This window comes from Echeneis naucrates, chromosome 2 (genome assembly GCF_900963305.1).
Source record: "Echeneis naucrates chromosome 2, fEcheNa1.1, whole genome shotgun sequence".
NCBI classification, from domain to species: domain Eukaryota; kingdom Metazoa; phylum Chordata; class Actinopteri; order Carangiformes; family Echeneidae; genus Echeneis; species Echeneis naucrates.
In genome coordinates this window covers 10,451,187-10,556,490 of record NC_042512.1, presented here as the reverse complement: position 1 = coordinate 10,556,490, position 105,304 = coordinate 10,451,187, and the positions used below count along the sequence as shown (strand labels likewise).

Sequence of the window (105,304 nt, the reverse complement as noted above, 5' to 3'; positions counted from 1 at the left end):
CAGCATTAAATAAATCAACACAGAAATGGATGATGACAGCCGCGGAATGAATCCTGACATAAATGAATTAGCTCGGCTGATGAACGGAGGAATCCATCAATAATGGACTAAAGAAATAATATATGAATGGATCTCTTTATTTAAAAATTATTATTTTTTTTTTTTTTTGGGGGGGGGGGGTTATTTGCTAAGGTCACACTTTTTCTTCCCCGCTTCCATCTATATTTAAATGAGGAGGGTGTAGTTATGTCAAAGTTTCAGACCAGCTGCGGCCTGTGCGATGTGACGCTAACTCTGGATAGCTGGCTAACGGCAAGGGGGGTGGGGGGGGGGGGGGGGGGCAGCGATTGGAGAGACTCCGACCTGCATATCAGATGCAGGGGAGGGGAGATTGCTGCCACGTTGAACCAGACAGGGATAAGCTTGTTCACTCCTTTTTTAATTACACGACGAGAAGTGTGAATTAATCTTCGGCACTTTGCGGAGACGCCGTATCTCGCGGAGGAAGGCTCCAAATTGGAACGAGCTATCTTCCCCATTTTCACCTGACAAAAGCGAAACATGTCCACCTCAGTAGCAGAGTGGAGTTGTTTGGCACGAAGAACGCTTAAAATTGCGACTCACGAGGGCCAGATTTTGTCTTCCTCCTCAAGTGCACAAACAATGAGCATGACCTCACCTAATTACAACATTGACACACCCATGGTTGGCGCTTCACTTTACAGAACTAGACTATTTCCACTTATTTTTTTTTTTTTTTTTTGTCTAAGACTGAGATGTAACCAGAGGGTGCCCAAAAGCTGTTTCAAGATTTTCAAATGGAAGGAAAGAAATCTAAATTAAAAAATATAAATAAATAAATAAATTCTAAGAAGGGAAAAACGTATGTCAAATGCTGCCGGTGGATATGATCTTAGGATGAGTGGAAGGTTTAGATACCGTGAGTTTCTGTTGAACAGGTGAGTTCAGGTGAGTTGGGTCGGGGGGCGGGGGTGAGACAAGGAAGTCTAGATCCAGGGATTAGACCGTGACATTGCAGCAGATAGAGCCCAGCATCTTTGATCGGTGCTTGATGTGGCGAAAAAAAAAAAAAAGGAATAAATGTAAATTGTTCTTCCTCTTCTTCTCCATCCCCTCTTTCACAGTTGGTTATTTATAGTTCATCTTTCTCACGCCAAGCCCCCCCACCTTGTGTTCCTTGGCAGCTTTCGAAAATGAAAGCTTGCTCCTGCCCCCCCCCCCCCCCCCCACCTCACATCGCCACATCAGTGTCTTGGCATCCACGTGAAACCATTTTACCAAAGGAAATCAGAAATGGCTCGCCTCGCAACGTGTGTTTCACCTTTTCTGAAAAGCATTAAAAAAAAAAAAAAAACCCAACACAAAACAAAAAAAAAAAAAACAAACAAACCCCAAACACTTCCTGCTGACTTCTCAGACAGCCGGCCTATACGTTGTTTGTCTCTATAGTTGATATCCCGGCCCAGAACTCAGCTTTTTTCTTTTTTTTTTTTACATCCCAACTTTGATCCCAAGTTGGTATATTTGAAAAATTTCAAAAGTTCAACTTCCTGACGTGCTTTTAATGCGGCCCGGATGCTCAGCTCTGCTGCGGTCCGACGCGTTCCCATCTGTTTTTTTGGAAATCCTGAGAGGATTTGAAAGTGCGTACTGTCTGCAACGTCGACGCCTTTCCGCGTGTAGATTTCCTTTGAAAGTGAAATCTAGTTCTCGCTCTCATTTCGTTTTAATGATTTCCAGCTGAGGGCAAGGATTATTCTTTTCCCTGGACTGGATTTTTTGATTTTATTTTTTTTTTTGGTACCTTTAGGCTTTTTTTTTTTTTTTTGGCTTGCTGACACTGGGCCATCCGTCCAAATGTCCCCTAAAGCTCAGCATGTCTCCTAACATACCTGTTATGCAATCTATAGGAGGCACTTACGGCGATGCCCTATATTCTGGGGTTTGTCGTTTCTTTTTGTTTTTTGGACCAAAATAAATTTGCATTCTTTCTCATCTCTGCCACTCACCCTTCTCTTTTATCCTCGCCCGCGAACCTTTTCAACTTTAATTCTGCCTGCGAGTGAAGAGGGCAAGAGAGAGAGAGAGACAGGGGGGAGGTGTGGTGGGGGGGGGGGGTGGCGGCAGAGATAGCTCCCTGACACGTTTCCCAGGCCCCGGCACTCGTGTGTGTGTGTGTGTGTCAGCGACTGATAGGCGAGAGTGACTGTGGGACACATTCATCTTCAATGTCAGATTTTATACCCGGATTTTTATCAGCGCTCAGCCAAGCAGCTCCTCTGAAGGAAGATGCAAAGTGTTCACCTCACTGAAGGAAATGAGGGATTAAACAAACGAGGCCTTCTTGTATATTAGTCCGGAAATCCCCCTGAAGCTACAGCGATTCCTGTTTATTAACGATTCCGCTTATAATCCAAAAGTTTGGATCTGAATACTCGACAGGAGTTCCACTTCTTTGTTGTTAATAGTCTTAACAAAAGCTTCCTTCTTTTTCTTTTTCTTTTTTTTTTTTTAAAGAGTCTCGGCCGAAACAAATAACTGCTCCACGTACAAGGTTGAGGGGAGAAGCTTTAGATAGATTTCTCAATTCCACGATGCTAAGCAGAGGCATATCTCCGCCGTGCAGCCGAGGCTGAATTGCCAAGAAGGGTTAAGAAGCAGCCGAAAGAAAGCCAAGACCCGATGAAAGTAGTTTTCTGCCGGGTGCCATTTTGCATTCCGCTGCCAAAGTGTGCAAACCTCGAATTGAACCCGGGAAAAAAAAAAAAAAAAAAAAAAAATTAAAAATAAGAAAAAAAAAAGATGAAACCAAAGGGCCTCTAACCACGAGGACCACTTTGTCTGTTACAAGATAGGATGCAGACTGAGCTGAGCTTTGCTTGTGAATTTTTTTATTTTTTTTTTTTCCCCGCACTTCCTCAGTGAAGCGAACAGAGCTCATGTTTTATTCAGCTTTCGAGCGATGAGAGAATAAATTTGATTACTGTGGCAGGTGATGGCGATTCCGGCCAGACAGGATCAGAGGAACAAGCTTTTGCGGCGGGGCTTGGTGCAATTAAACAGTAATGCCTTTATTTGTGGTTTTATATAATAGAATAATGAGGGGTTGCTTTTTTTTTTTTGTTTGTTTGTTTTATATGACCCTGCAGAAAACCAGTTACCAGGGGAGGAAAGTTGTAGGACTACAAAAAAAAAAAAAAACCAAGCCAGTCGGCGGCGGCACATTTGCACAACTGCAATTTTAATTACGGGTAACGTCGCAAAGGTTTGCGCCGCTCCATCCAAGAAATGCCAAACGGTTTCTGAATGCTGAGAAGTCGCCAATACCGGGGGCCATTACGGCAATTTGAACCACGCTGTTGCCAGAAGCCCACGAATCAGCATTAACACGCACTTTTAATATTCTGAAAACAGAAAACGGCTGCGGGATATCGAAGGTTCTAAGCGTTGGGCAAAAAAACGCTTACTGGCAGGACACTTTCTGGCGCCTTTTCTGAGAGGCTTAGGTGTTATAGGGTTAAGAAAAACCCTTTAAACCACTGCATTAAATGTCTCACTTCCTTAGTTTAGGTCCAAATTATATTCGTTTTAATCAATTAGGGAGGCTGAAGTGCTTTTGTTGTCGGTTTGGCAGTCTTTCTCAGGCTCCCACAATCCCCCTGCTTGGTGTTCAGCCACACGGCTGGGGCTGCCGTCTCTCAGATTGATCCACAAGGAAAGCCCAGACCTGGAATACACCCACTCCCCCCCCCCGAGCCCTGGACTGAACCCTGGATGTGGAAGCCAGTAGGAATTCCTCCTGCGCTCCACTGGGGCCTATTCATGAACCCACCTATATTGTGCAACACCTCGGCAACACAAACACTTTATTTTTATAAACACTGACGCAGCTGATACTCATTTGCGCAGATTGGAGCCCCCCCACCCCCCCTGACTGTAAACTGGGCTGGCTCCTGCCAGAAAAAAAGCCAGAGACTGTAAAGGAGTGCTGAGCATAAACTCAAGACTTGTCGTTTTACAGCCGCATTTAACATAATAAAAAACCAAAACAAAAAAAAAAAAAAGTTTGTTTTTCCGGCTTTTATTTGTTCCTCATTGATCATTTTAATTCTGCGTGCTTTTGCTTGTGCTCTATAAAGCACTTTCATTGGTAGGCGCTGTGTTATACAAATAAATTCACCTTGCTTTGCATCAGAACAGAATCCAGCAAGTTTGCCTCGTGTTTTCTGTTAGGCCTTAATTCCATTGAATTGTAGAAGACATGTGTCCCCCCCCCCCCCCGAGCTAAGCTTTACTTATGTCTTCTACTCAAATGGCCCCATCAAACATTGATAATATTGTATGCTTTTAATTTGAGCATGCACCGATCTGTTGAATTATTTATTGGCAAGAATTGATTCCTGACTTAATTTTTAATCACATCTATATCACATCTCTCTCTGTTCCACCTCGTCTTCCACTTGTTTCACACGGTTGGCGGTAATCCGACGGGGGGGGTTGGGGGAGTCGTTTCGGCACAACTTGGCACATCATCGCCGTCGCTCTGTCTCTCTCAAAGATTTTCTCGCAGCAGAGGGAGCCCCCACAGGCGAGAGTCAATAGTGATCTAACGCTGAAAGGAAAACTGTGAAGTTAAAGGCGGCCCATGAATACTTCACGCGGCAAAGGAGAACAGTGACAAACGAGCTAACAGAGCATCAGCATCTCATTTCCACGCTCCTGGAACTCCCTTCAGTCTTCCCTTCTCTCGCTGTTAATCTTTCCCTCTTTTGAGGCATACACTGCGCGTTAAAGCCTCTGTGAGGATGTCAGTCGTTGGTTACAGCCGCCATAAAAAGGAAATAAAACAAACGCGGTTTAGAGAAAGGCGAATGACGCAGCAATAGGCCGTTTGGGTTCACCAGAGAAGTCCCTTGAGGGGGCTGGTCACCCTCGAGTTCTGGAATTATTCATGTGGGCGTCAGTGCGAGCTGACACGGCGGAGCATATCAATCTTACAGTAGAATCCACAAGATGCTAAAATAACGCCGAACGTCTTCAGCCCACCTCAGGGCCGCTCACATCACGTTCATGGCTGCCGGCTGCATTTTGAATTCGGTCTCCTCAGATGTTGTTGGAAATGATCTAAATGGATACCAGTTTTTGGATCTATTATGTATAGCTGCTGAAAGTTTCACAAGGTTACTTAAATCTGGATGCATAAGGACCATTTGCAAAGCAACACCGCTTCCATGCATGCGGCAAAATAAAAGCAATGTTTAATGGCTTCTAATGGATGTCAGCACTTCAACAGGGCAGAGTGTAAAATATGAGGCGTTTAATTTGGGGTGGGGGGGTGAAAATAAATAAATATAAAATATAAAAAATATATATATATATATATATATATATATAGAGCAAAGCTACAAAACTCTTAAGAAGCTCAACTACTCATTTTGCATGCACTTTGAGAATAATCCCTGAGATATTCAATATCACATCATAGAAAAAAAAACATCAGTCAAACGTCATGCTGCACGGCGCTAATAGAAGCTGATGATATTGTTCAAACGTTGTCAGATTTCATTTGAAATGGAATATTCCTCGACTCTGTTTGCTGGTGAAACCCAGCCGATCTGTTCACGTTAAATTTAATTGGTATGTTCTCACACCCCGCGCCTCCCAAAACCATGAACCGCTCAGCAAAAAGGTCCAAAATGAGTCGACAGCGAGGCAAGTTGGGTTCGACTCAAAACTGTTGACACCGGCTATTTGGCAGTGGAAACCGAAAGCAGTTTTTTATGTTGGAGGTGATCTGCCTCTCAGCTGAGGCTCCGCGCTGAGTCCACAGGGGAAAAACGTGTCTTTCTGCCTCCACGCTATCGGCAGGATTAACACCAAAGGAATTCACGCATGACCGATCCCCCTACCTAATTAGCAGAAGACCCGCCGTTTACAAAGCCTTGTTGAAGAGCAGCCTGTATTGACCCATGCTCTGCCCCCCCCCCCACACCCCCAACCAGCGTTTAAATGCTTATATCAGCAAGTCGATGGAAGGGCTTCTCTTCCGGGCCATGGCCAAGACATATGCAGCGCCCAAACAACAGCAATATGTCTATGCAGTCCAGTTATCCTCCGATTTCTTAAGAACTGAAGTCGGCTTTTGAATTCCTCCAGCTGTCCATATTTCAGTTTAATTCAATATATCTGCATCTAAAGAGCTTCCCATAAAGTTAAATCCATCATTTTGCTGCTCAATATGCGACAGAGAAGCGTTTTCCAATTCCAAATATATTCCTTCCTGCTGAAAAACCATTGAGGCGACGAGGATGATGCTCTGCATCCTGAATGGAAGGGTGGAGTCTAAATAAGCGTTTTTTTTTTCATTGCAGCCTGAATTTTCCACGCTGCGTTAAAAGTCAAATCACAACGTCGAAAATAAGCCAAGTGCGTGCGTGCACGTCATCAATCCACATCAATGCCCAGCTGGGAAATGAATTCTTCGAGTAATGCCCACTCTTTGGGGTCCAGATTGACCCAAGCTGTTGGCAACCACGGCACACCACAGTCGACGGCTGACTAATCACCGCTGGGACTCGTTTTTGGCCAACTGGTGGAGCTCTGCAGGATCAAATCAAACCGCTCTCCCAGTCCTTTTCTATAAATAAACCCTAACTCGTTTTCTCCAAATTAGAGTTGGTGGAGAATTTATGCTCGAGCGTTCATGTCCGGAGGATGTACATTAATTTTTTGAGACACTCCAACCAATATTGATACAATGGATCAAGGAGCATAGATTATTTATGGTGCGCTTAAAGGGAGAGATGATGGGATTCGTGAAAAGGAGGAAGCGCGAGAGCTCTGTCGCGGCCGTAGTGGTTTCGGTTCAGATTTATTTAGGACAGCAGGGTCAGATGCAAGTGGGTTGCTGGAGAGGCAGAAAACCCTTAAAAAGACTTTGGAGGCAATTGAATGACCCCCCCCCCCCCCGCCCAGAGGAGGAGGACAGAGCTTCAGCGTTGACGGCTTGGCACAGTAAATTATACTAAGTATTTGCTTTGCTTTGTGACAAATTAAACAAACAAAAAAAAAAGGCAGAAATGGAAGCCGATCTCCAGGGTCCCCGCCTACAGCAAATGTGTTTAAGACAGAGAAAAAAAAAAAGGGAGTTGAAAACACTCGCTGCTATCTTGAAGAAATTCAAGATAGCAGAGGAAACGTGTGCATCCGCCATATTCGCTCTCGTGGTTGGAAGTATGAGGAGGGGAGTTGCCATTCCCACACGGCGACACGCTGCTGGAAATTTCAATGCGATCGGAAAGGTCAAAGGTCACAATTCGTGCCCAGGTGCATGAAACAGGGTGGAGGGAGAAAAGAGGGAAAAAAAAAAAAAAAAAAAGGTGATGGTGGTGGGGAGGGGGGGTGCTCGGTCAATACCAGTCCAGAGTGGTGTGTGTGTGTGTGTGTGTGTGAAAAGCGCACAATGCTTGTAACAAGTTCACTGAGGACAGAGGAAGCAGTGCGTCAGGTGTGTGTGTGTGTGTGCGCTTGCATCAGTGCTGCAGCGCCACTTTAATTATGAATTACTGAAATGATGAATTACTCATGTCTCCGGCTGCTTCGGAGATAATGCATTGATTATGGGCTTGAGAACGGAGGAGGAGGAAACTGAGACCGGGGGGGGGGGGTGGGGGTGTCACGTTAAAAGCGCTCACTTATAGATTCACCCACGGTGGCTACCCGTCGCCATGACGACAAAGGAGCAGCGCGCATCGTGGGCCAAACCACCTGACCTGCTCAAAATCCGCAAAGTCGCAGCACCTCAAAAAGGAAGTGGGGGGGAACTCTAAAGGTTGGGGAACTTGAATTTGCCCAAATTATCAACCCACCCCCCCCCCCCCCCCCCCCAGCATCAAGGATCCAGATTTTCACTTTATGGCGTTTCTTACGGAACTAATTTGCCATGCATCCTGCTTTCTGCTTCTTTCCGCGATTACGGTGGAAAACAAGAGTTATGACTGATGCTTTAGTTTTAGCACATTTAAACCCTTAAACCCTTAAAAATAAAAACAAATCCCTCAACGGCTTCAGGTAATCCACACACAGCCATTAATGTTTTACAGACCATGAAGGTGTTCATCACCCCCCCCCCCCAAGATTAAATATTAAGGTACAAACTACAGGTACCTCTGAACACATCTGATCATAGACTAGTTAAAAAAAAAAAGAAGAAGTGAGCACTTTGCACATCCATCTGTGTGTACGCAACTACAACAGTTAAATCCCCTCGGAACTGGTGAGCATTTGCATAATCTGTTCTAAAAACGTCTCATAATAATTACAACGTAATGAGCCTAGAATCCGCACGGCCTGGAATAAGTCAGCTTTTTTTTTTTTTTTTTTTGAGGGGGGGGGGGGGCACGACACCACAGTCACGAGACAGAAAACCATTACGTGTACAGCTGCACATCGATCTCCTTCTTGTGTTGATTAAATGAAATCAACATTTATTACTTTAATTTGACTGCAGTAATTCCCCCGCCTAAAAGTATAGCATAGAAAATTGAATTATTTTGAGATCACATTCAAGTGAGGGCCCCCGGTGGGCTGACCTTTCTCCGGGCTTCTTTCAGCGTTTGGTGGTTTAGTGTCCGGCCTGATGACCCCCCCCCCCCCCTCCCCGACGATCCTTTGGAGGCAGGAACAGAAAACTTTGGGATCCCCCTTGGACCAGGGCGGGGCCGCTTCTAGACTGGATTTTAACGAGACAGAAAAATGAGGGCTAGTTTAAAAGTTAAATCCTGTATCCTCTCATTAATTAGATAAGATCTGTGCTCATCAAAGGGGACCCTGACTCTTGCTGGGGGAGTGTGAGGGGGGGGGGTTGGGCAGAGAAAAGAGCAGCTGCTTTTAGCCTCTGGATATTATTGACCTATGAGAGAAATGGCTTCGACCTCCCAGTTCTTATTCTGACCAGATAAAAAAAAAAAAATCATGTTTAATCACAAGGAATATCCAGAATGTTAGAAGATAAGAGCAAGCAGTGTTAAATTCTCCTTACCATCTTTTACGGCTGTGAGACAGGTAGTTTTTTTTTTTTTTGGGGGGGGGGTCATTAGGAATGAAAGCAGCTCTTGCGGTTACATTTTTTTTCTTTGTCTAAACTGCGATAGTTTATCCCCGTTTGCTATGTTCGGCGGCAGTCAGATAGGGAATTTGAAGGCTCTCTCAGCGGAAGTCCGCGATTACTTCATGCGATAATTTGTGCAATCCAAATATCTGGAGTGGTTCACAGGAGAACGCCGACCTGGATCATCATGAGTCTGGCGCTGGAGAACCCAGCCCCCCCCCCTCCCAATAAACAGAGATCTCCATCAATCCATCAGCCCGGTCTTTAGAGCAGACCGTGAGTAAAATACACGGGACTGACAGTTCACAGTTGAAGAGACGAGGACTTGTACAGAGTGAAGGGCAGAAAAGTACTTTCCAACAGGCATAACATTATGACCACGTCCCACAGATGTTCGACTGGATTGAGATGTGGGCAGTTTGAGTTTGGGAGCTGGGTCAACGGCTCAAACTCGTGTTTGTGCTCCTCCGGCCGTTCCTGAACCATCTTTTTTTTTGCGATGGGTTTAAAATGAACAACCGCCACCCGCCAGTTGCGGGTAAAAACTCGCTTCGCTGCGTTTCCTTCACTGGATAAATGAGTACCGTCACGCGCAGGAAAGCACACAGCTGCCGTGATCGCGTTTTAAACGTTCTAATTTGTCCCTGGCTGCCCGCCGTCACTCGACATTCGAAAATGTAACGCGCAGTCAGAGATCGAGCGGCGGAATGAAAGCGATTAGCATCACGTGAGCTCATTTCACATTTAAACTGTCTGACAGCTGACGGTCATGACATTTAAGCCATCGGATTTTTGCAGGCGTTTGAACAGAACGGCCGTCCATTGGAAAGCTGCTCGGACTCCGACAGCTCAGTAGCAGCAGACAGCACGGCGCCCTGCGGCAGCAGAAATGTGTTCACTGTGGTGAATTTTATTTTTTATTTTTTTTTCTTTTGCGTCCACTGCTCGTGGATAGCAGGCTCATTTCCAGCTGCATAGTTGCGGTCAGAGGGGGGAAAGAAAAACCAAAAAAAAAAAAAACAAAAACAAAAAACATGTATTTGCTGAGGCAGCTGATGTGATAATTGGCCTTTTAGAATCAGCTGGCCCTCCAGTGGAGAGCTATCGATTTCATAATCACCGCCCGTACTTCTGTCTCTGACCTCTACTGTACTCGGGGAAGGCCGAGTCACCCTGGATCCAAAAGCATAATTAGAATGGTTCTAATATCTTTTTTATATGCGCTCACGGCTCAGCTGTTGCAAGCTGCAGGCCCCCCCCCCCCAACACCCCCACCTCACCTCATATCCCTCCCTGCCAGATCTTTGTTTACCCGAGTAGGCCTGCTGCATTTTGATAAGAACCTCTGTCTGGAAGAATTAATGTAATGCCTACCGAAGGAGGACGAGGAGGAGTTGGGGGGGGTTCCCAATTAGGCAGCAAGACAAAATGGGAGAAACCCATTTAAAGTTGCGACGCCGAGCTCAGACGTTCAGGAAATTTAGATGAACGAAAGCGCAAGTGCTGCGTGTCCTTTTCCAACAATAAACGCTCGCAAGCGCGTCTCAAAGTTCAATCGTGGAGAGAATCAACGAGTAAATTGAGATTTTCGTTCATTTTGACTTCTACCGTATTGAGCTTCTCTAAAACAAGGGATTCAATACATGATCAAATGTTTGAATATTTATTTAATCTATTCGAAAAATCATTATCATAGAAGAAGAAGAAGAAGAAGAAGAGGCTGGTGTTGATGTGTGCGCGCTTGTAGCTTAGCATGTTAGCTTATCTTAACCTTTACGGACTTCTGTAGAGGTATTTCAGAGGTATTTTTCCATGCTAGGCGAACGGGAAAGGCAACGCAGAGCAGTTTTTCCTCCTCATCCACAGCGAGTGTTCAAAATCGCCCCCCCACACACACACATCTGGATATTTGAACGTGCGGGAAACGAGCGGGAGGCTTCTGCTCCCGTTGACTTCAGAAATTGTTATTGACCTGTAATATTGATCGAGACGCTTATCAGCCGGCTGCAGATACGTTACCGCCTCTTTGTGCTTACGGACGTGCCCCATCCTCCTTCCAAACCCCCCCCCCGTTTCACTGTTTTCACTTTTTCAATACGTTCTTGTAAACTAGGTAGCTGGCAGTTTGTTGGGTTGAATAAAAAAGTTGGGGATAAAGACCAGACCTGTCTTCTCCTGTAAAACGAAGAGTTGCAACCTGCTCGGCATCAGGCGGTTGTTTGTGTCCGGAAACTTCCTGCTACGGACTCTCGCTGATTTTAAGCTTGTGGCAGCATCTGCCTGTCGCCTGTATGTTGAATATTCGACAGAATGTATTGCAAACCGAGTTTTTTGTTGTGATCGTTTCCTCATGCTTCCTGTTTTATTTTGCCCTGGGAGAGCTTAAAGCGTTTGTGCACCAACCCATAGTTTTTGATTTTATGTATATTTTATTTTTTCCAATCACTTTGTTTGTCAGTGATTTGATTTTTTTTTTCTTTAATTATTTCAATTAGCAAAAACGGAATGACCAAAGGACGCGCGGATCCTCACCAATCGGGCCTCAATGTTCTGTTTTTGGACGAGCGGTGCGACGTGCCTTAAAGCTGGAGCATCACCAGAGAGGAGTTCTGGACACACGAGTGAACAGAGTGCAGCGAGGAAGCGGGGTTTTTAAATACTGCATGAGCTCGCTGAGTAGATCAGATCCAAAGGAGGTGTGTTGCAGGGGACGGGGGGGGGGGGGGGAGCCAGAGTCTCATCTCATCTCTACCACTTTATTATTTTCGTAGTGAGCCGATTAAAGTGCCGTCATATTCTACAAAAAAGAAAAAAAAGAAAAAAAAAAAAGGCCATTGAGCAAATTAGGAAATAACCTCATTAATAATCTGTTTCCAAAACATTATGGAATTAATTCTACATTTTGGCTTTATCCGGTATGTCATCTGAAACGTTTTTTTTGTGGTTTAAAGAGCCTCTCTTCTGATTTTAGGTTTCCGATAAAACCAAATCCTGCGAGGTTGGACTCCAAGAAGACACGGAGGTCTTAAGTTTTAGAAGAAATTGGACCATTCCATAGGTAAAACCTATAAGCCGACTTCTTTGGACTGCCATTAGATTTATTATGAGAAAAGAAAAGGAAGTCGGCCCTCAATTTATAGAGGCGCTTCAACATTGAAGCGACCTCTTTAGTTGCAGTCCCGATCTGCCTCCGATTCCATGAAGCGGGGCGCTAATCGCTCCAATTAAGCAGATCGCCGTGCAAATACCGATTAAGATAATTCCTAAATTATTGATTAAGGCTCTCTCGGCCCGACGTGACGGAGCCATTAGAGAGGGTTCCTCGTACTGCACCAATTAACCCCAACACGGTTTCAGCATTAGCTCGCGCCTTCGTCATAAAACATAGAAGCTGGCAGCTGATTGCTTCGGTGAACAAATGAAAAGGTTGAGGCTTTTTTTTTTTTGGCACGGATCTCTCACACTATTTACGGCAGGATGGTTTCCTCTCTAGCAGCCTTTTTTTTTTTTTTTTTTGAAACAGCCCACTATTCTTCTTCCCCATAAAAATATGAAAAAAATAATTCTTCACATGAATGAAATACCAACTTGATACAGTGGAAGATATTTCCAAAAAAAGAAAAGAAAATGGAGAAGTTCTCTGCAATAATCACGAAACGTAACTGGTCGGAAATTATCAAAGGGGTATAAAAATAGACATTGCAATATTGAGCACTCGAGAGCATTGATGGATGAATGATTGGACCTGTTAAACATTGACCTAACCCCCCCACCCCCACCGTTTCGTCGAGCTGGTAACTCTGTAACTCTTCCAAGTACAAATTATCACAAGATGATGCAGGAATAAATAAAAGGTGGGAGGAAATGTCAGTATTTTGCGACCCCGATTGGTTTATTCTGACTGTCTCGCACCTTATTATCATTTTCAATCAGTCATTGCCTTTATAGATCAGATTAGTGAAGCATTACATTTATTTTGAATATAGCAGCTTGTATTTTTTTGATGAACGCCATAATTGAGCAAGAAAACTGATACTGTTATGTTCAAATTTTATGCCACATTATCATAAAAAAGCAAGTAATCGGGTAGATGAGTTATAAATAAGAACGTCGGCCGCCGTATGTCGTGCCGCAAAAACAACACTGTTAATGGTGACATGTCCACCCATCATTGCTTGAGATTGATGCGTTTGTTCACCGAGCCTGAAAAACAGGTGATCTTCGAAAACGTTCTGCATGCACTACCTTAGTCTCTCCCCACCCCCCCCCACACACACATTCGGGCGCCATTCCTTTTCCCGGACTATGTTTAATGACTCCCATCATTTGTATCCGCGCCGCAAATCCCTCACCGGCCTGTCACTCAGACGCTTCTCTTAACCTCACCGAGCGTCACGGCGAGCCCTCGGCCCATCCGTGATAAAAGAGGATGAAGTTGTCTGCTGTTGCTAAAAAAAAAAAAAAAAGAGAGAAGAATGCAATGTGGAGGGGTATGAGGCGGGATTGAACGAAGTTCGCGAACGTCTGCTATGCTGGAGAAATCCCAGCCGTTTCTAAAAGCCGAGAAGGTGCGCTTTGGCAACCATTACAAAAAGGTCATCGCGGTGAGTCCCGCCCCCGTGCTGTTTGCCGGAGGTCGGCGAATAAGCTCCGTCGTCGTCAACCGTAAATACATTCTTTCGACGGTCTGTAAGCTGCCAGATGCCGAAAGTTCGACGGAAAAAAAAAATGCCTCAGTTGATCGAGAGCAATTCCTTTTCTAATGTGCTTCACTTTATGCAAGTGTGTTCACATGGCGGAAGTAAAGTGAGCCTGAAGGTGGAGATTGTGGTCTGTTGAAGTCGTGTCACGTCTGTCAGGATCTCTTCAGAGGCGGTGACTGCGCTTCGTTTCCATTTCCCCGTTCGTCCGCTGCAGTCGTTTTTGACTGATCCTCTCATTTGTTTTTCTCTTTCCCCCTTTTTCCGGTTGCACGTCGCCGGGCTAATGGAAGATGATTCGCAAATGCGCCGTGACGCGCCCACGATTTACCGCCCATGCTGAAGTGGTTGCTCGACAAGCGGGCCCCGGGCCCTCTCTCACCTCTGCGTGCCGCGCCGCCGGATAAGTGAAATGTGAGCTTTAACTTAAAATAAAAAAAAAAAAAAAAAAAGGGCGTGCAGATTCAGCCGGTTCCACGTAAAACGGTCTTTTCACTGAGATCAGCTGAAAAAAAAAAACAACAAAAAAAACAAACCAGGAGCATATAGTCACATTTTACAGTCTGTTTCCACGATTCGCTCTGTTCTGGGCGTTAAAGCGTTCTTTTCTTGATGCGCCATAGGTGGTCTGCTCCATTGCTAAGTGACACTTAGCGGATGGAGCAATGACAAAAGGGGGGAAACTGCATTTTACCGGGCGACCAGTTCGAGTTTGCGTTGGATGAACGGGTCGACTGAACACAAAAACAGCACAAGAGGTGTTCCGATACTGACATTTCCCTTCCTGATCCTGCAACGTCACCCACCGAAGCCTCCAGTTTGCAACTTGGGCCCCCACCATCGCGACGTTCAGGCCTCTTTGGCTTTTGGATTTATTTATTTTTTTTTTTTTTTTAAACATAGCGCCAAATCATCAAGTTACTTCGAGGCGTTTAACATTTGGAGCACGTCGAGAGCAAACTTCATAGAATTCTTTAAAGAGACCCAACAAATCCCTCCACTTGGCAACGGTGACAAGGAAGCTTTGGCTTCACTGGTGCAATTGGATTAAATCCTTTCCCAAAGAAAAAAAAAAAAAAAAAAATGAAGCCGTGGAATCTCTTATTATCTAATCTGGCTGTCAGCCATTGATAAAAAAACAAAACACGGGAATAAATAACAATTCCCTTAGAAAAAAAAACAACACAAAACGTCGACTCCAGCCATATCTTAATAAAACCAAACACTTAAATGTTTAATTAGTACAATGACAGAAAAACAAAAACAACCAAACAAAAAAAAACAAACAAAAAAAAACAAACGCGCTGAATCTTGATAAAAAAGATACTTGGCGTCTGTGTAGTTTCCAGCTGTTGCGGGTTCATGCTTCGGCGTAGCTGTTTGACGCAAAAGGCCAAATTTGTCGGCCGATCCTTCAAATAATGAAGGATGCAGCCTCTGAAGCTTATTTGCCAGAGATCCATTCGTCTTCGCTGACCTAAAAAAGGGAGTTGCCAGCGGCTGAAAAGCACAACTTCCTGTGCAGGCAACAGTTTTAGGGGCCGCAAAAAAAAAAAAAGTCACGCATACTAATAATGTAAACTAGCTGGAGATGGCAATGGTTGAAGAAAATGTGCAAAATATCCCCAACAATTAGCAAATATTCTCACCATCTATAAGTGCTTGCATGTCTCTGTGTGTTGGCCCTGTCCAGGGTGTATCCCAGTTTCCAGCGCCCTCCCCAGCCACCCACCGCAACCCCGAAACAGATAAACACTAAAAGATTAATGAATGATGGCAGACAGGAAACAGAGAGAATTAGAGTCCAAAATGGCCGTGTCATCATAGCCAGGTTTGAATTAGCAGGGCTCAGTTCTCAAAGGGATCTCAGGGCTAAGAAGATTACAAACCCCCCCCCCGCCCGCCTCCTTATAAAGAGACCTGCTTTGCCAAATGAGGATCAAAACGCAATCAGCTGCCATCAGTTGCAAAAATATTGATGCGCCGCCTTTCCCCGGCGGCACAGATTTCTGTCACGCCGGTGAAACTGGCGGGAGCAAAGTGTGAGGACGAGCCGCAGCATTGTGATATTAATGTGGGCCACAATCCCCAGCACCGTCTTGCATTTCCAATCAACTTCATCTCCATTGCAAAAGGTGTGGAATCGCTCTTGTGGCAAAATCTGAAAAATCCAGGTTGATTGCGACCCCCCCGCCCCCAGCAGGGAAGCTGTGGTTGCTGATGAACTCGCAGCGGGTGGGTGGGTGGGGGGAGGGGCACATGTGTGCCTGTTGGACTGAATGGACTTGGACTACTGGCCTCACATTAAACCAAAACACACACACACACGCACACACTACCCAGAATCCCCTCTGACAGCATCATATATGGCACCTACAGCAAATGAACTCACTTCAAAGGATCATCTGTTTTTCTGATCAAAAAAAAAAAAAAAAAAAAAATAAGCAGACCATCTGCTGCGGGACGCTTCGTTCCTCTGCTCTCCGAAACTTGTTCTGCGTTTGGATTAACTGTCCGGCCTTTTCAAAAGAAAAATCGTTCGCCGGGTGACCGACGCAAGGCGTCTCACGGCTCGACCCCGCTTCACAGTTGAACCAGTCCTCTGGTGCCACTGTAGAGAGCGATGACAATATCGTCCCTGGCAGTCATTTACAGCCTAGCTAACGAGAAGTCTGACTTGTGAGCAGCTCTTAACGATGATCTGCCCCCCTCCCCCCCCACACACCCCTCACTACCCCCTCCTCATGCCTTTAACTCCTGTTGGCGCTGCCGTTGGCCTCAGAACCCCCTCCTCCGCGTCGATTTTGAGAGAGTGACAGATTGGTTTTCCAGCTTTGTTTTGTTTTTTGTTTCTCTTTTCTGTCTGAGGACTTCCTCAGCGACGGCTCCATAACAATTGCCAATTGCTCATTATTATTTTTCTTGTTTTTGTGCTCCTTTGCGTTCCCAGGGGGACAGAGATGTGTTATCGTTTACATACGGTTGCGAGGGAAGCAGCGGCCATTTCTCGGTACAACCTCTGACCTCGCGCAGTCGCGTGGCTGCGCAAAAAGCAATTTCTCGTTCTGTATTCTGTTTTCTCTTATTTACACTGAGGCCCAAATGCTAGAATGTCAGATCAGCGTCACTTGCTTTGACAGCCGTTGGCGTACATCGCCATGGCAACGGAGTGTGGTACGGACCACTGAGCGGCATATTGATCTGGAGGCGGAGTGGAGTCACCGTGGGGCGAGTTTGAGCCAGAGTTGAATGGACAAGCGCACCCGCGTCGTCATCAGGCAGCCGCCAGCTGATGAAGACTCCGGGGCGAAAGGGGCGGTTCAAATAAACGAGCGCAGCCGCGACGATCACGCACAGAGCTAAACAAACAAACCGTCGCTTCTCCATGCAAGAAAAAAAAAAAAATCCTCCTAAATATCTTTAATATTGTCGTTAATCAGATTGAGAATCAAACGGATTAAAAAAGTAAACATGGCACGGTGACTCCACTGGCAAAAAGAAGTATTGAAATCTATGTGAAAATGGCGCCATTTGTCACCTGCTTCATTACATTAATGGGTTTATGGTCGCAGTCTGTGCTTCGCCAATACAACTCAGTGTTTGACAGAATCGGAGCTGGTTTGTTAGCAATCTAAAAGAAATAAAGGTGAGGAAAAATAAAGCCAAAAGAAGTATGGCAGGTGAATTAATTCGATTTACTGTTTTACCTTGTTTTGTTACTTTCTCAGCTGAAATATTTTAGTGCAATATAGAAGGGGCATATTTTATCTTGAGCTATTCTCTATTGCCGTACAAACCGACTGCCGGTTTACACAAAAAGAATAACGAGATGAATTAAAAAAAAAATTAAAAAAAAAAATATGTATTTATTAAGGGCCTTTCGGAAGAGGAAGAAGTGTCTCAGTGTAACGGTGGGAAGTGCTCCTGGGGTTCTGTGTTCAATTGCCAGTGATATGCACATTTAAAAAGGAAAAAAAGGAGTGAGTGAGGAAAGTCGGGCCAGATATGAACCTGGTGGACGGACTCAATGCTGAAAGCCTGCGAAATGACAACACGTCCGAGACTCGTTTCACGTTTGATAGAATGGGAAACAATATGGAGGAGGTTTATTTCGCAGTATTGGTGATTTATGGATGCTTTCGGGGGGGGTTTCTTTCCCTCCCCGTGTAGTTGGTGCGACTTCTCTCTGAGACTTTATGGGTTCTCTGTTGACGGCCTCTCCATTTTCATTCTCATCACCTGTAATGCAACGAAGGGCACCCCATATCATGGGGGAATTTTCTCACTAATATCTGGACGCTAAGACATAAATCAATTGCTGGGTGGTGTGGGGGTGGGGGCAAATTGCTTTTTGATTAAGATTATCAGGCCGCCTAATGAAGAAGGCTCTCTGTATATCCCTCTTCCTCCATAGCATTATCGGCAGGGGAAGTTCAAATCTATTAGAACGGAGAGCTCTCGTTCCGAGGATGCGGCACGATTAGTGGGTAACACGTGAAACTCCGGACGTGAGGGATGAGACAAGAGAGGCATTACAGACGGATGGGAGGCGGAGGGGGCGTATTGATCGCGCCCCCAAAACTCATCAGGCCCTTCCAAGAAAACGTCCGATGGATCTGACAGCCGGTCCACTCAGCCCTCATGGGTGTCTAATGACAAATCTACCGCTATATGTCATATAACCGTGGGGCGGGCTGTGGCATTTGTCAGGAACCTCCCCTTCCCTCCGCTACACTCGTAGAATTCAAATATAGTCCTGGTGAGGCTTGGGATCCAACAGCAAAAGAGAGAAAAGAAAAAAAAATAAGGTCAAGAGAGTCGCCAACAAATAGGAAAACCTTTAAATTCTCGGTTCTACACAAATCCTTCAAGTGTCAAGAAATAAATGCAAAAGGTTTATGAAACAAATTTTCACATTATGATATCAATGTAAATTGGCGGTAGCCATTTTGAATTCCAAAACTGACTGGATGTTGAGCATATTTCATGATTTTGTCGTTGGTTATTGGGACGATTATGAAATCTGTTCCTACTTTCCCAAATTCACATGTATTAAGCCGCACTGTGTGCTTCGTGGACGCCTTAAAACCAGCCGTGGGGGGGGACTTGTGGAACTTTGCGATGTCGCAGCTAACAAGTGAGTTGCTAAATCTGCTTCCCAGCTGCGGTCAGCCAATGAGAAGAGGGGCTGTAGTCGAAAACAAAAATCTGCCATAAACTGCTTAAACGGCTGCATTTTTTTCTCCAGCAGCAACATATATATATATATATATATATATATATATATATATATATATATATATGTATATATATATTAAAAAAAATAAATAAATCCTGTGGCACTTTGAAACGCTCCAGTCAAATGTTTTTTTAAGTGAAGTCGCAACTACTCTTTTCTTTCTTTTGTCCGTCCCACATAAAAGGAAGTCCAAGCCTGAAATGTTAATATTATTTGTTAACTAGATGAACAAAGTTTAAAACAGCTAACTGTAATGCACTGCTAAGACCGGTCAGTACGACAAACCGGCCTACTGGACTCGTCACAGCCCTCAATCCAACACAAACAAAGCCAAAGCTTGACTGGCAATGTCGGTAAAATGATCCAAGGGACTTGGATCCCATATATTTATTTTATGTGCCCCCTCAATTTTCACTGGGCCAAATATATTCATTCCCTTTATGCACAAAAAATACTCTTGAGAGGGATATAGCTGTGTGGAAAAAGTACCCACAAGCCCCTTGGACAGCCACGAACGGAGGACTGTGTGTGCCATGTTCCCTGATGAGCAACTAAGAAGACTAACAAAGTTTCCCCAGGATGAAAGGCAGAGCGGATGAAAACAAAAACCAACAGCAGCAGCAACAACAAAAGAAAGTCCAAAATAAATAAACAAACAAATAAAATCCATCTGCCCAACAAATATTGCTGACTGATCTCCCTCTTCCTGTACTTCCTGTAATCCGTGTCCGGTTAACGTGCGACAACCTGACGGCGCCTAAGCGGCTGGGGAAGTGACGACGGCGGTCTGAAAGTAATTTAATCCGAAACAGGACATCATGTCCCCATCCTCTGTCCGATTTAGTCCTGACATAGCTAAACTGCGTCGGCGTGGAAACGTGCTAGCTAAAGATGCAATCACAAATTTCAGCTGTGGCGAGATTAAATCAACAGACGTGAAGATTTCAAGTTTTTTTGAAAGAAAGAATAACAAGGCAGCCAGACGCTAGTTGTTAGAGAGATGTAAGAATATTATTTCCTCCAACATAAAACGCATTTGCAGACATTGACTGAAATATCCAAAAGCTTTTAAAGCCACAGACTCTCTCTCTCTCTCTCTCTCTCTATGACCTTGTTTGTTGATGATAAATGAGAAATCCAAATGATGGCACTTTTGAAAACTCTGAACTTTACATCCAAAAAAACAAAAAAACAAAACCTCAACCTCAGGTTTTCTCCCAGAACTGAATTCGCTGCAACAAGACTAATCCACTTATCAAAAATTGCAAGGTATTCATAATTTGCCCCTCGGACTATTTCGTTTGTGATGACACAGAAACCTCTCCATGTGTCCAGCAGTGCTTTTGCTCTCTGTTTGCCCTCTCCGGTTTCATAAGAGGCTTTCCATGTCAGTGGATGTTCTGCACCCATGCCTCTCCCGTCCCCACGCAGCAACCCCAGGGGCGCAGCCTTGTTTTATGCATGTCCTCTTGTCCGTCGCCAGGCCCATAACTGGTCGCTCGGGAAGTGGGTCACTTCGGCTTCCGTGACGCCGTGTCCGATTAACCCCATCCCAACAATCCCCCCCGCTCCTTTTCCTTAAAAAAGGAGCGGGGCTGCTTTTTTAAGGCTGTAAAACATTGATTGCTGTGCAGGTCGTGCACTCAGAAGCTGCTTCTTCTTTTGGAAACACACAAGGGGGGGGTGAGATAAAAACGGGGGCAAAACAGGTTTGATGGGAAGTCCGGTTTTGCTCGACATCCAGATGGATGATGGCGGCGTGGAGGAGGTCAAATCATAACTGTTGGATCCTTTTACAGAATATATCCATTATAGGTCGGAGGCGACCTGAGGTTGGAGTTTGAATCTCTCACCTGTCAATCAAACCCGACTGCACCCAAAAGGTGCAGAGAAAATGCACATTTTGAAGGAGGATACAATCAAAAGCGAAAACCTAAAATCAGCTTCGAAAATGGAACTAACGTTGCACAAAGGCAGGCGGCGAGAACTCGCAAATCCAGTCTGCTTCACTTGCGGGCCGCCAAATCACGACGGAAGCCACTTCGAGGTACGTTACGTTTACAGCGAACTCTCGCACGTGCTGCGCATCATCAGCGCAAATTGTTTTTGCCCAACCCGAAACCTCGCTGCTGCACACGGACATGTATGTGACGTCGGTTGGTTGCTTTGCTTCCTTTGCTTCGACAGAGAGCAGCGTCTCTTCTGTGCCATTGCCTCTCTCTCTCTCTCTCTCTCTCTCTCTCTCTCTCTCACTCGGTGATAAATGTAGAAGTGAGTGAATATTTAATGAATGAATGTGTCAGTGCTCACCAGAATAATGACAACTGACTGTTAATATAGCTCACTCTCCTCTCTCTTTCTCTCTCTAACAGCAGCTTTCAAAATAAAAGGCCAAACACCAGGTCTAGAATATGAAGGTGCCGTCTTGAAGGACAGCATCCATCATGGTGGACATTAAACATTACTTCTCACTGTCATTAACCTGGAGCGTGTGCTAATTAAAAAAAAAAAAAAAAAATAAAATCACAATAACGTTTTCACAATGATCATCACAAATGAAATGGAACGGGAAGCGATGACTGTTTCATCCGTAATGTAATGCTTCCATCGTTTGGAGTCTTGCAAATGTTCGCGGCCGCCGTAAATCACCTGCCGACGGGCAAAAGGAGCGCGTTTTCTGCTCATTTGTTGACAAAGGGTTGATGGAGATGAAATGGAAATAAATGGCTCGCCGTCTTCAACCTCTGCCCCGCGAGGGCCGTGAATCAAAGTCGGGCTCAATCCGGCTGCTATGACGGGGAGAATATTTACGTGCGCGGAAAAAAAAACAAACAAAAAAAACAAAGACAAGCCGATGTTTATTTACGATCTACCTGTGTGGCCCTAATTAAAATTTCTAAACCCCTCTTCGATCTTGTCAGTTGAAAAAAAAAAAAAAAAGGGAAAAGAGAAAAAAAAAAAAAAAATCTGCCGCAGATGGAAGTCTTCATTTGAAATCTAACGAACCGTGGTGGTTACACAAGCATGAGCTCTTCCCACACAATGCGCTGACACTGATTGGCAGGCCGGGTGGTGGCGGCGGGGGGGCGTTTTGTTTTTAATCAGGAGCTAATCAAAACTCTTGCAGAGCTGATCACACAGCAGCGGTGTAAACTCCGCATTCCACCAATTGCAAGCTTTAAAATCCTTATAAGCTATTTTTGTGCAGAGCAAGTAACCAGACAAAACACACACACAGAAAATGGTCTGATTGTTCTCAATCATATGGAGGGCTGAATTTTTGTATGACCCACCTGGTTACATCTCATCAAGAATTAAAGTCATGTCGAAGTGGGGCGTGGCCTCTTCCAGTGACCGGTGGGTGTGGCTACAGTCCACTGGCTGGTTAGTGTCACCACAACAGCCATTCAGAGATACGATACGAGCAAACCGGGCCGCGAGTTAGGAATCGTGCTTAGGTCGCCCGGTCGGTGCCACGACCCGCGCTGCAGGGCAACCGGAGCCCACCACATTCTTCGGACTTGTGTGGAGCGCGAACAAATCTGCTGCTCTCGTTATTGCGCAAAAATAGACGTATAGAGATCGATACGTAAGTATATAATTTTTTTTTTTCTTTTTAAATTGTACAACAATTATTAGTACAGCAAGAACATAATTTCTTATTGAGTTCATAATAAGTTTCGCTATACTGTTGAAATACACACACGCATACACACAGACTTTTCTACTTTAGAAGAACTGACAATAAAGGAAGAACGACTGCCCATATTGGTGAATGTGAGATAAAGGCATTGACGTTGGCGGCTGCTGATTGATTGCTCTGCAGTGTCCGGGATAATGAAACAATTGAATGGTTGGCGGGTTAATGCGGGCGGTTCCCGGACGCCGCCCCCCCCCCCTCCCCTCCGCTCTGAAATAGTCTTCGACAGACAAATTAGCTGCAGATTGCTCTGTGCAAACGGAGAGGGGAAAGGATCGGGAACAACAGCAGAAATTCCACACCGGCTGTAATGTACCTTCATTTGAATGCACGAACCGAACTGCGCTATGAATGTGCTTGGCATCACAACGAAGACACCCACTCCCGCGCACACACACACGCGTCCTGTTGTCCTGTATGTCTCTAGAATTTCAGTGGGAAAGTTGGGGCTCTGATGCCGATTCGACATACGCCTGGCGAACTGAGCCGTTAGCGCATTAAAATGTGTCAAACAGAGCCGAATGCATCGCTCTGACATCGAGTCGAAGAAATCGTGGTCGGGAGAAGGCAACCGGGGGCCCCTGTTGGTCCCCTCAATGCCACATTAGCACAATTTACACCTGAGGCGTCACTGAATAGAGCCTCTGATTGCGTGTGCTGTAAGCTAGCATCGAATAATAGCCTGCGTGCGTGGTGTTTGCGGACATCTGGAAATTGTCGCATTTGGCAGTGACCCGCGTGTGTGTCGCTACAGTGGCCATCTTTCATTTTGTTTTAGTTGATTATCAGCAATTTTTTAGGGATGTCTGAATGAACAATAGCTCTTTGTGTGTCTGTGAGTCTCTCCTGTGGGGAGACGCAAGAGAGTCCGTGACCGTGCGCCGCCATCCAGTGATGGTCCGGGTCACCACCACAGCCTTGTGTCTCCAGACGCAGCGACCGAATCTCGTCCACGCTCAGAACGGACTTTCATATTCAGACAATTGCAAAGTTTCAAGGCAACAGAGGCCACGAATTCGATCGCTGTTCTATATTTCAGCCGCGAGAGTGCCCGAAGGAAGAAGCGGCACAGCACCCCTCGCAGGGAACCCCTTTTAAGTTATGCCTTTTTATTCCTTCTGCTCATACATTCTCAGCAGGTTTGCGAGCACTGGCGGACCTGCCTGCTAAACTTAAGTGCACTAATAACCCTCCGAGCAGCAGAGGAGGCGGCAGCGACTTGCTGTGGGAGTTTAGAGTCCTTCGGTTAAAATTAATTTATGAAAAAACTAAATATATATAAAAAAAGAAATCAATAAAGCATCTCTGTGGGCGAATGCCAGTCTGTTTCCAGTCTACAGAAAAGTGATTGGGAGAGGGAGACTGGCTTCGACAGACAGGTAAATCTCACCGGGGCTCGGATCAAAGAGTCAGCAGCACAAATGTTCTGCTCCTTCCCGAGCGCACGTTTCCGGATCTTATTGGCTATCAAGCGCCTAAATTCCACTCGGCTCCGTTATCTGGCGATGACAGCTTTGAATAATTACCCCATTATTCAAACATAATGTAGTCGGGGTTTATTTATTTATTTATTTATTTATTTTTACTCCCCCTGGATTTCATTGCATTTGCGGATAATGCAATTAACACGTGCTCTTCCTTGTCAGACTCAGGAGAGGTTGACGCAAAGGTAAGAGCAGGAAGAGACACACTCAGCATCATAAGATAACGAGTTGCATGTTTGATGACAGGATTATATACACACACACACACACACACCAATCTTGACCTTTCACCTTTGACGTCATGGCAACGCTGACCCGATCGCCGCCTGCGAGACTCTAATCAGCCTGATTTTGTTGATTTAACAGTGATAATTTAGCTCAAAACGCATTTATTTTTATTATTATTATTATTATTATTATTATTATAACTACTTCACATGAACCCAGCGATGTCTAAATAAAGAACTAATGGAGACAGCGGGGTGTGCCTTGATACAAACAACCCCCAGTCCAAACAGTGCGTTGTGGAATGTTTTTTTTTGTTTGTTTGTTTGTTTTTTTTTAAATGGCACAAGTCGATTTAATCTGCCAGAAGACGTTGATAATCGGGGCACTCTAAACAATTACAGCAATTGTGAAATTGATCAAAAACCCCAGGAAATAATCAGCTTCCTGATTAATTCAAAAGCAGTTTTGTTTTGATTTTTGTTAATGCCCGAGCGTATTTGCGTATCTCTGGCATGTTCTCGCTGCTGACACGCCGCTGATTCCAAACAAACTGCCGCACGTCGAAAGTGGGACACTTCGAGACGCACTTTGACGACCTGAATGACGTCTCGCTCCACACGCCGTTGGCAGGAAAGAGAGCAACTCAACCGGCTGAGAGGCGGAGAGACAGAGGTGGTGTCAACGTGCTGGGCTTGTGTCCGAGAGTTTTCACTTTCCTCAGAAGGGAAGGGAGTGAACACTGCTTATTTATAAAAAAAAAAAAGAAGAAAAAAAAATCATGAATAATATGGACTGCACCATCCTGGGCATCAACAATCAAACAGCCTCTGATGATAAAAAGGAGCTTCAATCATTTCTATAAAAAAAAAAAAAAAAAAAAAAAATCCAGAGACCAGAAAAGAAAAAAGAAACTCCTTAAAAAGAATAAAACTGAAATCACGAGGAGCTTCTTCGCCCCGCCTGCATCAGCCAGGCTTTAAAATGGGGGAGAAAAAAAAAAAAAAAAAAAAAAAAAAAAAAATATATATATATATATATATAAAAAATTGCATGCCACTTACGATTTCAGGCAGACAAGGTTAAAACCGAGAATGAGAGAATGTTTTCTTTTACTCGGCGCGAAAGGACATTGGGGGCACATTCACATTCTTGCGCACGCTGCTGAAAACAAAAACCTGCACCATTACCCCTCTTACATAAGGTGACGTTCTCCTTCTGGTTCAGCGCAGCGTGGAGACCTCGAGGCCTGCGGTGGCCCTCCAGGGTCGGCCGGCGGGCAGGCCATTATTACGAGCCGCTGTGGGCATCGCGCCCTACCAGACGAAAAGTTCACGTTAAAATGACTAGAAAAAATCATTAATAAATAAAAAGAGCCACTGCGGCCTTTTAGGATCTAAACGGATTAATGTTCACATTAACAAAAACACCTGGCCAGATGTGGTCACATTCGGCTGAGAGAGAGAGAGAGAGAGAGAGAGAACGCTGCATTATGCGTGCTCACAGGCCGGGCCTGACTCCCCTGCCTGCATCTCTGTACATCTTTCTTTAATATATAAATCAATCGCCCTTCCCCTCCGCTCACTGCCGAACTCCAACTGATCGCCAACTATCCCCCGGCCTGTCCGCATGATCTCTGAGCCTTCGGCACGTCTGTAGCGGCCTGGGTTTTTTTTTAACGCTATCCAACGGAACGGAATAATTGGAGCAGATGCTGAAGCAAGACGACAACCGTCGGGATACTGTCGAGACGTTAACAGAGCCGTGCAGTGAAACAGTCGTGCAGCAGAAAGGGGAGTACTGAGCGTCTGCCCAGCGGGTAAACCGTTGTTTGTCGCGTGCATGCTTCGTTCGTTTGCGCTGCGGGGGCCAGCGGGGCAGGCGCTTCTCTCGGGACTAGACTAAAATGAGATGCTTTTGGTTTTTCACGTCACTAAAAATCAGGTGCAAAAAAAAAAAAAAAAAAGTGTTTAAAAGTTCATACGACAGCGCAGATGGGTGCAACTCCAAACAGACCCCTCCTTCTTCCCACCATTTTTGGTTGAGATGGCAACGCTGGAGCCGGTCTCACAGAAGAGTATTACTTCATAAAACGATAGATTTCAAGTCGATCAACCTAAAGGGTCTTGGGTTTTGTTTTTTGTATTTTGTTTGAATCAGAATTGAGGATGGCGAGAAGAAACGGAGGCTACAGAGGTCTCGAGTGTTCAAGTCGTGGCTTCGTTGTCGGGTTAACGACGCAACACGACACGAACTATCTCCGTTCCTGTCAGGAGTCATTATTCACGTGGCCATTAGCAAAACAATGGCATCGTTTATCTTGCGAGGACAGCGGCCGCATTCATGAGGCGGGAGATCGGAAAGAGGGAAGAACTAATTCCCATATAAGTTTGGAAATGAAAAGAACCAATCCGCCTAATGCCATTTCTATTATCACGTTTTTATTTTCTGTTACTTGAGGAGCTTTGTGATTATTTTGTTTATGAACCATTTGCTCTGAAATCCCTGCCTTCTCCCTGGCCTGCTCTGTCGTCGACACACATTCTTGCAGTAAACTGACGTCAATGTGCGCTGATCCGAATCTGACAGAATGCGCTTTGTAAACTCTGTAAACACACACCGAACCCCTGACAGCTCTTCTCCGTAGCCGCTGTTTGATTACTTTTATCAGCTCTCTTCCCAGCTTTGAAACTGAACGGCAAATTAATATCCCAACACCCCCCCCACCTCGCCGATATCCTTTATATTCTAATGGAGTCAATTTTCTTTTCTAGCAAAGCCCAGCTCTATTAAAATTTGATTTGGATCCTTGAAAAAAAAAAAGAAAAAAGAAAACAAAAAACAGCTCACCAAGCCACTTTAATGAAATAATCAATTTGCAATTTATGCCAAACTTATCAAAATGACAACTTTTAAATGTGATCAGCGGAGCGGATTTTTTTTTTTTTGTTTGTTTGTTTCAGTGTTAAGTGTGTAAAGATGGATTCAGTCTAGGTGCCGGTTGGTTTGTGTACGCAACTGCACAAATTTGGATCCAGAAGGCTGAAAGCAGGGAATGCCAGAACAGCATCAGGAGCAGAAGAGCTGACGAAGGTTGGAAAAAGAAAAAGGAGGGCCGGGTGTAAAAATCGAAGTGCCAGAGGGGAACGGCGATGAGCGGTAAAGATCAGGAGGTGTGCGAGTCGAAATTAGGTCAGAAACACTCACACAACTTAACAAAACAAACAAACAAACCAAAAAAAAAAAAAAAAAAAAAAAAAAAAAAAACACAACTTGCATCCACAGGCTGGAGACAAACACTCAGCAACAGGGAAACACAATGCAACAAAAAAAAAAAACAACAAAAAAACAATCATACGGCATTGAAGCGTATGTGAAAATCCCCAAAAACTGGAGGCTTCGCAAAGTTCGCTGAAATAAAAGAAAATAAAAATAAAAAAGGCGCCTCTCACCTTGGGCCCGCTAGGTGCGAGAGATGGCTGTCGTAGCCCGACACAATCAAAACCGCGTTCACGTGAACGACTTCTCACGCGCATTCCACCTCAAGTTTGTGTGCAGAACCGACAACAGTATCAAAACGGCGCCGAGGTTCCCCGGGCCAATTGGTACCCACGCTGGGTTTTCTCCTCCTCTGCAAAACAAACGATCCATCCGCTTCCTGCCAAACGCATAATCCGTCTTAATCCAACGTGGCAGCTGTGCGACGGCGGCCTCCCACCCTGCCGCTCATTGTCCAACAGATAAGAGCCGAAGTGCAACTTATAATGACTCGTCCGGTCCAAACTCATTACACTAACTAATGCCCACCGCTTACCATTTTAGGCAATAAGACCAAGTTTCCAAAAAGCGGACGGGACAAGCAGCACGCACAGTCGCCTGCCAGTGACTGATGGTGACGGCAGCGGGCAGAGCGCTGTGAGGCAGGGCCTGTTTTATTTATTTTTTTTTTTTTTGACCTTTCAGGTCAAGGTCACATCCTCATCGCCCCTTCGGTTTGCTTTTTTCTTTTTTGTTTGACTGCTGTTTAAGATGTGACATAAAAGGAAAACATTAAAATTTTTTAAAAAACAGCTCATCTGGAAAAGATACTATCTACGAAAACCTTGAACATTCCGTTATATATTTTTTTTATTCCTTCATTATCGACGTGCATATATGTATTCATATTTTATTATATACATATAAAGACTTCCACTATTAAAAAGGCCATGATGCAGAGAACTTTTATCTTTTATCTTAAACTTCATGTCCTTGTGACATATGCTGAGCTTTTATGCAACCTCTTACACGCTGTAATGCAAATATAGATGTGATGGCAGATAAATAAATCGAATCACAACGATAAAGCTGGAGTGGAGAGATTCCTGGTTCCTTGATGGTGCCCTCGTTTACTAACGCATTCATTCGCTGTCGAGCGCCGTTTTTGTTCCTGTCTGAAAGGACAGTCCTCATCCTGTGACATATTAAAACATTTTTTAATTACAGAATAAGAAAAAAAAAAAGCCTAAAAGAATTGGAGGTGACACACGCACTTTGATTTTGCAATAATTAATTAGTATCAGTACTTATTTTGAGTAAACGATACTCAAATCAGTCGCGTGAGTGTCAATATATCCATTTTATATATTCCATAACCGCTGTGTAGATAATTTTGGAATAAACTTCAAACCTAAACAGTATGAGCCTAAATGACCGCCCCGTCCGTCCAGCCTTGCTGTTGCGATGCAGCCAAGAAGAAAGAAAGCGAAATCGCGATCTGCTTTGGGAAAAAAATTAAATAACAGCCATGAGACCCGACGCGAGTCCAAAGAGCTGTGACGCCCGTCACCGGGTTCAGCGGCGACTGCAGCCGTCGTCTGTCCAAACAAGATGGCGTGAGGTATGTCCTGCTGTGGGGGGGGGGGGGTACAGCCGTCCCATCCTGACAGACAGGCTCAGCGGACCATGATGCAATGCAGCTAGAAGACATCTTTTTCTACCTCTGAATCAACACAACTATTTAGGTGCCATGTACGAATAGAAAGACCGCCAGGGACGGATTTAACTTCGAAAGACTTCATACTTTGGGTATTTAGCGCGACGGTAGCCACAATGACACCTTTCTTTCAACAGCATTCCACAGTCGGCGCGCTTGTTCAGCCTCCATCCGATGCTCCGGTTAAATCACATCGAGTATTTTCCGGAGAGGCCGTGGGATCGTTTGGATTCTCTGATGCAACAGCGCAGAAAAGAAGAGCAGGAAAAAAGAGCAGGGGAAAAAAAAAGAATGACAACGAGGCTTATATGATAAGACAGGACAGCCAGGAAGAAGGTTATTGAGACAAGACAGCTTTGTGACAGCTCGATCCCACTCAGAGATAATAATTACACTCCAAATGATGACATACATTGATTAAAATACACAAACACCAGCTGCACCGCTTTAAAGGGGAAAAAAAAAAAAAAAAAAAAAAAGACTGCATGATGTCGTGTACATATTGTGATTCATGACATCCCATCTGTCTGTCTGCCTGTTTGTTATGGAAGCTGCCATTTGCTATTTGGATCAAGAGCCCAGTTGGTCAGCGGATGGCCTGGAAAGATTGCGCAGTCTGAAATCGGGGGAGATGGGTGTTGGGGAGGGGGAGGGGTGACAGCAATCCAACTTCATGAGAGTCAAGGGTGACATGGGACAGCTGTGAGGTGCGCGAGGTCCGCGAGGTCCGCAGGTCAAGGAGAGGGACCGGGTGGAAATAGCGAGGCAAAAAAAAAAAAATCAATGAGGGACAAGACATACAGCACACAGGTTTTGAAAGCAAGACCAGACCGCAACCGAGGCTCCTCCAGCAAGCTATAAATACCAAACTGACCATCCACTGTCTGGATTAAAACGTCCTCCAAGAAATTTTTTGCTCAAACTTGCTTTGCTTTTTTTAGCCCGCGAGCAGTGAAACGAGGGCCGGACATGGAGAAATTATGCAAAACGCTTCATACATGGTCGGAAGGATCGCTGAGCTCAGATTTAGTAAGCCAACATGTGGCTTACATCTAGAATTCATTGAAATGCACATGATTTAAAAAAAAAAAAAAAAAAAAAAAAAGATTTCTTACATTAATATATAAAAAAAAATATTCAAATAGACTTCTAATAATAAATAATAAATCAAATAATGAAATAATTCAGTCCGGTTTTGTTTTCTTTCTTTTTTATGAACTGCTATCTTTGTTGGGCGATAAATATAAATATACATAAATATAAAAAACAAGCCAGAGGCTTCAACTAATTGGCGACGCCGTCAGTGGACACAGATGCGAGGCTTTAATTTGTCAGATGAGGGACACATTGTGGCACATTTTGCTGCTTCACGGCAAACAAACAAACAAAAAAAAAAAAAAATCCTTTCACTCTGTCAATCTATTCGTGCATTTCTTATTTCCGCTGTCGCCATTCGGCAGACATAAAGACGGGATACAACAACAACAACACAAAAAACGTCCAGGTTGGATGTTTTAAACGAGAGCAAGATGAAGTCCATGGGAAAATGACCCAAATTCATCTTGTGTTTATTCAATCAATCTCGCGTGTCAACTCATAATGTACTTTTTTTTTTTTTTTTTTTAAACAATAGAAAATGAAGCAGGGTGCGTTAGGGGGTGGGGCTTCCGTGTGATTGACAAGATTGGACCACACAATCAGGATGGAGCACCGAGCAGGTCAGCTCCACACCTCTCAGTTTAGTAGTAGTATTAAAAGTAGTAGTAGTATTAAAAAAATAAAAAATAAAAATGGTGACAGTCAAATTAGAAATCGAAGGCCTCAAAACGACGGCTCGCAAACCCATACGGATGACATCACCGGCGTGGGCGCAGCATGACGGCGACCGAGTTACCGGATCACGCTCAAACCAAAGCCCCTTCCCGAGCGTCGTCTGAAGGAACGGAGGAGGAGCAACCGTGATGAATAAAGTCATCCTCATGCGTGACCCCCTCAGAAAACATCCGTGTGGGCGCGTGGGGCCTTTTCAGCGTGAAAGAGGCTCAGTCACGGATTTGTCCTGGAATGGGATGAGACAAGCATTCGCTTGTGGTTATGAATCAATCCGAGTTTAATCTTCTGAACTTTAAAAACAGAATGAAATCATGAGCCGACTCCTTTGCCCAGCTGGTTCGAGTGAGGCGGTTCCAGAAGTCCTGATCAGCGGCTTCAAGGCTAAATCATCATAAGAAGCCTCAGCCTCTCTTCTGATTGGCTCTGATCTCACCCTGAAATTAAAGGTCCCCTATTTAAAAAATTTTTTTTTTGTGTATGTGAGCCAATGAGAAAAAAAAAGGTTTCAGGTAAACCCCTCTGTTGTGACATCACAAAGTCCCAGGAGTTCTGGCAAATGGCTTAAAGGGTTCAGTTCCACGATGTGATGCAAACCCCTCGCCTGCCGCTCCAGAGCTACTTTCCTCCCTTCATATGGGCCGCTCCCTTTGCTCTGGAATTATCCAAAATGGATGCCACTCATGGACCAAAAACCAAGACCTTGTCACAAAAAAAAAAAAAAAAAGGTTTTTGCAGTGCTGTTACATCAGGCCACTTCCCCCCGGGAGTCGGCATTCACACGGCCGTACAGTCGTAGGCCACTGTGGCTCACTCGCCAAAAGGTTGGGAGAGCCTCCGAAATGCCATTTAAAAACCAAAAACTGCAAGGTTACATTTTTGTTTTTATTTTATTTATTTATTTTTTTTAAGAACTGGTAATTGACACAACCCTCACTTTGCCTGACACATCCAACTCGACGTGTCGATGTCCTCAGCCGCGGAGAGTACATTTATACCTGCGAGTGTGAAGCAAACACACAGAGGACAAAAGCACACAAAAGCCTGAAAGTCTCAGCAGCGGCGAGACTTTCGGCATTGATTCGTTTGGTTCTTTAGTGGGGGAGAGGGGGAGGCGAAAATCTCGCAGGTTGTCAGCTCTTTAAAGAATACAGCGAGGAAGAGAGAGGAACTAAAAAAAAAAAAAGACAGTTTATCTCCATCGCATCAAGACAGAGCCCGACAAACTGCACTTGTTGCCGAGTATTCACTGAAGAGACCTCGTCCTCATCTTCGCATGTCAACACCAGTGAGCCAGCTGCTCTTGAAGAATCCCATCGTCATGCCTCAGCGGCCTCTTTACTGCCTTTATGTATCCGTTTGCCACCCCGGGGCGACAAGAGTCGTCTGCGCTTAAACACGGAGGAAAAGAGGCGTTCTCGCCGCCTCAGATCTCACCACCCCCACCGTTTCTGTCTCTCCCTGCATGTGGCTACTGCCACCATTTGTCTAAGTCATCAGCGGTGAGCTAGTCCTCTAAAGTATGACAAGCCGAGCTTCTCAGCTTTCATCTTGCGGCGGCCGCCGCCACGTGTACTGGTCTGACAGTGTGTTCGTCCTGCAGGAGCCCACACACATACACACACACACACACACACACACACAATCCATCAACACTCCACTCAACCGTAGATACACAGTAGCCAGTGGAAACCCGAACAAGACTGACATCACCGTACTTTAACGCAAAGCCCGCGCTGCAAACTTGGGCCTGTAAAAGCCGGCACCCCCAACTTAAGAATATCAGGCATACACAGGTGATGAAAAAAAAAAAAAAAAAAAAAAAAAAGCCATCCTTCGCCCCAAATGATTCGACGTTAAAATAATTGAAGCGATCAACTTGTCGGCGCACGACACGAAAAATTTGCAACCAATATGCTATGTGGGAAAGACTCGTTCAACAGTGGCCACCGTTACGTACCAGCGTCTGTGTCCCGAATAAAAACGTGTTTTGTTCCGCTTATTCATCAAAAGCATCACTTTCCGCCCTGTTTTTGGAACAAAATGACCTTTGGATCTGAGATTTTGGAGGGGGGAAAAAAAAAAAAAAAGAAGAAAATTTTGCTCATTTTGAGGAACACAGCCTTCAGAGACACGGATTGTAAGAATTCCATGCATTTTTATTTCATTTCCCCCCCCAGACACGATATCTGATTGTGGATCCCGACAACGGCGATATCGGCGGCGGACAGCGATTGTGTGCTAACAACAGATCAACCAAGTGGCGGGGAAAAATAAACAGCTCTGCGTATTTGGCTTTCCGACAGAGAGAGAGAGGGGTCGGGAAGTGTCACATCCGGATGCCAGGCCATGGCCGCCGCCACCGCTGCAGGTTGCAGGTGGAATCATAATCTTGCTCAACATTTGATTTGGCTCTGGCCCTGGCAGCTGTGATGTCCCAACCCCCTCGCCGCGGCCGCCACCACCGCCCCTCCTCATCAGTCTCATGAAAGTCACCCCAGTCACTTTTAGCCACCGACTGAGGCTGATCTATACTTCAGAGGCGTGGAGGATACCCCCGACTGCTGAGGGTTTACGATGTGGGGAGAGGGAATAAATGATGGTGATAATCAAAGAGAGAGAGAGAGTGGCCCCGTTGCCTTCCGTGCTCTCAGCACTGCCTCGTGCTCCTGCTACGCCACGGCTTTTTTTTTTTTTTTTTTTTTTACCCCATTCTCCCCTGCTTCTCGCCAGCACCGTGACAAGAAACGCCTATTTCTTACTCCCGCTGATTTTAAAATCGTCTTGACCTTGACATCACACGGAATCCTGCTGCAAACTTTAAAGGTTCAGCATCTATTTCCCTTTTTTTTTTTTTTTTTTTTTTAATCATTATCTAAATTTAAACATGGACTTTTGAGGGGAAAGGATGTCATGTATGAATTATAAATATGCTAGTCCTTGCTTCATCTGGAGTGATGGGGTGGTCGATCCGAATAAGTGCAAAGCACATGCATGAGCTCGTGACTGTAATTTTACAATTATGTAAGTTTTTTTTTTTAATCCTTCCTAACCCCTTCAACTCTGTTTCATTCAACACAATATTGACATGGCACCTCAATTTCAGCGTTATAAAAGGTCTAAATGGAGGCCGCTGGTTGTCAGGACAATGCTCTGTGTGACTCCATTCAAAACAATAAAATTAAAATGCTTGTTGAACTTTTGTGACGCCATAACGACAGTTTTTTTTTTTTTTCCTTCTCTAAATCTGGTATATTCTCTATTGGGCTACTAAGATTTGCCATTTTTACGTGACCAGCCTGAGCGAGGCGATATAAAAAGGCTTTCTGCGATGTTCTGAAAAGCACCTGCTAACGAGCAGAGGTCGCACAAAAGGTGACGGCGGTCAGAGCGGACGGCGAGAAGAAACTAGGCATCGATGGGATTAACAGCCATCTTCACAACGCCGACTAGATCCCGAAGAGGAGAGGCTTTTTTTTTTTTTACAGTTATTCCTTGGTTAGTGGGGCATGAGACAATCACAATCACAGAGTAAAATTTTGATGGTGAGCCAATCAGAGGCGGAGGTGGGCGGGTGTCGTTTACAGAAAGTCGAAAGCACGCGTAGTCGGACACGCAACAACAAACAAAAATGGCGAGCCCAAATAATCTAAATGTAGTCTTCTCTAAAAGTAAAGGTGTCAAGTAATTCAGACTTACTCACGCACTTTCATAACTGAACATTTAAATTCTGCAGTAACTAGTTACTTTTATCATTTGTAACTGAGTGAGTTACTTTTTGGGAGAAGTAACTATTAACTGGAACTGATGACTTTAAGTGGTGAAGCATGCCGTCCCCCCCCCACAGGTTAGGCAGAAATGTCAAGACTGTGCAACAGGTTTGCTGTCAACCAAAAAAAGAAAAAAAAAAAAGAAGAAAGAAAGAAAGAAAAAAAAAAACCACCTCATTACTTCTGTCTGGGCTTTGGGAGGCCACAGCCGGAGGGCATGATTAAATATAATAGGTTATGTGTTATTTGTGTAAAAGTCACTTTTCACACACACACACACCAAACATTTGTGCGCACGTGTATTGTGTGAGAATCAACACTTAAGTCAGCACTTCTCCTCCGTTTTTGGTCGCCACCCCCACACACATACACACACACACTGGTGACGTCAAAATGGTTGAATTTGCTCATCATTTACATCAATCAAGGGAAATTACCAACATCGAGCAAACACAAGGGTTCAGAAAATCTAACAAATTATTACTTTTTGTGTATGTGTGTGCGTGTATGGTGGTGGTGGTGGGGAGTTCCCCATGGCTTTTCCTGGGGCTTTCAATGAATGAATGAATATCCTGTCCAGAGACTCAGGAGCCAAAAGCTCTTGCAGGAACTGAGGAAAATGATGATTCCTTTAGATTTCTGTGGAGTTCAGTCGGAGACGAGTGGATTTGGCGGTGGGGGGAGGGGGGGGGGGGGGTATAGCTTGGAGGACCACTGGTTTTGAAGACCACGTCCTGTGCTTCCATGCCAGAGCTGCCACAACAGCGGCTGCTTAAGGGTGATGGAGAGAATGCGGCAACCCATTGGCTGCAGGCTTAGTAAATTTCAGCCGGTGTAGTCCAATGGCAAGCGAGCAAGAGAGAGAGAGAGAGAGAGAGGGGGAGAGAGAGAGAGAGAGAGAGACCTGGTTTCTCTATCACTAATCTCGTCCTCGCCGTACACTCGCTCCATGAGAGCAATTAGATTCAGAACCGTTTCTAGTGCCTCTGCAATGACTCATTGAAACATCTTGTGCGCTGATAAAGCCGCATCTCTATCCTCCTCCTCTCCCCCCCCCCCCCTTTACACACACACACACACACACACACACACAAACACACACATGCACACACTCACACGTGCACGCACGCGCACACACACGCACACTTCACCCCTCCACACACCGAACGCGTGAAGGACGTATAGTTTGGGGCTGCCTTCAGTAGATACTACACCCGGACTGCGCTTCTGTCTGACTTTGGATTTGCGGAGCGACGGACTGGACGTGGACTTTATTCTGGGCTTTTTTTTTTTTTTTTCCCCTCCCACCCCATTCCCGTTTTTATTATTATTAACCCCCCCCCTCAATCAGTGGTTTGGATTTCCTCATAAGTCGGGACTTATGAAACAAAAAGGGAGTCCGACGGTGGAGAGGTACAGTCTGAGGTAAGGTTTGATGGTGTGTGTGTGTGTGTGTGTGGGGGGGGGGGGGGGGGGGGGCGTGATGTAAAAACAGTGAGTAGACTGAATCTTTTTTGTGCATTTTCCTAAAAGCATCCTCATCATCAACATCTTCATCCTCCGGCGCTGGCTCGTCCGGACGCGCTTCGGTCGGTGTTTGAGTGAGAGAGAGAGGGAGAGAGAGAGAGAGAGAAAGGGGGGGTGTGGGGGGGGGGGGGGCGGGTGGCGGTGGATTCATCGCAACACGAACCGGATCGTTGTCATTTTCACAACCGCAACTTGGAGTAAATGTGGAGTTTGCGTTTTGCAGGAAAACCACCGCAACAGCGCGTCGCAGCAGCTCGGGGCTCATTCTTGCGCACTTTCATCCGACTCCAGCAATGGTTTGCCTTCATATATATATATATATATATATATTATAATTATTATTGTTGTTGTTTATTTTAGTTCATTTGGTCGCGATCACGCACGGCCAAATGAACTGCGGGGGAATGGGGAGAGCGGCGCAGACACGCAAGGCTGGCGGCGGCGGCTCGATCCAAACTCGGTGCCAGAGGGGGGGGAGGAACAAAAAAAAGAAAAAAAAGAAACCCAGCAACAGCTCGGTTTTTTAACTTTAATGCGACAAGGAGAGGACGGACACGGAACCAGAGCTTCTCCCTGAAAAACAGGGGATGCGTTTAAAAGCCGTGCGTTTCGCACCCGCGCGTTCCTCCCACCGCACAGCCCCGCAACTCGCCCGGCGTCTGAGGTGCAACGGAGGACGGGCGTCTTCCGGCAGCTCTCTACCTGCTGCTGCGCGCGTCTCCATCCAGCAGGCAGCCACAAGATGGTGGTGTGGATATCTGGATGTGTTTGTTTTATTTATTTATTTATCTATCTTTTATTTTGAGGGAAAAGGAAGAAAAAAAAAAGATTGGGGGGGGGGGGGGGGCTGCTAATGCTGTGATTTTCAGGGTTGCATGCTTGTGTTCACACTGGGTGGCATTTCAGGCTTGCCTCTGCAACAGGGGGAGGTGGGGGGGGGCTTTACTGCAGCTCCACACAACATGAGATGACCTTGTGTGTGAACATGATGCTCTCAGGCTGTTGGGGGGGGGGGGGGGGGGGGGGGCTGCAGGATCTTTTAATGTTGATGCACCCATGCAAAGGTGGGTGGGTGTTTGTGTGCAGGGGCGGAGGTGGGGGCAGCCTGCTCAGGTTTGCATTGGCATCACCATGACAAGAAAAAAAAACAGCAAAAAAAAAAACAAACTGGGGAGCTCAGGGTCCAACTTTTCCCACCGTGCACCACAAACATCCTCTTGTGATGACACACACACACACACACACACACACACACACACACACACACACACACACACACACACACACACACACACACACACACACACACACACACACACACACACACACACACCTCCCCCTCCGGGGAGATGAAAAAGTCAATGAAAATCAAACATTTACAACATGCAGATACTGGGTGATCCATAATCCGCCACTTTACTTGGACACGCTCCAAATGTCAGCACAGATTCCTGGAAACATTTCAGGGGAGCAACACAGGAAATTGGTCCCCCCCCCCACCCCCAATTCTGTTGCGTGAGGATAAGGTTTTTTGTTGTTGTTTTTTTTAACTCGGTGGGGTTGCCTTGAAATTACAATGTGCAGTCATACAAAACACCCCCCCCACCCACCCACACACACACACACACACACACACACACACACACACACACACTGTGTGCAATTGCCAACAAGGGCCTCCCCCTGTCGTTTTGATATTGCGCGTCAGCAATATTCATCCGACAGGTGGATGATAACGCGCGGGGGCCCTGAGCCGGCAGCTGTTTGCTGATCCGTCCAAACACAGAACTAAACAGGTAGACGCAGCAGGAGGGGGAGGCAAGACATGTTGACTGCCCGATACTGATGCGTTTGATTTGGTGTACTCGAGCTGTGAAGGAGGGAGCTAATGCACGGGAAGTCACACACGCACACACACACACATTCATTACTTCATCATCCCTGTATTGTGTGTACAGCTTCCTGCAGGAACCTGCTAAGAGATCGGCAGTGGGATAAATCTGCTCACAGTGTTAGTCCCAGACTCACATTCCTTTCTGAAACGGCTTAATATCAGGAGTGTATCCATCCTGAGCCTTCATTCCAGGCCTATGACGTGAGACGACCAAAGACTCTGAAAGAACAGAGGCGGTTGTCATCATTTAAAGAGATCAAACCAGAAGTAGGAAGGGGGGAAAAAAAAAAAAAAAACACCTCAGTGCTGACCTCTAATTGGATTTAGACCCCCCCCCCACCCCCATCACTAGGTGTTGCGCACCAGTGAAGGACACACCAAACTATCATCCCGAAATATTAAATTCCCATCATAAAGCTAACAGCGCGAGAAATCCTCACTGTGGTGAAATGTCAACATGCAAAATGATGCTTGTTGGATTTGTATAGAAAATGGACTCTGGTTGTCATGGTCACAGAGATTTTTTTTTTTTTTAAATCATCAGAAGATGATCTTTAGACCATATGAGACCTTTAAAGTTCCCTCAGCTGCACAAATAAAAAGCCAAAGCTGGAAACTGAGCCTTCCTCATACTCCTCTGCTGGGTGACTTAACGTCTTTTCTATTTGCTCATACACGGTCGATTGGTGTGCACTGCTACTGACTCAAAAAAAATCTGGATTTTATTTTAATCTCAGCTACAGGAAGCAAAAAAAGAGAAAAAAAAAATAAATTGCTGATTGTTTTGGTAGAAAGTCTCATTGTGGGGTTGGAATAGCATCCAAACAGCTGCTGAAACTCCTTTGCCGCCTCTGCCAGGCCTGTTTTTTTTTTTTTTTTTCCCTCCTCATCTGTGGGAGACGTCATTATCCTGCAAAAGGACGTTTTAGAGAGGAGAGCCGTGACACCACTAACAAGTTGGCCCAGCAGTTAAAGCTGTCGAATCCAGCTGCGCGTCTTTTGTATGATGTTTGTGAACAACTGAGGTACATTGTTTCTTTCTCCTTTTTTTTTTTTTTTAGTTTTTTCCCAAGGAGCAGAGGACTGCCCTCTGTTACTTTCCAGACTTAAGCCAAACTAATTCGAATCGCCCTCCGCTGACTTGGTGTTTAGTCGACTGTAGTTTCTGCAAAAGATCCATTCGTGCCTCTCCTAATAAATTAAAATCTGACCTCATCGCGGGCCCAAAAGCGCAGGACAATATATGCCGCATGCATATATTTGGAGCTAATTATGAGCTGCAGCGGTTCAAAGTGTCGGTGACATTTTATAGTCAAGGGGACAGGACGCCGCCGACAGAATCATTTTGTAATGATTGAAATGCAAATGACAGCGAGCACCTTCATTGGTATTCATAAAACCTATCCCCTATAATCATTAGGAGCGAGAACAATGTTTGCAACTGCCACCGCCGCCGCCTCCCTTCCAAGTGTGCCTCCACCAAGGAGAGCCATGGAGCACGCTCAGTATGCAGCGTGGCCCAGTCTGAAGGACGGTTCATCATCAGGCGCCACGTCATTATAGATACTGTACGCCGTGTCAATTTATCACGGGCGCGTTTACAAGCGTATAACCTCCGTGAACAATGAGCAACAGTTTCACCGACGCAAGGCTTCACTGCGTTTTACTGGCTCAGCTGCACCCGAGGGAGGCGGCTGCAGTCTCCGTATCATAGTTTTGTTTTGGGTGTTTTTTTTTTTTGTTTTTTTTTTGCTGTCGCACAAACTAAAACAAACTGAAAGTATTCTGCGTGTTCAGTAACCTTTATTCACCCTGAATGGCAGCGCTGGTGATGTGAATTTCCCGCCTAAGAGAGTCCTGGTATTAATCCAGGGCTGTTGTTGAGTTCACATCCTGTTTTGTTTTTAACTAATATTCCTGATTATTGAGCTTGACTATTTCAAAAACAGCATTAAAAAACAATTACCCTCTCTGCGTATGCCAGTAGTAGTTGCACTGATGGTAGTTGACCATAAACAGAATGAGTTATTCTTTAAAAAAAAAAAAAAAAAAAAAAAAAAAAGAGACAAAGAAAGCCAAGCCCTTTTTCATTTTTGTGTATTTCACGACGACAAGAAGAAAAACTACAGCTTCTCCCGAAAGATTTCAATCACAGAAATTCCTTCGGTCGGACAGCTACTCTAAATACTCTAAACCCCTCCGAAACCCCTCGGTGGCTTCGTTGGGCTCGCAGCGTTCCACCAGTGACCCAGCATGACACAAGAGGACGCTGAATCATGACCGCAGAGAACACACAAATCAGAAGACGCACAAAACAACTCAAGGCCAGGAAGCAGCAAGCACAGCAGCCCTCCCCCCTCCCTTCTGAAGCTGGACCTAGGTTGTTCTTTTTTTTTTACCTTTCCTGCCACTGACCTCGTGTATCTTGTTGACGAGGGAGAAGAACAAAAGCAACACACCCAACACCCCCCTTTCAAAACGACAAAAAAGCTCCACAAAAGATGAAAAATTGATCTCAAACTCCAAAACACAAAAGGAAGCCCTCTTTTTTTTTTTTTTTTTTCTAGAGGCAACAAAACAACTGTTGTGTGCCAGACAGAGAAGATATATATAATCCCACATGACAATAATAATAATAATAATAATAATAATAATAATAAAAAAAGACAAAAAACTCAAAATTTCAAACCCGGACAGAGCAGACAAATATATATATAAACATCTCGACCCTAAATCAGGAATTACATCAAAATTCACTCTCAAAGGAATTTAAATGTACATTAACGTCCAATGTCCATTAAATTCAGGAGAAATAAGGGGAATGTGTGTGTTGGTGGGAGAGGACAGTGGTTGAAGCCAGGAGAGGTTTGCGTGAGGAGATCAGGACTTACCTGGTGTTGAAGAGTTGACATTAGGTGGGGGGGGGCTTCAGGTCTTGCCATCTTCTTCTCTGACTCTTCAGCTCGTCACAAAAGGAAGCCCTCTTGCTTTTGTTTTTCTATGAAGCAACAAAACAACTGTTGTGTGCCTGACAGGGAAGATATACATGACATGACAATAATATACAAAAAAAAACAAAAAACAAAAACAAACTGTAAATTTCAAACCCAAATTCAGGAGAATGTTTCCTAGAAAAAACACAAATCTTGATACTCCAAATCAGGAATTACATTCAGCTCACGTTATACAATTAACTCCAGGAAGGTTAAAATATCCCATAAATTCAAAATTCAATTCACTCTTCACAGGAGATAAATGTGCATTCATGTCAGGAGAAATGGGGGAGTGTGAGGAAAATGGGTGACGCTAGGAGAGGTTTGGGTGAGGCCAGGACTTACCTGGTGCTGAGGAGGTGACATGAGGTGAGGTGGAAGGAAAAGGGAGCTTCAGGTTTCCACCTCCTCCAGGAAAACCGGCAGGTCAGACTCTGTTTCAGCCGGTCACTTGGTTTCTTCTCGCTTCATTAGCTCTTTCTTGCTTGTAGTTCCTCCACAGCTGCTCTGAGGGCCTCCCTTAATTTTCCTCCTCCCAAAAGTGTGCCTTGATTGGCCGCCACCCTGAAACTTCCTGCTCAGGCCGTCTGTGTCCTTTTGGCCCCCTCCCCCTTCTACTCTTTTTTTTTTTTTTTTTTCCTGCCACGTTAAACACACAAGCCACCTCGACAGTAACACAAATGCTTCTTGGTGCACACATACACAGCCTTACCTTGATCTGGGTCACCACAAAAGAAGGTGAAAAGAAAAACAAATGAAATGTTAATTTGCAATTCATGATGAATGCCAGTCAGTATTATCAGTGGTGTTCGTGTGGATGAGGGGTTGTGCAGTAAAACACAGCCAAAGACGCACCTAAGTGCGTTCGTGGTCAAATTAAAAAAAAAAAAAAAAAATGATCCAAACCCAGCAGCAACTGTTGACTCTGCAGTCAGTTTAATTGATACACAAACAACTCTCTCACAGAGCCAAGTGACACTTTGCGGAGCCGCCCCATTAGCGGTGTATCAGACCGTGACCGTGGTGGGCGCCATTGCCAACACACATTCACGATCGAGCTCGTTGGAGGAAATTTGCTATTTAAAACAAAAAAGAACTCAGAGTCAGACTTGGACTCAACAGGTGCATTTTGGGTACAGAGGGAAAGCTGATGTCCCTCTCCTTTTGAGGTTGAGGCTCTCTCCGACTATTTTAACCTTAAACCTTGCCTGCTGGTTTTTAAAATTAGTAATTAAAATTTGACATAAAATAAATGTAGCATTATCTGTTTTAAGAATTATGATGTTGTAGTTGAGTCAAAATAATAATAATAAAAAAAAGAAAACATTTAAATGACACAAACATCGATTGTTTTTCATAGTTCATATTTGGAGATAAGGACCAAAAAGTACTGTTACCTTGATATCGTCTAAGTATGTTATTTCCAAATTAAATAACAAATGCAATCGAGGAAATGCTGAGAAATTCATAAACCCCATGTCAATATGGATAAAGAAATCTTATTTTTCCCAAGAAGTCTTTTCCAGTCCTAGTTTCAGGTCAGTCCGGATGAAGCAGAGAGCCTCTTAGAGATATAATATTTAGCACAGTTCAGAGATAAAAGACAACATGTACAACATTTTTTAGATAAATAAATGAATAAATCTTTTTTTTTTTCTTATTGCCATCTTGAAAATATTATTGTGAAAAGTTTTGAGATGCTCCCCCCCCCCCCCCCCAGTTGTCAGCAGGCGTTTCCATGGGAACACCTGCTAGGTTTGAAATGAGACATGAAGGTGGGATGGCAAACCGAAAGGGGGGGGGCACCAATTTTTCTTGGCAACATAGGGAGGTCGGCCAAGATGGAACAGACGTGCACATCGCGTGCGCTTAGACTTGACGCGGCCACGCTCAGACGATATTTCGATGTTAGAGGATAGTTATCACAGCCCAGCACGTTCCCGTGACCACAGGATCTCGTGTCCCATTCACTTCCCACGTTGTTTTATAGCTATTTTTTCCCCCCCTCCCCCTCTTCTGGGGATTCCTAATTCGACCGTTCTCCACCGCCTTCGGGGGGTCGCGGCCCATTTTGACCTTGAATCTTCCAGCCTGTGCTCGCCGCAGGTGTGTGTGTGTGTACGCCACGCCAGCCCACTTGGTTATGCCGCCCATGTACTCCCCAGCCTGTGGTAGACCCCCAGTGTGTATTACATGTGCTCAAGGCCTGTTCCTGCGCTGCCATGATTAATGTCTGTGTCTTGTTTTTTTTTTTGTTTTTTTTTTTTTTTTTTTTAGTGCAGCCTCTGAATCAGTCTCTCCTGATCAGGTATTCACTAAGCAATTCATCTCTCGGGGCTTTTCTTTTTTTTTTCCCCCCCGATGTACTCACTCGTAGCCACATCTCCTATTTAGCCTGTTTTATTGCGACATCATCACATACACACAGTAACCAATGGCTTGTCCTGTGATGGAAAACTCGGCTCACGCCGTTGAGGTTTGTTCTCGGCAGCGTGTGCCAGGCGGCAGACGGGCCTTACATGACAGATCCATGCCAGCCGTGTTAGGGGAACAGCTCCGTTCTGTCTCACTAATCCTCGTTTAAAAAAAAAAAAAAAAAGAGAGAGAAACTGTTGAGTTATGATTAAAAAAATAAATAAAATTGCGCTTGCAGAGATTGGCATGTACTTTGACTCTATTAGCGGAATTCAGCTGATTTATTCATACTGCTTTTTGCATTTATATTTGATGTCAAAAAAAAAAAAAAAAAAAAAAAAAAGGAGAGTCAGTGCAGGTCAGCTGGAGATTTAATAATTGATTTGTCCTGACTTTCAGTAGCATACACTGTGGGTTTTTGGTTTTATTTATTTTTTTTTTTTTCCTAGCGAGAGGGTAATTAATCAACATTTTTGATTGGATTTGCCTTCAATCCGACCACTTAAAATATGAAAACCATCAATTTAGAAAACGTCTTAAGACCTGCGGGCAGCGGAATGGGCTGAGAGCTCCAACAGGAAATTGAATTAATGGGTTTGCACGCCATTTGGTTTCGACACAAAATGTCCATGAGACGTCTCCGAGGCGCCACAGAGCAGATTTCAAACTCAAAGGGCTCTTGAAAATCTCCCCCCACGGAGGAGCCCTGAGAATTAACTGTCATCAAATGACTTCAGCAGGCCTCTGCTAGTTTTTGAAACTTTTAAAAACTTGTGTAGGAGTTTCGATTGTTGGAACAGATTCGCGTTAAACATTCTGGATTGGTCTGGAGCGCTGCTGCGTTCCTCGTCCTCCGCACTTGGCGAGCGACGTTCAACGCCGGCCACGTCCGGTTGGCTCTGGCGGGTGATGTCACAGCCCATCATTGCCTTTACCATCGTAGTGGCGTCCTGTGGAGGGGAAAGGACAATAAAAATAAAAAAGTTAAATGCAAAAACTAGACACAAAATGCACGTCTCCTTTTGAGACATAAGGAGAGATCTTATGTCCACTTTGGTACTTTTGGCATCGCGGCGCTCACCTTGCTCGTCCAGTTTAGCGTAAAAACATGCTAGTGTTTGCTAACTAGCCCACTAACCTTTGAACACAGATAATCAAAATGATCTTAGCCTTAAATATTAAATTATTTCACTACCATCTTTCATTTTAATCCAGAAGTTTCTCAAGATTCAAGTCTTCTTTTTTTCCATTTCCCTACTTTGGCACACAAAAGCATGGATTAACTGTTGGTTTGTTCTTTCTTCTTTTAGGATTTCTCATCACGCTGGAGCCGAGATCATCTAAGAGTGTCGAGGCCGGCTCCTGATCTGGACAAGGGAGTCGTACGGCTGTAGTCTGTCTCTGAGCCGGCTCTCAGGATGGGGAGCTTTGAGAAAGCTACTTTATCTGGAAGGGGCTCTTTCTCCCAGTTTGCGGCCTGAGGAAGAGCGGGACGCGTTTCGGCGTAGGGGCACGGGAGGAGGGCCGGTGACATAACCACGACCTGCCAGATTCGGGTCCAGCACAGCGGGAATATGTCAGCCTCCAGGGGCCCGTCATGGAAGTGTCGCTCCGCAGCCAAGGCGGATCTTCTGCTGTGGATAGGGCTGACGTCCATCTGCGTGGGGACCGCCGTCGACGCCCAGCAGCAACCGGTGGTCACCACCAATTATGGGAAATTGCGGGGAGTGAAGGTTACGTTACCCAATGAGATCTTGGGACCGGTGGAGCAGTATTTGGGGATCCCGTATGCGTTGGCGCCGACTGGGGAGCGGAGGTTCCAGCCTCCGGAGCCACCCATGTCCTGGCCGGGCATCAGGAATGCTACTCAGTTTGCTCCAGTTTGTCCTCAGTTCTTAGAGGACCGCTTTTTACTCAACGACATGCTCCCCGTGTGGTTCACCGCCAACTTGGATACACTGGTAACCTACGTGCAGGAGCAGAGCGAGGACTGCCTCTACCTGAACATCTACGTCCCCACAGAGAACGGTAGGTCAACTAACTCTGCCTTCCTGTCTGTGTGCTGCTCGCTCACCCCGAACATGAATGGCGAAGTCATTTGTTAGCAGGAATTTTGGCTTATATTTAAAATTCATCCTGATTTACAGCTGTCCAGAAGATTCCCCATCATTCATCCCTCCGCAGATACTCAGCACTGGAGGTTTTGTCTTCTCCTGGGTCAAAATTCTCACCTTATTCCTCCATCATTTCAAACAATATTAAAAGCTGACGTACATACAACCTTCTTGACACTCCAACCACAGTCGTTGCCATCCCGCAGTACAAAGACATGAACATTTAGGTTTGCTGGTGTGAATGTGAATGCGTGATAGACTGTCGACAAAACCCATTTTGCCCAACCCAGGTTCAACTGGGATCGGTTCCTGATTGCACCATTATTAGATAATATTCCAAAATACTGAAAGTCTTGATCTTCCCTAAAGCACCACTACTCGCAGAAAAGCTTTACAGCTATAAATGCTTTAGTGCCAACATGTTGATGGACTGGATAAAGTTTTTGGCACACTGATTTTCAATATTTTTTTATAAATGGAGTTTTGAGATCTCTCCGCAGGCGGTCTATGGGATTTAGGTCTGGACTTAATTGGTGGCCGACTTTTTTGTTGTTGTTGTTCGTTTTTAACCATTTCGGAGTGCTTCTGGGTCATTGACCTGCTGGAAGACTCGTGACCTTAACTTTCTGTCACCCAAAACAGCTCCGTAACTTTGAGATCGCTAATGCTTGTCCCGTGATTTTTGCTTTTCATAGTTCGTCGTTCTCTCACTCTTGGTGTCGTTCACACAGACTCACAAGAGCGAACTTTTCTTGTTTTGAACTTATTGTGATGTCCACATTGCCGCCGCCTGTTACCCGCCACCGGTGAGTGCTTTAAATACAAGTTTACAGGTTTTGTTATTTATTTATTTATTTTTTTAAAGGAGCCAATAACTTTGTCCAGTCCATTTTGGGATTTCTGTGTGGACTAAGTTCTGATTGTTCAGATTTTTTGTTGTTGTTGTCTTTTTTTAAATCGCAATAATTTTCCAGTACATTATCTGAAAGAAGAGGAAGAGTGCCACTATTATTGGCCACAATATATTTACTTACAATTTTTGCACCTTCTGCTGCCCCAAGTTCACTGCTTTGCCTAGTGGTAAAAAAAAAAAAAAGACAATTAACTGACATTAAGAAAACATGGTATAATTATGAATCATTCATTTTAAAAACAAAAAAATTCAAATGTGGGTAATCACATATATTGCAGTGTTTTTAGAGGACTGTATGGAGATATTAATTTTTGGATATTACCTTTAAAAGCCAGTGATAGCAGCTGCCACCACGGGAGCAGATCATAAGGTTCATTTCTCGCAGCTCTGGTTCCTCTTCAGTGTAGAGGAAGCAGCTGAGTGGTAGGCAAACTGCTAAAAGAAAAATAAAATAAAATAATAATAATAAAACTATAGCATTGTTCATAGACAAGATGCAAACATTGCTCTAAAATGAACTGGAAAACTCAAATGCACTTGATTCTAAGTTTTTCTTAATACAGCTATGCACAAATGCACCACCAGATTTAAAAAAAAAAAAAATCACACAGGGGTCAGCCTCTTCCAGCTGCCCCAACATTTTCCCTGCAGGGGCAATCAAACTGCGGGCTTTGCCTCCAAACCTGGGTAACGACGCGTGTGGAGGGCGTCGCACTTGCTGGAAAACACTGAAAGACAAACTGCTGTATTTGGTTGCATCTGAAAATGATCCCAGAAAAAAAAGGAAAAAAAAAAAAGAGAGAAATTTCAATTTAAAAAGTATCCGGTTTCATAACGTTAGTTCTTAAATCAGCATTTTGTACTGCTGCTGCAGCTAGAGTGACAGAGAAGCTGATGAGCTTTGGATGATAAGTGTGAGTTCATTATTTTAATAGTTTCCTCAGTTTTAATGACTTATCTCAGTCCCAGGTTTCATCATTTGGCGAATTATACAATTTGTAAATTATTGTAATGCGAGGCTGGGAAATGATATATTTTTTTTAATAAGAAATAGTTCCAATTTACAATGCAATGATGAAACGGATATTAAATCACATCCGATGTGGGGATTAAAAGGTTGGGAATTGAAGTTGGTGAAGCCTCCAGGAGCCCCAAATGGACATTAAAGTGAATTTATCAAGCTACCAAACAACAAATTAAAAGTCCCCAGGTTGCTCCGAGACCTTTCTTCTGATTGGCAGAATGAGCTGTTAGCAGTACTCTAAAGAAATGTATGAGATAGGAGATGGGGAAAAAAAACAAACCAAAAAAAAACAAAAAAAAAACGCTGAGATGGTTTTTGTTTTCTCCAAACCATAAATTTGTCTCACGTACTTCAACATTTCAGATGAAACACGGAAAAAAGGAGCAGATTAGGAAAGTGGAGGCCATATCAGAACCATGTAGCAGAAATGGTTCTCTCTTCAGACAAAATTTGGCCCGTTACCTCATTTGCACATTAACTATGCTGTTAGATTTCATTTTATAAATCTGAGGGGGGGGTTGGGGGGCCATTGCATGTGACTGAGAAGACACTTCCTTTCAGAGATTTTGTGCCTTTTAACACAGAAAAAAAATATGAATGCAATTTAAAATGACCTTAACCTTTTTTTTAAGAGTTCAGGTAAGTTTTTCTTTTCCGACACACCTTCATGTTCTTCCTTATAAATAATGATTTCATTTCATCAAGTGCTCGACATATTCAGAATCGATACAAGCTCAGTTGATTATATGTCACTCATTAAAGAGATATTTTATGGATGAAAGCACCGAAAACTGCAATAATGAAAGAAAACTTCAAAAACAGACTGCTACACGCGCTTTTGGGGTTGTTTGAAGTTTTTATTTGATCTTGAGTACTGCTTTTTCTTTTTGAGCTGCAATCACAAAAAAAAAAAATCATCCTCAAAAGGCTCTAATGCTCTAAATATCTTATTGCCCATGTTTTTGAGTCTTTAGTCTGTCAACACAGTAAACTCCGATCGACTTCAGAAAAAGCACATCCCATCCCATTTGCTTTGGACAGCCGAACCTCTGAGTGAGACACTCCAAACGGCAGTAGGCGCGTCAGATGCAGAGACTTTCGATGTCACCGGCAAAGACGGATGGGCGCGCACTTGTCAAAAATAAGAGATGATTCGGTCAGCACGCCTGAAGATGAAATACCTTTTGGAGTCATATGTGTGTTATGAAAGAAAGAAAATTAGTGGATTTTTCTTGTCTTCTGATGGTGAAGCTCTGTAATCCCATGCAAGCTTTTCATACGTCCCTTGCTTCTTCTTCTTCTTTTTTTTTTTTTGCCAGCAGTCTAATCAGTGAACAAAAGAGAGGAGCTGCAGAGGCTCTTGTCAAAGTGCCCAAAGCTCTTTGCACTCCAGCTGAGAGGAGTGCTGTTAACTGCAAGTGATGTCAAATTAAAAAAAAAAAGAAAAAAGAAATAAATAAAAAAGACACTCCCGGTGTTTCCCCCCCCCCCCCCTCTCCCCTTGGGTGGTGGTCTGAGGTTGGAGGCTCATCCATAACGTTGTTTTCTGCTCTCTCTTTTTCAAGTGAGCACCTGTGGCTTGGAGTAGGTGAACGTAGAAAACAGAGGCGGGTCCCACGGTGGCGCCAGAATACGGGGGTTCCAAAGTGCGTCCCAGCAAAAAGCCGCGTGTGTGTGTTGAGCTTGAACTTGCAGTGGTGGGAGGACGTGGCGAAGGCACGCTAATGCGTGCGTCCGCCTGAGATGTTTGACAGCTTCGTGTTAAATTTAGGTCGAGCTCTCGATTAAAAAAAGTGCAGGAGGAGGATAATCTCTCAATCCTATGTCGTTGCACAGTCAAGAGCTTTTCTGAAATTATTCAGTGAAAAGAAAAAAAAAAAAAAAAAAAAAAAAAGAAGAGACACAGAAAGTTGTTGTACTTCACTGCATCCAATCAATCAGCACAACAATCTCGCATGCAATTTTTTTTTTTGTGTTTGTCTAACATGCATTTTATCTTTTTTGCTTTACTGACAATAACCACTCGCATTCGAAGTAGTTTTGAATGCCTTTTTACATGAACGTGGATCACTCGAGCCTCAATCGAGCTGCGCCGTGGTAACAAATGACGGTGCACAATGACAGCCTTACAGCAGAGGACAAAGTTACCATGGTCCTGCAGAGCTGAGTTTATGTCTCGGTACTTTTTCTAGCCTGCAGCTAAATCTGTGTGTTTGGAGTTTAGTGCCAGTCGTGTTGTTCTTTTTCCTCTTGGACTTTACGATGCTTTTATTGCAAAGAATAAGAAGAAAGTGAGTAGAACAACAATGGCGGTGCGGTTCCGTAAAAAATCTGATGAAAACTCCACTACATTACAAAACAGTCAGGCCTAGAAGTACTCTATCAGTTATTCCTCAATGGCCATTAATATATTACTGAATAAAAAAGTTATACTACTACAGTTATTTGAATTAATTATTCAAATAGAGGTGCAAAAGATTAAAGAGGAAACAGTTCAAAGTTTGCAATAAGGTATGTCGGTAAAGTGTTTTGACTCTCGCAATAGTAGTTTTTAAATAAAATCTTTCAGCCACATCTTAAAAGTCTTCCTCGTCATCACCAAATTCAAATTCAGGTGTAGGAGTGCAGTCGGAAAGCGCAACAATGAATTCTCTAGCTCAGTGGGAAAACGTTCCTGTAGCTGAAGCGATGGCCGAATTCTCTGATGCATTTCTATTTTTCAGTTTAAATTTATTCCCTTCCTGCTAATTTTGGCTCAAAATGAGACGGCCGAATTTGAATGGTAAACGACAAAACTGCTCACGTGGTATATGTTAATAGACAATACTTGACTGCCTTCAAATCAAACTTTTATACAATATTTTGTCGTGCCATGTCAACCACCTAATTGATGGAGTAAGTGTTGTGCCACACTCGGACTGGCTGTAATTCATTTGCTCCTTGCGATATTTCGTGTATTGTCGTCACGCGGTGTGTCCTAAATGCCAACTTTGCTGTAATTTCTGAAATAGGCTGCTGTTCTGCGTGACCGACTGTGACTTCATCCATTTATCCAGCCGCCTTTTGAAAGATTTCCATCAGACTGGGTATTGTGAAACATGATGCACTACATTAGTCCGGGCAGTGTTATGTCTCCAAGCTATTTTAATGGATTTTTGAAAGCAACGGGAGCTTGTGTTTGTGTTCAGAGGTAAGGTGAAACTGTAGGAAAACACAGACGCGCGTGTTATAACAAACCCAAAGTCTCATCACAAGGTTCTCTGATTCAGGAAAAAAAAAAATAACTCCACCTGGTGAAACGGGCCGAACGGTACTTCGCAGATGCAGATCATTCGTCGCAAGTTGTCCCGTCACTTCCTGTTATTCGGAATAAAGAAAAGCGTGAGGTGAGACAGATAAAAAGAGTCATGTTAAATCCATCTCTCCAGTCAGCACAGGAGCGACCTGTCTATCCCAGTTAGCGCTCCCCGAGCTGCTCGTCATCTTTATATCCCCCAAGTTGGCCTTTTCGGAAATCTAGTGTAATGTCAAAATATCCTGCCAGGAGGATCAGGCCGAGATTTATAGTCTTACTGCACCTCAAGTGGCTTGACAGATTAAGTGATGCCAATTCTTCGTGTTCTGATTTGATCACAAAAGAATTTCCGCCTCAATTCCGGCGGGCCGAGGAAGCGAAGGTGATGGCTAAAGCGCCAGGGGAGAGAGGAGATATGGATGAAGTGGAGTGTGCGTGTGCGACGTCGAGGTGCTAAAGCCGGCTTTATCGGACTCTGCAGTGGCAGCAGACTGACTGGGGAGGGGGTGTGCAGATATATTGAGAATTAATCAGAGATGAAGCTGGGGGGGGGGGCTTTGCCTCCACTATTTTTTTCCTTTGCATCTGTGAGTGTTAAAGCTGCCTTTTCCCTCCATGCGGCCCTTCCCCAGACGCAACCGGCAGCTTAATGTTTTTATTCCACTCTGATTTATTCAAAGAGACACTTTTTTCCCAGCTTTTTTTTTTTTTGTGTGTGTGCAGCAGCGGAGCACACTGCTCCTTAAATTAAAATACTCTTTGCAGCACTTTACAGGGTGCAAAGATAAAAAATGAGGTAAAACCGAGGAAAGCATAAGAGAGGAAATAGCTCGGAGACTGCGTTTCCTGAGCCACAGCTGCTCGCTCTCTCTTTTTTTGTTTTTTTTCCTGCATTTCGCTGCCAAACGCATCAAGTGATTATGTAATTTTCTGGGGTGTAAAGTCAGCACTTCCACTTTATTCGGCGTAGGCCGCAGTCCAAATCGGCGCCGTGCTCAAACACAAGCTTTTTGCAGGAAATAACATCCACTCGCATCAACTTTTTGAATTACTCTCCTCCCACCCCCACCCCACTTATTTTAAGTTTTGTTGCCATAAACATGATAGTTGAGTCAGTAAGAAGAGGAAGCAATTCATAGCTTTTTATGTTTGTGTGTGTTTTGCTATCATTTGGGAAACAACTACAAAATAATGTCGATTTCACTGCGCCTCATCAACTTTCTCCTCACAATGAAAAACGATTATTTAGCTTGCATGTGTTAACAATTGATCAAATTGCTTTTAATTGAAAAATGTGGAGCTCATTTCCTTCAGATTTCAGTTCACTTCATTGTGACCGTGAATTCTTATCTGAGCGTATATTGCGATTTGTTTTGTTCCTTCATTTGGTTTGTTTTCTCTCGGCACGTCGATATCTTCCATACTTGGTCAAACACAGATAATGTAGATAGTTATTTTAGGGGAAATTGTGCTGGTATCATCACCACAGCCCACATCTTTGCGTTTACAGCTCCACAGACTGCAAAAGAACAACTCATAAATTTGCCAGAACCCCATGGTGTTTTCTAATAAAATTAAAAAAAAAAAAAAACTAAACAAAAACAAAACATGGACATGATGTTGTTTCCACTTAATCAGTTTAGATGGCAAGAAACTGAGTAGCGGTGTCAGAAACCACTATGTCTGGCTATTATTCTCTTTTATAGCCTTTCTTTTGTAAATGAAATATGAACATTGTAACTTGATAATGGCCACATGCCAGTTTTCCGCTGCAGATGCAAATTCACCTATCAGGAGATTGAGCGATATCAAGGAAATGGAAGCCGAACTGAGCCTTCCCCTCTGCGTGTCTACCGTCGCAGAAGCTATAAATGCACCTGAGGTGTCCTGCTGTTATTATTAGCAGCATTTTTGGCCTTTAATTAGTTTTTATTACATTAGTCATCATACCCTCAGCAGTTTTGCAAGCTGCAATCAATGCTCTTGGGCTTCTTCTGCCCACAGTTTCACCTTTTAGGAGGTTATGAGAGAAAGGTGGGTAATACCACCCCCCCCCCCCAAAACACACAATTTATTAGTGTCAGGGATTAAGGGATTAAAAGTTAAGGTTATTAGACTAATAGTCATAATGTTATGTTTTCAGGTTAAGAATCTCTAAATTGCTAATGAAGCCAAAGTTATTTTGTCTTTTTTCTTTTCTCCTACTTGTTTAGTTTTTTCGTTTAATATAATTACTTTTTTGGGAGACACTTTAATCAAATTACTTTTATGACTGAGTTATATTTGAATTCCAGATTGATCTATTTATGTAATAAAACTGCTGTTTGACCTCTGTGACCTCAAAATGGCCAAAGGGCCTCCAAAAAAGGACCCGCCATTGTCACAGTTTGGCTTTGTGGAGGAAGAAGTGGGAAAGAAATACCTCGAGGCCGGGTCGTGGCACGGCAGAGGCATCTAACCCAATCTGTGTTGTAAACTAATTTTCTCCGGCTTCGCTAAATGAGACAGATCAAAAACGGAAGGGAGGAGGTTACATTTGGAGCCTGTGATTCCATGGCGATGAGATATTTTTTCACCATCAGGCTGCCCTCAAAATACACGCCGCATGATGGTGAAGGATTTGATTAAAGTATGTTTTTGTTCGTCTTTCAGTCAAAAAGACAACATTTTGTTCCTGAATTCATGCTCAGTATCTGCATCGTTTTTGGGTAGTTTCTTCTCAGGCATCTCACATCTACGTCCTAATTTTCCCAATGTTGTTCAAAAACAGTCTCACTTTCTAACCTCGGAGGACTTGCTTCCTCTGAGTGATGTATTTAGATCATCTTATTGGGACAAAGCAGATACTGCAGGGTCAGATAACCGGAGTACAGAATGAAAGGCTGTGGTTTTGGAAAAACCCTGTTGAAAGCAAGTATTTATTTATTAATTTTTTTTAAACCTATACATAAATTATTCATGTCGCATTTCTTTGGTCTCCTTTAAATAATTCTTTCGAGAGTTTGGACAAGACTTGATGCATATGCAAACTGCCTTGATGTAACACTGTTATGATGGGGTGCTTTATGAATTCATTTTTGAGGTAAAATTTTAGGACTGGTTAGAATTAAAAATTTTCATTTTTAATTCTAACTGTGCAACATGGATATAAAGTTGTTTAATTGGAGGCCTCCCATATATCCCTTTTAAACCGAGCACGTCGCTGGCAGCACTTTGGCACAAGCGCACTTTGAATTACCGTAACTTTGCGATTTCTTGCTCTGTCCCGAGGAATGCCAGCGGTTTCTGAGAACTGAGAAGTCCTGCTTCACAACCAATATAGCGTCATTACGGTAATTCCACTCGTGCGGTTGCCAGAAGCTGGAGACTCTGCTCCTTCATTGTTACCTGTTAATACATTCTTTTAACATTCTGTGCACTGCCAGATATCGGGAGTTCTAAGTGTTGTGGAGAAATGGGCAAAAGCACTTACTGACAGGACACTTTCTGGCCTTATTATGGTAAAAAAAATAAGCAAAGAAGTCTAGGCGGATAATTTGGAGGGTAAAAATCTTTCCAACATGTCTAAAAGTACAAAGTGGCCTCCTATAGGTGATAAGCCAACATGCCCGCCCATCTGCCTGCCGCCTGTCACCTATCCCATCAGTTAAGCTCACTGGCTGCTGTCCCTGTTTCTCGGGCAAGCCCCCAGCTGGCGGGGCAACAAGTCCTCAAACCTGAACAACCACGCCGGCTGCTCCACCTGTTCCTTTGGATAAGACCAATTGGAGCGTCCACGGGAGCCAGGCGGTGCCGGACCTCGGCCATCTTTGGCGACGTTACCTGACGTGATCATGGCTGCCGATCGGTCAGTTTGGCGGTTTTCATTGGACAGAATAACACAGACGTTGCCTTAAAAAAAAAAAAAAAAAAAAGACAACAAAATTTACACTTCAGTGACAACTTAACATGGGTGTTGTAAAGCAGATGTTTTTTTTTTTTTCTTTTAAAGATGCTAAGCTAAGACAATTAGCTGCTTCCTGTTCCTATGAGGAGTGGTATAAATCTTGTCATTGAAATTTGAAAAAGAGCAAATATGTCTGTTTCCCAAAATGTAGAGTAATAATAAAGACAGTACTTCTATTATTCTCGATTTGCTAGGACGTGGAGCTTTGCAGATAGCTAGACAGGCTACTTCATAAATGTGAGGTAAATTTGAGACGTTTACTAACAGTAGCGCTCTAAAATGACAATTACAATTTCTTCGTTTCCCTCTTAGAAACCCACAAACGTTGAGTCGTTCGTTATTTTTGCACAACCCAAATCCACAAAGACCTTTTACTGAATGTTATCGCACACCAGCCGCAACGAGTAATTAGCGATTAGCTTGATGCTTAATTTGTTTGCACTGAAAATGCCATAGACGGGCTACCGCATTAGCGCAGCTCGCGTTATTAAGTTGTTTTTGTTTATGCAAATCATGAGCTGTTTCAGAATACCGCAACAGGCAAATTAAAAATAAAAGGGTAATTGTTGCTTACAGACAAATGCTCTCGAGGGTTTTGCAGAAAAAAAAAAAAGAAATGCTGGAGGAGTCAAAAACAACAGCGTCTTCGGCGGAGAGCAGACTACGGCAAGTGGACAGGGACAAATCAGCAACAGCCGTCAACTAATCACCTGAAAAGGCCTTAAAGGGGCGGCGCGCCTATGTTCAAATCAAACTTTATTCATATAACACTTTTCATACACGGTGCTTTTAGTCACAGTTAACAGAATAAATGGAGCCATGAAACAATTATCTCAGCACGTGCATATTTGGAAAGGGAGGCAGTGAGTATTTACTCTGCGAAACACCCGAAGTCGAAGGAACTAAAAGAGAGCGATTTGTCTCGTCAACGTTTTGTCCTCGAGAACCTCTGAAGAATGTTGTCAAAATGTAAATCCATCGCTCAGCGAGAAACACTTTAGTTCTGCTGCTGCACGCTTTAATGAGAACGTGCCTGGTCATTTGCCACCGTGGCCCTTCCGGGCAGCCGTACAGCAGCCTCACTGAATCTTTTTTTAATGCCATTTTTATCTTCTCTCCAACTATTTTCCTTTCCTTTCTTTTTTTTTTTTCTCCCCCTTCTTTCAAATATTTTCTCGACACCAGGGGCCATCTCAAACAGACACGACGCAGATTTCAACAATAACGGTGGCCAAAATAAAGGTATTTTTCAACCCCCCCCCCGCCTCCAGCTCCCTTCTTTTTGACTGACAAAATTAATTTGCATGAGAGCAGTTATACAGGCTTCTTCTTCCTCTTTTTGTTTTTTTTTTTTTTTTAAATTCACTCTTCTTCAGCCGTCGCTGTTTTTTCTGATTCTTGAAGTGCATTCGATTGCACTCCTTTCAGCTTTTCCTCTTGTTTTTTGAAAGCCTCTTTCCTTTCCTGAGTAAGGTAAAGCTGCAGATCTTATCTGAGACATAAAGGCTCCTCTAAAGTGGAAGGAGGTCCCAGTAATCCCCTTCTCCTGTTTATTTAATTTTATTTATTTATTTTTTTTTTGCCAACTCAAAGTAATGACGCAAACTTAACTCTGCATGTTACAGTAGTTCACCTCCTTGATGAATTAAATTCTTAAAATGATCATGCCCCCCCTCCTCCTCCCGCTCCTCCCTCCATTGCTCGGCGAAGCATGAGCGCTAACCCGTGTTGTTTTGACAGTGGGAATTTGTTCATCAGCGGCACGCAGATAAAGCCTCTGCCACATGTTTTTCGCCTTTCCTCTATTAACATCTCACTCCTCTTGCATGATAATAACCAAACTGCGCAGTCATTTTTCTTCCCCGTTTGGAGGAAAATCTGCAGGGGAATGACAGATGATGGGAGGTGAAAAAGCCACAGGAGACATTTCAGTTAAAGGACACCATTTGTCTTCCGGGGAGTCCACCGACACAAAAGTGCCAGAGAAAGCAGTGACATTTCTGAATCACATTATTATGGGTAGTTGTTGAGGATTTTTCTTTCTCTTTCCTTTTTTTTATTTTATTATTTTTTTTTTTAAACAGACATCGCTCTAGAGACTGATATTTGACATAATCCTCGCCGTGCATTCTTCTGCATGAGTTAACATTAGCCAAGCAGCTGTGTCTTGAGAGTTGCCAGGCTTTTGAGCATTCGTAGACCAACAATCTGTTATGTTATATTTCATATTTTGACAGATTGCTTCACGGCGACATCTTTTGTCTTTTGCTTTCCTCAAACCACCTAATAAAAAGTTCTTCCTTGCCACTGTCGCCAAGTGCTCAAGTCTAGAGCTGCTCCATGTGTAAAGTGCCTTGATGCCACTTTGTTATGATTTGGCGCTATATAAATGAATCTGATTTGAAAATGTAATGGCAAAAAAAAAAAAAAAAATCAAAAGATGATCATCTATGATTTAAAAGTGGCTGAAATTAAAAGTATTGGTGCATTTCCTGAAATGCATTTTTAATGTCAACACGTGGGAGTTCACTGCAATTTGTGCAGCTTGGAATAACATAACATATTCGCCACGTAGGCTGAAGTATGTATTTTATGACTACTATGAAATACATATCTTGACTTCAGCCCCAACTTCTGAATGATGTATATTGCAACATTATGGATGATAATGGGGCACAGACGAGGGATTTCATGCAGCCTTCTCCCACTCAGGTGAAGAAAGATCAGGCGCCAAAAAAAAAACAAAAATCCCAAAAATTCAAGGAAACCTATATACAAAACACAACACACTAAAAACACAACAGCCTTGCCGCAGGTTGCTGAATATAAACTCCCCCTCAGTCCATGTGAGCTGCTTTATATAAGCTGGAACCTGCCCCCCCCCCCCCAATTGGACTAAACCACTACGTGGTGGTGGTGGTGGGGGGGTTAGAGGAAGCATTGTCCAAGTCCAGGAAGCATTTGCACATTTATAAATGTACGCAAAATCACAACATTGCAAAAAGTATTAGGCAGCAGCTCTTTCGTTGCGTGGACGCGTGCTTTTTAAGATGAGTCATCAGTACGAGTTGGTGAAACTTTGGAAAAGGAAGGATTTGGATTTGGTTTTTTTTTGTTTTTTTTTTTTTTTAGAAACAGTATTAGTGCCAAATAAATACTGTGTTCATTAAGCAAGCGAATAACTTATGAGCGCATGTGGCTGGATTTACTGAATTCAGTTCCTCAGGTGATGTCAAACAAATTCAGTTTCCTGTTACTTCATTAGAGTTTATTATTATGCGGCATCACATTATCAGTTTGGTTTTCTAAGCTCTGCAATCTCAGATAAATCTCTTACTTAACTGCTCCAAAGGCTTCGGTTGCAGAGTGCTGCCGGAGTAATGAGCTGCTGCTGCCGCACTACATCAGGTGTTAATTGCATGCAAATTGTGAGCGCAAATTGAATGAAAGGCGCAGTGCAAATTTGCCCGACTCTATTACATGTGCAAATTGGAGCTCTGTGTATTTATTTTCTTATTTGCAATTTTGGAACCCCCCCCCCCCCCCAAAAAAAAAAAAAGAGAAAGCAAACAATGGGTAAGTCTGTGATTTCCCTAGAAGCTCCAAATTCAACTCTTGAAAATGCTGTTTAAAAAAAAAAAAAAAAAAAAAAAAGACTGCACACTGTCAGTTTCATCAAAGGTTATTGAACAGTTGGCGGCTGTTTTCTACTTTATCGTTGCTCTGTTTTTGGTCCCCACCAAGCAGATACCTGAAACGCTGAGCTTAAAGAAAGCAGAACACTTCTCTTTTCAGGTTTGTCCCCAATGACTGCGACACTTAACGTTGCCATGCAATGCTTCCTTTTGGTTTTTTTTTGTTTTTTTAAAGCAACTGAATGTTTTGCTCTGCTCATTGCATGCAATCCTCAAAAAGCAAAAAGTGCCAAGACTTGGGAGAACAAAAGTTTTTGAACAAAGAACATGGGTCAAAGAAGTAAACTGGATGAAGGTGGGCGGGCGTTAAAGGTGAACTCCAAAAAGTTTGCACGATACGTCGCAACCATTTCCTTCCTGATAAACCTCTGAGATCGGAAATTTATGTTTCACAAGTAAAATCGTGCAAGTTATTTTACTAAGCTTGGCAAAGCTCCTCCAGTTTCAGGTTAGAATAAGCAGATGACATTTGGTGCTGTGGTAACAATAACAGTTTTTTGTTTGTTTGTTTTATGAAAGCTGAGTATTACGCTTCACCAGAGCGTCCCAGCGAAGTTTTATAAAATTATCTCTTTGTTGTCATTTATTAAAAAAAAAAAAAAGAAGCTTTGGCTTCCTCCGGTGATTCATCAGCCTAGTTAGGAAGCACCACCTTAATATTGGATTTGCATCTAACAGATGCAGGATAGTTTACCTCAAATTAGAGGAGAGGGGTCGCTGGGAGACGGCACTGTTGTAAAAATGGATTAAAAAAAACAAACAAAACAGGAGAACACACCATCTGCCCACAGCAGGTGTGAGGGGGAAAAAAAACAGTATCCACCTTGGACCTGGAAAAGGGAAAAAACAAAAATCTGATGCCTTTGATTAGGATGGCGGAAGCACGCCTGCCGAGTTCTTTCTAGCCACGTTAAAAGCGGTAAAAGTGGCTCACTCCTAGGATTGTATTTTTCTCAAACCGTAGAAAACTTTCACACCTGGAGAAAGGTCTGGACAGAAAGGGCAGCCATTCCGGCTTAGCGGCGTTTTAAGGTGAGAGAGAACAAGGGGGAGAGAGAGAGAGAGAGAGAGAGAGAGAGAGAGAGAGAGAGAGCGGCGCAAGATCGATGCACTCTGACTGTTTGAACATCTGCAGTGGCAATGAATTACTCCTGTGGCTCCCCCGTGGTTCCACCAATACCTCTGCTGCAGAGAAAGCTCGCAGCACTGCAGACCGCCTCCTTGTGGGCCGGCCTCCCAGGCGCTCAACGCAGCTTTGACGGACGACCATTTGAATGAAACTTGATTGAGGTTATTATCATCAGTGGAATTTAAGTTTGAAGGGGCTAGAAAGGAAACGGACGGAAGACAGATATAAAGAGGTGGACAAGACGGACAGTGATAGAGCTACTGTACAGCGTGTGTTATTGCAGGAGTGTGTGTGTGTGTGTTGTGTGAGGCATTGACATGCACATTTGTCAAACCCTTGGAAAGAAAGATTAGTGATGTTTGTGCATGAAGGTTTGAAGCTTTTCATTTAATAATATTTCCAGTAGTCACGTCATGCATATAGTATTTAACTATCAATGTTTCCTACTTACTTTAACGCATATTTCACACCTCAATGATGTATTAGATGGCAGCCATCTTTGCTTTTTCCAAACTAGAAGAAAACCATATTCGGATGAGGCAATGAATCAAGCAAGAAGTCGGGCCATTTTCCCATAGATCTCAACACAATCGGACTTTTTCTTTGAAGAACCGGTGATGGTCGTTAGATAGAAGTCGGCTTCTCTTTTCAGCTGCAGTATTTACGTACGTATGCAACAAGCTCCGTCACGTAGCGCGACAGCTGCTACAATGACTCCTCGTCAACCTTTTTTTAAGTTTAACGTATAAAATGGTCAGAAAGACTGTTCGAACTTACTACTTCGGCAATTATTCATCCTGTATTTCAGGACGCGGCGGGTGTCGCACAGTTTTCAGGAGCTGTTTAACCTCTTCCTGACTGGATTGGGCTTGGCTCCGAGCCCAATAATGACTTTTTCCGTGGCTCTGAAGAGAGGAGGCCGACTGTGTTTTTGCATGTCGGGAGTACTGTATTGAACAGGATGTAGGCTGGAGAGAGCATGATGGGAAAGGCAGCGGTAGATGAGGGGCGGGGGGGTGGGGGAGGGGGATCACTTTATATCACTGCCATTAGCGATAGAATAGAAATAAGTGAGTTGGAAAAATTCTGAGAGGCCCTTTCCCTCCTCAAACCACATCCCACCCCCTCCCACATATAAAGATGAGTAACGTGCAACCGACAGAGGAATATATAACCCCCCCACCCCCCAACCTAGATTGGGTGGCAGTGATGAATGTTGGGGACAAACTTGCAGCGCAGTCACCTGGCCAGCTCCGCAGAGAGCAGAGAGCGAGAGACACCGAGATAGCATGAGAAAGGGGGGGAGGGGGGGCACGCAGGAGGCGAGCACTTGAAGCAGTTTGATTTCTTTTGGTTTTAAGTGCACTCCTTGCTGACAGGATGGGGACACAGCGCCCTGAGATCACCATCTTCTGCACCCCCCTCGGCTATAAAACGTCGCTCTAAATCTGCAGGGGATGTCTGCTATCAAAACTCCCTGAGTGGACAACACGCCACCCCCCCCCCTTGCCACCCCCCCCCGACTCCTGATTCTTGAATCGACATTAAAAAAAGAGAGGTGTAGCCACAGTCCATTTGCCGTGTTTGTCTGATGGAGGGGTCGGCCCCCGAAGAGTCACGTCTGGGCCCGCAGCGACCGGTGGATGTGTATCGGTTAGAGTCTATGACAACTTAATGGCTGTTGCGTGTGTTTTATGAGCATCTGCCTCCTCCAAGGTTGTTCCCCACCACCCACGCTGTTCCGCCGGCTGCCTCCTAATGTGGAGCTAAATAACAAAAACAGGAACAGGACTGACACTGTCCTTCCGGAGGGGGGTGGGGGCCGGCCTCTGTTATTAGTGGCGTTCGCTTATAACTGGAGCCAAGCTGGTCCAAGATATGGACCCCGGGGGTTTTAGGGGGAATGTACCGAACCACCCCCCCAACACCCCCCAACCCTTGTTTTGTTACAAATGAGGAGTTAAGAAAAAATATGCAGGCACATTAGCTGCGCCCCCGCCTCCGACTCCACTCCAAGCGTAGTGGAGATTAATAACAGTAATAACCTGGAAGATTTGCTTTTCACTCCTTCCCCTCGCTGATTTCTTTTGCCAAGGAGGAGAACGATACACTCCTCTGGCCGCTGCCGCCGTCGCCACCACCACTACCCCCCCAGACAACTCCTGCCAAGCCTGTCTAGGTCCAACATGCACTGTGTGGCCAATTTTCCTGTTCCTGTCCGTGTTGGCAGCAGACAACCTCTTTAAACAACACAGTGAATAGAGTGGCGCTCTTTAGCTGGTCTGTCACATCACGGCGGTGGAGGTGGAGAAGCCTGAATTTAAAGAAAAATGTTCCGAGACATTTCCCGCATTGGCGTTTACTTGCTGACTGGATGTAAAAGTGGAGTCCAGGTCTAGCCCAGGTCTACGGAGTTCCACACGTCTGCATTCTGAAAAAATAAATAAATAAATAAATAAATTCTGATTGTTTCGAAAGTAGCCTAATGTGCGATCGATGGACCTCAGCTCCACCTTTTCCACCAAATATCGGTTTCTTCTGCTTTCCGAAAAACAAAGACTAGACATGGCAATCCTTCCAGTTCCTCTAATTGGTTAGTGCACTCGGAGAGCAGAGCTTGCAAGCCCTTCCTTTGCATGCAAGGCTCTGCAGTGAAACCTCTTTGTGTACAAAGAGGACGTTCAGGCAATGAAACAGATGATTAAAAAAAAAAAACGATATGTACAAGAGCAAAAAAAAATAAATCTCCATTGCTATATTTTATTAATATTATTATTGCAATTGTGTATATGAGTGTGCAGGCAACATTCTAGTACTCATCTTTGTGATCACTAATATTATGATTGTATACATCAGACTACGATTACACAAATATACTGTTGTGTCCTGTGGTGACAGTGTTTTGTTTTTTTTTTTTGTTTGTTTTTTTTTCCCTCGCCTATAAAGAAAAGAAATATCTCCAGGAAGTTTTGAATTGCCACTGAAAGCAATAGAAAGTTTAAGGGAGTTGGGGGAGTGATTATTAATCTTGTGTGGAATAACGGGAGTCGGGCTTTTAATGTGAAAAATCAGCTGCAGCTGCAGTGGGCTTTACTGACGTCAGCTGAGGGGAAACTGTTGATAAACGAGAAGAACATCAGAGGGCAGCCGAGCGGCTTCTGTGTGCATGCCGCGTTTCCATGAAACGCTCGTTCCATTCAAGCAGATGCTTCGAAAAAATTTGTTGCTGCATATTTGCTTTATTTATTTATTTGTTTATTTATTTTTTTTTTTTGCAGTGGAGGTGATATTTCTCTTTAGCACGCACCCGTGCGACATTTGAGAGGCTTCTGAGGCGGATAGCGAATTTGTTCGGCGCAGGAGATCTGAGAGATGCTACATTCACACTTCTATTGTGTGGAGTTTTATTTATTTATTTATTTAAAAAAATTTTTTTTTTTTTTTTGGGGTTAAAAAGGGGTGAGGTGAAAAGATCTGTTCACAAGCTATTCCCGGCCCACATCAGATCTTGGTGGCGAGAACCTGGCGGAGTTTGTGCTCATCAGCTTTGACGCTGCTGCTGCTGCTGCTGCTGATGATGATGCTGATGATGATGATGATGATGATGATGCCGGCTGATTTATTGCAAACTCGTGCTTGCTCTTGGGATTTATATCGTCTCCTTCCATCTTCCCTCATGCAAATGACCTAGTCTTAATTCATAATCAGCACCTACACATGTACTAATCACCCGGCTTAATCACAACCGGAGAGCCTCATAAACAAGGTATTCATCTGGCCTAATTGCAGCACTGGCTGAGGATTACAAAGAGAACAATTGGAGGCGGGCGGTGGGTTCGGCGGATGTAGAGATTGCAGGGTTAAAGCCAGAGCTCTCACCAGGAGATCCGCGTGAGAAATGTCAAACCACCGCGAACACCAACAATTTGTGCAACAATTTAGCAACTACTCGCTAACCCCGCCCCCCAACACATTACCGCGCATCCCCAGTGACCGAGACTCTCTCCGAGCTGTTTAGCCGCAGCTTAGCTTCAGCTTCATGACGGCGATCGCCCTTCTAATGTCGGATCTCCGTGCAAGTCTTTTTTTTTTTTTTTTTTTATTATTATTATTGGGTTTTTGTTTGTTTATTTATTTATTTTTTTTTTATTGTTTTGTCAGACTCCTCCTCCCGGAAGGCAAGTGACTTTTTTTACAAACACTGAATCCTGAAAACAACTGCTGAGAGGCAACCGCTGGTTTTGGCTATTGTTAGTCTCCAAAAAAGAAAAAAAAAAAAAAGAAATTGAACTCCCCTCTTGGTGGTTTTGCCATTTTTGGGATGGAAACAAATAGGGAAAAAAATATTCCAAAACAAATATTGCATTTGAATGCATCCTACAGTACCATCTGTGTTGCTACCAGCAACCTGGGGTTTCATTCAGGCTGCCATATTGACTGGTATTAGTTTATGGCAGCAATATTGCTATTTTGTCGGCTGTAGGTGTCAAAGAATGACATTAAATATGAGGACAAGTGGCTCAACTTAGAACACATACGATAGAAGCTATTGCCACCACAAAAAGTTGTCAATGGGTTTAAGTTCATTTAGTTGTTTTTTTTTTTTTTTTGTTTGTTTGTTTGTGTGCGTGTCTTTGGACTGAAGGCGGTAGCAGAAGTGCGGCAAGCACAGCACAAGTGCCGACTTTTCTATTTTCCCCATTTGTGCTGCAGATTTTTTTTTTGTTTGCAACTTACTTGAACGATTTCTTCTCTCTGTTGCTTCAAAAGCTACACTCTATTGTGTTGTGTTCAGTGCATCCATTTATTTTCACTCTATATGTAGATAAAGACTAACGCAGCAGTCGCCGAATGAATTTAATTAGATTAAATGCTCTATTAGTGAAGACGAAGTGCGTTGGAAGTGCTAAAGTACACTTGAGGCACTGGGCCTCTCCGGGTCTTATTATGGCCGTTAGAACATCACTTTAATTCTCAGAGGTAATTAATTTGCCGCTCACTGAGGTTTCGGGACTTTGAGGACCTTCGTGATCTCCAGTGGTTGCCTTGTATTTAGCGTTCTTCGTCGCTCTGAAAACAGCGTCTGTGCTCTTCCTTTCTTAAAACCCTGACCGACGCGAAATCTTCTCGGCCTCCCAGATGGATCCGTTGGATGGCATATGACGTTTCACCCTCCGTTTGCCTTCCCTTCCCTCCTTTCCTTTTGCAGATATCCACGACGAGAACGGGTTGAAGCCGGTCATGGTTTACATCCACGGGGGCTCCTACATGGAGGGAACCGGCAACATGATCGACGGCAGCATCCTGGCCAGCTACGGCAACGTCATCGTCATCACAATCAACTACCGGCTCGGAGTTCTGGGTGAGTTCACCCGATCTGAGATTCTACTTGGGGTTTTATTTTTTTGGGGGGGGTGGGGGGGGGGAGTCTGAGGGAGTCTGAATTTGATTTAATGTCTAATTTGCTCCTGCCATTTGGTCTATGAGCAAAATATAAAAAAAGAAAAAAAAAGGAAAACTTTGACAGTCAAGTTGCTGCTTGGGTGCACAGTTGCTTTTTTTAATGGGGGGGGGGGGGGCATATTTTTAAATCATTGATGGCTTGAGTCTGTACGGTACCATCTATTTTTATCATGGCAGATCGAGCATGCTTCACCATTCTCACGCGGAGACGTCGGATGCACATCCTCCTGCCAGTGCCAGACAGTTGCTGATGGTTTTTTTTTTTTTCTATTTTATTTACTTGTCCTTTTTCTTTCTCAGCGACTGCGAACGACTTCAAATGGTTGCGTGACGACGCAGCCCCGCGTGATGACCCGCGCACGGCGCGAGATAAGGGCATGCAAATTGAACAAAGACGCTTAGATTTGTCGGCTTTTCAATTACTTCAGCCACGCCGCACTAGTGAAACATCAAGCAGCTTAAAAAAAGAAAAAGAAAAAGAAAAATGAAAAAGTTGAATCCGCTGGTATCGGAGCCGCCATCGACGCCACCCCAGCGCCATGCATCTTATTTTGTTTCCGTCTCTGAGATGAAGGCATTTCTTTTTTCTTTTTTTCCTCCTTTTTTCCTTGGCAGAGCCAGAGATGCTTTATCTTGCCTTTGACATTAAGAATCAGCCTCGTGAATGTCCAAGAAAATGTTCGAGTCTCAGCAGAGGCTGATAACATCAAATGTTTTTCGGGGGGGGGGGCGGCGGGTGGAGTTTGAAATTTTATCCTCTCTGCATTGAAATCCCTCTCTTTGAGCCGGTTGCTTTTGTGTCTTGCGTTTATTGTGGAAGTGAAGCCTGAAAACAAAAAAGGGACCCTGTAAATTGGGCGGACAACAAAACCGTCAACTAAACAACCTGGGCAGTTAAAGTCCCCATATTTATTTATTTCTTTTACTACATTTGGTCGATTTGTGAATGAAGATGGGGACGATTGGGAGTCAGCCTTTGATTGGAACGCTGCTTCTTTACTTGTGCGTGTTTATCCATCACAGCCTTTACTAGCACTCCTATTAGCTCCTGTGGGTGATGGATGGATGATTAGCTCAGGTTTTCTGATGTTGAATATGTGGAGGATATTTCATATTTTTATACTAAACGCCTGCTTAATGTGGATCGGGAGTTCTTACGCACCATCCGGTTGTAGGCCAGTGATATTAGCCTCGATACTAAATGCACTTAAATGATCTTATTTCATGGATTTAGATTTAGCCCTGAGCCGCCTGTATCTCGGTATTAGACGCGACGTTCAGCTGGTCTTCGTTGTCTCGGCTCTGATGCGGTTTTGTTTGGATTTGCTGCTGTTCTTGGTGCGGTTCGACATCTGTTGAAGAGGAAGCCAAGGCACACCGGACCGCCGCTGCCCCTGCTGCTCTGATTAAACATTCGTTATAAGGCCGAGCTGTCTGCACCAGTCACTATATTTAGTTGCCCAAGAGCCGGGAGGGGGAGGGGGAGGGGTGGTGGGTGTTCTGGAAAAGTGTGCGTGGCGGAGAGCAACAGAGAGAAAGGGGAATGCAGATGAGAGCACAGATATAGACCAAAAAAAAAAAAGGAGGGAGGCAAGACAGAGAGCTGCGTATTTCGGAAGCCACAAAGTCAGAACGTACATCATCTGCTAACTGGTAATTATTCAGATAGTCTGCAGCTCATAACACGGCTTCATTCCATCTGCCTGCAATCCACACCTGATTATCAACCCACCAGGTAAAAATGGGCAACTGCACCACGGACCCCTCGGGGGGTCACGGCTTTTCATAATTTGGAAAGGAGCAGCTGCAAGAAGAAAATGAAAGAATTTATGAGTATGAGGAAAAAAAGAAAATGAAGGAAGAGGGAAAAAAAAAAAAAAAAAAAAAAAAAAAAACTCCCATGAAATAGACCAAAGGCAGTCCATCCTCTCTGTCCCACTTTTCCGACAGACAGTGAACTAACCACAGACGCTCTGTTATCACAGATTGTAACCGGACGCTTTGCAGTTATTTGGCCCCCGAGAATTAACCCTGTACACTCTGACACTAGAAAAAGAAAGCAACACAACGCAATGCTAGATCTGTGTCGGCTGGTTGCAGCTAACATGTTTATGCGGAAATGCTCCATGCTTATTATTATTATTATTATTATTTTGCTGCCAAGTGTGGCTCAGGCTGTCAATCCTGGCGGGCCGAGGCTTCACTGCTGCAACAAAGTCCGATGAGGCAAGAAACTGTTCTAACCAATAATTAATCTTTAAGAGCGGCTGAAGAGAAAAGCAAGTTGAAGGGGAGGCCGCAAAGTGTCGCCGCCGGTGAGGGCAGGAGGACCGGGCCAGGAAGCGGATCCTGATCCGGAGCCTGAGGGATCTCAAGGTTTAATTTACTCCCGAGGGCCTTCGACAGTTAAGATTGAACCATCTGGTGAAGGAGTACGTGGAAAACCGGGGGCTCAACTGCGGCAGGGGCTGATGAGAGGACGATCTAGGCGTACCGGCTGAAGCACCAGGACCAGGATGAGAATCGGGTCCGGAAGCTGCGTTCATTAAAAAAGAAAAAAAAAAAGATTCAGGACGTAAGATTCAAACGCACCCGGACTGTTCAGTTTTTATTTCCAGCCTCTGTGCAGGCCGTGACACCGCGCTATCCACCTACAGCAATAATTGGACAACAGTGCTGTCAGGATGATCATCTCCAACTCCTTCAGGTCAGGAAAAGTGGCAGCGCAGCGCCTGGATCTAAGTGTTTTGGTGTTGGTCCAAGCTCAGCCATGTGAGACGTTGTAGAAGCAGTTGCGAGGTTTTGTTGTTTGTTTTTTTTCCCCTCCTTAAAGCAACAACGTCAGGGAGCTTCAGGGCACGTCCAAGTCGAGTAAATCGCTTCATTTGTTAACACCCGGGAAGTTTGCAACAAATCCTAAAAATCCTAACATTTAATAATAGGAAATATATTGCTCGCTTATGTTTCCCTGTGTGCAAGTAGATTTTTTTTTTCCATGTGTAGTGCTCTAAATGCCTGTTGAAGAAGAAGAAGAAGAAGAAAAAAAAAAAAAAGACTCGCCGGGGTTATGCCAGCAATTACGAGAATTAGTGAACTGGACGTGAACCAACTGAGCGCCGTCTCTGTTTTGCTTATAATTAGCAGGAAATTACAGAGTTCTTTCGAGGAAACGTCCTTAAATTATTAAAGTGAAGCATTACTGCAAATTACAAAGTGTTTGAGTCTTCCGAACGCACACACCATTGAAACCAAACTAATTCAAAGTTATTAGAAATGCACGTCAGTATCGCTGTCTTGTTTTTGTTGCTTTGTTTTGTTTTTGTTTTTTTTTAAATCGTTGTTCACCCATTTAAACCAATCAAGGCTTTTCAAAGCTCGAGCTGTCTCTTCCGTGCTGGATCTAGCTCCAAAACGCCGACCCTTGAAGGCCAGCATGTGCAATTACGGCTGCTCAGAGAGGCGGCAGCAGCACACACAGGTTCAAATGTCTCGGGGGCCCACGGGTTGTAGCCTGCACCAGAGCTGTGGACCGTCAGCATATCCAGATTTCAGTTCCAGCAGAGAGGTGGGGGGAGGACGGGGGTGGGGGGGGTCGGGGAGGTGCCAGGATGCGGTCTCTTGGAAACGCAGGACTGCCATCTGGCCTCAGGAAGCTGTCACCCGAGCCAGAGTGACGGTGAGCTTCATTACACTGCTCTGGGATCTGTCAGCGGCACATGGCGCTCTCCATTTTCCCTTCCCTCCGTCCCTCCCCGCTGCCCGTTGCGGCCAGACGTGACATGACTATTGATGCCCAATGGAGATGTGTTGCCGCCTGGCTTTCGAGACAACAGAGGAACAGGAAGGGGGGGAAAAAAAAAAAAAAAAAAAAAGCAGAAATCAGCTTTCACTCAGCTCATCCTCCTGTTTACTCACTTTATTGATCCATTCACTCATAATTAAATTTTATGTTAATTCACACAACAGGACTTTAAACCGATTTTGTTGAGCTAATACAAATCCTGTTGTGGCTTTTTTTTTTTCTTTTCTTTTCTTTTTCTGAAGGACAAGAAGAAGAAGAATTAGAGGAACGTAAACGTCAAGAGATTTTCTTTTTTTTTTTTTTTTTTTTTTTGGCAGGAGCTGCGTGTTAAACTGTTGCATTTCCCTCTGGAGGATAAACTGTAGGCACTGTGTCAGCAGGGACATAGAGCCTGTGGTGGCAACAGTTTTCTGAAAAGTGGCTTTGGCTTGATTACGCCCCCCCACCCCCGACAATCTTTGCAGTGCCTAATTCCTTCTCAAACTCCAAAATCCCAAAAAAGCGTGCACAAAGAAGTGGAGTGTTTGTGGAAGCAAGAGATTAGTCAAAGTGGTCGTGCCATTGATTATGCATAATGCAATGTCATTGGGGGGGGGGGGCAGTGCAACTTAGTAAGGACAAACAAAAGTCAAAGTTTTATTTCCCCCAAAGTTCAGCCTCAAATAAGGACATCCCTCCAAATAAAAATCAATCTCAAGCAAGTTTCCGACTTGCTCGACCGTTGCACCAGTTGGAGGTCGCCGCGCGGCCTTCTGGGATTCGTAGCGTGCGCTGCGGCAGCCTTTTTTAAGCTGACGCAAGTACCCCTCGCGGTGCCACAATAACTTAAATCAATAAAATGATGAGCTATGGAGACTAAAATTACTTCAGGAGCAGGTTGTAAGCTGGTTTATATCTTTTGCCAGGTCTGACTGAATCACTGCCGGTCTATAGCGGAACCGCAAGCCGGGTTTAGCTTAGCTTAGCCTGATGTGTCTTAGCCCAGACTGGGCAAGCCAAAATACCAACGTTTCTGCTTTTCCATCATCTTATTTTTTGCTTCACTTGCTTCTATTCCGGCCTCTTAGTGGCCCTCATTTGTAGCCGGAGGGGCAGCTGCAACTTCCTCCTCCTTATGATTACTCCTGTGCCTGCAAGGACAGTCATGGCTGGGAGGAGGTCATTACCACCCAAAACAACCCCCCCACCCTCCCCCCCACCCAGCTTCCTCCCTCCCCAGCAGCAGAGTGACAACAACATGTGAGCCGTCGCTGTAGCCGTCTCATGACAATCAGCAGCGGCGGATACCCTGATCCAGCCACGAGTCAGACGATGAGGTGATGCCATCTGACGTGACACAGAAAGGCAGAGGGCTGCAGCTGGAGCTCGTACTGTGCGTCAAGAAAAAATAAATATATAAAAAGGCGCTGTGCACAACATGTTTTTAGTCTTGGCCGGTGCACATGATGGGCGGTAAGGAGGAGGGGGGGGGGTCAGAGCTGAGTCATCTGTCGCTTTGGCAAAAACAGTCGTTAACATGACGAATGGAGCTCCATGTGCGCTTTTGACAACGAGGGCTGCTGTCGCAAGTCCTGACTAATCAGGCGGCGTCCTCTCACTTCCCCCTCCTGCCTTCATGTGACAGCATCTTTCAAACCCGTTCGGGTTATCAGGTTAGTGAAACGTGGGCTTCGTTTGTGACGGCAACACGTGATGATTGAGCTCGTGTCTCGTTTCTTTTTTCTCTTTTTTTTTTTTTTTTTTTTGGACGGCCTCTTTGTATTTCAGTGCTTTTGGCTGAATCAAAAAAGATAAAACATTTGGTTGAACCTAATTTTCGGGGGCCTAATTTCGGGGACAAGGCATGAGCTGTTATGCTCAAGAGGGAAAAGGTTCCAAATGGCGCAATTAGCCGTGAGCTTTAAACATTGCGCGAGTCGGCTCATCATCATTACGACTTCGGCACAAATTAAACAGTGAATTTATCAGCGAACCATGAAAAAAAAAAAAAAAATCTGGGGATTTCACAGAGGCGCCTTCTCCTCTTTCCTGAGTGAAACAATAAAATGTGGATTGCAGAGCAGGTGGGCCACATTTCGAGGGGGAGGGGGGGGGGGCGGTGGCAGCTTTGTTGTGAAATCACAAAGTCACTGGCGTCAGCTGATTGTGAAGCTCAGTTTAAGAACACTCCATTTTGCTCTAAAAATCAGAACAAATGATCACAACTCCAGCCCCTGTGACTTTTTATGTTTTCTAACCCGGAACCCCGGCTTCTAAAGGTCCGCCTCCCCCCCCCCCCCCCCAGCATGCTTGGCCTTCGCTGTGATTCCAAACGAAAAGCCAGGCAAACTGTACTGATATTCACGCTGAAGTTGTGTATCTCCTCCCTTAAGAAAACCGGGAGGCCACATGCTGTTGGCTGAGGACTCTTTCACGATCTTAGGCGTGACTTTTTTTTTTTTTTTTTTTCCTCTTTTGAAAGCTTTAGGAGCTGCTTGTCATGCAGAATGCAACAGATGCACTAGAGGGGGATTTGAGAGGCTTGGGGGGGGGGGGGGCAGTTTAAAAAAAACATAAATAAAAAGCCCCAGATGGTTTCAGCCCGGGAGGAGATGGATGCTGCCACCCCACCAATGACGGCCTCAACCTGCGCATGGACAGGGCTGATTATGGCCGCTGCTGTGATAACACAGCTGAAATCAGGATGTTTGGTTAAGAGAGGGTTTTTTCTTTTTTCTTTTTTTTTTTCTCCCAGTCCCTCAGTAAATCTCCCTGATCCGAGGCTGTGTTGTTTTCAATCTCCCTGGCCGGCCCCTTCCATGACAGATGACGGCTGCAGCGGCGATGACAACCACCCCCCCTGACACCTCCCTCCCACCCTCCTCCAGCCTATTTTCTCCGAGGAACCTGTTGGATGAGGGGCGATATACTGCCCTTTTTGAATAAACGCTGTTGTAAGCAGAGGGGGTAGTCGGGATAATTGCAGGGTACAAATGAATTTTCCGCAATTACGGTTGGGACGAGATGGCGGGCATCATTTCGCCTGAATTGAAAAGCGGGGCGCAGCAGGTCTGGAGGGTAATGGAAGGAAACAACCATCCAAATGGTCAATTTGACAAAGCAAAAACACACACACGAAAAAAAAATAATAATAATAATGCACAAATCATCGAAATCAGACACGGCTAAGTGCAGCGGGACGACAGGGATGATAGCCGCATTAGCTTTTAATCCGTGACAGCAACGCGTCGCGGTGGTTTGATTTGCTGTCCGGCGGGATACAGAGCGGCCTGTCTTTATTGGCTCTGCAGTTACGGTCACTCATTGGACCTCGATATCACCTCGAGACTTCAGCTTAACAATCATCATTGATGCGAAACGATTAAAAATTAAAATGCAAGAGCGTTTTCTCGCCTGTCAGCCATTTTGTTTGTTGCTGTATGTTTTGTTTTGTTTTTTTTAACTCACATGTCAGTCTTTCGTCCATTTTTTATATTTATTTTATTTTATTTTTTTTCTATTTGCTATTATTTAAATGAGCTGAAATATTCATCCAGCACACTCGAGTTGAAATTCAAATGGTCTCTCTGTTCCCTGCCGACGGTCAAATCCGGATTCTTCAGCCAACCGAATGACATCTTTGCTTAAATGGAGCCAAACCTGCCACATCATAAAACAGATTTACCCCCTCCACCCTGGCGGGATTTGACCCAGTTTCGGAGGCGCAGAGGAGTCATGGGGTCGGATGCTCCTGTGCCACGGGCTGGACAAAATCGCTCTGTTTGGCCTTCTTCTACTACACAATCTGTCATCTGGGCTTTACAAGACATCACACAAATTCATGCACACAATATTCAGAGGGGTTGATGTCGCATTCATGCAGCTTTGATGTGTGCGTTGCTTTGATTTCATCAAAATAGTTTACCCAGTGGTTAACCTTTATCTTCGATATTCTTTATTTATTCTTTTTTTTTTTTTTATGTGTATTAGCATTTCAAAGCGGAGCTTAGGCCCGGGAATCTGAATGACAAGCGAGGTGAAAAGCTGGCAAGCGGCAGCTTTTGTTTTCGGTCGACTCGGGAAGGCGCCCCGCCGTCGCTTGTCAGGTTTGAAATCGCACGCGATCTCTGTTGCGGGCGAAGAGCGTGTCGCACCTGAAGACGGGTAAAAGCAGAGGATGGTACCGAAGTTGCAACATCTGCAGGCTTTCACGTTCCCGCTTTAAGGGGACCGAAATTCAGAAAGAGGGAGCCAGTTAAGACAGATGAGGATGGACTCCCCTCGCCTGTGACAACGTTCGCCTCGCACCCAAAGACACTCGCGAGCAGCTGCTTTGATCTTCGCTTCCTTTTGTTTGATTTTATTTTATTTCATTATTTCTCCTCGGTCAGCCGTTGATGATGCGATAACGCCTGCCGTTTCGGAAGCCGTCTCAAAATTGTTTGGGAGTCAAAGAGGTGAGCGCTCGGCTGTCAGGCGGAGAGGAATCTGCCATGATGGTGTGCGATCCTTCCACCAGCTGGTTGACAAGATTTCAGTTCCCACGTGTCATCATTTACAATGTTGGACAAATTAAAAAAAAAAAAAAAAAAAAAAAAGGAAAAAAGAAAAGCTCAACAAAAACAAACAGAAAAGCAACAGCTTCCTGTCGAAAGAGGTGGAGGCCTCGTCGTCTGGCGCCTGCTAGTGAGGCGAAGGGTTGGAAAATGCTTCCCAGCAGCACGTTGATGCCGCTGATGTGACATGTTCTGATGCGTTGTGCCACGTTTGGGTGGGGCGAGGGCAAAAGGTGGTCTGCTCGTCTCTCTTGCCCCGGGTGGAGGCTGAACGGGGACTGGGGATGTGCAGGAGGCAAACGGCGGGACTTATGTGGGGTTCAAACAGCTTTCTGCAGGGTGTCGTACAAAAGCCACAACTATATTTAAAAATGGCTGCCACTCAGTGCCGTTTGAAGCCGGTGATTTCCGGCGATCCAGAGTCAGAGGTCAGAGGTCGATATGTCGAACGTGGAACAAACATTGATTCGCTGACTTTCTGAAAGTTAAGTCCCACAGAATTCATTGGATTACGCCCTGACAACAATTTCCACCATGTTGTTTTTTTTTGTTTTTCTTTGAGGTCTGCCTCAAATTCAACGTCGTCGCACCAACTCTGACCAAACTTCGGCTGCGTCTTCAATTTGCATGCTGTTTCATGCAAAGCTCTTCTTTTGTTTCATTTTTCTTTCCCACCGTGCCGACCTTTCTCCGGTTCGAGCCTGCACACTCAGCCACCTCCGCGGCCCTCGGCGGTCGGCGTGATGCGCAAGCGCTCGCCCTTCAGTGTTCATCATGCAGAACTCCTGCCCCCCTTTCCTCCTTCGCAGAAAACCCGTCGGAGCGTGAATTTGATCGGGGCGCCCCGAGCCAAGCGCCGCACGACGACGAAAAGCAATAGCTGCGAGCCGGTGCTTGGTTGAACGGAATCTCTCCTGGCGCTCCCTTGTTTTTTGCACCGAGGTCAGTTTTCTCATCTCCTCCCCTTGATTGATTTTCGTAAGTTAGAGCGAATGTCAGAGCAACTGAAGCATTTTATGGTCGAGAGGGGGAAAAAAAAAAAAAAAAAAAAACAACAAAAACAAACCACCAGCTGTGCTGAGATTTTATGGGCGAATTCAGCCGGCGTGGCTCTTTTCTGTTTCCTCCTCATCTCTGCTGATCTGCCTCCGTCCAGACAGTCCTTTATTTTCTGACCCCCCCTTCACCTCCTCCTGTCTCGGCCCATCTCTGTCTGTCTCTCCTCCTTTTTATGGTCACTTCCATCAGCATGCATCAGTGTCCTGCAGCCTGCAGTCTGACCAAGAATGGTAAAGTCTTCCTCTACGGACGATTCATGGACACATACCAAAAGGATGTTCTCATCGAGGTCATCGTCCTTCACCTGGATTATAAATTTTTTTTTGTTTTGTTGGGGGGGGGGGGGGGGGGGGGGGCGCGGGTGGTTGGAGAAGAGGGGTTAGTCGGTCCGTCCTGCTCACGTTCAGAGAATTCCTTCACATTTCCTAAATCATTTACCACATTAATACGGCGAAAGAATCACAAGCTTGATTCTGTAAGCAATTACGATATATATATATATATATATATATATTTTTTTTTTTTTTTTACAAAATGGCATGACATTATTTCACTTAAACCTGAGAGAGGAGACGCAAAACTACACTGGGATTATTATTATTTTTTTAAATCAACACTTCAGATAAAACATTAGAAATGCGACGCAACTCAACTTTTAATGTGTGTGGGGGTTGTTTTTTTCTTTTTTTTTTTTATTTCTTTATTAAATTTTTTTTATATGGTACACTTTCAAGTCAGCATCAATAAAGATCCCGCCTGAGTTTGCAGTCTCGAAATGTAATTGCATCCCAATGATGGATGTGCTGCGATTAAAACCCGACTCTGTTGTCTGTTTTTGCCATAATGCGTTTTGAAGAAAGATCGAAGACGGATGGAAATCCGGCTTTACGGGGCATTTGTGGACATAAAATCACCATATTTACAGAATTATAACGGCGGAGTAAGAAAAGGGAAAATACTTTTGCGCGTGGCCAAAAGATTAAAACAGCTGAAAAGTTGAAAATTCAAGGTGAACTACTTTTTTTTTTTTTTTTTTTTTTGGATTTGCTGCAGCCTGATAATGTTTCTGTCTGTCAGAGGGTGGGTCTTGTTAAATTCTTATCCAGCTGTGAGTTGTGTTGCTCGCACGCACGCACGCACACACACACACTGCGCGCATTGTCAGCTGGTCAGTTCACGTGCGTTGCGACAGCTCTATGGTGGTTGACCTCTTAGACCCTGATGGATTTGATAGCCCCGTGCTTGGAGGACAGATGGTATGCAGCAAGGTGATGGTAGTGGGTTGCTGTGTGTGTGTGTGTGTGTGTGTGTGTTTGTGTGAGGGCAGCTGATGAACAAGGGGATTTAATGCCTTGTGACCCAGATCTAGCCCGAGCAGTGATGTGTGTCCAGTGTTCAGTGCCGCTGTGATTTCACTGCGGACGTTGACGAGAGGGGGAGTCCAACACGCAGCTATTCCGTACCTCAACACTCGTCTTTTTTAAATTGAAAAAAATCGAAATCAATTTCATACACACACACACACACACACACACACACACACACACACGATTAAAAGAGATTCTTTTCTATTCAAGAATATAAAATGTCGGAGTGTCGCAGAACACCACTTGGGACCGTTGAGGTGCTCACGGTCCAGCAGGCATCAGCGTGGACTGTCAACGATCGCCAGCCTCGAGTATCGCACCAACAAAAAAAAAAAAACAAGGCCAGAATGCACAACGGGCGATGGGTTCAAAAGGTCATTTCTTGTCAGTCAGTCAGAGAAAAACTCTGGAATGCTCTGCACACGGGAGGGATGGGGGAAAAAAAAAAAAAAAGACAGGACCTGGACTGAAAATAAAACAGGAAGCGAATGACGTAACCGGGACCGGCAACTAAAAGCCGGCCTAATGGGATCTCACATTGAGATTGACGGAGCGCTCGATGGTCTACTTTCCTCAAAATGGAACCATTAAAAAAAAAAAAAAAAAAAAAAAAAGATTGCAAAGATTTGAAAATAGACACCAAGACCAAAAACGCATTCAGAAACTGTTGACTGTGCGAATAAACCGAGGGGGGAAGCAGGGACATTTTCCCATTGATGTCAATACCATGGTCAGATAGAATACAGGTTTCAGCCACTTCTGACTTCAACTCGCAGACTAATGATCTCTAAATTTAGCAGCTTAGCGGGAATGCTGCCAACTGAAATAAATCCAAACTGCCCATCAAAGGTTGGGTTAAAAAAACGGCCTAACATGGTTTTTGAATATTTTTCACCCATTTATCAGTTTGCAAATAAAATTTTATGCTTGTCATTGAGGCGATGTTTGATTTAATTGTGAAATAATGTGGTTCCTTTAGCTGTTTTGCGCTACATTAACCCCAAGCCACTGAAGTGCCACCTCCCACAAACTGCCCTGCCCCCTCTTACCTGCCCTGCTTTGGTTTTAACTGTCTCAGCCTCCGCTGCGTGTGTGTGTGTGTGTGTGCGTGTCCAGCTCCATAAAACACATCAGCTTTTACTGCACAAGTCGACAAAGACCTGTGAGTCTTCAGCAGAAAGTCCGCAAGACAGCATGGTCCGCAAGGACGGGGAAGTGTGTTGCTCCCCCTGCATCACTAACACCGAGTTGTCATTTCGACCGAGATTCCACCTCCCTCCCAGCTGCCCTCCTCGTGCCCCCCCACCCAATTACTTCCCCGCCGCCCACCCCACCCAGCCTACCCTCTCTGTGCTTCTCGGCACAAGCTGGTGGATTTGCCGCGCGGTGGGATTGATACCTGTGACAGCTCTGTCACACATCATACACCCCTGCAATTCGCACGCCGTCGCAGGTGGGAGGAGGAGAGGGGGAATGGAGGGGGGGGGGGGGGGGGATTGGGGTCAAACTCAGCTGAGGTCAGAGCAGAAAGCTTCCTAAGCCTCGCTGTGAGGTCCCCCGTCTCTGCGAAGGCCTCCAAATTTCCACTGATGTCTGACCCTCTCTGTTCACCTTCCTCCTCCGGTCGTACAAAGGGAGAAAACGGGGAAGAAAAAAGGGGAGGAGTCCAGAGAAACGTCACCCTTCCATGGTCTTTTTCCACCACCAATCGGCCTTCCCTCAATAACAGTGTTGAAGCGTTTATGCAGTGTTTTAAGCGTGATAGTGTCACAAGCAACGCCTCCATTGCGGTTTTACACGACGCAGAATCTCAGTTGGAATGGCCTCACAGGGGCCTGACACTTTAGCTTTAATAGGTCGGGGACCCCCCCACCCCGCTCCCAGAAAACATTACTGAGCAAAGTGTTTTTACTTTGAATTTCATGGAAATGGGATGGCGGTATATCGGGAAAGAAGGGCGAATGGACAGGAACAGAAAGTTGAAAATAAAAAAAGTCAAATTGCTGATGTGATGAAGGATAGATGAAAAACTGTATCGACAAATACACAATTGAGGTCCAAATACAAACAGGTATTTCAAATTTCCAAATATTGCTTCAAGTTGTCAAAAAAAATATGGGATACGAGGATACAAAAGGAAGCTCGCCTACGCTGAAGGTGAACGGTGATTGTGACAAAACTTCCCTCAAGGTGTTGGTGAGACATGTCAGAGACAGAAAAAAAAACCAAAACAAAACAGAAAATAACATTTGAAAAAGGGAAAGGTTTGGCCAAAGCAGGAGGAAAGGAAGGGTGGCACGGAAGGAAGGAAAGAAAGGCAGCAGAGACGAAAAAGCTCCAGGAAAAAGAAAAGTTGGGTCAAAACAAACAAAGGAGGGAAAAAAAAAAAACTTTACAAAAATGTCGAAGGTAGATTAAAAGTACGAAGCCCGGTCGGCCGTCTGGCTCTGACTTTGATTGGAATTCTCATCGCCGCTATTAAATGAAATAAGACATCAATCACCAAAAAAATCGCCGTCTTCATCCGTCCACGAGGATCTCTGAAGGTCAGCTTTTATATCCTCTGGAATGACGAAGCGATTCCTTCACCCTCTTTAAAAAAAAAAACAAAACCCTCTTTCTCTTTCTGGGGGCTGAACGATCTGCATGTTTCATTCCCCAAAATGTATTCCTCTCCGTGTGCCCTCATTCCGTCCTCCGCCAATGCAGATCTGCCACGGCTGGCTAGGTTTCGGGAGCAATTTGAAAAATGAAGAAGGGGTCGGGGTGGGGGGGGGGGGATGGGGAGAGGGAATGCAAAGGCAGAGAAAAGGCAAAATATTCTGGAGGGAAACACAACCTGGAAGGCAACGGGCGCCCATTTTTGATTCATCCTTCCTGGCTGGCCTGACTCTCGTTAATGGCGTCGCATCGACAGCACCGTGAAGACGGGGCTTTAATGATGCATGCGGCGGCCTTCGCACCGCCGACGGAAATTAAGTTGCCCCACACGGTCAGGAGCCTGACAACTCGGCAAACGAGTGGAGGAGTCACGTGCCTCGGTGGGTGGAGGGGGGGCTCATCGTCGCACCCCCCTCATAGAACGCAACCACATAAAGTTTTGGTTCAACGTCCTGCAGGAACGGCGGCGGCGTCTTTAGCGGGGCCAGCGCTCTCAAGCCGCCGTGTCCTCGCTTAGCTGAGAACATAATCGCCTGAATCACAAGAGTTTTTATTTTAAAGTAATGCCCCCCCCCCAAAAAAAAAAATAAATAAATTTCTACATCACAACATGGCAAACAAATGTTCCGGATTCGGCTCTTTACTAGAGAACGGGAGCTCAGTCAGTCAGGACAAAGGGACGAGCAAAAAAACGCGCAGTCGGAAAATTTCTGACTTACGACTGATTGCCGCTTTCCATATTTGATATTCTTGGGGTAAAATATGACATGATAGCTTCTCCCACATGAATCAGAATCTCAAAAACATGATAAAACCACAAGTAGAGAGTGGAGTAAAGATATTAATGCCGATCGTCATACAATGCTTTTCCTTTTCATTATGTCATACAGATCTTGCAAATGAAATGAGCCATCTACCAAACTGACTTTTCTGAGGCAACCACAAGCAAATTACTAATTCTTTTCCCGACGATTACAGATTAAATAACACATTCTTCCTGTGATTATGACGTGCGCCTTTATAATTGCACCGGTACAGACTGTTGTCATTCCCAAATGCAAATAACACGAGCGACGTGTTCCCACCTCGGCTATAATCGTGACACATTTACTGTTATGGCATAATCAGATGAAGGATCGCGTCTTCGCTCCCCTGATGAATCATTATCCGCTGCCTGATTTTTGTAAACATGGGCTGCAGCTTAAAGCCTTGCCAGCCCTCTCGGCTCAGACCTACGTTGATGTTTTGTGGAATTTTCTTAAAAAAAAATACAATTTGTGGTGCTTGGATGAGTTGTAATCAATTGAATTGTGTCCACGTGCGTGAAGCATCTCTGAAATGAAGCTGATGTCGACGAAACTCATACGCCAGTCGTCCTCGTTTCGAATGGCTGCATGCATGGAGTCGCAGATTTTGCTTCCCGAGGAAGTGAGTCAGCAGTCGGAGAATACAAATGAGCCGTCGGCCGGCGTTGGCCTGTTTACATCGTTTGAGCAGGAATGAGTCAAAAAGTGCTCCCATTACACGTGCGGCTACGGCTCGCTTTTATTAACTCACCATACAATACCTTCCACGCTGTAACGACCCCCCACAACCATCACCATTAAAAAAAAAAAAAAAAAAAAAACGCCTGCAATGTGCACGGCTGCTTGTGCCCGTGAATTGTTTGTGCAGTTCTGCATGCTGCGCAAATGTCTCCCCGCGGATGTCAAATAGATTCTAATTAGCTCGGCGGAATTTAATGAACATACGCCGGCTGGATCACCGGGGTGGCGCCTCGGCTGAATGGGTGTGTAACCAATCACACATTTCCACAGTCGAGAGGGGGGGCTCGCTGCAGCAGAATATGGCCACCCACCCCATTTTTATTGATTACCCCCCCCCCCCCGTCTTTCTTGCATACCGATGACTTTCACTCCGTGAAGCATTTTGCTGAGGGGCAACGAGGAGGCCAAGCGAGCGGAACTTGACTTGCAACTTACAATTTGTCGAGCGCGCGCGCGTGTAAAAGTTTCTGCCTGCTGCTTGATTTTCACGTCAATTTTGCCCCCGATTCTAACCCGTTTGCGGCCGCTTAAAGTTAATCAAGTGCCACGCTGCAGCGGGCATGGCAACCGTTCCGCCCTCAGAGTCTAATCTCATACAAATGCTTCAAATCCACGTCCGCGTGCAATCTAAAACCTGAGCGAAGATCTTATCCAGACCACCAAAAAAAAACAAAACAAACAAACACTGGAGCGGGATTATACAACAGCCGTGCTGTTGAAATGCATCTCTGGTACTGCAGAGTGAACTTCAATTCACGCTTCAATTTGACCGTGTGAGAATTGTTGGAAACTGCTTTTTTTTTTTTTTTTTGTTGTTGTTGTTGATTACGCCTGGGGCCCAGCTCGGAGATCCAGATCCGCGATCAAGCCGAGTATCTTCCTTTGTGTGCCATTATTAACAGTGACACAGCAAAGCGGTCTCCGGCGCACCAGGGACAGAATGTGGCTGTAGGGGGAAAAAAAATAAAAGGGCATTCAAAGTCCAGCATGTACTTCTATAGATAGACATTTATATAACATCTGCATGTCAATATCGCACAATATTATGACACCGTTACACACACTAAGAAACTCACAATTACTTCCAGCTCAACTTTAATTATCCGAGCGCGTCGCCGGCGGCGCATTTGTGCGAGCGCGTTTAGAATTCCCGGAACTTTTTGGCCAATGCTTGCTCTTATCGGAGGAATGCTGGCGGTTTCTGAAAGCCGAGCAGCTCTCGCTCTGTTGCCGTGCACGCAGCCCTGATGCCTCCTCGCAGATGGACGAGGTCGGGGTCGGTGGTGGGGGGGGGGGAAATCAGACAAAAACACATCAATGCCATTGATATTCTAGATTCTGTGCTTTTGTGTTTTTGTGCCCGAAGCGCGCTCGCCGAGCTCAGCGAATGAACTCGCCGCGATTCTCTTTGATGCCGCCAAGCAGACGCGTCTCATTGTCAAAGTAAACAACAAGGAGAAGACTCGCGCTCTTGTTATTGGGAAAGAAGCCAGATCTCATCAAAGGCTTTGCTCCTGGGGGGGAAAAAAAAAAAAAAAAAAAAAAAAAAAAGAGAAAGAGAAAGAAAACCCTGGACAACAGATTCCTTTTGTTTTACCTGCTTTAAAAATCGGGGCCCCCAAATAATTAAAGTGGCGGCATTTCTCCTCAGCTGTGCTCAAACTATTAAAAGAAAGGAACTGACAGGATGGATGGATGAGCTGCATTGATGAGTCATTTCAAAGTCCGCCCTTTCCGTCGGCGCTGCGCTCGTAAAACTTGATCTGAGACGACCTTAAAGATAAATCCGCTGTTCCTCTGTGACCATCGAAGCCCGTGAAAGCATTCAGTGGCAATCAGAAGCTACAATGAACTATTTTATTGCAGTGTTTGCATCAGAGGTGGGAGGCTGCGTCTTTCTCTTTTTTTTTTTTTTTTTTTTTTTAAATTGTCGCGCCAAAACAATAAAATAAGGCTGTTGCTTTAAGTTAAGAGGAAGTCAAGGTTGTGTCTCTGCTCGCGATCGTATCATGTGTGGAGAGAACATATGAGAGAGAACAAATTAAGGTGAGTGTGCTGAGCATGCGGAATGTGGAAGAGGAGCGTATCAAAGCGTATTAAAGATCCTTGTCAGGGTCATTTCCTTACAAATAGAAGTTTATCACCATTATTATATATTAATATAGTCACAATATTGTTTAGAAAAGCTTACGCACTAAATGTAATGAAATCATCTCGAAGGCAATGTAGAAATAATCCCATTCATTCAGGTTCTGCCGCTTATCTGGTCACGGGGGGGGGGTCGCTGGAGCCAGTCCCACCTGTATTTGGGCGAGGGCCAACACATGCGTCTCTTTGGACGGTGGGAGGGACCGGGAGTACCCACGAAACGTCGCGTTGTGAGGCTACAGCACGAACCACGACACTGCCTCAAGGCCCCATTCTAGAAGTACTGACAAAGAAATAAATCAAAATGACGAATACGTCAACGACGTGTCGCATTTTTAACGTCGTCATCACATCGTCAGGCTATAGCGGTCGCCATCGCAACTCCCCGAGTTGAATGTGGCATTCCGCAGCGGCAGCCGCTCCGCTTTCCCGCCATCACTTTTAAGTTCGCTCAAGAATGGAAACAGTTCAGGCCACCCCCCCCCCGTTAAACTGGCAATTAGCGGAAACTGCGTCGCGCGTGCCGTTGAGCGTGATTGAATGCATTAATTCGAGGCAGCGCTGTGCTTTTCGTGCAGTTCTGGGGCTTTAGCAGTGATGAGCAGTGTGAACGCGCCATATTGGCTCCCGCATGGCCTGGGCTGTTAGTGACGTGAAACGTGAAGTTGAACACGCTAGAGTTCTCGCTTGCATTGCTACAGGTCGAATCAGTGTCCTGGAGGGTCACCTGACCAAGGATGCGCCACGCCGAATATCAGAAAACCTCAGATTTTATTCCCCCACTTGCTCAGCGGCTGCCCCGTCGAAGCGCAATTTAGCGTCGTGACGTCGCTTTGGCAACAATTCGCCAGCTTTCGTTCATGGGGAGATGGCAAAGTAGCAAAAGGAGCTACGACGGTTGTTGGACGCCAGGGGAGACGGCGTCGAGCTCCGGCGGGGCGTGTCGCGGAACCCGAGGAGGCGGAGCCGAGCGCCTCGACCCTCCGCACGCGTTATTAGATTCTATGACTTATTCAAGATGAGAGTTGCGGAGGAGGTGGCTCTTGACACCAAAACACAAGAGGAACAACTCCTGCACTTCATCAGTTTAATTACAACAATTACAATTAACGGTTTGCTGACAGCGATCTATAACCTGGCGCAAAAGCGCGCCGACAAATCACTTTTATGTACTCGCAAACGCTCCATTGTCTTCGCGGGCTCTCGGCCGCCTCCGCCCCCTACTCACACACCATGCAGCAGCTCGGCGCACCCCCCCCCCCCCCCCCCCCCCCCTCCCCTCCCCGGTCTGAATTATGTGTTATTGCTTTCTTCCAACGTGATAATAATAGAGGGAGGAGGGCCGAAAACCAAACAAGACAAAAAAAAGAGGCTTAATTTCAGTGTAACTAATGTCAAGTCAGTTCTTATTTATACAGCATCAAATCACAACAGACGCTATCTCAGGGCCCCCCTTTTAACAATGAAAATTACAATTATAGTTGTAATTACAATAATAGGCGAAATGATAATACTTGCAGTGGTGGAAATCATGAGGCGGGTGGGTGGGGGGAGAGTGGGGAACCCTGAATAGTTCCAAAGTCCGGTGGACCAAAAGTTATACGTATTATGTGTGTGTAAAACTTGATAACTTGATATAAAACCAGACCTTTTTCCTGTTCCGCCTGAAGTGATGTAAACAAACTTAAACTGATGCATTGACACGGCTCTCTGGCTTTTTGTGGCCAAAGCTCACACGCTCGGCATTCGGCCAGGTCGTCCTTTGTGTCACCCCTGCCGATGCCGCCGCTTTAAAAAGAAAGAAGGGGGAGGGAAAAAAAAAAAAATACAATATAACTGCAACTGTGGCCAATAACACGCCGTGGCATTTAAATAACGCTCCGGTGGTATTTCCGGGTTTTAAAATCTCAGCTCTGATATGTCTTGTGGAGATTAAGTCGGCTGAAACCGACAGGGCTCATATTTGGCTCGGCGAGAGCACACATCTGTTGTCGAGTGGAAATCTGCCCGCGTGTCTCCGAAATGCCAGCGTTTCGTTCATTTGTTAAATATTACCACATGGACTTTATCTGGTGGGAGGGAGGTGGTGGGGTGCAGGTTTGAAGGGGAAAATCATGTTTGGATTTTACGGCGCTTTCATACAGCTGCTGTGTTTTTTTTTTTTGTTTGTTTGTTTTTTTTAAATAAAGGAGCTTCTCCATACACGTGGAGGATTGACGGGTGTACAAAGTCCAGGGACCAGAGTCCTTCCTCCGAATCCTGTTTGAGGCTTACCGTAGACTGTTTGGGGATCTGATTTCGTCCGTCCCATCTATTTAATTCTGCTTATCTGAGGTCAGATCGCGGTGAATTCCAAGACATCCCATAAGGGCTCTGTCCCGATGAACAAACTCCCTTGTTGCCATGACAGACAGTGTTATATTTATCCGGGGGGGGGGCGGGCCTCACCCTGGACCAGTTTGCTGGCCTCTCACGTGGGCCGACTCGTCGAGACAAACAACCATTCACGGTCACATTCACGCTGCCGGGGCAGCTATTTAGAGTCACCGGGTAACCTCACGGAGGAAGTTGGTGTGAACCTGATAGTTCCGTGAAAAATCTGAGGGTAGCAGCTACACAAAAGAGCGGGCCAGTCATTGTGACCTATATATAAAAACGTTTCATTATATTCGAAGAAACAAATAAATAATTATTCCTGCGCACATCATTAAAAACGTAATTTGGCCTTGCACGACACAACACAAGTTAAGCCCACTGCCACGAGCAGGCTTTCTTAGACCAGATGTCAGATGCTCACAGCTAGCTCAACTCCAAAGCACCTCGGAGCAACAACTAAAAAAAAAAAAAAAAAAAAAAAAAAAAATAAGCACGTAAATAAATAAAAATTTCTGCTTCCAGTCACCGTGCTGCTTAAGTTAGATAAAAATCAGCCAGAGCAGACACTCAGACCTTGTGGTCGTGTCCACTGTGTGTGTTTTTCCGGGACTGACCTACATTAAGCTCCCAGCTCCTGTCAAGGCAGCATTAATACATATAGGGGAGGGGAGGGATTAATCCCCCCCCCTCCCTCCCTCCCCCGCTCGCTCCCCTTCCCTCCCTCGGAGCGGTGGGAGTGCTGCTGATGATGAAGTGCTTCCTCTGGGCTCAGTGAGAGATCACTATGTCACTAACGGCACGGAAATAAAGCCTCATCCTGAAACAATAACAAGCTTCTGTATCAGTTACTGCCCAGAAACTGTAACTGTTTAAGCCACGAGCATCTTTTTATGTTGACTTTTTTTTTTTTTTTTCTCCCCCCCACAGTTCTTCTTCCTCTGCCATAAATCTTCCAAACCAAAGTCTTCAACGCCGCTTTTCGATATTCACATATTTAACACCTCAGGCTCAAAATGTCCACGGGAACTTTTTATTCCCCCGCTATCAGTGAGTGCTGTTGCCCATTTTTTTCCCCCAGAACACTTCGAGACCTTCAGTGTCTGGCGGGTTGAAAGTGTGGATTAACAGCGAGGGACGTCCGCGCAACCTCTCAGCTTTTCAGAAACCGCTGGAACTTCTCCGGTAGAGCGAGCGGTCGCGAAAGTCGCCGTGGTCCGAGGTGGGCTCGTGGCAATGGGCCGCCGCTGTCGCCGACGTGCTGGGTTTAAAACGAATAACAAGCCAACGTTGCCACCGCTTTGTACGACGTAGCGTTGCTGCAGGACCGACCGCAGCCTCGAAGAAGCGCGAAAATATTGAGGTCGCACAACGATTGTGTTCTTTTTTTTTTTGTTTAAAGGATGGTCCCATGTAGAGGACGAACTGATTCGATTTTGATGGCCAAGTGGGGTCAAAGGTCACACGACCTCTTGAATGTGTTCGAAACGCTTTCGATTTAGCAGAAAAAGGGTATTTCAAGATATTCGTTTTAACTTTGATGTTACGTTTGCGAATTACAACACGATTTGAATGCAAATGATAAGCGCGTCCAAATGGCAAGGTCGACTTCGCGGTGGCAACAACAGCAGTGATACCGTTGTGGAAAAAAAAAAGAAAAAAAAAAAAAGAAAGAATTGCTTTATATATTAAGCACAACACAGTTGTGTCAGAGCTGACTACAATTCCCAGAAGCATCTTTCTTCTAAGAAAGAAAAAAAAAAAACTATCCTCTAGAGATATCTGTATGCAAACATGCAGCCTGCTGTGCACTGACATTTTTCTTTTCCCTTTTTTTCTTTTTTTCCCCCCTCGCTCGATTATGGTTTCTGTGAAATAAGGCAAATTCGTGCCGCTGTGATTTATTCGTTTCCCGTCGGGTAATCCAAGTATTATTATTGCATTACATTAACCGAGCACTTATCTGCGCCTGTCGAGCGAAACTGGCGGGGGGGGGGGGGAAGAAAAAAAAGAAAAAAAAAAATCGACATCATTTCTTTGAATTTAATATCAGCTGTCCGTCTGACAGCGTCTTTCCTTTCGCATAATTCATCCCACGGAGTATTTTTTAAATATGTGCCATTAGAGTGTTTTCCATTTCAGTATTGACAGCTCTCCTCCGACCCTGACAGTCTTTTTAAATCACGACCTTGTCAGCGGAATGAATGGCCGCCAGAACAACCAGCGTGAGTCACTCTGCTTTGCAACTGCTGCCCCCCTCCTTCCCACCTCCCGCTTTCCCGCCCCCACGCCCCTCCACCTTCTCACATTTCTCAGGGTATAAATATAAAAGGACAACCAGTTTAAATGACTTCCCATTCATCAAAGATCTGTCATGTTTTACATCTTCCTTCGGCAAAAAAAAAAAACAAAAAAACAAAAAACAGTCTGACAGAGGCCGCTTTATTTACTAAGCAGCGTCTATCAGATGGCGTTCCGGCGCGATAGCCGGGCGTGACCGTGCGCCGAGTGCCACCGTCCGTTTACGATGACACCCGCAAGATTGGGGATTGGCCAGATCTCGCGAGGGAAACAAGCCTAAAAAGAAGCGACTTGGCTTCTCACTTCAAAGTGGGGAGTTGACTTTCTTTTTAAACTTTAACCAAAAACTATTGAACATTTGCTAGCGACTGATCAAAATAAGTCCTTTTGATTTCGCTCACACGTTTGGAAACCAAGCGATGTGCAAATAAAAAAAAAAAGATAGTCCGAAAACGCCAAAGATTGGAGAAATCTGTGGATATTAAGGGCTTCTTTGAGACTGGACTGGATGCAGAGACCAGAGAAATTTGCCGGTTTTGGATTAGATGAAGAGGAGGTGCAGACGCCAGCGGAAAATCTCACCTGCCGCATGCTAACGTGGAGGTGGCATATCTTTTTGCGTCAGCTCTATTTTAGGTCTCTTGGGCCTCGCACGAGTATTTCATCTAAACGGATCTCAGCTGTATTTTCAGGAGATGCTGCTTTGAAGTGTAACTGTGACTTAACCTTCGCACATCCTGGGGGCATCTTAGAGGAGAGGGGTGAATAGAGGAGAGAAAGAAGGGGCCTAAGGTGAAGTGAAGAGAGCGGAGCAATGCCAGGGTCCTGTGGTCATCCTACAGGCTGCGTGAGGCTGCCAGAGGCCTTGTAATCTCCCCCCACCCAACAGCCGCTGCCTGTCCGTCGCCTCTCCATCATCCACTTCCACCTCACCATGACAAACCGGATCTGCTCTCTATCAAGCAGCCACAGGATACCAACCCCCCCGCCCTTTCTTGCCGAGTGGTCCTCATCCCATTTGTCATTTACACCGCCTCGGTCTTGGTCAGCTCGCTGCCAAGGTTGGCTGCCGAGCTCCCGGGCCCTGGCAAAAGGAGGAGCCATCGGTTCCCCCGGTGGCGGCATTTAGAAAGCTACTTAATGGGGTTTTAGGCACATTTGTTAATTTGTCAGCAAGTTTTGGACGCTGCCAGGACCGGTTGATCGGGCTGTCGTCTGGGAAGGGATCTCTATTGGCCGACCATTTCTGGAGCCGAGGGTAAAATAGAATTAAAAAGCCCCTCACACACTTGAGCATGAGTGTCCGCTGGAGGGACTCGACATCGAACGCCTTACAAATGAGCTGATGATCTGAGTAATTAACCGAATCGGCCGGAGTTTCAAAAGGAGAGGATTTTCTTTTTTCGCACCTACTTCGGTTTGAAGACGGAACAAAATCTTCGAACAAAAAATAAATAAATAAATAAAAATAAAATCTGAAAAATGACTGGGATGAGAATACAATCTGCAAATAGCAGGTGCCAATAATTCTTCATTTCACCATTTTATGATGCTGCTCTTCACAGGTTTAAAACAAAAAAAAAAAAAAAAAAAAAAAGGAAAAAAGAAAAAAGAGAAGAAGCTGTTTTCAATTCTGATTCTACAATATGTAAATGCTGAAATCTTTTTTTTTTTTCCTTTCTTTCTTTCTTTCCTCTTTTGTTTGTTTTCATCTATCCAGGGTTTCTAAGCACAGGAGACCAGGCGGCTAAGGGCAACTACGGTCTGCTGGATCAAATCCAGGCTCTCAGGTGGATCAAAGAAAACATCCAGGCCTTCAAAGGGGACCCGAAGAGAGTGACCATTTTTGGCTCGGGCGCCGGAGCGTCGTGCGTCAGCCTGCTCACCCTCTCGCATTACTCAGAAGGTACGCATGCTCCCAACTTTAATAGGATGAACAAAAAGCTGCCTAAACGGAGGTCAAAAAGGGAAATTCCAGTAAGATGCAGTGAAGTCTGCCACCACAGCCTTCTAGATTTGTTCATAATGAGTGAGAAAAATGTCATTTTAACACAAACCTGCACTAATGAATGAAATTATACTTCTATTCTCGGTATGTATATATATATATATATATACTTATGTCGTACATTACGTCTTTTAGATTTGCAAACGCTTAAATAACAACTAAACTAACTTAAAAGTGAAGAAAAACTTCATATTTCATTCCTGTCTTTATTATCATGGGACAGCGTTAATGCTGTAGCGCCTCAGGGTTAGCCAAGATTGCAGAATTGTTCTTTTTTTTTTTTTTTTTTCATGGGTTGTTTATTCCCATAAGGATACTTTGCCCAGTGTAGCTTCCCCTTTTTTTTTTTTTTTTTTTTTTTTTTTAAATCGATTCAGCACAAGATGAAAAACTCTAAATCGTCACGGAGATGACGTCCATTCAGGAGGAATGACTTCCAAGCGCGCTTGTTTATCATACTGTGTTTTTACGTAATTATTAATGGACAACTCAAGGGGAAAGAGGGGGGGGGGACAAAAGAGCAAATCTCCTAAAGTTTTCTGTCCCCCATCGCGGATCTGCTGGGCTTTCAAAGGCGAATGCTTTTGTGCGACTTATATTCAGGAGAATAGTTTGACCCGTGTATAAAATAAATAAATAAATAAAAAGAAGGATATGAAGGACTGAATGTGGCCATGGGTCCCTGGCCATTTCGCCCTCTGTGTGGAGCAAATAAAGCCTTTGTGAAAAATGCACTTTCCCCACAAAAAAAAAAAAAAAATATCAACCTTTTTATCGGGCTGGTTGAAGACTGTTGGTTGGAAACAGAGAGATTGACTTCCTATTTCCCCTTTGGTCCTGTGCTGCGGTTTTTAGGTCAGCTCCATTCTTTCTCATCTCTTACTTGCGGGGGGGAGGGGGAGAAATAGAAAATGGTTGACTTTACATTTCGGCAAATCTCGACTAACATTCAAGCATTACTGCAGAAGTACATCGCACGAATGACCGAGGTGAAGCTCCCTTTAGCATTTCAGTTCCTGTCACTCGGAGTTCTGTGATGAAGATGGTTGCGCCATCGGTCTGATCAGTCAGTCACATACCAAGGTCGCTATGTTTTTGAAGCTGAAGGCCGACTCCAGGTCGGACCGATTCTCCAGGGGCCCGTGTGTGTGTGTGTGTATGGGGGGGGGGGTCTTCATTGTTGCTCAAAACATACTTCTCAAGTTGGCCCGGTTGAGTCATCGCCGCTGTGCGTAAAAATAGAACTCCGGAAAACAAAAGGAAACGCACGTACCGCCGGCGTTCTTAGCATACCGTGGCCTACTTGCTGATTGGCAGCTCGTACCGATTCAGGATGTGGAAACCGCCTCAGGTGTTTTTGCTATATGAGCGGCAAACTTTTATGCTCCAGTTTATAAGGGACACTGAATCATCCTTTTATTCCCACGTCGGTATAGAAAAGGGGTTAGCCAAAGCGCGTTTGTAGATTAATCAGAATAAATTAATTGCCAATAATAATTCTAATAGATGCCGATCAAGTTCAAGTTTCGGATCCCAAAACACAGTGGATCCATAGCAAGACTGAAAGATGCAGTTGTTTTATATCAAGTTTGATGACGCCATATATGTCACCTATTATCATCAGATCATATATTATTAATCACAAACATTCTCTGGATATATTCGAGTTTCAGGATCACATGAAATAACCATCCTAAAATGTCTGTAGATATTTTAAAAGTATCTGCACATGAAAAAGTGTGAGAGTGCTTATTTCAGCTATTGCTTTTTGTCACGAGGTCATTGAGAAAGGAAATCTGATTCAAATGTTCGGGTTTGCAGATTGCCATTGACTAATTCATGACAGAAATGACAGATAAACGGAGGTTTGCTTGCTGACGTCTAATTTGTTTAATTCAGAGCTGTTAAGTCACAAAGGCAGCGAAGTTAGGATTTGGCCGAGGCAGATTGTCACGCTGAAAAAAAGAAGAAGAAGAAAAAAAAAGACAGAACACAAAGGCCTGAGATGTAACAAAAGGTTTACTGCTGGCTAGAGATTAGCTTGTAATTAGCTATTCAGCCGTTGCGGATGAAATAGCATCAATGACGACGCAGTTCAAAAACAGAAAAAAAGTCCCCACTACTAATGGCACACCATGTCTTTGTTTCCTCGTTAGAGCTCAGTCTTCCGTTTCCATGCAAGCACACAAAAGGAACGGCCATTTTGATGCTTTCAACCAAACCAGTCATTCGCTGCTTACTCATTTGCCCCTTGTCCAACAGAAAGCGTGAACGAGTTGCTGCCAGCCCTGTGTGTGCATGTCTTTCACTAATGCAAGCTCCACTCTCAGATCTCTTCCAGAAAGCCATCATCCAGAGCGGCACGGCGCTGTCCAGCTGGGCGGTCAACTACCAGCCTGCTAAGTACACGCGAGTCCTGGCTGAGAAAGTGGGCTGTAACATGTTGGACACCATCGACCTGGTGGAGTGCCTGCAGAACAAGAACTACAAGGAGCTGATCGAGCAGTACATCACTCCCGCCAAGTACCACATCGCGTTCGGGCCTGTGATCGATGGGGATGTGATCCCGGATGACCCCCAGATCCTAATGGAGCAGGGGGAGTTCCTCAACTACGACATCATGCTGGGGGTCAATCAAGGGGAGGGGTTCAAGTTTGTAGATGGCATCGTGGACAGCGAGGACGGGGTGTCCGCCAACGATTTTGACTTTGCTGTGTCGGACTTTGTGGACCATCTCTATGGCTATCCGGAGGGCAAGGACACCCTGCGCGAGACCATCAAATTTATGTACACGGACTGGGCGGACAAGGAGAACCCCGAGACGCGGCGCAAGACCCTCGTGGCCCTGTTCACCGACCACCAGTGGGTGGCGCCGGCGGTGGCCACGGCCGACCTCCACGCACAGTACGGCTCACCGACCTACTTCTACGCATTCTACCACCACTGTCAGAGCGACATGAAGCCCAGCTGGGCGGACTCGGCCCACGGCGACGAGGTGCCGTATGTGTTCGGGATCCCCATGATCGGGCCCACGGATCTTTTCAACTGCAACTTCTCCAAGAACGATGTGATGCTGAGCGCCGTGGTCATGACCTACTGGACAAACTTCGCAAAAACTGGGTAAGCGGTGCTTTCTCATTCCCTTTCTTTTCTTTTTTTTCATGCTATACTAGAGGAATATAACCTTTCACTCATTACAACTTCACACTGTCCACAAAGACCAAATACTCTGCACAGCAACTATTTCAAAAAAGGACTCTTGACATTTGTCCAGATGACACTTCCTGCTGCATCTCAGAGACTTCAAGACACCTCACTCTCTCTCTCACAAGCATTCTCCTCTTCCCACACTCGCTTTCAGCACTAACCTTGGTTACCAAGGCAACCGCACACAGTGACGGAGCAGCTCAGCATTGACAGCGCTTGAGGTAACGACCCAGCAAGCAACCTCGCGCGCACACTTGTCACCTCGCTGGAAAGAGTTGGAGGAAGGCCTTCCGTCACGTAGACAGAAAGTTCTGCTGTCATATACAATTTGATGATCAAAGCACGAGTCGAAGAGATCAAATGGAGGTTAATAAAACAAATCAAATCCTGCAGCTGTAGCGGTGCAGGACTTGATGAGAGGATTTGCTTGCTGTGTATATTTGGATCGTGGGTTTTGTTTTCTTTTTTGTTTTGTTTTTTTTGGGGGGGGGGTTCACACACCTTGAGATTAGGTATCTGTTTGCTGCCCACTCATACTGAAAATTCCCTTTAAGTTGAATAAATAAAGTCTCGATCAGCCTCCCACACTCTCTGTTTTGGCTCTGCTGCCTTATAGATACTTTGAGAAAAGCCGCTTTAAATAAAACGACATCTAAAGGCGAATTCATCTCCGGGGAGCGTGGCCACTTTTTCAAGAAGTCTCCTGCCGTGAATCCCGACACAGCGTTGCTTTTGAAACTCTTACTGATGCCAGCACAAAAAGAATCGGACAGTCTGGCTGAGTGCGTTGAGGGGCGATTACATATGGACTGAGAAAACGGGAGCAAAAAAAAAAAAAATCTATTTTAGATGTTGATTTGAAACTGATGTGAGCCTTCATACAAACAGCAGAATACAAAAGTAGTCTACAAGCGAACGGCATCCATGGACGGTGATAGCACAGCTGGGCCGGGGCCATCTTAGATCCCCAGGCCGGCGGGCAGAAAAGAGGCCGGCTGAAGGAGGTGTCAATCGGCCATGGTGGGATAAAGTATCCAGGTTTTGCTCTTGGAAAGTGCTCAAGTCGAATCTGCATCACACAGCGGCACAGCGGGCTCCTTCCACTTGCAGTAGCAGGCTGAGATTTATGCACCAGATGGGATATCTGTCAAATTTAATGCTTTTTAAATACCACTTCCCCAGCAGAATGAATGCACATGGGTGTCTAAAAATCAATCATAAATTATTATGGATATTCTTCCCATATTGATATCTTGTCTTTTGCATATGACAAACGTCCAGTTGGAGAAGAAGAGCTTACAGGAGGAGGAGGGGGGGGGGGTTATTTATGTCAAACAGGAAGTGAGACGCATTGAAGAACTTCAGGGGAGCTCTGAAGAGATTACTGTCCGGCGAGGGAAAAGCGAGGGAAAAATTTATGGATGAAAGGGAAAAAAGAAATGAAAGTCTCTCGACGCTGAGCAAGTCCGGAGTTGGTGGCAAAAACTGCCCAGTTTTAAAAAAAAAAAAAAAAAAGACAGAATGTCGCTTGTAAATACACTTTAAATCATCGTGAATTAGACAAAATCATTTTAGCTCACTCATATTTATGTATCACTCACTTATTGTTTTTAGAATTAGACCTTAAAGGGACAACTACCTGTTGACTACCTACAGTGAAAGAACGGTTCAGTTTAATAGTTTTGTGTATGACATTTAGCCTTTAACATCGAAAGTATGCCGAAAGAATGTAGTAACGGTTAATGTTAACGTGAGTAGGGTTACCGCGAGGGGGCCCGCGTTGGCTGTGAAGCGCAACTTCTCCGATGCAGCAAACTGGCGGTAATTCAAGGTGCTGTTGTGCGCTCGGGTTAATGCGGCTCATGACGAGATTCTCGAATGGACAGATTTATAACTTTAAGATCTGGAGAAAGAGAGAAAGAAAAATTAAAAGTAAAAACTGAACATTTCTATACTGACATAATGAGCATCAGCATAATTGGTTGGGTTAAACTGATTGCGTTGCGGTCGACACAAGCTGCTTTTTCGCGCGCATTTAGAGAGGCGCCGTCGTCAGACGGTGACAAGTTAACCCTCCCCGGAGAAGATAATCCACGAGACACGAGAGCATCTGCTCCACCACTCCTGTGACACACTTTTATTTTTTATTTATTTTTTTTTTCAGATTTCATACACCTGTTGGAGAGACAGAGAGGAGCGCAGATTTAACATAACTACTTATGGCAGGAGTCGCAGTTATTATCGACAGATTGGAGGCTTAATGGAAGCATATGCAAATGGGCCACGGATTCTGCAGTCGCGGCCTCGAGCGTTTGAAGCGTGTGCGTTTGTGTGGCATATTGTCCTGGCATATGCTCGGACTGAGATGACAGGCCTTAAGTGATACCGGTCCACATGCTAGCACAGCCTTGTGTATGATTTCCCAGGCGGCCACCAGTTGGAGGGCGGACCGCCGGATTACGGAGTCAATGTCCTTTTTAATGAAGGGAGCGCATTACGGGGGGAAAAAAAGCACCCGAAGGGCGGCCGGGGTTGGACGTTGGACCGATGCGTTTGCACTTTCCCTTTTAAGCACATCTTCCCATCAGTGCTTTCCCTGGGGTCTGATTTAATAACGAACGCGACGGCAGTGGAATGGAAGCATTTCACCAGGATGTGCAGGCGCCAGCGTACCTCCCCCTTCCAGCTCGGAGGGTCAGGCCGTTTGCAACCAATGAACGTGAGCATTTGTTAACCCTTCCAGGGGACTCAGCTCTTCGTGTTCAACGGCACCCACTTCCTGCTTCTGAACTGCTGCATCTTTCGTTGCATGCCGACTAAATCAAATTTCCGCTCACGTTTCCAGTTTGCTCTTTACTTTTCTTTTTTTTCAACCTTTTTCGATTAAGAAATCCATTTAATACAGGAAGCGGCAGCAGTTGCGCTGGGGATGGAGGTCCTCGCGAGAAAGAAAAGCTTCGAGCAGCTCCTTTGGAAATGAAATGAAGTTTAATCTGTGTGAACTTCATTTTGAGAGAGCTCCTCGCAAAGTGTCTGGACCTTTGTGGTAGGAAAGGGCTCTTTCCCCGGGAGGAGCTTGAAAGCATTGCTGGCTAGAGGGACGCCCGAACTTTGTTGCCGCCCAGCAACCCAACTTCAGCAGAAAATAAACTCATAAATGGGTGGTGGGAGTGGTATCAGCATTTGTTCTGTATATTCAAAAACAGTCATGGCCTAGGCCCATTTTTGCGAATCCATCGGATTGTGTTTTTGTACTTAGTGTAACGACTGAACAAAAGGGGTTCACATGCAACGCTGAGTGGTTTGAAAAAGTTCAATTCAGTCCGAAGGTGCAAAAACCAAAATCAAGAACGCTCCCTCAAAGACAAACGTACACAAAGAAAATTAAAAACGGTGCACTATCACGACGAGATCGGGACAAACTGGCAGAGAGGAGGAGGAACTCCCGGGATTAAATATTCAGATTGACAGTGAGACACGGGCGAAAGGCGTCAAGACGGGGGTCAGATAATCACACAAGAGGGCGGGAAGCGGAAGAACGTGAAGCGAGACAAGACGGCTCAAGGTGAACATCAAAATAAACTCCGGTAATAACCAGAGTGTGTGTGTGTAAAAGCAGAAAAAAATCAATATAGTGTCACAATGACAAAGCTCATCTTCGGGTGAGAAACTAATTAAAATGGTCATCCCCGGTTGATTTATGGCAGGCTCGCATGAGATTCTCAGGAAATCTTCTGCGCGTTCATACAAAACAGCGGACAGAACAGCAACTTGGCCGGTTTGAACCAAATCAGCCAGAGACTACAGATGTTTCTGTTGTTCTTCAGATAATTATCGGACTGATTTGCTTAATCTCTCCAAACAGGAGTCAAAAGGGACCGCTTCAGTTCTTTGGATAATTCCTGCACGGTCAAAAGAGAGAGTCGGCGGCAGCGCTATGGCCGCAGATAGATGGGACGTGGAAGGGCGTTGATTAGCTCGCAGCCATGGCAACCGGCAGCAAGTGAACACTTTGTCTCAAGGTAGACAAAGACTCTTTTAGCAGGATTATGCCGTCATCTCGAAATTCATCATCATCACGATCTGATGCCTCACGGGGACTTGGAAGATCCGCTGCCGACATTGAGGATTTCCCAGTTTGGAATCGATAAAGTAAATTTATCTATCTAACATTTAACTCCGGGTATGAGGCGGGTGGTCATAATGTTATGCCCTGCCGGTTAAATGAGTCAAACAGTGTGTTTCCCCTAGGATTTGGGGGCGGGGAGGTGTTCTGGTTTCTGTTCATGGTTGAGCAATCCCTCCCAATCCCAACGTTGGATAACTAATTATGCAGTGTAAGTGTTTGGCTTTATATATGTTTGCTCATGCGCCCTATGGATGAAAATAGAGCGTTGATATTGCACATTATTTCATGACTAAGTGTTTAATAAAAGCACAAGGTCGCTATAGACATGTTCAATAGGGAACTTAACCTTAAATGACCTCTGTTGTGATCTGGCACTATACAGAAAATGTTTATCATATTAAATTAACTTGACCTTCTGGGGGAAGGTCAAGTTCAGAGTTTTATAATATGTGTGTTTGTGGCGCTGCCGATCTCCAGCTGGATATAAACTGGTTCTCTCACGTCAATTTAAGTAGATTTGACTCTGATAAAATATTAATCATGGCAATAATAAGATAAAGATATGGAGCTCAGTACGCACAGCGTGAAAGGCTGAAAACTAGAATGTACTTCAAATATTGCTGAAGTTTGGGTTTGTGACTTTGGAATGAAATGTGTGTGAGAAGGCATTTTTTAATTTTTTTTTTTTTTTTTTAATGTATCTGTCGGTGATGTCATCATCCTACTCTGCTCTATAACATTCCATCGCCTTTGAAGTGACTCTGTTGCCTTTGAAGTGACGCTGTGATGTCACTGGCTCCTCCATCATTCCTTGTAAATACCAGCTGGCACACACAGTCCCATCACAGTACATGCACAGTAGCACTACAGCATTTGAGAAATCAGAGCACACGCACAAACAAACATCATGCCAAAGAAGACGAAGAGCGCACGTGGACGCCGAAATAACACCGACGCAGCAGAAGAAGGCCGGCTGAGAGAATTTGATATTCTGAAAAGGGTTCTGGAGAACGAACAGGCCCTGAGAGCGGCTGAAACGCAGAGGGCCCGAGAGAATGAGTCCAAACTCAGGGAGGAGCTGCACAGGGTGAAACTGATGTTCTCCAACTACATCAGGTACGATGAGATGCTCAAAAACGCAGAGCCACCCCAGAGGAGATCATCTCCAAACACCTCACAATCCTCAAAGAAGGATGCTCAAGAGCCAGAGGACGACTGTGGAGAGACTCAGAAACCAACAGAGAGAGAGCAGAGGTTGATGACGTTGGTGGAGAGTCTGACAGAGTCCCACAAAGAAATCAGCGAGATGTACAAAAACGCTATGTCTCTGCTGAAGAAGACCAGAGAGCTGAACGACGCCACTAAAAAAGACAATGTGGACTTAATTTTCACGTTGGAAATGCAGAACCGATATATTCAGAGGCTGCTGCATTTGCAAAAGAAAAACGGCAAACTCCAACCAGAACACACATCCAGTCTGATGGAAATGAAGGCCAGCATACAGGAAGTGGCTGAAGTGACCAAAGCCAATAAGCTGGAAGTGGTTATAATGACTGAGGCCAACAAACAGGAAGTGGTTGAAGTTACAGAGGCCAACAAGCAGGAAGTGGCTAAAGTGACCGAGGCCAACAAGCAGGAAGTGGCTGAAGTTTCCGAGGTCAAAAAACAGGACATGGTTTTAGTAACTGAGGCCAACAAGCCGGAAGTGGTTGAAGTTACAGAGGCCAACAAACAGGAAGTGGTTCAAGTGACCGAGGCCAACAAACAGGAAGTGGCTGAAGTGACCAAAGCCAACAAGCAGGAAGTGGCTGACATGACTGAGGCCAACAAGCAGGAAGTGGCTGAAGTTACCAAGGACAAAAAACAGGACGTGGTTTTAGTAACTGAGGCCAACAAGCAGGAAGTGGTTAAAATGACTGAGGCCAACAAGCAGGAGGTAGCTGAAGTGACCACGGTCAAAAAACAGGACGTGGTTCTAGTGACTGAGGCCAACAAGCAGGAAGTCGATGACAACCAGACACCAGCAGAAGATGTGAGGCCTGGACCAGCACCTAAAAATCCACAGGCCAGCTCTGAGCCGCTTCCAGACGGACCACGGAAGAGGAAGGAGAAGACGAATCACACCAACAGCAACCACAACAATTCCAGATGGAAGAGGTTCATTGGCTTTTTCGGCTTCAAAAAAAGAAACAACCGAGTAGCTGGAAATTCATCGCCTCACCTGCAGGAAATGACCGAGCTTCCGCCTGCCAGTTTAAATCCCACTGACTGCACGCAGGAAGAAAGTCCATAACCAGTCAAACTGCAAAACAGGGAACAGGAGAAACATCCAGCCTTCCCACACAAAACCCCTTTTTTCTTTTTCTCTTTCCTTTTCCTCTCTTTTTATCTCTTATTGTTTCTTTCTCTCTTTCTTTCTATTTCCTTTCCTCTCTTAAAAAAAAAAAATTAAATAAAATAATATATAAAATAAAATAAAGAATGTCTTGCTTTCTATTTTGGTGTCCATGTAAGCGGCTTAGAGCTGCCGTGAATTACTAAGTGATGACTGGAACCGATTTATTTAAATTGCGTTTGCATAGGAATGAATGCAGGCCAAGATTTTTGATCGCTACAACCGATTGATCACTGAAAGGGGAAGCGCACACACTCCCCAAAGTACAAACGAGAATCCGGCATTGTTTACAAGTGTTCTTCATTTTAAGGGCATTCTATTTTGCCTATTTTTGTATGAGATGTACAGGTGACGTTAATGCGGATGATACATAAAACCCGAATCAATAATGGACCTCATTTTAATGTATTTTTAGTCTGTTTTAAAAAGAGAATGTTGTTCTGTGCTGACGGATATAATGAGTGCATCGCAAGTCGACGTCATGAAAACATCAGCAACACACATCGACAGCATCGATTCCACAACCTGTACTGATTGATGAGTCCCCTCCATTGAGCATTCAGACATACAATGCAAACAAACACTCAATAGTCGGTCGGCACCAAGGTTGCTTTCTCGCCTTCATATCCAAATTTCTTGAAATCGCCAAAGAGAGAGAGCGCTGCATACCAAAGTGCACAAGCACACACACACACACAAAAAAAAAACAAACAAAACAAAACTGGCAATGTGTTGGTGGTGTATAAAAGGGCAGAGAACATTTTGTCAGCTCCCACATAAAAATAATAATAAAAAACACACACACACACACTAGACTTTGATGTGAGGGAAAGCGGAGGACGAGAAGAGAGAGAGAGGCTTGGACTTTATCGAGTAATGACTCATCTGGACATGTTGCAAATTAGCGCTGAGTGAGTCTAATGGACAATTACGTTGTTGATTTTTGTATTGCGCTGCTTTAAAAATCATTTTGACGGTAAAAGCTCATTTACAGAGTCACATAAAAAGGCATTACAATGTGGTTTTAATAATTTCATGATGTTTTAAATGACAGTGAAGGTGAATGTCATATTTGTCTCTTTTCACGTGTGGAGAGAGGTGACATATTAAACATCTGGCCTCTTTTTCGACTGGATGATACAAATGCATGGAAAGGTTGCAACTCTTACATGACCCCACCCCTCTCCTCTGTTTTCCTCTTTCAGGGATCCAAACCAGCCAGTTCCGCAGGATACAAAGTTCATCCACACGAAGCCCAATAGATTTGAGGAGGTGGCCTGGACCAAGTACAACCCCAAAGACCAGCTGTACCTCCACATTGGGCTCAAACCGCGCGTCCGCGACCACTACCGGGCTACCAAGGTCGCCTTCTGGTTAGAATTAGTACCGCATCTTCACAACATCAATGAGTTTTTTCAGTATGTGTCTACGACCACCAAGATACCACCGCAGGATACCACCCCTTACCCTTACACCAAACGGTTCCCTGGAAAAAACAACTGGCCGTCCACCACCCGCCACCCGGGCGTCCCCCCTGCCAACACCAAACAAACCACCGACCAGCGCAAGAGTGGCGACCTGACAGACGAGTCCACCGTGGTGATTGAGACCAAGAGGGACTATTCCACGGAGCTGAGCGTCACCATTGCAGTTGGCGCCTCCCTGCTCTTCCTGAACATCCTCGCCTTTGCCGCGCTCTACTACAAGAAGGACAAGCGGCGGCACGAGTCCAACCGCCGCGTGCCGACCCCGCAGCGCAACTCGGCGCCGGCCAACGCACCGTCCGCCGCCAACGACGTGGCCCACCTCCAGAGCGAGGAGCTGATGTCGCTGCAGATGAAGCAGCAGCAGCTGGAGCACGAGCACCACCACGAGTGCGAGCCCCTGCAGACCCACGACACGTTGCGCCTCACCTGCCCGCCCGACTACACCCTCACCCTGCGCCGGTCGCCCGACGACATACCCCTGATGACGCCCAGCACCATCACCATGATCCCCAACTCGCTGGCTGGGATGCAGCCTCTGCACAACTTCAACACTTTCGGTGGCAGCCAGAACAGTACCAACTTACCCCACGGCCACTCCACCACACGGGTATAGCTCTGCTGGGGCAGCACGCCACCGGGTCCCCCTGGGGACCAGCAAACAAAAACAGCACGAGGCAAACATGAGCGACTGCCCGTGGGAAGCACAGACTCCAAAGTCTTAGCAGATGCTATTTTGCTGCCATGCCTTCTTGAAATGTTCAAACAGCATAAAATCGATCATGAGCTAACGAACATACTCGAAAGTGAATGTGATGACAGAATTAAGTATTTGGAGCTGAGCTTCTTCCGATGGTTTTCAAGGAGTTTTACCAAAAGAAAAGGCTGCCGGGAGGGGATGACTGTTATTCCTACTACACAAAAATCAACAGTTTCTCTGGGACAAAGATACCTTCGCGGAGGCTTTTTGTGCCATACGTACACAACAGGAAGACAGTGGAAACAACTTAATGTCATCTTTCATGATCCCTTCATGCAACTGAATTTGGGCACACAGTTCCACACCCCAGCCTGAAATGTATTTATGAAAAACTTTGTAAGAAAAGAAAAGATAAAAAAATTAGACACAAAAAAAAAAAAGAAAAAAAAGGTATATAATTGTGTGTGGAAATTTCAAATTTTAAAAAAGGAAAAAATATTAAGAGCTCAGTTTTTTTCCCCCCTCTCCACCCCAACAGTTTGTGCTTTCTGTTGAGATGCGTGTAAATATATTCAAACACTCTTCAGTCTTCTGCACCCCCCAATTACAACAAGTGTTATTTTGTTACCCTCCCTCCTCCCCCAGCACACACACATACACATACACACACACACACACACACACACACAATGACCAAAATGCGAACACAATCCCATCCATCAAGTTGCACATTGTTGCGTCTTGCGGGTCATCACACGGTCTACTGTCTTGTGCGTTGCTTTGTGTCCACTCTCCAGACATTGCATGTCCAGGAAGAGCTTTTACTCTTGTATTTGTTTTTTTTTGTTCCCCCCACCCACCTCTGCCAGATGCGTCCTGTCTAGGAATGAAGACTGACTGGATCTCATCACCTGCCGTCATCCTGTTATGCTTCCAGTAGTTTTCCTTTGTGGGCTTTTATCTGTCTTGCAAACTCAGCGCCGCCTGAGCTTACGATGTGACCAGCAGTTTATTATTTAGAAATTAAAGTTAAAAAAAAAAAAAAAAAAAAAAAAGATAAAGTAGGCAGCAATTTTATTTCATAATTATTATTTGTTATTATTCATTTTTTGGGGTATCGATATTAGTTGGATATGTTTGTAAAGAAATATATGTTAGATATTTCAAATTGTCATATGCTAGCAATATGTAAAGTATTGTGCCGGGCTTGTGATATTTTGGGTTACAAAAGCAAGTGAATGTGTAAATATTAATAATATTAATTATTATAAAAAAAAAAAAATTATAACAATGTAACCATTAACTCTCTGTTTTGCATCCTATTCTAAAAAAGAAAAAAAAATGGAAGAACCTCCAGAAGATTTTAAGCTACATTTGTAAATTCTATAAAAAGATATATTCTTGCCATTTGGTCCCTTAACCAGTCAAGATAACAAGGGTTTTAACATAGAGTTTTAAAATCCTTAGTTTGTCTTATATATATGTTTGCAGTTTTTGCCTTAAGTGATTATAGAGATATTTCTGGCTGGACACCTGTATAAATTTTTTCTGCAACATTTTTAATAAAAATATCACAGTATTTTCTAAAAAAAAAAAAAAAGAAAAAAAGAAAAGAAACAGAGCGTTGAATTTGATTGGACCGGATACTTGTACGTGCCTGGTGTGGTTCGAGGTGATGCGACTGAATGAAGATTTGAATTCGCTTTATGTTCACTTTATTTAAAAAAAAAAAAAAAAAAAAAAAAAAGTTCAATGCTAAACGCCTCTTCCAAATAGCCAACTCCCAAAAGAGTACCTCAGTAAAAAGCTTTCCTGATGGGTTCATGCTTTAATACATTTAATTCATCTCAACCTTCTTCTCCGGATAATGTTTTTTCTTCCCGTCTCGGAAATGGCAGTGAGTTGGCGCTCACTTCCTTCTTCCTCCTTTTCAAAGATGATTATTTTTTTTGCCATCAAAAGGGTAAAATATCCATCCCTCTGTGCCGCTTCCTGAAAAACACCTTTTTAATTTTTTTTTTTTTTTTATGAAAATCTCCCTGGCGACGGTGGGGGGTGGGGGGGGTGACATCGGGCCAATCATAATCCCACAATCTCAAATGGCGAGCGAACCGTCGGCTGTCATACAGACGCAGATGTCTACACCAGCCCTGCATATCTATGGAAGAGGTCCATGTTTTTGTTTTGCAATATGTAAATGCGCGTCGTTCTGGGCAGTGTCGGAAGACTTGACCGTGAAAGCGGCCGATAAGTGGCCCCCTTCAACGTTGCTGATAGTTTGAGCATTCTGCAAAGAACGGATGAGCCACTTAACTGGAAAAAGGAGCGGGCTGTCTATTTTCAGATTACTGCCGACCTCAGATTTACGTTCCACGGCGTCTGGCATCTCTCTGTCTCTCGAGTGTCATGCAAAAGCACAAAAAAAAAAATGAAGCATTAGACGGTGACAAAGCACTCGCCGAAGTGCTCGGCTATAAAGACAAAAAAGACAGGCGCCATGCGGAGAGACGACGGAACTGAACAGAGCATGCACAAACTCAAACCCAAGTTGGCTCTCCTGTGCTGAAATGATATTGTATGAAAGTAAAAGTGTTGCTTTGGTCCTTCTGACTGATATATAAATGACAAAATGCGTGAAATTTGAGGATTTTGCTTTATCATCGTGACGAAGGAGTGAACAACAAAAAAAAAAAAAGTAGGAGGTTGGAAAGCAGTGATGGTTGTTCCCAGTTGCACTTCCCGCTGAACTGGACGGGGTAAAGTCTGCGCCAATGCCGACTCGAACGCGCAAACAAGAGTGGGAGTGGATACGGCGAGGATGGGGGGGGTGTTGGACTGGGTCTATACTTAGAGGAGCCTGCTCTGTACTCTGTCCTGACGTTTTAGGCCCTCACATAGCGGTGTGTGCGCTCCGTCAGAGCAAAAACATAATCTCGACCTTTGAAGGGGTCGGTCCCTCCCATTATCAAACCCATTTAATGCACTAATTTACAATGAACAGGGATAGGGTGTAAAATCTGTAATGCACACGTTTTTCAGGTTGAGGGAAAAGCCCGTTCAGTTCGGCTGTCCAAAAGCTTGAATTGAGAGAGCACAGTGTCGCCAGCAAATGTGTTGCATCTGAGGAGCTTGGCCAGGGTGGCTGTTTTTTTGCGCCGCGTCTTGTAATGACTGACAGTGGTCAAAAACAAATGGAGGCGCTAATTTGTCCTCGAAAAAAAAAACGTTTCACATGAATCAGAGACACGCTCCAAAGCGTCTTGTGCAGAGTCACATTGAAAGCCTCCAAGGAGCTAACGTTTATGTGAGAAACAGGAAGTGGAGTTTGGAAAAAAAAAAACTTGCTGGTGAAAACTAAAGAGGAGGGGCGGCAAGCATGACGCGACGACTGAGACCAAGCCCGAGGCTACGCTGGACACTTGAGACTTTCGCTGTTTGTCGGATACCGGCTTTCTCTTCGTGGAACTATCTCGGTTGGATGTTAAAACGGCTGCGTGAGTTGGGCTGGCGCGTTGCGGCTTTGCTGACTTCGACTCGATCCACTCACCGCCGCGTGACAACTTTTGAAGCCTTCAATTGCAAATCTGCAAATTTGAATTTTTGTCTCTTTTTTATTTATTTATTTTTTTTGTTATCACTACAGCGCTTCCGTGAGGGAGGAAAAGAAGAGGTGCTCCGGAGATGAGTAGCAAAAGACTACAGCAACGGCCCCCCCCCCCCACCTCCAACACTTTACCTCCCTTCTCCTTATTCGATCTATTGATCCTCTTTGCGACGAGCCAGGCAAATTTGCTTTTGACGTAAAACTAAAGTGGCAGAGGGGAAATTGAAATCTTTAACAGCAATCTGCAGTTGCTGAGGCCCAGTGGATGTCCGCATACTGTCGTCCGTGACATTTGCAAAGCCCCCACCCCATTTCGCTCTCCCTCCTTAGCTTAAGGTTGATGTGTAAAATATATATCCACCAGGCTGAGAAAAACTTCTCTGTCACTGGCAAAATAGTTTGATCCGTCATAAATCATGTCGCAAACGGGCCTTCTAGATACGGAGATAAGTGAATTTCTTGCGTGCAAACAAAGCAGAGCAGATGTGCAGGCGGTCTTTAATTGGCATGTTGTTTATGCTTT

The 105,304-nt window shown here is 44.8% G+C and overlaps 1 protein-coding gene across 2 annotated transcripts; it reads left to right on the top strand.

Moving 5' to 3' along the window:
• Positions 1-45,456: 45,456 nt before the first annotated feature.
• Positions 45,457-101,093, top strand: nlgn4xa (neuroligin 4 X-linked a). Of its 2 annotated transcripts, XM_029516475.1 has the most exons (6): positions 45,457-45,935; positions 56,376-56,416; positions 65,208-65,360; positions 88,975-89,160; positions 91,593-92,382; positions 100,199-101,093. In XM_029516475.1, exons 1-6 carry the CDS (start codon positions 45,457-45,459, stop codon positions 101,091-101,093), a joined length of 2,544 nt encoding a protein of 847 aa, XP_029372335.1. The 2 variants fall into 2 exon arrangements, with proteins under 2 accessions (XP_029372335.1, XP_029372343.1); XM_029516483.1 differs by lacking the exon at positions 56,376-56,416 and having other exon boundaries at positions 45,836-45,910.
• Positions 101,094-105,304: the final 4,211 nt, after the last annotated feature.

Excerpts from the sequence above, each read along its gene's own strand:
- nlgn4xa (XM_029516475.1), top strand. The coding sequence starts at position 45,457 with ATGTCAGCCTCCAGGGGCCCGTCATGGAAGTGTCGCTCCGCAGCCAAG. Across the intron at positions 56,417-65,207 it reads TAACGGTGGCCAAAATAAAG|ATATCCACGACGAGAACGGG; the intron begins GTATTTTTCAAC and ends TTCCTTTTGCAG. Across the intron at positions 89,161-91,592 it reads CCTCTCGCATTACTCAGAAG|ATCTCTTCCAGAAAGCCATC; the intron begins GTACGCATGCTC and ends CTCCACTCTCAG.